The sequence below is a fragment of the Oryzias latipes genome, chromosome 14, assembly GCF_053564925.1.
Source record: "Oryzias latipes strain Hd-rR chromosome 14, Olatipes_Hd-rR_3.1".
In the NCBI taxonomy this organism is placed as follows: domain Eukaryota; kingdom Metazoa; phylum Chordata; class Actinopteri; order Beloniformes; family Adrianichthyidae; genus Oryzias; species Oryzias latipes.
This window is the reverse complement of record NC_136250.1, coordinates 26,248,525-26,369,239: the sequence shown is the minus strand read 5'-3', so window position 1 is coordinate 26,369,239 and position 120,715 is coordinate 26,248,525. Positions and strand designations below refer to the sequence as shown.

At 37.5% G+C, this 120,715-nt stretch overlaps 6 protein-coding genes across 7 annotated transcripts; 4 read left to right on the top strand and 2 right to left on the bottom strand.

The window, feature by feature from the left end:
- Window positions 1-8,093: 8,093 nt before the first annotated feature.
- LOC101170294 (uncharacterized protein C11orf87) lies at window positions 8,094-10,343 on the bottom strand. Its single transcript, XM_004076778.5, has 2 exons — window positions 9,900-10,343; window positions 8,094-9,543 (listed from the first exon to the last, which is right to left on the bottom strand). Exon 2 carries the CDS (start codon window positions 9,441-9,443, stop codon window positions 9,030-9,032), a length of 414 nt encoding a protein of 137 aa, XP_004076826.1. The 5' UTR covers window positions 9,444-9,543; window positions 9,900-10,343; the 3' UTR covers window positions 8,094-9,029.
- An 18,955-nt stretch (window positions 10,344-29,298) lies between these two features.
- On the top strand, window positions 29,299-43,863 carry psmg1 (proteasome (prosome, macropain) assembly chaperone 1). The gene is made up of 7 exons (XM_004076777.5): window positions 29,299-29,514; window positions 32,845-32,948; window positions 34,415-34,560; window positions 36,915-36,977; window positions 37,615-37,813; window positions 42,702-42,832; window positions 43,697-43,863. Exons 1-7 carry the CDS (start codon window positions 29,396-29,398, stop codon window positions 43,772-43,774), a joined length of 840 nt encoding a protein of 279 aa, XP_004076825.1. The 5' UTR covers window positions 29,299-29,395; the 3' UTR covers window positions 43,775-43,863.
- A 42-nt stretch (window positions 43,864-43,905) lies between these two features.
- ccdc15 (coiled-coil domain containing 15) lies at window positions 43,906-54,499 on the top strand. The gene is made up of 10 exons (XM_011483908.4): window positions 43,906-44,881; window positions 45,848-45,997; window positions 46,515-46,598; window positions 48,670-48,786; window positions 48,914-48,988; window positions 50,387-50,500; window positions 50,570-50,673; window positions 51,217-51,408; window positions 52,540-52,688; window positions 52,771-54,499. The coding sequence occupies exons 1-10, from the start codon at window positions 44,702-44,704 to the stop codon at window positions 52,818-52,820; spliced, it is 1,215 nt and encodes a 404-aa protein (XP_011482210.1). The 5' UTR covers window positions 43,906-44,701; the 3' UTR covers window positions 52,821-54,499.
- A 385-nt stretch (window positions 54,500-54,884) lies between these two features.
- Window positions 54,885-70,142, top strand: slc37a2 (solute carrier family 37 member 2). The gene is made up of 18 exons (XM_011483906.4): window positions 54,885-55,428; window positions 56,970-57,051; window positions 57,425-57,515; window positions 59,179-59,257; window positions 59,349-59,484; window positions 61,437-61,513; window positions 63,881-64,047; window positions 64,154-64,191; window positions 64,272-64,421; window positions 65,561-65,651; window positions 65,736-65,798; window positions 66,596-66,681; window positions 67,263-67,311; window positions 67,786-67,859; window positions 67,928-68,006; window positions 68,093-68,190; window positions 68,270-68,334; window positions 69,545-70,142. Exons 1-18 carry the CDS (start codon window positions 55,370-55,372, stop codon window positions 69,558-69,560), a joined length of 1,500 nt encoding a protein of 499 aa, XP_011482208.1. The 5' UTR covers window positions 54,885-55,369; the 3' UTR covers window positions 69,561-70,142.
- Window positions 70,143-71,185: 1,043 nt separating this feature from the next.
- Window positions 71,186-88,060, bottom strand: pou2f3 (POU class 2 homeobox 3). The gene is made up of 13 exons (XM_011483990.4): window positions 87,920-88,060; window positions 87,569-87,625; window positions 82,847-82,875; window positions 81,226-81,327; window positions 80,009-80,114; window positions 78,570-78,658; window positions 77,018-77,194; window positions 76,554-76,695; window positions 76,184-76,317; window positions 74,379-74,543; window positions 73,912-73,954; window positions 73,655-73,763; window positions 71,186-73,529 (listed from the first exon to the last, which is right to left on the bottom strand). The coding sequence occupies exons 2-13, from the start codon at window positions 87,615-87,617 to the stop codon at window positions 73,487-73,489; spliced, it is 1,188 nt and encodes a 395-aa protein (XP_011482292.2). The 5' UTR covers window positions 87,618-87,625; window positions 87,920-88,060; the 3' UTR covers window positions 71,186-73,486.
- Window positions 88,061-89,006: 946 nt separating this feature from the next.
- trim37 (tripartite motif containing 37) lies at window positions 89,007-117,322 on the top strand. Of its 2 annotated transcripts, XM_004076825.5 has the most exons (25): window positions 89,007-89,260; window positions 91,789-91,860; window positions 91,975-92,076; window positions 92,828-92,868; window positions 93,664-93,780; window positions 93,936-94,023; window positions 95,053-95,175; window positions 97,984-98,107; window positions 99,302-99,369; window positions 100,695-100,819; window positions 100,944-100,994; window positions 101,790-101,871; window positions 101,978-102,054; window positions 102,630-102,809; window positions 102,898-103,012; window positions 103,386-103,574; window positions 105,114-105,247; window positions 105,369-105,451; window positions 109,824-110,051; window positions 111,360-111,668; window positions 112,340-112,486; window positions 113,079-113,274; window positions 113,348-113,433; window positions 113,718-113,828; window positions 115,596-117,322. In XM_004076825.5, the coding sequence occupies exons 2-25, from the start codon at window positions 91,840-91,842 to the stop codon at window positions 115,640-115,642; spliced, it is 2,844 nt and encodes a 947-aa protein (XP_004076873.1). In that variant the 5' UTR covers window positions 89,007-89,260; window positions 91,789-91,839; the 3' UTR covers window positions 115,643-117,322. The 2 variants fall into 2 exon arrangements, with proteins under 2 accessions (XP_004076873.1, XP_078786937.1); XM_078930811.1 differs by lacking the exons at window positions 89,007-89,260; window positions 91,789-91,860; window positions 91,975-92,076; window positions 93,936-94,023.
- Window positions 117,323-120,715: the final 3,393 nt, after the last annotated feature.

The window sequence follows — 120,715 nt, the reverse complement described above, 5'->3', positions numbered from 1 at the left end:
TAGGTCGCAAAAATCTGAACGTTGTTTTATTTTTTTTGTCCAACTTGCAAATGACAAAGTGAAAGCAAAAGAAATTTTCCTAAACACTCACTCAGGTACAAAATATTTTTTTAACATGTTTTTATGGCATTTTTCTGAAAATATAGGACATAAAAACTGCATTTTTAAGTATTTCTTTATCCAAATCGTTGTGACTCAGGAGCAGATGAAAAACTCAGTTTGAAAAAGACCCACAAGTTCTCTGCTCCGCTCTATTATGATGCATCCACTTGCAGACAAATAGATCCATTTACGTCTTCGTTTCTAATGAATTGCTGCTGCTCTACAGAAACTATGGCCTAGAAAATGACACAATTTTGTTGATTTTTTGCTAAAAAAAAACAGTATAATCATAATTAAAAAACCAGTGGGAACACTTTGAAAATAAATCAAAAAAGGATTGGAGTGGGTCTTTAATAACAGAACTCAAACAACAATGGCAAAAAAGAATTTTAAAAATCTTTTTTTAACAAAGTAGTTTAGGCATTTGAAAAAGGAGTAGGCACAAAACCATCCATCCCCTATGCTTTTCATACACTTAAACTCTTCAAAAATATCACCACAACACACTCTCCATGAACAAAGGAACACTAAAATAACAGTTTTTTATGCTTATCCCCACTACTGTGTTCACATAATCACCATTCCCTAAACTCCTATGTACCAGCCAGACTCATCCATCCCCACTGTATAGTGACCAAACTGTTTTCTTTTTTAATATGGCAACGTTTGGACTGTCCTTGTGTTTGTTTCCAAGATCATTCCATATTTTCATCCCACACACAGACACACAAAAACCTTTCTACTCCACAAATGAGTTCAGTCATTGAAGGAGATTTAGGTGTTGGAACACAATCTGTCTGGAAAATGGCATGCATCCCAGTTGATTTGAACTTCTTTGTCTTTTCAAATATTCTATTTTATTATAAAAAAAAATTGTGAAATTAATTGTAAACGAATAAGCCTAAATATTTGCTCAAACCTCTGAAATAAAAAAAATCTTCCCAGCTTTAATTTGACATTAAATATTTTTTCAAAGTCAATATTTTTCAGGAAAAAAAATCATATTTCTTGTTGTTTTATCTAGTGAGAGCATTCCAGTGCATCCAAACCTGTTTGTCTTCTAATTAGTTACATTTCATATGACATCACTGACACACAAAAAAAAAAAGATTTTATTTAGCAAAATCCACAGCTGTGAAATCTAAAAAATCATCTTGCATGCTATAAATTCTGAGGAAAAAAACACTATCTTAGCTTACATTATCTTGTTGTGAAATGGAAGAAAATTGCAAATTTATGCAAAGTTATTCATCTAGACTGTAACCAGAACTTTTCACCTCTTTTTCTTCTTTCCTCTCGGGAGCACAAAAGCGATGCTGTGAACACAGCTATACGTTGACACAAAAAAAACAAATTAAGTAAGCGTTTGGCCATTTACACATGGCCCAGAGCAACACTGATGCTTATTTTAAAGGCGTTTACATTTAGAGATGTAGTTTTAGACCTATATTTACGTTTTTTAAACTATTTGGCTGGCAAATCCAGCTCTAAAACTAGTAGTTACGTTTTGCCAACAGTTCAGTTTGGTTCTAAAGTTAATTATAGAGGTTATTTGAAGCAGAACTAGCAACATTTTTAAAGAAAAATGATGGGTTAGCTTGTTTAAAACTAATTTTTAAGCAAAATACATTAACAAATTTGTACTGCAGAGCCAGAACTCCACACCTTAAGAAAGAGAAAGCTGTCCCCTAAAAAATATGAGCTTCCCTTTGTGTTAATTGATTTTTGTGAGGTATTTAAAATCCTGGCAGTGAACAACTGCTTTTAGATGCTTCATTTTATAGCTCATGAGGGAAGGAAGCCAATACAAAGCCTCTTCTTCTATCCTCAAGTTTGTTTGTTTGTATTGTGACTCCTTCCTGTTTCATTTTATTCATAGTTTACATAAAAATTGCATTTCTGTAAATTTTTTGTTTACTGCATGGCACAAATTTAGGACAGATTTGAATGCAAAATACTGAAAATAAAAATGTGAGACTCCTGAAACATGTTTATGCCTTTTTAAAGTGTGCACAGCAGAGCCAGGTTAAAAGGCCTGTCTGAGGAGGAACAGTGTGCACCTGCCATAAGTTCTGCATGCTGCACAATAAAATATGGCCTCTCGTCTTTGTCATCTAATTAGCAATAATTGCTCTAATTGCCGAACCTCCTAATCCTTAATCACAATTTCCTGTTTGCTTCAGATTACAAAGCAGATCTTAAATTGACTTTGAATAAAGTGAAATGTGCAATAGTATCATAAATGCGAAAGAAATTTTAAAAAATTCCTGAAATTATGTTGTATTTTTATGTTTTACAAACAATAATCTATGGGCTTCTTTAAATAAAATGGAAATCATTGGTCCAGAATGGAAAGTCACCTCTTTGTTCCACAAAGGCTTTTATTTTTATTAGAAATAATGTCACTGCTCTTTGCACGGGAGTGGAAGTTGCAAACCTTTGTGTCATAAACAAAGGTAAGCAATCGCACAGAACCTTAATTCCACTGTCAGAAAAATGATCCAGAGTCCCCTAAATGGATTACTGTACGGGACATGAAGCCTTGCAGCCATAAATCTACAGGAGTGTTAGCAGGCAGCCGCCCCATCCATCAGTGATCTCATCTTCAACTCCCTCTGAACCGCAGTAACTGTCAGTGGAGGGAATCGGCTCAAGTCTGACTATGTTGAATAAACCTTGTGTTTTGTTGTTTGTTTCCATAATCCCAGAGCTGTGTGTCTCAAGCTCTCAGGAGCTGAACTATACAGGAAAACCTCTGAATCAATCATGACTTTACCACATAGACAGAGGGACTGTGATTTGAGTTTTTCGGCCCATCTTGGGGGTGGGGGTTATTAAACCTTTGTTTATCTCCTGTCTCCAGCATTTGGCTTGACGGTAAAAGCGTTGAAAATAAATCACTGCTTCTTCAGCACCAGACAACACATCGCTTTACAAGAAAAGCAGTCAATTTATGACAAGACAGGAGAACAAATCTGGCCCAATAATTATGATGTCTCACCATTTTAAAAGAATTTATTTTGAAACCCACTCAGATGAAAATGGTGTTTTTAACATAACCTTGTGGTATTATTTCTGAGGACGGAGGTTATATAGTAGGAAAATGAAGCTTAAAATTGCATTTCGGCGTATTTCTTTATTTAAATTGTTGTGAATCAGGAGCAGATGAAAAAAATGCAGTTTGAAAAAGCTTGTGGCTGTGATATCGACAGGTCAAAGTCTCCCTGCTCTGCTCCATTCTGATCCATCCACTTGTAGACGACTAGATCCTGTACATCTTTGCTTTTTCTGCCATGGCTCAAACCTGTATGGCTGGATAGTTTCAACGCTGCTATGTGTAATGTTAGGTTGGGGTTGTGAGGGGCTGTAATCTAGCGGCTGAGCATGTAAACAGACAGCTCTCAACAACAGGGAGGGAAAACGGTGGCAAACTAGTGCCACTCTGCAGAAACTATGTCCTACAAAATCACACTGGTTCTTAGAGTTTGGCTAAAAATGGCATAATCGTATTTAAACTGGGAACACTTTGAAAATAGATCAAATAGATCGAAGTGGGTCTTTAAGTGAAGCTCTGGCGCATTCTGGACGGTTCTCCACCCGGAGCAATGCTTTGTAATGGTTTCCAATCACCGTCAGTGTCTACCAGTGGCGGCTACTGGTCTGTCAGAGAGGGGAAGCTCATGAATGAAAGAAGGAATGAATGAATGAACGATCTAAAAAAAAATAATTAAACTTTGTAAAACTGAAACAAGGAATGTGGTGTATAATTGTGTGAAATGTATGATGAAAATCAAGCAATTTACCCAAGCAAATGTCAAAAAAATAGGTTGCAGCAGTTTTTATTTCGACTGAACTTGAGAAATGCGCGATGGGACTGAGCGCGAATAGCTTCAGTGATTCCTTATAGTACAGAATTGCTGTCAGTCAAAAGGAGATGCAGTCTTTCGACAGACCCTCCAATCATCACACAGAAGCTCGAAGTCCGGGCCATCCCACTCCCCATTCACCCCCAGAGACGATGAGCGTCCGTGGGCGGGACATAATCGCATAATTTATCCAATGACATTCTAGTTTTGAAGCGCTGAAAAAAAAGGTTCAAAGCAGCCCCATTGAAGTCAATGGACGCTGGGCTTCAATAGGGAAATGCACTGTGACGCTGCGGGAATGTACGAGAAGGAAATCGAGTCAGCCGACCTGCTATATGTAACTGATTCTGAACGAACTCGTCTTTGAGATGAACGTTTTCTAACAAAATTTTAGTCAATAAAATGTTAATACAATAGTACATATTTTACCATTAATTTTGTGACATTATAAGGGAAGCCGAGCTTCCCTTGCAGTCTTAAAGAAATCGCCACTGGTGTCTAGTCTAAAGACAGTGCTCCAAGTTCATCCCAAGCACGTTCATTTGCATTTCTAATCTCTTTTCTGACTGTAGTACACTTGATTTTACTTTGACACTTTTTTACTGCTTCTATGTAAAACATTCCTTCTGTGCCTTTCCACCGGTGAAGTGAAAGAGTCACTTTCTAAACCAACTTTGATCTGAAAATGTTTTGGCTCAGACCTGACTGTTATCCGTGACCCTTGTGCTATCCTAGGCACTTTACCGTTGTGAGCTGGGTCATCTAGACCCACTAGGCAGTGCGCTGAATCTTTTTTCTTCAATTATTTGTGATTTTCACTGGTGTCCATGGATTACATGAAATCTTTTCACCTTTATCTACCTTTGTCATGGTAGGGAGAACATGTCAATGAAAGGGTGGGGTCATCTAAGATAGCACAAGGGTTAAAGCAACCCCCAAGCTTTGACACTTATTCGTTTTTCCTCCTTGGCCTCCATACTGGAGGTGGTTACGTCCTGAGTTATACTGTACCGTTTGCTTTTGCAGTGTGAACCTGCAGTAATGAAGCGTATGAAGTGACTCTCTTGGTGACAAATCCTTCTTCTTGAACCCCGACAGCAGGGGTGAGAATGGGAGCAGCCGTGTCCTTTCTTCCTGACAGTGAACTGACAGTATTCATTGCTTTGAGTCGAGATGCGGAGCGCAGAACCAATCAGCTAATGCAGCTCAGAGGAATAATCACTGCGAGCCGGGGGCCAAAGCCTTATCAATATGAAAAGATGCAATGAATGCTGGAATGATTCATGCCTTCACCTTGAGAAAGGTTTTTATCTTCCTGGACTCATACTGTCCTGCACATATGGGGAATTTTTCCAATCTCAGATGCGGTGAGGTGTTTATCATCACAGATTTTTTTCCCACTAGCTCCTGTTAATGTTTCCCCCTTGAGATTTGTATCCTCCTCAGCAAGCCGTTTGGTAAAAATTCCGGCAGAGTGTTAGCTTAATGATGAATGGAGATTAAACATCGCACTCTGTGGTTTACCCAGCAGGCCTTACAGGAGTTCAGTAGCAGCTTGCAGAAGACCCAAATCTGCATGCAGAACATGGTTTTCCTCTGTCAACCTAAGCTGATAAGATTCCATAATGGGAATAAGTTTATCTATTCACAATAGATCACTCTAATTACTATACAGGTGCAGAAAGCCGGCTTCATAAGGTTACTTTGCTTGTAGAACTGCTGTATAGGAAGTGAATATCATATTTGAGCAGGTTACACTATTTTGTGGTATCTTGATAAGATCAAAACTGCTGGCCTTCAAATGAAAAGGAATGGAATGAAAATAAGAGTGAAGATCAGTCTATCTCAGCCCCTTTGCTTGAGCATTTATATGTGGGAGTAGAAATGTCAAAGTTCTCTAATAACAAAGCTTTTCAAACAAAGAACTGTGACGGGAACCTGACGTAAGGGGATTTTTGGAGTCTTTTTTTTTTAAAACTCCCATTCAGATTTTTAAACCAGTTCGTATCCCTGGTCCGGTTCATTTTAAAAGTGCAAACACAGCTCTAAATGTAGACATGAAACCAAGTTAAATACAATATATTGAACTACTGTAAACAGCCACAGAGGTTAACCAGTGCCTGTGATGAAGCTCATATATCTGCAGTGCTCTTTAGCAGACCCCCAGGGCATTTACACCCTGCAAAACGGCCTCATTAATTCTAAACGAGGCTAAAGACAGTAACTAGGCTATTCCCAGAACATCCTCAGAAACTTCCTTTCTTCTTTGTGGCTTCTATTTCTGACCAACTACCCCTAACTTTACATCTTCCTAGTTCTAAAGTCAGGTCTTTTTTCACGTCTCTCCTAAATGGGGTTTTTATTTTGGCGTCCTTCTTTAACCACTAGTTTAGTTTCCAACCAACAACACCTGAACCTTGGCACATATAGCCACACCCCAAGTTCCTGTTTACTCTCAACTATTGATGCTGTTAATAACTAACCAATGAACTCCCTTCAACCTTAGAGTTTGGCCTCCATCTATTCTCAAACATTGACCTCTATCTATTGGTAGCCACTTACCTGTATTGACTTACAGCAACTGATTCATGACAACCGCAGATTCCTTGAAGCCGACCTTCATCCCTGCAGCCTCTAACGTTCATCTATTCCAAGCTACTGACATTTGACCCTCATCATTTTCTGCAAGCTGACGCTCAGCTGTTTCTAATCTCTCAACTATTTCTCTATTGGTTGATGGTGTGCCACATCTGTCCATCTCTGGCAACTGGGAGAAGCTGAACATCTGTTCTAGTCACTCACCTCTCAACCAGAGCTGTAAAATCCCCCTGCAGGTTCTTTCTTTGCCTCTCAGGGCTAATTGCTTTTCAATTTTTCATCAAATCTGCTGCAGAGAAACATGGTTTTCACCATAAAAAACCAGAAATGAAACAAAACCTACTGATCCTTGTGTGATTTACTGTGTAGAGGGCTTGATCTGAAATTACTTGAAGAATTTAATCACTCACGTTTCTTTGTTATGTATAATTTATTCGTTTCTTTTCCGTTGGACTAATCTTTAAACCACTTCGGAGGAAAATACGTTTAAATGTAGAATGTGTTAGTCATCTTTCATTGACTTTCCTCCAGTTTCCCTGCAAGGAAATATGGCTCCATTCTGTTGCACTTATGCCAACGAGATAAAATAGATGGGCAGCATGTCAGAGCTTCTTCCAGGGCTGGAGTTTCGCCAGCAATTGCTTCATATTCTCAGGCTTGTTTTCTTTCTTTCTCTTTTTTCAGCGCTGGGGACAATTAGGAACAAGGTGTTCTGGCACTCGTCCAATACCCTGACAGATGCAGAGTCGTTTCCTCTGACCCCTCAATGGGACACGACGTGGCTTCATTACAGCTGGATGTTGAATTTAGGAGTCTAACCTTCATGTCGGTGAATCATAAGAACCGGTGGGGCCTGCATGAGTGACTCTGCTCTTCATGCAGTGGGCAGGATTTTGTATTCCGAACACTTGGTCTTCAGCAAATGCATGATTCAAACATCCTTGTGCATAACTCCTACAAATATCCTTGGGAATGTATTTCTACTTGGAAATTATTCTGATCAAACCTTTAGCATCAGGAGTGCGATACATTTAAACAATGAAATGACTCAAAGTTGGTTTTAGTTGATTTTGACCTAAAATCAATCCAAGACATCTTTAGCGAAAGTTCACAACTTGCCTAAGACAGATTGATCTGGTTTGATCGTATATCGATTCAGTCACTCCGGCTTCCTCCCACTGTCCCAAAACTTGCTTCATAGGTTAATTGGTTACTCAAAATTGTCCGTAGGTGTGAATGTGCGTGTGCATGGGTGTGCTTGTGGCCCTGTGACAGACTGGTGACCTGTCCAGGGTGTCTCCCGCCTTCGCCCATGAGTGGCCGGGATAGGCTCCGGCAGCCCCGTGACCCAGAGAGGGGCAAAAATGGATTTAAAAGATGGATGGATGGATGGATGGACGATTAAGTTGATTAATCATTAAAACCCCTTTTTAAAAGGCATTGTCATCATACCCAACACCATTGCATAAATTCCAATCATTCACTTGAAATCTGCAAGCATACTGACACAAACAGTTACCAAACCAGTCAGTTACTATGCATTTATTTATAAACTTTCAATATCACATAGTTTTCCTTTGATAAGGCAGATTATATGAACTCCAGAAAGATGACGTTACTGCAAAACATTCCAGCTCGCATATTGGCATAAATTTACAATAAACTCATGTAATAAATGACACATTATGTCTATCAGGCTCACTGTACAATATGAAGGATCAAAACTGGCTTCAACCGAAAGCCTCTGGAAGAATTCTCAGTTTATTATATAGCAGAGAATACGATATAAATACTCCAAATGTAAATACTGTATAAGCACTAAAACTTACTCATCTGACACTTTAAGGAAAAAAGGTCTGTGTGCATATAACTACAGCAAAAGGTCTTGCATCCCATCTAGAGCTCTACCTACAGATGTCTGGCAGACATTGGAGGACAGTACTGTATGCAAAAATGCTAAGTCACTTATAATTGAAGAAAAAATACTATGCAAACAAAGAAGCCATTTCTATAGCATATGTGCAGTTTTGCACTGCCTAACAGCACCACAACACCCATTATAGTCTAACTATATACTGGTAGTGTGTCAGAAGACATGCCAAGGAAGATCAGAGAGCCATTTAGGTTGGAGTTGTGCCACCAGCTCTTAATAATTCAACGCAACTATGTGTCACATCCCAAGATGGGTTTAAAGTTTAAACATCTTTGAGGTTTAAAGAAGGAGAGGTCCAAAAGTCAAAGCAGGCAAATATTTTACACAATCCCATAAGGAATTACTGGCTAAATACTATAAGGAAGGTGTTTGTGTGACCACACCGTGTGCACTTCTAGTGTTTCATCTAGTCTGCGTCGTGTTCTGCGTTTTTTTCGTCTAATCTACAAGCAGGGGCAATGGGTGTGTGTGGGGGGGATCTTTGTGCCTTATTGCTTTTCCTGTTTATTCCACAGTCTCATTCCCTGAAGTTAACAGTCAAGAGGCGCCCGCCTGTCCTCAGCGTGGACGGCTGCGCTGTCTGCGCTCTCTGTGTTCTGGCACACGAGGAGCTTCTCCTCACGTCTCACCGGCCGGACGATGACGCACGGCCTGGCGGGCTCCCCTCTCGCCCCGACGCGCGTGGGGCTGCGACTGTCGCGCTCGTATTCCTCCTGCGCGCGCTGGATCTTCCTATTCTGAAGCTTCCTCTTGTGGAAGTGGAACGTTGCCAAGGAAACGAGGATGATCCCGACGAGCACGGCCACCAGCACAAGAAGCGCCAGCGTGGAGGAGAACGGCGGAAAAAGGCTGAGCTGCTCTGCGCAGGTGCCGTTACTGGCTTGGAACCCTCCGTGACAGCGGTGCACCGACATCCCCGAGGCCTCCACGGTTCTCGCCGTCATCCGGTCCGCCTTTTACCCGACCAGTCTTGTCTCTCTGAACCCGGTACCCTTCGCTGTCTGCGGGCTCAGCGCGGTGACACCGGCCCGCGCATGTGGTTACCTGCACCGAAGAGAAGACACATGAGACCCGCTCATTCAAAAAAAAAAGAAAAAGAAAAAAAACCCCACATAATTCACCACCTTGAATTAAACCAAGGGAAAGGGGTTTTACGCACAATTTCAGTCACAATAAAACCTGCAAAAGCCCAAACCCATTGATACGACGTTGAAAAAGACCAGACAAAAGTGAGAACAATACATCATCTTTTGTCATGAGTGGGCCTACAACAATCTGCCAACAAATCCTTCCCAGGGCATCGGCGTCTTTGGACAAGAAAGTCATCTTTACGCAGAGAAAACGTCTGCGCGCGTTGCACCTCAAGCAAGTCAGAAAACAGAAGATGATCTTCATCTTACCTGATGAAGCAATGTGCGAGGGGACCAGTCCGTGAATGGAGAGCTGATGTGTGTAAAGTGGATCGGGTTGACGCATTTCATACAATGAGCTGCTGCTGCTGCTGAGATCCGATCATTCGGGATGCACTGCTTGCCGCAATCCGCTCTCTCCGCACCCAAGACTTCCCTCCAAAATGAGATGGCAGGAAAATCCCCCACCGGGCATCAACGTTAGCTTGAAAAGAAATCGCTTTGGAAAAGGGCTGCGTCTGGAAAAAGTGTCCGTCCTCTGGTCATCTGCTCCTCCACTCAGCATCTGAATGAAGAGCTGCAGCTGCATTAAAAGTCCCTTCCACTCAGCTGGCAGGGGAGCTCCTGTCTTTTTTTTCTCTCTCTGTCCTGAGATTCAGTCAATGCAAATCCCACTGGACCACTTTGATAACACACTCTGCCTAAAGACAAATCAGTGCCAAATATGGCAAATTTAGCATTTAAGCACATATCTTTAAAATACTGATATTCATGAGGGTGTGGCCAGTCAAATACTAAGCCTTTAAAGATTTATTACCACTACTTTAGGCTTATAGTCAATAATTAGAAGCATGTATAATGGAAATTTGGAAAACTGTTAATTATTTAATTAGACAAGACCATCCCAATTGTCTCTAAACACTTAAGCCGTCATTATGTGTCTTAACGAATCCTTCTTCATTAAATAATGTCAACACTAATGATGTCAGACAAAAGTCACCACATGCTTATGGGGTTCCGTTTGACATGCGGTCCAGGGAGGCCAACCTCTGCACATTTGTGCTGAAATATTTTTGCCTTCAAGTCAAAAAGGCACACGTTAAAGATAGATTCAAGGGTAAATTTAAAGAAACAATAGTTTTCCTTGGTGTGACTGAGGATTGGGCTATTTTTTTTTGTGTGGGATGTTTTGAGTTGTCAGTGACTTCAGGTTCATGTTAATAATCAGACTGTTTAAATTGTCCTCAGACTAGTGTGGTTTCCAGGTTTTCATGTCATCCTTTTGTTTTTTCCATGGATTTGGTCACATTTAAGTTTATTTATTGAATGTTTAACTTATTGTCCCCATGCCTGGTCTCCTGCTTATCCTACACCTTCAGTCCCTGACCATGACATTTCCCACAACTACAAAAAGGTGCTGTTTGTAGGGAAATTGTGAACATATTTATGAACAAAATTGTCACTATTTTCTAAAACACACACAACTGTGAGGACTATGAACTCTAGTGTGGGGGCTCAGTGATGTTTTTGGTAAGGATTTGTTTTGAGTTGTCCCTGTCAATCACAGTAGGTTCATGATCGTGATCATCTCAGCTGTTTTCAGTTCCAATAATTACCCTTAGTGTATTTAAGTTTCTGGGTTTTCAGGGCTTCTGATTTGTCATCTTTTTGTTTCCCACAAGTTTTGTTATGTTTCACATTTTATTTACTAAATGTGCAAGTTTCTGCCACCAAGCCTGGTTATTCAGTACAAAAATATCAGTTCCACTATTTTTGTTTGACTTTTTTAATACACTGTAAATTATACATTTCAGTAGATAAACACTTTTTAATCACAGTGGCAGGAACAATTACTTCGGTAACAAAAAAAATGTCCTTAGTTTTCCTGCATCAGATTTATACCTGAGTAGATATTTGATGTAAAGAAATATGTGCTCTTGCTGCTTTTTTTGAACAAAAGTTTTAGTCTTTTCTGTCATATTTAACATTTGAACGTTTACACCAAACATCAGTAATGTCTTTGTTGTTGCCAAAAAGACAAGTAAATGTTTCTTTTTTTCAATTTATGTAAAGTTTGATCATATAAATGGTAGATTTTGCATCTATAATAAGCAATAACCATCTTCAATCATTTGAAATTAATTAAATGAAAGAAAGGGAAAGTAATTAAAAAAAGTTTCCGCTTGATTTGATTTTTTGTTAGATTTTTTAAAATAAAACTGAGTCGGCGATGGACCATAAATCAGAAGTATAGTTATTTTTCTCTTTTTGTAGAATTGCTTCCTAATAACTTATACTAGAGATAACTGGATGCCTACTTTTCATTTTTCTGTAAGAAATATCATTTTAGAAGTAATTGTGCTCTAGTTGAGTAAAACATTTGGACACTACTGTACCCACGTCTGCTCTGACAATGAGGAAATCCAAATTATGACATTTTTGTCATCATTCAACATGAGCTTAAATACATTTTTGGTTATAATGTTGCGGATTTTTCTAAACTAACACCACTTCCTAAAATGTCTTGATTCGTTTTTTTGAAGGTTATTAGAAAAAGTGACATTTCTGTTTGCAGTTTGTCCTTTTTATCATCCCGAGGGATCGTTTATAAATAGATTTTCTCCTCAGTGCTGTTCAGAGAGCTGATGTTAATCTAGGTGCTGCACTTAAAACTGGAGGAGTGATCCTTAATCTGTTAACCTTTCCCTGAAACTTGAAACCCCTACAAATGTTTCTGGGAAGGATAAAAATAGAGGTTAAGAAAAATGATTGGCAGAAAAAAAGAACTTTAAATTGCTGATTTTCTTGAAATGTACTTTTTTGATTTTCTTAAATTTGTTTTAAAGAAAAAAACTAAAACAGAAGAAAAAAAATCCTCCAAGATTATCTGCAGACAGATGTGTTCTCCCCTGATTGGAAGATTACAGCCTCAGTTTGACATGTATGCTAAAAATAGACACAAAGGTTAAGAAGAACGCAGTACTTTTTCTACAATGAGGCCACGTCTTAATCTGCTGCAGCTTTGAATCACTCCAAAGAAATGCTGCAAAACATGAACAGTTTTTAGTGCAAAAGGGTCTTTTTTATTTATTACTTTGAGTTTTGTGCATGATAAACTCTTGACAGTCTTTTATAAGTTTCTGTTATGATTTTTACATTTTTTAAATTTCAAATTATTTAGCTTTCTATCGTTTTTTTTATTTCAATTTCAATTTTATTTGTATAGCCCAAAATCACAACAACAGTCGTCTCGATGGGCTTCGAAGTAAAACATGAACTCAAAAGGATCACGAATACAAAGAGTTCAATAGGAAAATACTAAAATGAACTAACAAACTGACTAAGCTATACTGGCATCCCTGCCCTTAGACCCCCCTTCGCGGTAAGGAAAAACTCCCAAAAAAAACGGATTCCGGAAAAAACGAAGAAACCTCAGGGGTGCCCACATGAAGGAGGGATCCTCCCCCATATTCACCCTTGTGTCTAACTGAGATGCATAAGCTTGTCCTTGGTGGACCTTTAATTAACTTAAAACAGTACAGTTGCTCTTGTTGTTTATGTTTTGACCTTCATTTGCCAAAGATCTAATTCTTCTATAGATCTTTGCTTTTTACTCTGAAAATTAAAATCAGTTGATGCATCTGGTTCTGACACACAATTATTCAGCTGCTCTATTTTCCTAATGTTACTTTGTTTTTGTTTTTTGTTTTATTGAGTTTCTGTCAGAATTATGAACTTGACCTAAAATCATCTTTTACCTCTACAGATAATTCCCCTTAATTTAACCTAATGTGATTCTTAGTCTGCTGACTCTTTTTTTTTCAGAAAATGTACACATTGTCAACCATTTTTTTGAATCTACTCAACTTAGATTACTGACAAATTTCTAAGCTGCACCATTGAAGAAGAAAAGCCGAACTGCATGAAAGAATTGTAATGTTCTTAATTTCTTTTTAGCCATGATTATAGCAGTCTCACACATGACAATGAAGTGCAAACAATGAACCAAAGATAGCAGAGGACAAACTTTTAAGTGTCAGAAATTTAGGCTGCAGTTTTGCAGCAACAATGACCCAAAAAGCAACCCCAGAGGAACTAGTGCTGCTCCATAAAAGATGTCAGGTGCTTGCAAAGTGTAGACGGAAACCAAACAAGCAACACTTGATTAAAAATAAAAAGCCAAAATGGCACCAGAAGCCCCATTTGTGAAGCACATCCTCCAGCTCACACCATGTCAGTGCTCAGAGACACGTCCCAGAAAGGACCAGTGAAGGATTTGCAGCTCCTCAGAGTGCAATAAACCCGTGAAAAGATTAACAGACTCTAATAAACTGTGCAAACAAACAGCTTTTTATTTAGATTGTCAGCACAGTGCACCCCCCCTCCCCAAATGTTAATTTTCAAGCTGCTTGGTTATCCTCCTAGTCTCCTACTTTTCACTGATATGAGTTCTGCAGATGTGTTCCACAGACATCACAGATAGGGACTCAGAATTCAGTTGGACTCATGTCCCACGGTGAGGAACTTTTTTGACCTGCTATTTGACACGAAGGACTTGATTTTTGAGGGTGTGAACAATGTTTATTTGTTAAAGAACCACTCCAATCATCTTTTGATTTATTTTAAAAGCGAAAGCAAAGACAAACAAGTGGATGCATCAGAAGTGGACACAGGGAGCTTGTGGACGCGCAGTGTATTTTCAATGTGATAAATGCGCTCTCTTTCAAACATCATCTGTTTCTAATGCGTAAAATTTGAAGAAGAAAAAAACCCCTAGAAGTGCATTTTGAGGTAATTTTATCCTAATATATGTGATTTATCATAAAAATGTCACAAGAACACCTACAAAAACACCAAAAACACGATTTTCATTGGAGTGGGTCTTAAGTTAATCTTGCAGAGAACCAGGCTGCATCCAGGACAGGCCACAGAGGGCCACCAGACTAATGAGAAAAGCAACCATGCACACTTCACAGAAGACACACATTAGAGTCACAAATCAAGCTACCTTGCATGGATGTGGACTGTTGAAGGGACATGGGAAAAATCCACGCATTGAAGGAAATGCTCCACGAAGGCCAGAGTTAAAATTGGAACATGCAACCAGCATTAGGTGTAGAGCTGACCTGTTTTAAAGTGGCCATTTGTCAAGTTTAACTTCATACAAAGTTAAAAAAAGGAAAAAATGGACGCTCCACAAAACCACATTCTGTACAAAAATGTTCATTAGTTTCTGATTTTTGACTTATCCTTCCTTCTATAAAGGTGACCAGAAAAGAAGTAGTTTGCACTTAAGGTTTTAGCATCCCCTCTTATTCAGCAGAACTTTGTCCTCTGAGTTAATTTAATTTCGGAATCAATTTTCCCAGTCATCCATGCGGTTGTAGGGGAGTTCAGAGGTGTCTGTCTTCAAACGAAGCTCAGTTTGAGCGGCATATTCCTCCATGAAGCTTCCGTGGAAGAAATCGCAGACCTCCAACCTGCTGGACAGAAGCAGAAGCCTGTCTGATGTTGATTCTTGTGGGCGTCAGCTGCTCTCAGGCTGCAGCTGCAGCACTTCTCACCTTGAAACAATACAACAACCACACAATCAATGTGATCACCAGCACAGAGAACATTTCTGCCCAGACTGTGGTGTAAACAAATGTTAACATAGCCTGGAAATAAATGTAATTTTGGCAACAACAAAAAAATAATGATTCCTAGAATAAACCAGATGAACAAGAAAAAACACAGAAGAAAGCAGTCTTTTAACAAAATAAAAAATACATTGGAAATATTTTAATTAATTTAAGGCTTTTCCTTTGTCCTTTTCCTAAATGTTTCTGAAATATATTAAAAATTGTGTTAAAATTGTATATTCGTGCAAAGAAAGAAAGAATGAAAGCTCCACATTTTAATAAAACTTTCTGAATATCTCTATATTAATAAAAAAGGAACTAGAACACTTTTCTCTTTATTATTTAATTAAAGTATATTTTCTTTTTCTCCCAATTTGTCTGTTTTTCTATATTTTATTGCTCCATCTCAAGAAAAAACAGGGTTAAAAGTAGCTGTTGGTATTTTTCTACAGTGGACTTTTTATTTGTGGGCAAAACTTGAACTATGAGGTTTAAATTTTGATGGGGTTTGTATTGTTTCTTTTTTTGTTTTAGCTATTAGGTTTAGTTTTAGTCTTTTCTCTTCTGATTTCAGAAAAATGTTTTTCCAAGAGATAAAGATTAAATTCAACCATTTTCTTTTTCACGTTTTGTTTTTGGACATCAAATAAAATGATGAAGACTTTTTTAATTAAAGCTATTATGATTTTTAGATGTATTTGAACAAAACAAGTTTTTTAATCTATTGGTTGAATTAAAAAAAAACAAGCAGAAACTCCACTTCAAGGTTGAAACAAGTTTCCAGAAAAGCTAAACAAAACATGATAAAAATTACAGACCTATGAAGCAGTTTTTGTTATAAACAGAGAGAAACTTAACTAAATGTTTATGATTAATCATTATTGCAGTTTTTCATGATGATTGACACCTGTATTTATAGCTTCTAAGATTTGATGGCTTCATTTTATGTAATCTAATTACAATTGATTTGTATTAGAATAACTTTATTTTGTATTTTTGGAGCTGTTGGAAGTTTTGTTTTGGTCTGAACACTGACAAAGAGGCCTTGACCTCCAAATTTTAAAAATCCACAGTAAAATAAATTTAGATCAGCCCGTTCTTTCGCAGTTTGAGGCATGGCAACATTATGTTTCACTCTTGGTGGGCAGTAAAGGCAGATAAAAACCTCTGATTAGCTAAAGGTCTCTGTACTTTTAATATTCAAATCACAAAACTGCGAGACTCTTGGTAATTTCCTCATTCTACTTGTGGACATGCACCATCACCGGGGGAGGGGGCCCTATGAAAAATGAATGGCCGTAGAGTGAAGCCTCATGGAAGATGAATCTGCTGTAGATGAGTGCACACTGAATGATTTATGCAACTATTCATGCACAGTTTAAAGCATGGCATATGTTTGAAGACTGTTAAATACAGAGTGATTATGGCACTTATTCAAATATTTATAAAAGTCCAGTCATCTGTCTAAACCCAAATTTGAAAATAAAAGGAAACCAACAGAAAAAAGTGTAGAACAATACTGGCTCGCTAGCTGAGCACTTTTAAATAAATTAGGCTGCCCAATTACATCCAAAAATATTTTTAGCTGCTTTCTTGGAGTCGGTGCAAAACACTTGGCTCCTTCCTGAGTGCATCCCGCTCCCTCCTCTGTCTCTGCTGGAGACTTCAATCTTCTGTCCATCTTTGTTTTTCCTCAGTGAATCATGTGGTGATGAAAGAGTGCACATTTAAAAAAAAGTTTCTCTCTGAAGGTCTCATGGCTTTGCTTGCAAAAAAAGTAGGTTTCGGTGAATAAAAGTGGGGACAAGTTTAAACCCCTGTCCAATTTCACAGCTCTGCACTCCGTGGAACGTATTTGCTGCTCCAAACAGAGGCCGGTTTTTAAACAGCCTGCTGGGGCTGGGAATGGGGTGGAAGGGAGAGCGAACTACCGGAGTGAAGCTGCTCTTTGTTCCACCACAACAATGAGCCGAGCAATGTTGAGATGTTCTGACCCTCTGCTACACGGCTGGTAAGCAGCAAGTGTAAGTGGGTATCGACTACATTTCAGCACTTTCTTCTTAAACTTTTCCTTCTTTTGCTCCAGATATAAATGCCTCTGGAACATTGAATAGCATTTATTTAAATGAAATTCTTGTAAACGTAGCATTGCTTCGGGTCAAACATGGAAGAGAATTTAGACTGTCAGCTAGACATAACTTCCTCTTTAATAAGTAGATTTATGATGGTCAATGATCACAAACATGTAAATAAATTATTTTATTTTATTTTATTTTATTTTGGGGAAACAATACTTGTTGCTCACAATCACTTGAACGTTAAAAGACCCACTCTTAAGGAAATTGGGTTTTTAACATGTTGTTGTAGCATTTTATTAATGATGGGGGACATATATTAAGAAAATTAAGCTACAAATTGCATTTCCGTTTCCATTTCGTTATTCAAATTACTGTAAATAATGAAAATGTGCTGTTGGAAAAAGATTGTAATTGTGGCATAGAAAACATGCTGAGTGGGCCACAGGCTCCATGTTTCGCTCCATTAAGATGCATCCATTTGTAGACAACTGGACTCATGTACGTCTTTGTTTTCCTCGTCTGAATTGGCATCTGGATCAATACTGTACGGCTGGATAGCTAAATTTGTTGCACAGGAAATGTTAGGTCCGGGTTTGAAGGGGGGCGGGGTTGCCCCTCACAAATGGTCTCGCCCACTACTCAGAGGCCGATTTCTAATGAACTACTGCCACTCTTCAGAAACTATGTCCTAAAAAACGACAGTTTAAAAAAACAAAAACATTTATCTAAAAACGTCATAATCATAATTAAAAGACCTCGGGAATGATTTTAAAATGGATCTAAAGATGACTGGAGTGGGACTTTAAAATTAAAGGTAAAACACTTAATCCAGAAGTAAATGAAAAAAACTGTTTTTAGTTTTACATTTTTTTAAATCAGTTGTATAATGTAACATTGATGATTTCTGTTGAAAAGGAAAAAATCCTAAAATGTAATTTGGTCAAAGACAAAAAATAGTTGAGATCTGCGAGGCCTGTAAAGGATCTGAGGTGCTTGTTCAAAAGGCTGAAGTGGTTTATGGGAAATGGTGTTGTGTCAGGTTCTAGGGCACTTGTTGAACTTGCTTTGAAGCCGTTTTTATTCATTCTTGACATGAATCGCCGTGTGTTACCACATGGGTTTGACACCTTTTCAACAAAATATTTTTTCATAATCAACACTGTCTTAGAACCTGTTATATGTTTTTTTTTTTGTCTGAATAGTAAATATCAGGCATCCTCCTCCATGCTACCGTTGCGAGCGCGCAGATGACTATAAAAGCTGATGACAGCCACTTTGCAAAGGTTGGACATAGAACTCATCATCGGCACTGAAGCTGCACGATTCTAAAGGTTTAAATAGAAAGAAAAAAGGGGAAAACTGTAAAACACAAAAGCACATTTTTCAAATAATTTCTTTCAAACAAGCTTGAGTGAACACGTTGCCATGGTGACCGTGCCCTGCTTGAACTGCTGTGCTCTCTTTGCCGCTTTCCTTTTTTTCTGTGGTTTTATCATTGTAAGTAGTACATATTTTTTTATATTTAGGCCTAATGTTAAAAATGTATGGGGTATTTTTGAGACTTAATTTATCCATCCGGAAGAGAAGTGATGCTTTCATTTGGATAGCTTCCTCTGTTCACTCTTATGTTGCTTTTTCTTATTGCATATGTTCACCACATTTTCTGGGTTCACTATTGATAAAGTTTTCTCTTTTTACCCCCTATTTCTTTTTTTTTTTCAAATAAATGCCATCTGCTGTTGCTAAAAATAAATGCGGAGGAATCAAACTGAACATGAAAGCTGACAAAACAGATCATCTTCAAAGAATATCAGTCTTTAAACTGCAAATCTCTTTAGATTTTAACAAGGTTATAAAAAATAATTGGTTTTTTTGGTCAAATTGATTGTGAAAATGATGAATTTAACCCTTTGAGAAGAAAATGAAGTATTGTTTTGCACAAAAATATGTGTTTTAAAATAATGTAAATGTTTTTTTTGTTAACTTATATAGGCTATTATTATAATAAAGCTTTAACCTGGTAATGCCCACGACATCAAATAATTGACAGAAAATTCAATTTTTTGGTGGCACATCCACCCGTAATTAATATCTAACTCATTTCGAATTAATGCAGAACAATTTAAAAAACATTTGACCGTGTTTCATGTCACATAAAACACATGTCACACAATGAGTCAAGACAGGTGGATGTGGTGAACAGTTAGTTCGTTAGTGGAATGGCGATGAACTGCAGCACAGAAAACATGGACCAAGTTATATTCCAGCCAACAAGCCCAAGTGGGCCCCTTATGGAGTACGGAAACTGCGGACAAACTCATTCAGGGCCCACACTTTCCGTCCACTTTTAAACAAAATGGGTCCCACTTGTTGTTGTTACTGGCTGGGATACAATGGGTTTTTAAGGACAGTTATGAACATGCTAATAAGATAAAAGAATAAGAAATGTGTTTCTCAAATATGATACAAATGGTTAATATCCAAAATGTATTAATAGTTTAAGTATGCTGCACATCTGTTTTTAGTTTTAGTCTTTTTTTATTCTTTTCTTTATCTGATAGTTGTCTGCATTGTGAATCTAGCGTAAAATGTTTGAAAACTCTCACTTTTTTAAACCTTAATGATGCAGTACTCGGGTTTTACAGCCCAATGTTGAACCCTGCAACTCTGTCTGTGCAGCTTTTGTTAATCACCTCCACTAACTGTAATGAGAAAGGTTCGTGGGGGCTCAACTCTGAACTGATATTGCTGCACACACTGCTGTCCGGCCTGCCCTTGTGTGTGAGCGAGACTTTCCACATCTTTATGTGAATGAGCAGATATCTTTAAAGCTGCAGGCCATCTCTGAGCAGGAACAGTCTTTTTGATATTCCTTTCACGAGTCCATGACTGCTTTCCCTGGAAGTCTCTGTCAGCAGAATTTGTAATGAATTGCATGAAAGGCAGTTTGCCGTGCATTCACTCATGCATGCACACAAACAGACACAAACCAACTTTCATTCAGGGCACAACAGAAATAGCTTAGAGAAAGAATGTATGAGGCTTTCACAAATCCGGAGGAAATGTCTCCCACGAATTGATTTTTCTGCTTTCTTAATGATGAGGCTGTCACCAGATATTACTGTGTGACAAACCGCGTACATTTTATACACAAGGATTTTGAATATTTGCATTCTGCAGCACCACTTGCTTCAAGACTTCAAGTTCAGTTGCATTTATTTTGTGAGGACATTTTGCTTTTTGTTTAGAAGGCTGGATGGAGATGGACACGGTGTAAAAAACATGAAACATAAAGATCCATGACAAAAAGTGCCCTTTATGCTTGTTACCAAAGTTCATTCACCTAATGCCTCAGGTGGATATATGTGTACCTTTTGTGGTACCATTTCAAGTTTTTTGAAGCCTTATAACTTTTTAAGTTTCTCTGGCAATTTGGGGGTCACAGACTCATCAGGACACGTTTTTTGTTCTTTCCAATTCAAGCTCTGTATTTTTGAAGTTTCTGTTGTTTCTCCTAAGGATTCAAACATTACACACCTCTGTAATCTGCGAAGGTTTGATAGTGCTCAAGATTAGCCATCAGAAAATCCTTCGGGATCAACTCTGGTTCTAGACACTCCCCTCAAGCAGCAAGTAGGGCAAAATTTGATGCAAAACAAAGAGGGCATTAGTAGTGGAGTGGTACAAACCATGGGCTATTTAAGAGAACTGGACCAAGTGAGTGTGACACCAGCCATTCAAAATGACTTGCTTCTGGCTCCTACCAACTGAAGTCAATTAGGTCACCATTTTTTTGAGATTTGGATTCCGCCACGTTGGAGCCATTTGCTGTCAGTAAGCAGTAATTAGTCAGAGTCCGTCCAAGTCAGCATATCTATGGCAACCACTTTCACCAATCAGTGGTGAGCCTATTGGAAGTCCACACCCCTACCTCGGAAAAGCTGGCTGCACAAAATTTGTCAAACGCTTTGAACTTTGGATGTGAAACCAGTCTTTGTTTTTCAAATATTTATTTTTAGCACACACATGTACATCTATTTATTTAGTTTACTCATTTTGGTTTGTCTTTTATTAATGTCCCTTGTTTTTGAGTTGCCAGGTCTGAGGGTGCTACTGGTTGCTACGGGTGTGACTAAGGTTCTGCTCCTGGAGCTGTGCTGTGAGGCCCGGCCAAAAGAGGAAGTCAGCCTTTAAATGTTCCAGTCAGGTAATGGGCAGGCACCATCCACAGAAGCCTCCAAGGGGAGAAACGATGGACTTAATTAATGTTTCTTTGCTATGCTTCTGTTAGTTATTTTTTCTATTTTTGTCCCAATTTTGTGATTTTTTGTTTTATTACTTTATTTTCCACTAATACACCAAGTTTTGTGTTTAGTCTTGTCTGTGTTCATTGTTAAATGTTGTTAGTATTGCCCCATGTTTGTAATAAGGTCTGATCAGCCACTATATATGTTCTCCCTGTTGTGTCTTTGGGAGGTCAGTCACTTGTTCTGTTCAGTTGGCTGAGTTTATTCTGTTTCTGTTGACCTCTTTTAAAGGTCCAGTTTGTAAATTATCTACATGTTCTGAGAAAAATTGAACTTTTTGATTCATTTTCTGTTTTCCTCTATGGCTGCTCAATCCTTCACAGATCTCTTTTGCCATCTTAACAACATGCTGCATGTAGGATTTGTGACTCAATTTCACTGTGGCTTTTGAACAATTTCACTGAAGCAACGTAAAGAAGTTTTATTTTTATTTTTATATCGTATACAGAGATGATTAAAAATACTTGAAAAAACCTTTGGGAGCCTGAAAAATCCCATTTAATTTAAAGAAAAAGGACACAATATACTTTAACTTTGAATCTGGATTGAAACATTGATGAAGTTGGAGCATGGCAGCTTCACTCTGGTTCCAGCCTGAGACTCTTACCTGTTGATAGCTTGCTGCAGATCTCAGAACCCTGCCGGATTCGCACCACTAGAAGATCTGATATGTTTGTAGGCCCCACACAACCTAGTGATTAATTAGATAGTATCACTGTAGTTAAAATCAAATCTATAGAGGCCAATGGCAAGAATTAAAAACAGGAGTAAAGATGATCCGTTTTCTGGTTCTACTGCTTTTCCTTAGTCTTGCAGTAGACAGATGTTGGTCATGTCAGCCATGCTAGAGCTTAACTTTCCAAAATACCCTCTAATGGTCTGTTAAAATGTTATTCATTGGTTAAATGATGATTGATTATGCATTAATTAACGGTAATAAAGCTACACTTATTGCAAAATGTTACCATTGGTTTTCAAATGTTCAGATATCCACAGCTTTGCTCCATCTACTCCAGTCCCGAAGGTGTGGTTTGAGCTTTCATAAAGTCAGAAAAAAAGTGCCGTGTGCTTTTACTTTGGAAAAAATAAACTTAAAAGTTGCAAAGTAAAATTAAAAGATTCAAAGACAGTCTGTTTCTTCTATGTTTTTCCATTGGCGGTGTACTGTTTTTTTCGTTCTTGGCAGAAAATCCTAATAATAGGTTTCTTCTTTTGTTCATGCCAGCCTTTTCCTCCCACTTTAAAACAACTTCTTTCATTGCATAATACAAAAGCAGCATGTTGAAAGTCCCTCAGTCAAGTTTTTTTCCCAACAAGATAATAAGTTTGACTCAAAGTGGTTATTTTCTTGTTATAAATTGAACCTTCTATCAATGGCTTCATTTAAATGTTGGGTTCAGCTCAGCTGGTGGATGGTACATCATCAGAAGTTCACCTTCTCCACCCACCCGCAGGCACTGCGAGCATTACCAGAGCCTGGTTACATATGCGTTCATATAAAAAAATCCACACCTTGCTCCGACGTGATCACACCCACAGCTGATGAACAATTCAGTTTCTAAGCAACTGTTCCTACTTGTGTGGGGTTTGCATGTTCTCTGCGTGTCTGCGTGGGATTTCTCCAGGCACTTTCCTCCTACAATCCTCAGACATACAGCTTAGGCGGAGCGAAACATTGAAATTCTTCCTTCGAATAAATGGGTGTTTGGAGGTGGTCTGATGAAAGGGCAGTTTGAGGTTTTCCTGCGTGGGTATGAATGCATAGAAAAGCCTCCAGACCATTTGTGCAACAGATACAGAACTATCGTTGCTTTGTTAAAACGAAACCTCCAGCTTTCATCGCCTTTGTCTCTGTATTTTCACACTCAACATTTTTAAAGCCCAGCTTGGTTCTGGAGACTGCCGTCATCAGAGCATTTCAGAATCGTGGTGACAAACGCTGACTTAAGCTAAAAAAAAAAAAAACAGAGAGGGAAACATTAAACAATCTCTTTAATTGACTAATTAACCTATTTTTATCCTTTTAGTTGAGTGTGGTGAAAATGCTCTTTGAACACATGTGCCGCCATCCAATTAAGTATAAGATTAGTCAAGATTTCTGTGTCTCATTAGTGAACATATCAGAATGTGACTACACCGAGTAAAATAATTAAAAAGAATCACAAAAAAACAAAAGATTTTCAAAGAATAAAAACACAATAAAATCCTTTTTTGTTTATATAAACTAATTTAAAAAGTGTATTTCTAATTTAGGCTTCTATGTTTTTGATACTGTAAACAAATACAATTTTAAAATATAAGAACTTTGTTTTTTTTATGGAATGACCCTTAGAATACCTCTTGTCATGCAAAAATATTTGATGAAAACATTGGGATTAAATCCGAATTTTGTTAGAATAACAAATGAAGACTTAACTCCAAAGCTAAGAACACACCGGGCATTTTACACCCTTTTAAGACTGCAGGTTCTTGAATGAGCATTTGACCCATGGTGTTCACAATGGACAAACAGGAAGGGGCTTCTTCTTTTGCTTTTGTTTACTAGCGCATGTCCTCCATCCACAGTTCGAAGAGGCTTGGTGCGAAGTGTCACAGCTTCACAGCTATATTCTGATTTATGAAAGACTGTGTCGTTGTTATGGTTTGCCTCTTGTGTTTTGGTTTCTGTTATTTTCATTTGCGTCCTTCTGTCTTTTCCCTGTAGCTTCAAAGGGTCCCTTACCCGTGGGTTCATTCTGATTGCAGCATTTTAGAGTTGTCTTGTTTGTTTCCATTATTTAAGGAGTTGATGTCCTTTAGTGTTCAGTGTCTGGACATCCTTTGTGTCTTGTTCTAACTTTTCATCTAACTCTTGATTCCTTAAATGTTTTGGAAACGCTTTTGGCCAATGTTTTTTGTGTCTTTCCTACATCTGGGTTTCAACCTGTTTTACCCAACTGTAACAGTCATATAATTCTGGCCGGGCACAAACTGCAATCATTAATTTCTCCTCAATGATCAATTTTCAAATCGTTGGCATCCAATCTATACATCACTAAAAAAATCCAAGTCCCTGATTGGTCAAAGATGAACCTGGTTTAACTTGCAACACGCTTTCAACACGTAGAGCCTGAAAATGGTCGTAGAAACGCACGTAGCTATGTGTATGTGAGAGTTTTGAAGCCCAAAATGCATGTTCATATAGATCTTTCACTGGAGTTGCTAAAGATGGTGTGAACATAGCTACACATGAAGGTTCTTCCACCTTCACTGGCCTTCATCTGCTCATCAATATATAATTTAAAATCCTGTATGGATTTATGATTCATCATATTGACTGTAATTAGTTAACTTTATCTTCAAATTGGTTCCAAGGTCTTCTTGTGTCCTGGTGGGTTCCCAGACTCTCTTGACAAGTATTGACTGCTCTCTGTCCTTTCAGTCATTTGTCTTAAAGAGTGACAGCTAATTAAAGGGGAGCATTTCCAAGATTTAAGTTCATGCAGCCACGTGTGTGGGACCTTAAGGCTGGTTTTGTGGAACCACTGACGGTTCTTTATTAAATTTAGAAACTTTAAAATGACCCCATCTCCCACACACACAACAAACAAAGAAAACATCATTTTGACAAAAAAAAGTCTTTGACAGAAACAAACGTGGCTCCAGGTCTGTCAGGAAGACAGCTCATGCCGTGCATCCCTGCAGGAGTTTACTTGTAGAATCTGCGACTGGGTTAAAGCGGATTGTGTTTTTCGTGGGTGGTGACAATTTTCCACAAGGTGTCTTGTGCTTCATCTCTAAACCCTGCAGCCATTTAACCTTCTGAACTACACAATTTAAAGTAGCAGAAAGATTTTCTTGTGGCAAAAAAAAGATGTGTTAATCATCTCTGTTGCCATAGAGCTTGGTTTGTGTTACAAAGGAGAACATGGGAATATTACACCTTTCTCTTTATTCTGCTTCTGTGTGAAAAAAAGACACTTAAAAAAAACTCTTGTACTTTTTATTGTTGTAGATATATTTTCAAAAGTTAACAATTATTTGTAGAATTGGTGACCTTAAAACAATGGAAGACCATTAAAGAAAATACAGACAGAAGCAGAATATTTTTGAAGGTAGATTGAAAAAGTTTCAAAAGTCTAAGGATCTTAAAGCAAAGTTAATATTCAGGTCTAACTTACATAAAGCATTTTTTTGAAGTAAGTGTGTTTTTCATGGTTTGTTTATCATAAAAAGGAAGCTTTTTGGATGATTGTTGAAAGGATTTTCCAATATTTTAAGTCTGTAGCCGCAGATGAACTGAGAAATAATCTTTGCCGGTCATCAATGCATCAAATACCACAGTAAATAATGATATAAACTCATTCATGGATACTAAAATTGAAGTAAAAATGTATTTTACACTGTCATTGAGTGTTTGGTGAAACACATTACGAAACTACTCAATTTCATTTTACTTTAAATATATACTTTAGGGTATTTCGAGTACATTTTGAATAATATTTCTATTGTTTTAAATTTAGTAGCTTGTCTATTACAACAGACTAACTGCCTATCAGTGGCTCCATGAGACTTTAACAAAATACAAATAACAACCCCCAAAACAATCTTTCTATAGATTTTGTAAGATTATTGTCATGTGTATTATCAACCAATTATACAAAGCAGATGCTAATGATCGTCAGTGTCACATGAAGGTGCTTTTACTGCATCAGCAAGGTACCAACCAGACAAAAAGACAAAGCAGTCTTGAGTTTCAAGATGCTCAAGCTCATTTGAGTAACAACAAAAAAATGCAAGCAACTTTAGAATTGTATACATGGCGGTCTCCCAAGGAAACTTAATGCACCATACAAAAGAAAGATCAGGCTTTTTATTCTTCAAAATCGGATTTTTCTAGGTGTCCCATCAGCTCAGAACTGGCCCACTCTGATCATTTTTCTATTGTAAAACCGTTTCCAACGGTCTTTTAATTATAATTACACAGTTTTTAGCCAAAAATAATAATAATAAAAATCTGTTGTTTTTTAACACATAGTTTGTACAGAGTGGCAGTATTCAGTATAAATTTTCCTCTGAGTTGTGGGCAGGACCGTTGGCGTGGAGCAAACCCCCCCCCATCTCCCAAAACTGTAAGCTCTCTGTTTACGCCTGCTCCCGCTATCTCACAGCCCCTCACACCCCTAACCTGACATCCAGTGCAACAAAAATGGCGAGCAATATTTGCGTTATCCAGCTGTACGGTTTGCAGTCAGATGCCAGCTTAGATGAGGAAAATTAAGACGTACAAGGATTTAGTCGTCTACAAGTGAATGCATCAGAATGAGGAGGAACAGGGAGTTTGTGGCCCACCCGGCCAATTTTCTGTGTCACAGATTATCTGATTTTCAAACTGCGTTTTTTTTTTAATTTGTTCCTGATTCACAATGATTTAAACAAAGAAATACTCAGATGAGCGTTTTCTCAATAAATATCCTCCATTGTCAGAAAAATGCCACAAAACATTTGAAAAACACAATTTTCCTCTGAGTGGGTCTTCAAAAATAAAGGAGGAGGTACAAATCTAGAGATCAAAATGAAAAAAATAACACAACTCTTAAAAAAATGACACTGGGACATGATGACGTTCACTATAGGTATTTGGGCCTTTAGTCAGAAGAATGAATTCTGTACTCCTGACCTGAGTGCAGGCTAAATAAACTAATGGAATGAGGGACCATTAGCTTCCCTGTCCTCATTGGTGCTGGGACACAGAGAAGACAGACAGTCATTGTGGATGCTGTTGTGCACCGACTGTCTCTCCAGACTCCCCGTTTTAATGGGCAGTAAAGCAGTGACATCCCTGTTTGTCCTATTTTGACATTCCTCTCTTGCTGATTTGAGCCTGGGAGGCTTTAGTGTTTGTTAAGCTGCACAGCATCCCTTCCACTCTTCCTCTTTGCTATCAATTATATTAACAGCAGCCTGAAGTTTCCCCAGAGCATGTTGCTCCATTTTGTGATAGGAAACATTTCTGCTGTTACTTTATGGCCTCCTGATACATTATTGCACCACAGTAGAAACAGATCCCGGTTTATTATAATCCAAGCTTTGGCTTGCAATGCAGTTTGTCCCCTTAGCACAAGGAACTTTCAGGTGACAATGACGTGTTTTTTATCGCCATGATGACATCATTATAATTCTGTTTTCTCTTCAGAGCAAAGCTCACAAGAATATAAGTTATACCATGCAGTGGAAAGGATGGCTTTATTAATTTGAGCCAAAATGCACAAGTGTGACTTGGGTTATGTCTTTGGTTGGTCATGCAGAAGTTGATCCAGCATTTCTGTCTCTTTCCACTTCTTTTAATTATACATCACTGGCAAAAAGCTGGAAGAGTCATGTGGCATGTCAAGTTTACATACAGTTTGCACATGGGCTAAATATAGCACAGAAGTGTTGCTCTCAAAGCCAGGAAATGATGTGCAATCACAAAGATGTGAATTCCCTGGAAAGACATAAATGATCCTGTGTTATAGGTTATTGCCTCAGGTATAAACCTGATGGATTTTCATACAGTGCCTGTACATATTACCAGAACTGATGGCGGTGCACTGCTCACAGGGGAGGGCTTTCATGCAACTTTGAGTCAGTAAAACGAGGTTAGACAGCTATTCACATATTTCAAGTCAATCCTGAAGCAATAGTCACAAATCTAGATAAGTACTAAAATCAGTACTGATTGCTATAACAATTTATCTTGCTATAAAATGATTGCATGTTGATGATATGTCACTGGAAGTGATAAAATAAGTTTAGTGCTTTTTTTGGTGTGTGCCATAATTTGATTTTTTTAACAAATAAAAAGGGTCTGTTATCTACAGAAAAGGATTTGGGCCATTGAGAAAAAAACAAAGGGCCAAAAGGAATTGGGACTTTGATGTAAAAATTCTAACATTTTTTCCTCGGACTACTGATTTTAATCTCAGAATTTTAACTTTAATTGCAGAGTTTTGACCCTTTTCCCTCAGAATTCTGACCAATCTGACAAATTTTAAAATTAATCTAAGAATTTTTATTTTAATTTCAGAAATCTGACTTTTTTCTTATAATTTTACCTTTAATCTCAGAATTTCAACTTTAATCTCAGAATTCTGACTTTAATTTCAGAATTCTTAATTTAATCTTAGAATTTTTACTTTAATCTCAGAATTCTAATTTTAATCTCAGATTTTTTACTTTTCTTCTCTGAATGCTCACATGAATCTCAGAATTCTGATTTTAAAAAAAAAGTCAGATTTTTTTTTTCTGGCCTTTTATTATCATTTTTTATCCATGGCCCAAATCCTATTTTGTTATCTTGGTAAAATCTGATGGAAGTCTCTATAAAAATTTCTTCCTGAATGACTTATCTAAAATGCATTTTAGAGATAGACAGAAACACTGGAAGCGAATCACAGAAAAATGCACAATATACACAATATAAGAGAATTAAACACTCCTGGTTAAGTCACAACATTTATACATTACAGTACATAATATTCGCAACAATTTCAAGAAAAAAACAGTCTTTTTGGGTTTATTATTTTTATTTTATTATTCTTATTTATTTATTTTTTTGTCTGCAAATAAATAGGACTTTGATTTCAACTGTTTTGTTTAAGAAGGAATATAGAATAAATCAAAGGGACTTTATTTTGAAAACATTTCCGGTGCCGGAGGAAGTTGTAGACTGACGTCACAGCGCCTGGTGGGAAAAATCAGTTGCTAAACTTTCAGTTTCTTTCGCAAATCTTGCCGTTATGGCGACATTTTTCGGTGAAGTTTTATCTGTGTGTTCACGGGCCGTGGAAGAAGAGGACGAGGACTTTGTAGAAAACGAAGAAGATGAAGAAATCCGCAGAGAACTAGAGAAAAAGAGGTAAATCCTGTTAGTCATGTAGCACGTTTGGAAATCTTTAAATGTAGTTTGTTCACGACTTAAATAAGCAGGAAATGTGTGGAAAATGTGTAGATGGACCTCATGTACACACACACACACACACACACATACATATATATTTTCATTTGTTTATTGTTTAATATAAACATTCTGGTGCTGGTTTGTGAGGAAGCAACTGCTAGCAAAGCTAACATGACACATGTGTTTTTAGCAACAACTTTAATGAAACGCCCCCCACTCACATTAAAAATACATTTCTGAGCATGTTCTAAAACGTTGGGCAAAAAAACAACAAGAAGAGAGAGCTTGATACGTACAACTTCTGTTAGCTGATGCTTTGACCCAAATGCCCCTGTGCTGTTTAAAATATTTATTTAAAAAAATAACCAATATAGGACTTAATCTGAATTTAACAAATAATAAATGCATTTAGGATGGTAGTGTTTTGTGTGCAGTGGAACAAATGGAATCTGGAACGAATTTTCAGTCTGATTACACCAAACCGGATTCTGGTCCAGGATCAGTAACTGTTCTCTGAGACATCTTTGGAGGTGGTCTTGGTTCGTTTCCAATCGGACTGAGCTCCGGTTAACTCTGGGTTTTCTTCGGCAGAGCAACTTGACCAAAACATCCACCGTTGCCGGGCATTACAGGATGAAAACACAAATGCGGAGCAACGATGAGACACAGCAACTCATTGACATTTGGTTGGATAAATGCAGGCTCATTGAAACTACTTTTAACGAGATGGACATTGCTTCCCACACGGTTTACAATTGTAATATGTCATAAACACTTATCAGCGTTACTTCTCTCCTCAATAACCATCTTTCAGCATGCCCCCGCCGTACCAAAGTAGCAAAATAAAAAAATTGTTGTACCTAACGTTGATGCAGAGGATTAAAATTGGTCCGTGAAATATAAAGTTTCAATAAGTGAACTATTCTGACAAGAATTGCAAGAGCAAGACAATTTCTGCCTCTCATTGCTTTGCTCCACCCTTGTTTTTCCTGACCAATGAATTAAGAGATCTTTAGTCATGTGGTTTTCTTTACAAGCGTTAGTCTGGAACAGGACATAAGACATAGTTTCTGCAGAGCAGCAGTAGTTCGTCAGAATTTCACCTCTGAGTCTTGGGCGGGACTGTTGGCGCAGAGCAACCCGCCCCCTTCTTTCACCTGAGTAGGGTCGCTAATAAGTGTTTATGACAGATTTTTATGAGAAGCAATGTGTATCACGCTAAAAGTTGTTTTGATTAGCCTAAATTCACTCGATCACATTTCAATAAGTTGCCGTGTCTCATTGTTGGGGTGTTATGGCATTATTTTAAGATAATTCTGTTAGGAACTACAAGGTAGCTTTTAGGGTGACGTCACAGCAGCCCTGATGCGTGTACAGAAAAGAGTGTTTCCCCTGTGTTAAACTAAGGTCTAACAAATAAACAGTTGGACCCTTTTTTTCCTGTTTGATAACACGGCAATTGTTGCTTTAGATTTGTCCGCGGCTCATTTGTTTACATCATTCCTACTCTGTCTTTTTCGTCCGCTACTGTTTTGGTCCAGTTGTTCCTCTCCGGGAACGGACTGTATTCTGACCGAGGAATCTCAGAGTGAATCGAAGCTCAGCCTGATTGGAAACGAACCAAGACCACCTCGAAAGATGGGTCAGAGAGTGTTTCCTTCCTGGTCTCGGATCAGGGTCCACTCGGGTGTATTTAGACTGAAAATTTGTTCTGGATCATCGGGGGAAACAAACTCTGGTTGATTTCAAGTGAACCAAATGTGTCCAGTCTGAATAAGGTAGAGTCCAAACAGGGAAAAAGGGTCCAACTGTTTATTTATTAAAACATATATTTTAACACCGTTAAAAGAAGCTTCTTACGTGCTTTTCTGCGTCTCGCTACGCGGCGATAGGCAGTGCTGTTACATTGTCCTTAAAGCTTCCTTGTAGTTTATCAACAGAATTCTCTTAAAACATGCCATAACACCACAACGATGAGACACAGCAACACACTGAACTGTGGTGAATTAGGAACAACTTAAAACAGCTTTTAACGTGATCCACTTTGCTTCTCACACTGTTTTCCTGACAATCTATATCTGTCATAAACACTTATTAGTGTACCTTCTTGGCTATTTTCTAGGCAATAACCGCCCTGCAGCACGCCTCCACTGGCAAGTAAAAAGTGCTGAGCCTGACTATGATTCAGGCGTTCAAAATTTGTGATTGAAATATAAAGTTTGAATCTATCCCGACACAAACTTGCACACAAACTTGAAGTCCTACACACAACGTGCAGGACTTCCAAAACTTCTGCCTCTTGTGGCTTTTCCCCGCCCTCGTAATTCCTGGCCAATGACTGAAGAGATATTTTGTCATGTGGTTTTGTTTACTAGCTTTGGAACAGAACAGGAAAGTTCGTTAGACGACAGTCCGGTCTGAACCGAATGAAGTGGCTCGTTCAGCTTTTCCTGCAAAGACAAAAAGAAGTTACGCTGTTGGCTGAAATTTTATTTGTTTTTCTTTCATTCATGTATTTTAGAAGATCAGTTAAGTTTTTAGGTGTTAAAGCTTCAGTGGTAAATGCTGAAAACTTCCAAACCAAATAACAATGGTAATATTTTTGTATTTTGAAGGGTCATGTTTAGGTCTTCTGCCTTTTAATTTTCTGATGGGCCAAAGTTTACCTGACAACTCAAGATGTTGTGAAAATAGGAGGTGTAAATGTAAATCTACTAGATACAAAGCAAGAATTACCACACTGCGGCAGGCAGTATCTGTAAACAATTATCTCTGCTGCACCGACATACTGTCAGGTGTCTGTCTACGGCGTGAAGGTGGCTAAAACCAAACGCATTACTGCAACAGCTGACGATGAATCTTCACTTACATTTTCGTTTGAACGGCTTTTAGAGAGATGTTGCTTCTCCCGTCCCGCGTGCACATTACGCCGTTGCCTTGTCTCCAATGACTGATGGGTTTGCTTTGTTTTCCCATTTATCTCTTGAGAGTGGGCCGAACCCAAACACTTCAGTTTAAAAGCCGGCCATGCTGCAGCACAGAGTGCTTAGGAGAGCTTTCATAAAATCTGACTAATAGGTACGCCGTGTTTCAGTGGCTGTTCCTGAAATTTAAATGTAATTAGAAGCAAACAAACAAAAACAAAAAAATGTTGACCATGGCGTAAAAAACGGAAAAGTTCAAAAGCATCTTGCTTGTAAATGATAATGGAATAAAAGCTGCCCTTTTCTTTAATGATCACCAGAACATTATAAATAATTGTTTCTAAACTTCATCTCCATTCTTCAGGGAGGTAAACCTGCTCTGGAATCCCGAAACTTCGCAGTCGCTGGCGTCTGGAAACAAACTCCAGTGTTCAGATTTCTTCCTTGCTGTGGGACACAATGCTGCCAGTAAGTATTGGGGGCAAAAACGTGCGCCTCCCATTTATTTTCCTGCGCCTTTAACATTAGCAGAGGTCCTTCATAGCTGCTGGCTGGGCGTCAAACAATTTGCCAGAAAGCGAACATTTAGGTTTTTACTACAAAAGAGCAAATAGTTGACAAAAACAAGCTGCTGCCGGATTGGAGTTATGCCAAGAGTCCAACTCTTCTCTGCGTTTTATTAGATCTCCTGGGCATCATTTTTAGTTCTAAAATATTTTAAAATTTAAAGACACCACAGAGAAAGGGGAAGTTGAAGACCTTACACTTTAACAGATCATCTTTTCTCCTGAAATTGATTCGCATCCTGACAAGGATCCCCTCCCACAACTCAGCGGTAAATTTCTAATGGACTCCTGCCACTCTGCAGAAACTAGGTCTTAGAAAAAACAACACAGGTTTGTATTTATTTATGGCTAAAACGGAACTATTATGTTTAAAAGACCACTGTGAACACTTTGAAAATAGATCAAGGAAATTGATTGGAGTGGGACTTAACTGCTGCAACCAGGAAAGTTTAAGGATCTGTTTAAGATTTTCTGCTACAGTTTTGCACAAATACAGATCTTGTCATTTTAAATGGTTACTATTAAAAGCTGAATTGTCTTTTTTTCTTTTCTGAAGCACAAATAAGACAAAATATATAAATCATTATAAAAAATCATTAAAACTGATTCAACCCAGAAGGCTTCGTTTTTTATCACTCATTTGAAGAACAGTCTCTGCTTTAAAATGCTCTTTTATTCACATTTTCTAACCTAATCATATGGACACATGCATACTTATCCATTCAGACCAACGCATGTGAATCATTTCATTCAGTCACGCAACCTATTTGTTAAAAGGTGAGACACCTGAGCTCGAGTGAGTGTTTACGTTCTTCCATGGTGGATGATAAAATGTAAAAGGAAAAAGGGAGAGTGCCCCGGTCATCCCCACACCAGGACCCCCACCAAAGCAGCGGTGGTAGCCAGGACCCCCCGCCCTAGATAGAGATAACTGCCCGCCGGGCAATCACATCTGCCACCCAGGTCAGCAGGACCGCCACGGGGGCCCAATGCCAGACAGCAGGAAGGCATAGGGGGACAGAAAGTGCAAGAAAATTTCACGCACAACTTTTCTCACTTTTTTTCCCTATATATATTCACATGACAAATTTTCATCCATGCAATAGCCACAAAATGTCTGTAGTGGCTGTAGGACACGACCCTTACATGATGTTAAATTGCGGAAACGTGCAGGCCTGAAATGAATGTGTAAATTATTAACAAACCCCAAATATTAACAGATCATGAAGACAGTCATTTTCTTAAAATATATATATTTGTTTTCAGATTTGAGATGTCAAAGCAGAGCTTGTCAAAGATGGCATGAGCTGCAGCGTGAATAAAACAGTTTTCCTGTGAGCTGAATACTGAGCGGATGTGTCTTCACAGGCTTCCTGTCAGCGTACGTTCTCAGCTCGTCAAACTGGGACGCAGTTGGACGTGCGTCGGTGTGGAACGAGAGAAGCCGGGCTGTGGCTGGGCAAAGCAGCGAGGAGTCGGCATGTGTTTTCTACAGACATAAGGACATCCCATCAGTGAGTGACGCGCAGAGAAAAAAAAAAGAAGAGCATATGCTTTCTTTTGCCTAACTACCAGTAGACAGAAACGCCTCACTGTTGAACTCTTCAAAATTCTGTGTTCAGAAGTTTTTAAGTGAACACGTTATCACCAAATCAACACAAGATGGCTTGGAATCATTATTCTAACAAAGGATAGTTATGCCGTTGTTAAAATAAAGAATATTTCTGTTTTTGAAAATGGTCAGGGGTTATTTCACACCCAAAGATGAACCTGGAAATCTAGTTTCCGTTAAATAAGCTGTCAGAACACAGACTTCCAGTGGACCGCAGTGTGCGCGGAGGCGTGCGGTTACTTTCTATTTGCCTGCTGTCGGTGGCTCATGATTTAATTGGGATAAACGCAGCAAATGACCACGTTTGAAGCACAGAGCTGCTGTGGAGGCTACAGATTTATCACCTCTTCAGATTCCTGCAGGGATTTAATGTACTGAAGGACAGCAGAAGCAGCTGTGGGCAAAGAATACTGCCACAGTCTGCCATAAATTACACCGCTGCGGGAAATACAGTTACCACCAGGGCTGACTTCAACTTCAAATGACTTCCGTCTTTTACAATATTTTATATAATAATTACATTTTAATAATTATAGTTGATCCTCTTTTTATGCTTTTGTGGATTTTGAGGATATTCGTCCAGTTTAGTTTCAAAATTAAGTCTTTGAAATTTTAAATGGATATAAAGGTGGCCAGTTCCTTGGATGTTGAACAGTCGCACTTTAAACAGTGATAATCAGATGGAAATTGGGGGAGAGACTATGACTCACCTCTGTCACAAGTGCTTGAGGCAAGGCAATTTGTTTCTACATCACTTTAAAGTGCCCAGAGATGATTGCTGTAAAGTGACGAAAATTACAAAAAAAAAAGTCTATTAATTCTGTGGTGCTTTCATGAAAGCTTGATGGAATATTTTACGACTATGCAAAAGATTACAGACAGTTTGAATAATCAAAATCCTGATATTAGTGTTTCCAGTTTGATATGCAGATTGAAATGTGTATAAAGTTTAGATTGGCCAATTTTGTTATTTAATAGGAAGAAAATATTAATACTTTTTAAACTTGTTTCATTGAAGCTACATACATACATACATACATACATACATACATACATACATACATACATACATACATACATACATACATACATACCGGTACATACATACATACATACATACCGGTACATACATACATACATACATACCGGTACATACATACATACATACATACATACCGGTACATACATACATACATACATACATACATACATACATACATACATACATACATACATACATACATACATACATACATACATACATTGCATGCATGCATGCATGCGTGCGTACGTACGTACGTACGTACGTACGTACGTACGTACGTACATACATACATACATACATACATACTGTACATACATACACACTGTACGTACATACATACCGTACATACATATGTACATACATATGCCTTAATCACAACCGCCTGCATGGGCAAATACCAGCTCTTTCTAAAAGAAAAGCTCTCTTGATTGATGAGAGCGGTTGCCATAGAAATGTTGACCAAGACCAACTTGGACCAATCAATGCTTACTGACTTCATGTGGCTCAAACGTGGCGCAGTCCATGTTGCAAAAAAAATGGCGACTTAATTGACTTCGCTGGTTTAAAACTAAGGACTCACTCAGTCCAGTTCTTATATATTGTCAATAAATGCAACACCTCTCCAAACCTTGTTTCATTTGTGTGTATTGGACAGTTTTTGTATATGTTTGTAACTGTTGCCACATTAAGTGATACTTGTATTGTTTCTTACTGTCATTTGCCAGTTTTTAGAGTCTCACTCTGATCATCTTTTGATCTATTTCAAAGCGTTCCCAGTGATCTCTTAATTATGATTACGTGTTTCACTTTTAGCCTAAATCAAAAAGCCTGTGACGTTTTTAGGACATAGTTTTATGCAGAGCGGCAGTAGTTGATAAGAAATTTGCTTCTTAATTGTGGGCAGGACCGCTCCCGGTTGCTGAGAGCTCAAAAGAGGAAGCTTCTGACCCGTCCAGCATATTTTCAACGTCACAAATAAACCCCTTTTTTCGTATGCTCTTGATTCACACAATTTACCGGTAAATAAAGAAAAACTCAGAAATGTCATTTTGAGCTTACGTTTCTTATATAAATGCTCATCATCAGAAAAAGCCCAGAGAACATGTTTAAAGCACCAAAAACACATTTTTTTGTCTGAGTGGGTCTTTAAGTACTGTCTGTTTTCCTGCTGAGTTGTTTTTTTAAATATGTCCGCACGTTTGTCTTTGCAGGTGCTGATCTGCAGAGTGACCTGCTACATTGCAGAAGACCAGCTTTTTCAGTGGACGGAGAAGGTCGGTGATGTTTATTGCAGATGTTTCGGGCAGCAGCTGCTTCTCCTCAGCTTGTAAAAGCGTTTCAAATTTACAGCTGGCCCACCTTTTTTTTTTTTTTTAACTCTCACTCAAGATGCGGCGCAGCGTGGCAGCAGGAGGACATAATTAGCATCTGTTAATTTGCTGCGGTGTTAAAAGAGCGTGAGACGTGATTGTATTGATGGTAAACATAACAAGACATAAATATGTAAATACGGCCTGCTGTACACATTCAGACAGGATCAGGTTTCTAATGCGTTTCACACAAGGAGAACAATTATGATGGTGGACTGATAATTGAGGCAATCTTGAGAATCAGATGCTACTTTAAGCCTACAGTTTGGAAGAATTTGTTGTGCATCAGAGAGCCAAACCCAGATTTCACACTTTGGGCTTTGTTTTTTCAAAGCTCGTAAAGGAAAGATTGGAGAAATTATCGCGTTCTCGTCTGCTGCAGCACAAGTTTAACCAATAAATCCTATTTTCTACTAAAGATTTTTTGTTTGTTGTGCTTCTGGAATATTCTCGTGGCGTTTAATGAATAATTTCTGTTGGAAATGTGTGCCTTAATAGGCACTGAAGAAGGTGGTCATATTGTGACACTGTCGCTTTGCAGGTGTTCGACTGTGTGCAGCACAGGGGGCTGAACGTGACTGTGCTGTCAGACAGCTCTGTGGCTGATTACAAGACAGAAAATTATCTGTCCAGCAGCTCTGCTCCCTTCCTGCGCTCTCTCCACACCGCTGCTTTCAGTGATCAGCCTGTCTGCCAGTCACTGGAGCAGCCCAACATAGTCACAGGGCTTCCAGCAGCAGGTACGCTCCCAGCTTCTCTTACCTCAAGGGTGACATATCCTCTGCTTGTGCTTTGTCTCACATACAGTGGGGCAAAAAAAGTACTTTTTCAGCCACCAATTGTGCAAGTTCTCCCTCTTAAAATAATGAGAGATGCCTAGAATTTCCATCAAAGGTTAATCTCAACTATGAGAGATAAAAGAAGAAAAAGAAATGCAGAAAATCACACTGTCTGATTTTTAAAGAATTTATTTGTAAATTTTGGTGGAAAAATAAGTACCGGTATTTGGTCACCTACTAAGAAGCAAGATTTCTGGATCTCACAGACGTGTAACTTCTTCTGTAAGAGGGTTCTCTGTCCTCCACTCTTTACCGTCTAGTAACGGCACCAGTTTGAACTTGTTTTATATATAAAAGACACCTGTCCACAACCTCAAACAGTCGCACTCCAAACTCCACTATGGCCAAGAATAAAGAGCTGTCTAAGGACACTAGAAACCAAATTATGAACTTGCAAAAGGCTGGGAAGAAAGATTTAGGGGATCTGTACAGATCTCAAACGTGAGGTTAAAATGATCTCAAGAACAGTGAGCAAAAATCCCAGAACCACACGGGGGGACCTAGTGAATGACCTGCAGAGAGCTGGGACCAAAGTGACAAAGGCTACCATCAGTAACACACTACACCACCAGGGACTCAAATCCTGCAGTGCCAAACGTGTCCCCCTGCTAAAGCCAGTACAGAGCATTTGGATGATCCAGAAGAGGATTGGGAGAATGTCCTGTGGTCAGATGAAACCAAAATAGAACTTTTTGGTATGAACTGATAGAATGCCGACTTGCACCCAAAGATAACCATACATACTGTAAAGCATGGGGGTGGAAACATCATGCTTTGAGGCTGTTTTTCAGCAAAGGGACCACGTCGACTGATCCGTGTAGTGAAAGAGTGAATGGGGCCATGAATCGACAGATTTTGAGTAAAAACCTCTTTCCATCAGCAAGAGCATTGAAGATGAAACATGGCTGGGTCTTTTAGCATGAAACAATCCCAAACACGTGTTGCCCGGGTAGCTAAGGAGCAACTTTGTAAGAAGCATTTCAAGTGTCTGGAGAGGCCTAGCTAGTCTCCAGATCTCAACCCCATAGAAAATCTTTGGAGGGAGTTGAAAGTCTGTGTTGCTCAGCAACAGCTAAAGAACATCTCTACTCTAGGGGAGATCTGCATGGAGGAATGGGCCAAAATAAGAGCAGCAGGTTGTGAAAACCTTGTGAAAACGTTTGACTGCTGTCATTGCCAACAAAGGGTATATAACAAAGTATTGAGTTGAGCTTTTGTTATTGACCAAATACTTATTTTCCACATAATGTACAAATAAATTCTTTAAAAATTAGACAATGTGATTTTTTTTTTTTCTCTCATTTTGTCTCTCATAGTAGTGGGTTTAGGGGCTGTCATCTGGACTTGGTTTTAAAAGTTAGAAGACGTTTCACCTCTTATCCAAGAGGCTTTGTCAATTCTGAAATGGCTGGTCGAGGAGCTGGTATATATGCGCTCATGGGGGAGGAGTCAGACCTGAAACTGGATGGTATTGTCAACTTAGCCTACATGGTTTCGGGTCGTTAAGAGTGTAGGCTAAGTTGACAATACCATCCAGTTTCAGGTCTGACTCCTCCCCCATATATACCAGCTCCTCGACCAGCTATTTCAGAATTGACAAAGCCTCTTGGATAAGAGGTGAAACGTCTTCTAACTTTAAAAACCAAGTCCAGATGACATCCCTTAAACCTACTACAATGGAACCAATCTGGATGAATGAGAGTCTTCATAGACATCTTTGTATCTCATAATTGAGGTATACCTATGATGAAAATTACAGGCCCCTCACCTTTTTTAGTGGAAGAACTTGCACAATTGGTGGCTGACTAAATACTTTTTGCACCACTGTATGCAATAAATTCAGTGCCAAACATGCAGTTTCTATCTCCAATACTGCAGAAAATGTTTGTTTTTTTTAACACAGAAAAAGCTGTTTTCATAAATATTATTTTCTAAACCCATGTTTCTAATCCTCACATGAATCATGGATTTGAAAACACGATGATTACTTTGGCATAGTTAGGATTTGTACAATAATTACTCATCAAATTTGTTTTCTAATCCCATCCAAACAACAGTGTTTGACAAGCTGCTGTTGTCCTGCTGTTTATTAAAACCGTCAGCTATCAAACACCAAGTTGGAACAAAATCAAATGTACATTAAAGGGACATGTTACTGTAGAAATGATTACCTTACAAATGGAGGGAATGACCTTTTTGACCCATAAACCAATGATCAGGGCTGTGGATTGTTACACAAATGGCGGTTAGATTTGTGAATCAAGATCAACGATTCACAGATCAAACCACAATTCTTCCTAGAGATGTCCTGAATCAATTACGTGATCTGAAATGGAGCCACGTAGTCTAAGATTCCCTCTGAATTGGATGTTGTATCCCAATCAGGGTCCAGATATTTATTTTATCCTTATTTTTTTGATCAGTTTGTTATTTATTTAAAATAAATCCCCTAGTAGGATTCCATATGTCATGAACGGATCATTTTATTACCATGAAGTGCAGCAAAGGTATCGGGATGTGTTTTCATTTCGATCCAGTTTTGTACATTTGTTTAGGCAACTTGTTTAATTATAAATATTTTAATTCGTTTTTTTAGTTTTTTTTATCTTGTTTCAAGTCATTGCATCCTTGTTTCCTGGACCACCTTTACGTTCCCCATTTCCTGTTCTTTTGTTTTACCGTCTGCTTTTCAATGCAACAGCTTTTATTTACGTTCAAAGTTGCAGCAACTTGTTATGATGATGGGAAAGTTGGACTGCTGTTTAAAGTTCTCGACATCACATCCCACAGACTCTCAACGGAGCACAGTCTGGACTCTGTGGTGGAAAATCCATTTGTGAAAATGGTGGTTCATGGTCCCTGAAGCACTCTGCCTTAATTTGACCTTAATGGATCCTGGCTTTGTCATCTTAAAATACATTAATGCCGCCAAGGAGGAAAAATATCTATTGATAAAAGTACATAGTCATTTAGTACTTCCTGGCTGTCTGCTGACATCTTTTTAGGAAGAGGAGACGCATCAAGTCGCTGAACTTGAGGCTGACTGGCTAATAGGAGCCCAGATCATAACACTTCCCCCTTAGGACGCACTGCCGGCATTAAGCAAGATCGATTTAACCATTTAACTCCTTTCTGTTATTACTGTAAAGCTTCCGCCTCTCAAACACCAAATAAACGTCTTTCTAGAAGATGGTATTCATCAAAAACCTTTCAGGTTTTGATGTTGTGCTAAAAAGCTTCCATTTTAATATTTCCTACAATGTATTCAGCTTTTTATTAACAAGTGGGTTCACTGATAATAAAACGTTGCATGTGGCCGCAGACTTTGCCTTATAGCATTGTTTTTATAAGGAACTAGTTATTCACGACAACAGTTTTTAAATTAAAATAACTATTTTTGTGTTTAGAAATCTGGAATAAAAGGTCAAAAGAGAGAAAAGTAAGGATAGTAAACACAATTCCTATCACACATTTAGTTAGTTTTAGAATAAATTAAGTGAAAATTTTCTTTAGTTGTTTTATAGCTGGGTTTTTTTCAACTTTTTTTGTGGCAAAGTGCACTTAATCCTTTAATTATCACAATCTACACCACCAACTGAAAATATAACAACTTCTATCAAAGTGTCTTAAATAAAAATAAAAACAAAACAAAAACAAAACCTTCTTTTATGCTCTTTTTGTGTGAATCCTTTGCCTTTTTAGACGAACAGAGTTAACGTCCTGGCAATAAGACCAATTAGGTGAAATTGTATAATTTCCAACGGCACACCTTACAACACACTGGTAGAAAAACACTGTTTTAGAATTTTGTTTAAATTCGCGAGCTTGATTTATAACTTTGAAAAAAAAAAACAACATTGTAAAATATTTTGGGTGTAGTTAGCAAAAAACAAACAAAAAAAACCTCAGTTGTCAAGGAAGTCCAAAGGTTTTCTTTTGCAGATTCTTCAAAAAAATTACATAGACCTGTTCGTCACCCTCAGGTGACAAAGATATAAAATGGTTGCTATGGAGATAAAACCATTCTTTTTCTTATGAATTTATCATACGCAGCTCTGACCAGGGGGGCAGGGGCAGAGGGGGAGTGTGAGGGAGACATGAGGGTAGCAGCTACAGACTATACCACGTCGCTTTCAGCTTTCATTTTTTTTTTTAACTTTATTTAACAAACCAAAACATGTAACAGGAGAGACGTACTAAAAGCATGGCTATAGTTTCACCAATTACAAAATAATGAACCTGCCTTGTTATGGCATTATTTAAAAAGCACATTTCCTTTGTCGTTGGCTGTAACTTAAATACACTAAACTCACAGAAGCGTTATAATAGCAAACAGGAAATGCTGGATATCCATCCCGAATGTATCATTGGGCAGATTTGCTTTCTAACGTGTCCCTTTGAGGTGTCCTTGTGGGGAAAAACATGAACTTCCCATTGATCCTGATGTGTGTAAGTGGAGAAAACAGTTACTCAGGACTAATGCGCCTGCCAACTGAATAAAATGTGGAGCCATTATGCTCCACTGCTCTCAGGGAGCCCACATAGTCCTGCATCCTGATTAGGTTATTTTAGTGTGTTCACTTACAGACACTCAATCCAAGCAAACAGATGTGTCACCTGGATAAAGAGTTGGAGTCTTCATCACAGATGCGTTACCCACCTGCAGTCAGACATGTTCATTTGTCATCAATTGTTCCATTGTGTGGTGCTTAGATAATCTTGCATTGTTCTCTTTTGTATGTCGCTTTAAATAGATGACTAAAATGTCATTGTTTTTGTTTTTAACCAGTGCTGAACCACTGCCAGGTCCACTGCATTGCTGCTGTTGTTTATCAGTGTTACAGTGATGTCATTGGCCCCGACTCTGTCACCATGGAGACCTATATGCCTGTGTTAACCAAACTTGGCAAAGTGATGCAGGTGAGCCTCCCGTTGTCTATATGCAAATGCCTTTTGAATAAAAGTCACAAATGTCCAGCATCATCGGATTCTGGCCAGAACCCAGCCTGTGATTAAAGTGCAGGTTCTGACCGCTGATGGAGTTGAATTTTATAGTTGAATCTATTGGTGCCAAAAAAGTTTTTTTTTTTTGTTGTTGTTGCCATTTGAGTCAGTCAAGTTTCCACAACTCCAACTTTATGCGCAAATTTGCTATTTTATTTTATGTCCGTTGAGGGTTGTCCAACAGGTTTTCATGGTTTCATTTTTACAGCTCTGATGAGCTTTAACAGCTTTACTTGTGGAGAGGAGGCCAAATCTGAGCACTTCATTTTCATGAGAAAAACTGCTGCCAATTTAATAAATAATACAGAATTTATGATGGAGATGGCTGTACAGTAGACTCGCCTTTCAGGCATCTTGAATTCCACCTGACCAATTGTAAGAAGTGTCAAAGTTAACATTCAGGTTACTTTTTTCTGTGATTAAAAACTTCTTAAAGAACTTTTAGTACTTTGCGCTAGCTTCCCGTAGTCAAATGGAAATGTAATTCTTCAGCTGATTTTCTCCACATGGTGATAATGTAGAGTTATTACCGGTAATTAATAAATGATGGAGGTGTTCATCTGGATTTTTCAGAAATAACATGAAAATTAAACGTTTTAAAACATTTTGTGAAAGCATTGTATAAAAATATACGCAACCCAGAGAGAATACTTTAAGTATTTCTTGTATTTCTCAAAAGTTCTCACTTTTTGGCTAATTCTTTTCAATTTACCGGTATTGGTATGAATTTTTATTCAATTTTTTTCTTTTTATTAACATTGTCTGTTCCTTTCTCCTCAGCTGGACCAGCCTCCAACCACAGATGTCTTTCGCAAGTTTGTCAGAACCACAGATATTCAGAGTAACCTTTATATTTGAGTGCCCATGTTGAACACTCAGTAAATTCTTTTTCACTGTAAGGTGGTCTTATGGTTTTTTTTTTAATAAATACATTGAAAAGATGAAAACTTCTGAAAATGTCCTAGTCGCAGTTATTTCTTGGAATAAAAAACACGTCAAAATTCCTGTTTCTGTGATAAACGGTGTAAAAGTAAAAATAAATGTAGACAAAAAAAATATTCATAAAAAGCAATTAAAAGCTTTGTGGATGTCCTAGAATGCTGTGGAATAATCTACATGCAGAATGAAAATATTTTTTTCTATATTTTGCAATATATTATGTCTGCATTAAAATTCAAAGTGGGCATTGTGGAAGATTAGGCTTAGCATCTCCAAACTTTTTATGTTGCTCCACCTGCTGGTTTTGAGCTGTACTTTAAAACCCCATTTTTCTGCAACTATGACAGCTGGGTTTATCTTACTTTACTAGTTTATTTTTATTTACTAAATGGGCTTGCTAGATAATGTTTTGTGTGTTTTAATATTATTGTCTATAAGGCACCGTATTTTTTAAAAATCTATTAGTAGTTTGCATTTATGTATTTCATATATATTAAAAAAAAACTTAACACTTGTTTAGATGTTTAAACAATTTTAACGTAAAATTTTCTCGTAAATTTATTTTCTTTAATTTGTTCGTTGCTGTATTTTTTCCTGTTCTGTTGTGCAGTGGGTCCTCCTCGCCACAGGGGGCAGTCATGAGCTGGACCTCCTCTGGTCTCAAAGAAAATGAGCGAAACTCAAACAACTTGGTAGTTCTCGGTTGCACCTCCGTCCATCGGGTTCTAACCATTACATTTGCTCGGGCGAGACTCAATTACTTCAATCCCTTTATTTATATTTTAAAAGGTGAAAAGGCTCCACGGTAATTTCTGTAAGTGCCTGTTCAAAGCAACTAAGTTACTAATGAGTGCTAAACGGGTGAGAGGTCCAGCAGCAAACCGACGCAGCAGCAGAGCTCCGGTCAGGAAGAACGCGGTAAACCGAGTCCCCGCATCCAGCAGGGTTTTGGCCGAGAGGAACCCCGCAGTGGTAGCTGTAGGAGCCTGGGTCGAAGAGGGACAGGATTTCCCGGAACACCCGTCGGTGAGTTTTATGCTAACACACCAAGCTAGCTTTTGTTTGTGTGTTTCTAGCAATGGTTTCTAGGTTGTAGGACAGATGGGAGGGGACAAATGCACGTCACGGTGTAAGCAATACACTGTCGTTGTAAGGTTAGTTTTTTTTAAGAAGAAAACATATATATTTTTAAAGTTGGCAGATGAATTGATTTGATCTTTAAGCAGTTTATTTTTGTCATGGTCAGACAAGAAAAAGATTAAAATAATGGGAGCTCCACTGTTTTTTTCAGTTCATATCACTTATTTAATTTAATGGGAAAAAAACAAATTGGTTTTAGGATAGAATAATATTTTCTTTACAATAGTATTAATTGAAAAGCATCAAATTAAATCATGAACTGAGTTTTGATTTAAAAAAAAAACAAAACTATTATTTTTATACAGTAATTATATATTTTTAAAATCATATATACTTTGACAACATCCATATTTTAAGTTTGCCCTATTTATAGTATGTGTAGTAACACTAAAAATGTGCTGTGACGTGTACCATTGTCAAAAAGCTGGTTATTTCACTAGGTGAAAATAGTTAACCAGCTCATTATTTATTATCCCCAAGTTTGACGTATTATTCATCTAGTTATTACGTTGTTTTTTTAGATTTCAATTTTTTTTCAAAATAAATAAACATTGTAGTTTTTTGAAAATTTAAGGATTTGATTTATCAATGTACATTTCCTAAGTAAAGTTCAGTTTAATATTGATTTATTTACAAAAAAAAAACTTAAACTATATCAAGTATTTCATTATAGATAAACTTAGACATGTAAATTAAAACTCGCTTCATAATAACTCAGTTATTGAACTCTACATTTGACCACAATATCCAGGGGTTTAAAATACATTTTTCTTGTTTTATTTTAATAAATAATCTTGTTGCAGTTCTTAAAACAAGGCCCTGTTGAAACTGGTCTCTCTTTGTCTGTTGGAGGCTCTTGCTTTGCTGACTGAGGAGCTGCAGGCAGAGAAGAAAAGAATAAATGAAGAAAGCCTTAGACGATTTCAAGACGAAGTGCGCCGCCGTCTGGCAAAACGAGCACAAGTCTGCGAGAAGGGACAACAACTTCATCCAAATGCCGGGGTAAAGTCTTCTACTTTTGAAGCACCATTGATGCAGTTGATTTGCAAGTCGAGATTATGAAATGTTTTCGTGTGCAGATGTTTTAAATCAGCACAGTTATACTGCAAATGGCAGAAAAAAAATCTAAATCTTTGTAGAACCACAAAGACATAAGAAAACCAGCATATTTTTAAAATAAATATTTATATGAAAGCACACAAACCCAGTGTTATTCAAGATAATTACTTAGCATTCACATTTTTCCTTTACATTAGGCCCATTTATTAGTGAGCAGAAGTTTGGGCAGCACTTCTGGAGTGGTTTGAGATTTAACCTCCCAGTTGAACCCTTTACGGAGGATTTCTGAGCGCTTTTGGTTTGACCCGACTGTGGGTTCGAGTCCCCAGTCTTGCATAAATGGTAAAAAAAAACAACATTTACAATTCACCAAACAGAAGGTGAGTCTGGTGAAACTTCTCCTGCTCTTTCTCGTTACGGTCCAGTTGTGCTGATTGCTTAACTGTTCTGTATTTTCCAGGTAAACCCTGAACGATCAATTCAGTATTATCAGATACGGCCTTGGCGTTTGTCTGCCAGTGAGAAACAGAGGATCTCTGAAGGGGTAAGGCTGTAAGGTGATTTTAAAAAACACAGAAAAAGAAAACCTCCTGTTAATGAATGTGCTTCTAGCTTTAAATTAAATGTGTGGATATTTTACTTCCAAGAGTATAAATCTGACCTTATAGATTATTTTCTACACTTTTCATTTCTGAATTGTGAGACTTTTCAGAAAAATGCTTTTGTGCCGTTTACTGGCGTTATCAAAGTTATTCAGCAAAGTATGTTTTTCTTGACACAAAAGCAGAGTTTGAGAAATATGAAGATCAGGAGTCAGTCAACTGAGATTTTTATATAGATATGTTGGGGAAAAAACAATTAAAGTTAAGGTGGAAGACATTTCCATCTTTCTAGTGAACTGTTCAGGCAACAAAGAGAAATGTCAGTTTGTTCAGATCTTTTGTTCCAGCATTTAATTTCTCAAACAAAACTTTTTCACATTTATTCATGGGCCCATTGGCATGCAATTTTAGTCAGTGATCACCCCCTTCAAAATGTCTTCATTCTAATAAAAGCTTAAGGTCAACCTCAGATGCTGCAGATAGTGCTGCTGTCTACATGTTTGTGATCAGTCTTAACAGTATATTTTCTGAAGAAGACGTTATCGGTTTCCTTTAGAACAGCTTTTCCAAGAAAAGACGTCTCCTCATTTTTCATTGAAAGGTGCAGTAATCTGGTTTGAAACAATAAATCCAGGTTTTACTTAAGTTTCCACTAAAATCAAATAGTACCCCTTAAGTGTCTCAAGATTTTACAAAAAAGCTTTATTTTAAAAGGCTATAATTTCGTTTTATATTTTCATAGTTTTTTTTTCTGACTGTTCTGCTTTCTCCAGTACAATTTTACCTACATTTTTTTAAATTTAATGTGCAAAAGCTCCTCTTTTGTCACAATTGAAACACATCTTATGTTTGTTTACAAAGCAATTGAGATTTCTAAATGAGGAGTAAAAGTGTTATCTTGCACTCAGACAAAGCTGTGAATGAAAACAAAACCCAAAACATAACTTTAAACTTTAACTTTTAAAAAGCCAACATTCTTCTTCTGTTGTTTAACAGAATAATATTTCAAAGAACCTTTTTATCTTTAATAACCACTAAAATGATCTTTTTTTATTTATATTCAAATCATTCCCAGTGGTCTTTTAATTAGGATTATACTGTTTTTAGCATAAATAAAAAACCTGTCGTTTTCTAGGACCTAGTTTCTGCAGAGTAGCAGTAACTCATTAGAAATTTGCCCCTGGGTTATGGGCGGGACTCTTGCCGAGGAGTAAGCCTGTCCGCACTTCTCATCATCCACCTTTTTGCATGCTCCCCCAGCTAATTTACAGCCACTCCCACCCCCAAGCTAACATTTCTGGTGCAACAAAAATGCCGTGCAATATTGGAGCTGTACAGTTTTGAGCCAAATGCCAGCAAATAAAACAGATGTAGTTGTCTACAAGCGGATGCTTCAGATTAAAACGGAGCAGGGAGCTTGTGGCTTGCCGTAGTAACTTGTATGTCTCTCTTACCAGCTTGTTCCAATAGTCCGCTCCTAATCTTAAATAAAGAAATACTCATAAATGCTCATGATTTCCTTTATTTATGTTCTCCAACATCAGAAAATTCCACAAGAACATGTTAAAAACACAGGAAAAAAATTGAATTTTCATCAGGTCTTTAAGAGTTCCCAGCTATTTTGTCTTTGTGTTTGAAACGCTTAAAATGTTACTCGACAGTTTAAAATCATAGTGTACGGTAATAGTTAATCCACCAGAGGGCACTGACTAGTTTTTCTACACTAAAAACACAAAAAGTTTTTAATATTTTAAGAGCTGGAATTTTTTTTTTTTAGGCATTATTGTCGCTAAGCAGCACTTGCCATTAAATTACAACAAGATGTTCTGCTAAAATCCTGTTTTGTGCTTCAATCATGACAAAGTGTCTGTCTGTTACAACTGTTATTTTTATTCTCGTCGGAAAATCCAGTTTCATTCAGAATGATTGTGCCATTTCCTCATATGACTTATATTCATGCTTCAGTTACTAACGTGGAAGTATATTTATTTATTTTCCCCTTCTTTTTTCCAGCCGGATGAAGGCACGAGCAAGGTCAGACTTAGACTTGCTGCCTGTCGACTCACCCAGGAGGGGGAAACGGCATCAGAGCTTCCCGGAGACAGATGGAAGATCTCTCCGACCAGACATGTGAGTGTTTGTGTCGAGCGCTTGGTTCCTCTTTCACATCCACTTCCCATTATTTATTTTTTTCTGAGTGAGCGTCTGCATACGTGTTCAGTTTATAATGAAGAAAAACTGTTGCTTCCCCCAACAGGAAGTTGAATCTCCTATGAGGAGAACAGAGGAGGAGGTTCTCGGTCAACATGAATGTCCTCTTGTTCAACAGAAGGTGATCAATATTTGTGGTTTTTTAAAATACATACTATAGTCAATTATTTTGAAGGATCTAGTACACGTAGTTTGGAGTAAAATAACGTTTATTATTGCAACCAAATCAGTTTTTTATTCAAATAGTATTTGAAGGTACAGATTCATCATATAAGGTTTTGCTAAATGTTCACATTTTCAAAGTAAACCATCAGCACCAGCCGATTTAAAAACAAAAAAAAACGTTTTCTCAATTAAGGTCCATAAAACTGTAAGAAATGAAAAAAAAAGGAGCAGAGAAATCGACTTCACCATGAAAGTCACAATTTTGAAACAGTGATGCATAAAAAAATAAAGATTTAAACTATAATTTGGTTAAAAGCTTCAACGAATCAATAATATGGATCATATGCTGGGTCTTACACGCTCCGCTCACGTTGAGGCTATGATATTTTTCTCTCCTCTTTCTTGGCTTGTAATTCAGACTGTGAGAAGATCATAGAAGATCTTTGTGGTATGGTCTTGATAATAATTACTTTACTTGTATAACCGGTAAAATGTTTTATGTCTTACAGTTGCTAACAGGAACGGCTAAACCGGATAGCGGTGGGCTTCAGGCCAGTTTACTTTCTCGATTTTTTTTTTTGATCAAATCACCACCTGCAGGTTTAACTTTAAATGTAATGTTTACATACGGGAAACCCAGGAACAACATTTAAAGACACAAATTTTATGGCTCAATTAGTACAGGTTTGCTGTAAATGGTATTTGTCCAGGTTACAAGAAATGGTGCATGTGATCTTTTATAGTCCTTTAACTGCATCTGAGTCATGTGGATGAGAGATGTTTGTTTCAGCAAGTCCTCCATAGGCCAAAAACAGTTCACAATGTCTGCAGTCATCACACCCAAAGGACTTTGCTTTCTCTGAAGATCTATGAAATATACAATGTTCATAATGCCTCTAAAAGCTTACCTTAAGAATTGCAGTGTTTTAAGCTAGAAAGACAACAAAAAAGATGTTTTTTTCTTCAAGATTTGAATTCTTGTGGTTTTCTGAATGGGATCCATTCAAGAAAGACAACACAAACTCTATTCATGTAAAACACATCAAAGGATGTGTCTGCTGTTTCAGTGATACTAATACTTTTAGTAGGTTTTATGTTCAAATAGCCTCTTAAGTGTCAATGTTCATCTTTATTGAGCTCTATATGTGCAGAAAACATTCCTTTAATTCCAATTTGTCAGCTTTAAAACTAGACCAAAAATATTTTTCTAATTATTAAAGATGATTGGGTTTTGTTATTAAACTATAAATGATAACATTCTGCTGTTGGTATTTAAAAAAAAATCTCTTTTAAGCATTGTTTATAGATCGGTGCTCAATTTTAGAAATACTGATAAAGATCTTTTGTTTTTCAGATGAGTGGACATGGCCATTCAGATCAGGCTAAATCAAATCCTGATCCAGGTTTTAAGCCCACAACCCCTCTGGTTTCCTGGCCTCTAACTGAGCAACAGGAATTAAAAAAACAGGTAGGCAGCAGGTTTTGAATGCTAACTTGCGTCCTGTCTGACGATAATCCCAAATGTCTGTTTCTGCAGCGACAGTTTCAGTTCCTGATGCACCGACGTCTGGCCATGAGCACCGAACGAGAACAAGTGAAGGAAAACAGACAGCACAGGAAACACCTGCAGAGGTCGGCCAGGTGAGGACGCCTCCGTTGGAGTCCGGGACTTTTTATGTCAGCGAGGCTTGGGTGATGAACCTAGCTAATAGCTTTAGCATACATTTTATTTATAATGAAGCTAAAGTACACTCATGTAAATGTTACTGGTGCATTTAAGGATATTTTTCCCCCAAAAAATTTACACTGCAAGGTTTTTTTCTTCTTAGTTTTTTAGGTAAGAAATTATTTTAGTAATCATTGTTTTTCAGTTTGATCAGTTATGTGAAATTTACTATAAAACGTTGTTTTAAAAAAAAGAAAAATGTAAAATTTAATTCAATCCCATTAAATTAAAGATCAAATTGGGAACTTTTCGTTTGTGAAATGAATCAATTCAGTAGCTTGGTGATAAAACTCTGTCCTAAACCAACAGCAGAAAATATTCTGATGATCAAACGTTTGACTTTTCAAGATGGGAGCTTCTAAATGACGCCTCCCCTAAGCGTTCGGGTTTGCAGGGTCTTGGGTCCAAAACTGGCAGCAAAGGAGTTCATTTTGCCTTGTTTCCTGATCTCACTGAAGGATCAAAGCAGAGAAAGAACAGATTCGTCTGGAGGAAGAGAAAAGATTGGAGGAAGCCCAGCAGCTGGCAGAAGCCAGACACAATCTGGAGGAGCGAGAGCTTCTGATTCTAGAGCGACTGCAGCTGGAGGAAGAGGAGAGAGCCGCCCTTCTGCAGAGCAGAAAACAAGAAGAAAGGAAGAGAGGTGGAAGGTACTCCCAGTGCACCTGCAAGAACACTATTGCAGTTTAGTGAAGCACATTTGAGCTCTGGGATGTTTCACAAACATAAAAAAAAGGATATTTATAGATTTTCCTGAGACTACGCAGAAACATAAAAATATGATGGACGGAATTAGGAAAATTAGGCCTGATCAAGTCGTTACTGACTCGAACGAAACCGGATGTTGTCTCCAGATCAGAATCATATATTTATTTTTATTATTTTGATCAGTACTTATTTCAAATAAATGTCTTAGTAGAAGTAGTAGAAGTCTGCCTATCATAAACGGATCACTGCATTTTACTGCCGTAAAGTGCAGCAGTTTGAGCAGGAGGCGAACAAAAACATCTCGGGAAAGTTAGCAAGATATTCACGGACTCTGACCTCGGGGCTCCATAACGCTTTGAAAAACGTTTAAAACAGACACCAAGTGTCTCTTGCTTTTTGTCTCGACACAAATGACCTACAAAGACAATTTAACAGAAAAAAGATCGGGTTTGTGTTTCTTCCGACAGAGAGACGCAGTGAGACGGCTGCAAAGCAGGCAAAAAGGTGATTTAAAAAAAATAAAACTAAATAAATCAACAATCTCTCATAAATTGTTACATTTATATGAGCTGGTCATGAAAACTCATCATCACATTCATGCCCCAACAACGATTTTGGAAGAAAGTCGATGCTTTTTTAATTTTAATGGAAATATGAATCACATCTGATGAAAAATGTTCTGAACATACTAAGGCTTACAGTCACTGTAGTGTCTCAAATGACTACGTATCACCTTATTGTCCTGCTGCTACAAAGATTTATCTATCTTTTTGAGTATTTTTTATGTAAACAGGAATCATAATTAACCAAAATCAAATGACTGAATCGGATCTGGGACAGAAATATCTAATAGGGCATCCCTAGATGGAACAAATTAAAAAAGTAAAACCATTGTATTTGTACTTCCTGCCTTATGATATTTTAAAAAGAAGTAAGACATTTAAAGTTGAGCAGATGATTTATAGCAGTTTTTGTACTAGCAGAGCTGAAAGTTTAAACACAGTGGGTCCTGGAGTCACGCTTGTTCTATAAGCAACTTGTGCGATTGTGTTGCTGAGGCTGTAACTCTGCAGGTTTGTCGATGCTCTGAGGGCTCAGATGAAGGAGCGTCTGTCTCAGTTGAAGTTGGAGCCCCCCCCTCTGTGCTGCTGTGCATCCTCTTTCTGGGACTCCCACCCTGACACTTGCGCCAACAACTGTGTCTTCCACAATAACCCCAGAGGTAGGGACTGCACCCCGCCCCATCTGCATTTCCCCATCGTATCCTTCCACCCAGCTTCATGCAGGTTTCATGTCTTCCACAGCGTATGCCCGGGCTCTACATTCAACAATGCTGAGTGTAGATCTACAGTGAAGGGACCTGAAAGCTGCATACTGTCTAAGACCAGAACAACTAGTTATTCTAGTTGTGCTGCTGCTCAGTACGTGTCATGGGGCAGTCAGGGCCATGAATTGCATAAAAAAATGCTTTATTCCTTTTACATATTGTCTCTTTATTTCTGAAAACATTTTTCTCATATTGTGACATTTTAAAAATACTGATTATTAGCTTTTTCCTTAAGAGTTATTTCAGTTTTACGGAGGTAGTAATACTTTTATGAGTGAGAATGCCCTTATCCGTGTGAATTTTCTGATATCTGGAAGAAACTTGTAGATGTAGGGTTGTTGTTTTTTTGCCAGCCTTAGTCAAACTCGATGCATTTGTGCTGATAAGCAAAACTAAATTTACAACATCAGCTCTCTGACCTGCTGATATAAGCTCTAATGATACCCAAGCAGCCTCAGAAACAAAACAAGACATGACAGCTTGACCTTTTTCTTTTATTTTGAAATATTTCACCATGGTTTGGGCTGTAATTACAGTTATCTTTTGTATTTGACACTGGGCTCACGCAGCACATTTAGAGTTTGCTGTTTGCTTTAGTGATTTTTAAGAAGCTATTCTCAGGTAGACCTGCTTTAGTTTTTTGGTCTTTTACACTGTTTTTTTTATTGTAAATCCTATTGATCAAAGGAAATATTTATTTACCTTTTAGAAATATTTTATTTATTTTTATTTAACCTTTATTTTGCCAGGAGGATGGGTTGAGAACAAATTCCCATTTACAATGAAAACCTGGTAAATCAAATGCTGCATGTCGCACAAACTTTCTCCAAATGGCAATTGTGATTCTCAGAGTAAAAAGTTGCTTAATCTCTTGCTGCATTGATATAAATTTGTGTAATTTTATCAAGTTTAAAAAACGACTTTACACCATTATCTGTAACTTTCTAGTCATAAGCATGGTGTTAGAGTTACGTAATTATCATTTGCTTAAATGCTATTCTCACCATAATGTGATTGTCTCAGTTCCATCTTTCAGTAAGAAAACTAAGACGTGAGAAGTGCTGACTATATAAGATATGATGTTCCTGTACTGTCTAATTGAATGGCCCACTTTTATGTTCTCAACCCTGGCCACCAATAAAACCAGACTGGATACACTGGGAAGGCAGAACTCCTCTGACAGACGGGCTTTCCCTTCTGCAGAAGTCTAGCAAAAACTCTCATCTCCTGTGTGGTTCTTCTCTTTATTAAGGAAAAAGTCAGAACCCTGACACAAGTCACAGGGTTTCTATCCCTATCTTCTATTAAAAAATGTATATCTAGTGCTTGATTTTTGTTTGACCTACAACTCAGACAGGTTGGACATTTTCTTGTGTTTAGTGTCTAGTTTAGCGTCTCTGTGTCTAGTTTGGGTCTTTAATCCATTTTCACTGTTGCAGTGTTTCTACTGAGTGCAACTGATAAAACTTCTGAAGACAATTCCCATTGTGCCTTATTTCAGCACAATATGTTGCACTATTATTACGTTGAATTGTGGACTTACTGTAGCAAATGTGCCATTGGTTTCCCTTAGTCACTCCACAATAGCATTAACAAATGAATATCTTAAAGACGCAATCCGATGAAAGTTTTCTCTTTGATGTTTTTAACATGTTCTAGTGACACTTTCTGATGATGGAGGACATGTATAAAATTTAGGCTAAAAATGGGATTTTTGAGTCTTTTCTTTTTCAGATCGTGAATCAAGAGTAGACAAAGATGTAGTTTGAAAAAAATTGTATTTGTTATGTATAAAAGTACACTGGGTGGGTGACAAATTCCCTGCTCTGCTCCATTCTGATGTATCCACAGTAAAGGGGACGGGGGGGGGGGGGGGGTGCTCTTCTCCAACGGTCCCGTCCACAACTAATGAACTACTGCCTCTCTACAATCAAAATTCAAGTTTCTATTTTGGCTAAAAACGACAATCATTTTTTAATTAATAAGTTAAATTTGTTTTAAGTAAAAACATGACGAGTCCAAGTTACTTAAATCCTTCATTTAGGGTTTTTTCCACAATGATAAAAAAAAGAACACGTAATGCACCCCTGCTCACATATTTTAGTTGCTCCCAGCTTACGTAATGACGTCACACGTCTGGAGCGACCCCGGATCCTCCGCCTGGAAAATTAGTAGATTCAGGAATAGTTACAGTCATTCCGTTCAGCTATTAACTGACATCGTTTTCTGTTGCTTTTTATAAAACTGCGTCGTTTTTGTAGGCTGGCGTTTTTCCCACCGTCTGTCTCTCTATATATAAACATACATAACTGCTGAATATGGAGTTCAGCTCGACGCTCGGTTTCCCCGACCAAAACATCGGACTGCAACCGTTCCTTTCGTCCAGCAGCTAGCGTCTACTTTGAACCTCCGGCTTCCTTTCACCGAGCTTTACGTTTCTAACTGGCTATAGCTAGCTCTCTTTCGCGGTTCATTTTGCACGCGCATCTGTAGTTAGGCATTTACATACATTTACAAACATGTCCCACGTCAAGCGTTGAGTGTTTTCATTGTTGTTGGCTGGATATCCTATCAAAATGAGGTCTCCCCTGGCTCCCGGTATACGCCTCATCACGTCCTTTTCCCGGGATAGCTGGTAAGTCCGGTTTATCTCATTCGTTCCAGAACTGCAGCTGTCTGTCAGTGTGTTCCCCACTGATCAACAATGATTAACTCAATCACATTGACTTATATGCTTTCTGTGAATTTACATTGAAGTTATTCAGTGCAAATAATAATCAAATAACTAAATAACTAAATACTTTTACTCCCAATGAATCAATACTGTAAATTTAGGAATTTGCCAATTGAAGGATTTCTGTTGGTTTGACAGGAAATCCTTAGGAAATTTACTATGAATTCAATTAGCAAAATTCACCTGATAATAGTATGTACTATATAACAGGATGTAGTGCTTCTTTATTGTTATTTATAGAAGAAAATTTTAAAATGAGAATATAACAATTACTATTTTGTAATTTCAGATTAGTCATTTGGTTTGTGTTGCTTCAGCTGAAAACATTTGGGTTTGTAGTTTCTCTTGGTTTGTTAAGTCGACACCAAACTAAGCTTTAAAAAAGGGGAACAAACATTAAACACAGACCTGACTGCAGTTATCCTCATTAACTGCCATGTTATGATCAAAATAGTGTCAACAAAATAGTCCTGCATGTATTTATTTTTATTTATCCATGTTTGCCAACAGGCCAAAACCTTTTTAATAGGCAAAATTACAGTATTTCATATAAAATATACAAAACAAATATAATAAAACACTAAATATAATAAAATAAAGAGACATAGTTTGTGTGATTGCTTAAAATAATCCAGTTCTAATTTAGTGAGATAAAAAAGAGACATGTTTTCTTTATTCCATAGGACAGCAACTCTGATTGCTTTGCATGAAATATTATTACATTAACTATTACATTAATTATTAAACTTAATATTTGAATTAGTTGAACCTAATTGCTGTGGGAATTGCTCTTGATGACAAATGTCATTATTTAATAATTATATGGTAGTAAATGGCCTCAACTATCACTGAATATATGAGGACTATTTTTCTTTCATCAATTTAATTTTTTTTTTACACTGGCACCTTTTGAAACTTGCACAAATCAAAAAAGTTGTGAGAAGACATATTTTTTTTTTAAAAGTACTTTATTTTGAGTGTTTAGCTAAAAGGCTTGGTTATGTTGTCATTCAATAGCAGTTAAATGTGAACTGATGCTTCTGCCATCTTTGTGTTAAAAAAAAATCTCCTAAATGTTCGCTCAATCTATAGGTTTTAGTGTAAATGCTGAAAACTGACATTTTCATTCTGCAAATATTAGATGCTTAGTTCACTCTTCCCAGTTTCTCAGTGTTCAAGGCCCTAAACTGGATTTATCACATAATCAGCTGCTTCATGCCAAGTGGGTTTATGTTATTGGATAATAATGTCATTTGTGTTTTCAAAACAAATTTTTATCATCGGCGGAAAGAAGAAAATAATCTTTTTTTTATTTTGTGTTTCAAAAATTCTTGTCGTCATTTAACGAGAAGCTTTTATTTTGTTTTCCGTCCTTACTACCGGTAATGTTCTTGTTCGTATTGTAAACAAATGCATTTAATTTCTTATCCGGGTCTCTGCAGGTATCGTGGCTTCATTCTTCTCCTCACTTTCCTCTTCTACACGGCTTACCATCTCTCCCGGAAACCTATCAGCATTGTAAAGGTGACAGAAGACATGACTTTACATATAAAATTAAAACACTTTTAGGAGTAGCTGCATCTATTTTCTTGCTGTAGGATAAAAAGCAAAATGTAAACCAGTTTCTCTTTGTGTTTTCATGTATTAAAACAATATAGTTATTTTGTAAATGTATCTAAAGTCACCATGTACTTTATTACTATAACTTTTTTCTTTAAAAAGTCTTCGGTTTCTGGTGTAACATTTGAATAAATGGCATCAAAACATTTGTTAGATGCAACAAAAGTCATCCTAATGAAAGGAGTCACAGCAAAATGTATTTGTGGAAACGAGACGTTCTCATCCGTTTGTAAAGACACCTGTTCTGTTTTTGTGTGGGTGCTGTGGTGGTCTTCAGAGCGAGCTCCACAGAAACTGCTCTACAGTCATCAGACCTCCAGGCATCAACATCACTGACAATGAGACCTGGTGTGACTGGTCGCCCTTCGGTAAGTAAAAACACGCCAACGCTTGGCAGGTGATTCAAAATCTATTATATTTGAAGGGTCTTGCTTGTCACTTAAAGACTCTGTACATAGCAATAAAAAGGAATACATTAACATAAAAGCAGAGCACAATAAAATAAAATCAATCAACCAAAGAGTAGACGAAAAAAGCGAGAAAGCTGATTTAAGCAGGTGACTTTTGAGTCTGGATTTAAACAGTAGATTTGGAGGTAAGCCTGGAGGGCTTTAAATGTCAGCATGACTTTGAATTGAATTGGGAATCAGAGCAACTGCTGGAGGACGGGGTGATGTGACCACAGATTAGAGTTCTGGAGATTATGCAGGCAGCTGAATTCTGGACCTGTTGTAGACAGTGAGAAAAGGGCGGAGACGGTTAATTTTGAAGATGAAAGTAGGCAGATCGAGTAATGTTATTAATGTGAGAATGAAAAGACAGTGAACCGTCTAGGATGAAACCCAGACTCTTTACCTGAGGGGAGGAGGAGACAGCAGCTGAATCTACAGAGAGTGTGATACTTGACATTTTAGAAAAGATTGAATGGATTTGTAGACTACAAGAAGTACTTCGGTTTTGTCACTGTTGAGTTTAAGAAAGTTTAAGTGAACTGGGGACGGGAATAGAAGAGAGGAAACAGGTTTACTGGACAATTCAGATTTGCTTATTTAGGATTTTTAAGAGATTTTTCCTTCTAATTTCTCAATGTTCACTGTGTCAGTCTATCAATTTTATTGTCAGGTCTCACCTAAGGATGATTGATTCTGCATTAGTTATTGTCATAAACAATTAGAGTAATTTACTCTATCCTGTAGTTTTTATTGAACTACATTTGATTGTGTATCCTGAAGTACAGCAGTAAGGTCATCAGTTTACAGGGAGTAAAGAAAAGGTTGTTTATTGATCAGCCTGAAGTTGTTCAGATACGGTTCTCGCAAAGGTTACATTTTCCAGCTGCTTCAACTGTCATCTTGTGACTCATCGTCAGAATGAAGCTGTTGGATTCCCTATTCAGATTTCTAGATGAGCAATAATAACATAAACTGCTGGGTTTTTAAAGTCTTCATTCACTGAGTCAAATGTATACTTAATAATAATAGATTAAATTTATCTGTGCTTTTTCTTGGTGCTCAAAGTGCTTAGATGTGTCCATTATTCATTCATACTTGGTGATGGTAACTACTAATTTAGCCTCAGCTGCCCTGGGGCAGACTGACAGAGGCGTGGCGCCAGCTTACAGTCACCGGGACATACATGCACATTCACACAGCGCACTGAAGGCAGGGAGGGTGAGGTGTCTTGCCCATGGACACGACGACAATGGGGGGGCTGACCCTTTGGTCATCGGAGAACCTTCCCTACCACCTGAGCCATGTGAAATATCGATGGTTTTTTTTTTTTTTAAAAGAAACCTGCATTTCTCTTGGTCATATAATTTATGAGATAGGGGCTGTTTCAGTATCCATTCATCCATTTTCTAAACCCATTTAATCCCTTTTGGGGTCACTGTTGGGTTGGGTAGTTCTCCACTTCATGGTATTATTTAAGATTTTTCTTCATTACTTCAGGTTTAAGAAAAGTGAGATTCCTTTATCTATCATTTTGAATTATTGTCATTGCGGTTACATTTGTATCCTTTTTTTTTCCCAGACCAGGACAATTATCAGACTCTGTTTGGGGTCTTGGATAACTCCTTCCTGGTTGCTTACGCCATCGGCATGTTTATCAGGTTGGTGTCATCTGATGTCACATCCCCAGCTCATGTTTTCATCTTTACCTGCTTGCTTCATACTGAACCAGATGAATTCTTGTGTTTTCAGTGGTATTTTCGGAGAGCGGCTGCCTCTGCGGTACTACCTGAGCTTTGGGATGGTGACGAGCGGATTCTTTACATGTCTGTTTGGACTTGGTTTTTACTGGAACATCCATTCATTGGGGTACTATGCCTTTGTCCAGGTACAAGCCTGTCTAGTTTGGTCAATATAATGTTCTGGCTTTAAGAAAGCATTTTATTTTAAAGACCCACTCTGATCATCTTTTGATCTCCTTTAAAAGCGTTCCCAGTGGTCGTTCAATGATGATTACGCTTTTTTTTTTTTTGCTCAAACAAAAAATCTCAGGTGTTTTCTAGGACATAATTTCTGCAAAGCGGCAGTTCATAAGAAATGTTCCTCTGAGTTGCGGGGCGGGTCTGTTGGCACGGACCAACGCCATCCCCCCTTCAGCCGTACAGTTTTGATCCAGATTCCGGCTTGGATGAGGAAAACAAAAACTCACATGGATCTATTTGTCTAAAGTGGATTCATCAGAATGGAGCGGAGCAGGAAGCTTGTGGCCTGTCCAGCATATTTTCTATGTAACAAATATGCTCTATTTCAAATTACTCTGTTGATTCACAATGATTTGAGTAAAGAAATACTCAGAAATGCCTTTTTAATTTTGTTAATCATCTAAGGAAGAAGAAAAAGAAGAAGAAGAAAATGTTACAAACACCCAAAACACAATTTTCATCAGAGTGGGTCTTTACTGAGGATTAGCAGATCTGATTTATTAGACATTTAAATACAAAATATTTTAATGCTTCCCTGATGTGAAAATGGGTTTATAATAAATATTCATGCTGTCAGGAAATACATTTGTGAGAATGAATCCTCAAAAATGGAAGAAAGTCTGACTTGGCTAAATGTTCTTTGCACAGATGAATGCTTGTCTAATGAAAGAGTGTCTCTAATATGAGCTCCATACCGTACTTAGTTCTTGTTCGATAGTTAAAAAATCGAAATGGCGCTTGTTATTTTTGCGTAAAATGAGGAAACTTTGAACATCAACTTGTCTTTTTCAACCACAAAAGCAATGGATTTGACTAAAACATCTGAGCAGAAAAGGGAAAAAAGGAAGTAAATGGATCAGTTAAGCTCTTTGTTGCTGATCCAGTGAAAAGTACTGCAGGCTTTTAGGTTTCATTTGCAGCCGCGTTCCGGCTTATGACTACATCGGCATAATGCTTTTGTTTCACTTTTTGCCTCCTAATGGTTTTTTTTTCTTATCTACTCTAACCCCACCCACTTAAATGTCAGAAAAGCAGATGATCGCTAGAAGGGAAAGGAGCAGTTTCTGGAAAAATGTGTTTCTCCTCCAAACACCTAAAAAGTGTAACGGATGTTTTTTTTATCAACAAAAATCCAAAAATAGTTAATTACAATAACATAAATGTTTAAAACGCCGCATCTCTGTGCTCTACTGAAGTTGTTGAAATTTAAAAGTCCCAAAAAAAATTAGCATTTTTTATGCTCCACATCGTTCATTTCTTTGTGTTCTGCTTTATTCCTTTTTGATTTCATTGTGTTTTACAAAAAACACTGCAGGTTTGACTCTGGAAGTCCCACTTCGACCATCTATTGATCTATTTTAATCGCATTCCCCGGGGTCTTTTAATTATTGTTATGCCATTTTAAGCCAAAATCCCAAAACCCGTGTTGTTTTTCTAGGACATAGTTTCTGCAGTCCGACAGTACTTCATTAGAAGTTAGGCTCTAAGTTGTGGGTGGGACCATTGGCGTGGAGCAAGAGAAAGCACATTTTTATGAGCCATAATGTAAAAGAGAGTTCTAAGCAGTTCTTAAAGAATCACAATAGAATAAAAGTAAAGTGTTCCTTTGCCTTTTTCCACTTGTGACCCTTTGTAAACTCAGATACTTCCATCCTTTGAAAAATGTAGAGATCTCGTGCTTCCCTCTTCATCACATGACTGAGTTGCATCATGTGACTGCACTGGAGCGTGATGGGTTTGAAGTGGGAATGTTAGGAATCAATGGTCACTGTTCATGTCCCTTTTTTCCCCCAGCCAGGAGTGTTGTTCCAGCATTGTGATGTTGGTAGACATTTTCTCCCTCTGCTCCCTCCTGCAGGTCATGAACGGACTCGTGCAGACCACCGGTTGGCCCTCTGTCGTGGCCTGTGTGGGAAACTGGTTTGGAAAGGGGAAGTGAGTACCGTACACAGCCTGCTGAGCTTGCAGCGTTGGATGCTTGTTTTTCCAACTTGCTGAATCATACAGACACACTGGCCACCTTTCAAGAGCACAGTCGAGCTCTTCCCTGTGGAACATTAATCTGAACCTGTGTTTCTATTGAGCCACAGCACATTTTAATACATCCACAAACTCTAGGGCAGAGGTGTCAAACTCATTTTCATTTTCACATCAGCAGAGCAGCTGTCCTCAAAGGGTCAGATTTAACTTATACATGTAACTAAATACAATAAAAAATAAATGTAACTACTCATTAATGCTAAATAACTCATTATTTATTCACTATAAATTTTTAAAGTGACAATTACAGTTCATAGAAAACATATATTTGCTTGTTACTCTAGCATAAACCCTTTTAAATTTGATTCTGACATGTTAGGTTATATGGATAGTGTTTAAGTTCTGATCTATAGTTTCCCAATTCGATATTTCAATTCTGATTTCCCCTAGATATGAATAAATACACATCAATTTTTATTATAAAAAATTAAAAACTTTGATGCTCTTGCGGGCCACATAAAATGACACGGCGGGCCACATTTGGCCCCCGGGCCTTGAGTTTGACACATGTGCTCTAGGAGCAAAGATAAACAACACTCTGTAGCTTAACCCAGTGAAAAGAATAGAATAGAGTAGGTCATATGTTTTCTAGACTCGTGTATAATAACTTAGGGGTAAATCAGGGTTTAGCTGCTCTGTCTTTCTGGTTTTAGTTTTTATTGGAGTCAATATGTCATGAAACATTTAAAGTAAAATCAAAAAAGCTGTACTCGCCAAAATAGAGAAGTCCTTCACAGCAGTCAACCGAAACTTCCCAAAGCTTCATACCACGATGTTGGTTTAGTTCAGACAGCTCCTCTTTCTCCTGTAAAGTTGTATCCTTATGCCGTGTAGGTCCCTAACCCAGTCAAAGCTCAATGTAAAGACCAGTGTGAGCTTTGCACGGTGCAGCAGTGCAGACATACTGTTTCTCAGCAGGTGGATACATCTCAAGGTTACCTCTGTTTGCTAGAGCTGCCCCTTTAAATGGAATCCATTAATTGTATCAGTGCTTGAAAGCAGGATTTTTTTGTATTTTGGCCTTGAATTTATCGTAAGCGATGTTCAGGAAGAGGCCAGCTGACACTGGAAAAAAAAGAAAGTTCTTGAGAGAGGAGCCGGTGTGAGGCAAGGCCTCGATCCCTGCAGCCGGCAGGTGTTCTGAGTCTGGGATACGTTTTCTATTTTGTTCCCAGTTTTATTCACAGATAACTAATTTTCAGTTTTCTAAAGGCTAATGAATTGAACAGGATGTGTTCTCCCCAGTACACCTGATGACCTCTGGTCTACCGCAGACACTGGTTAAAATCCCTGATCTATATGACTGAATGTTTCTTTCTTAAAGTTTCATGTTTACAGCTATGGATTGTGTTTCATGTTTACATGCACAGAAAAAACTTTTCTGTGAATCTTATTGGAAAGTAAATCACGACAGGTTCACATGCACAGGAGCTGATAGAAGACATTTTCAGACATGCACAGATACTGGAACAAAGACAAAGCTGGAATAGCAGATTGCATGTACCTTAAAAGTAAACCTTTTCCCCATTTATTTGATTAATTCCTTATAATTAATAAGGAAAAAAACATGAAAACCCCAAAAATCCCAATTAAACTTTGAAGGGTCAAATGTTTGATTTTAGTTTTTGGGTTCTTAATCTGGGGTTTGTTGGCATTTGATTGCACAAACAATAATTTCAAATAATAAAATCAGAATTTCTTTTTGTTGTTTTGAAACAAAAAGTACTTCAGATGGCTGATATGTGTTAAATGGTCCAAACTGTAGATGCATGATTAAGTCATAGAATTGATTCATTTGGTTCTAACCAAAGGTCATCACGATGTCCACCAGCACCTTTAATGATTTTTTTAACTACAGAAATTTGTATTCTTTCTGTTCCTAAACTGGAGTTTTGTGGAATTAATTTGTCCTATTTTTTAAATGAAATGACAAGGAAACAGCGAACAAATACACAAAGTTTTTGTTTGTTCTGTGGCATCAGGTGTACATTAAAGGGCGTTTTATTTTAATTTTTGACCTGATGGAGAGAGCTTCATCTCTACTCCCTGATGCTCACCTGAAGCCTCCAATCCTCCAAATCTTTTATTTTTATTTTTATTTTTTTAGGTTAGCTTCTCGTGAAATGCCAAAAAAGGCTTCCAGGGGGGGTTTGAACAAAAACTGTTAATAAGTAGAAAACCAGGAGCTCTTAATGAAACTTGGTGGATTACTAAAGGCTTCACAGAAGCTGCACTGTGCTTATATGTGGTTTTTGCTGTCAGGCGGGGATTCATCATGGGCGTGTGGAACTCGCACACCTCCGTGGGAAACATCTTGGGGTCTCTCATCGCAGGAGCCTTTGTCTCCTCCGCGTGGGGGATGTCCTTCATTGTCCCTGGACTCATCATCACTTCCACTGGGATCCTGTGCTTCTTCTTCCTTGTTGAAAGTCAGTTTTCATCCAACAGACAAACAGATAGATGGAAATCACTCTGTCACATTCTCATGTTGTGTTTTTACCTCAAATGCTGCATGTTGTGCCGTCTCCTGTCCAGAACCTGAGGATGTGAACTGCAGTCCTCCTCAGCATCATGTGAGCTTTAACTGAGCACCATTGATTTGAATTGACTCATAACGGCATTGCTCAAGAACATATTGGTCTTTGTGTGTCAGAGTGAGAAAGAGAACGAAGAGACGGAGCCTCTGCTGCAGAACTTACCCAACGGCAACCAAACCATCAACGGCGGCGTCTCCGCCGAGTCTCCGGTGACTGTGCACGATCACACAAAGGCAATAAGTTTCACTGGGGCGCTCTGCATACCTGTGAGTGGAAATAACTGCTTTTTAAACTGCTGCAGTGTCAATAACAAATCAAATGTAATGCACTGACCACCATCTGCATCAATGAAATGTTGATTTAAAAGCCAAAGAAGAAACAAAGTAAAAAAAAAAGGACGTCTTTGGCTCCCTCTAGTGGTTACACGAAGAATGACGGAAATTTGTTCAGAAAAAAACTCAGATTTGTTATTGTGAAAAGTGTATATTTGGGATTAAACTTCTATTCACTTAAGATCACTATTAATTATATATTTCTTTACCATCAGATGTTATTAGCTTCTGTATGTCCATAATCTAATCAGTCAAAAAAACACCTGTTTGTGGCAATCACAGCAATAGTGAAATACATGTATTTGTCAATAAGTATAGTTACAATTTAAAGTAATAACATTACCATGGTCTCCCTTTTATATTTTGGAAGTAATGTTCCAAAAAATAACTTGTTATAGGTGAAATCCACAAAGCGAAGTAGTCATCTTTATTTACTACAGTAATTAGATAATTTAAGGCTGTAAACCCCTCACTACACAATTCATATAGACTTTTCTCAGACATTTTCACATTTCTCTCTCTTGTTTAAACTCTTGAAGTTCAGATCTTCATAGAAACATAAGTCCAGTATCATGAAATGAAAACAAAGATCTACTTCCGATCAAAGATTTGTGTAACTTTGATAAACTGAATGCAAAAAAAAAAAGAAAAGCATGCACAAGTGAACGAAAAATAAATTTGTGAACCCGCATGAACCGCAATAGAGCGAGTGACCGCTGTAAATGGGCTTTTTTGTTTTCCCTATTTTGCACCGAGTTTGTACATATTTGTGTGGTGGAAGAAAATCCAGTGGAAGTCTGTTTTTCCCAAAGAGTGCTGTGTCGCCACCAAAACAAAAACATAACTTATCGCAACTACACAAAACGCGCAGTACTTTGCACTGCAATGATGCAGAGCTGGTTCCTCATGACATTTTAACGAGAAAGGACGAATAAAAGATGACTTAACAGCCTTTTTAAGTTTAGAATTAGAAAAGTTGCAGCATCTGCAGAGACATACAACTTTCAAATGCTACTTTTTGTTTCTGTTGTTGTCCAGCCCCTAACGGTGGCTTGTGTTTTGTTTTAACACAGGGAGTGGTGGAGTTCTCACTCTGTCTGCTGTTTGCTAAGCTGGTCAGCTACACGTTTCTTTACTGGCTTCCTCTCTACATCTCCAATGTTGGTAAGTAACTTTCACACTAATGCCTTTTAGTTTGATAGTAAAATAGCTAAACAAATTAAAACGATGTTTCCTTTTCTTCCTCAGCACATTTTGACGCCAAACAAGCTGGAGATATGTCGACATTATTCGACGTGGGAGGGATTGTGGGTAGGCTTTTTGTCCGTCTGAGTCAAATCCTTGAATCTGTTTTTAAAGTGACTGTTTGAGGGACAAGTTTCAAATATGCTGTTGAAAGTTTATCTTTATAATCAGCCGAAGTAAACAAGAGGACACACATTTTTAGAATCATCAGAAACTTTTCTTTTTGACATTTAAAAATCAGGCAAAACCAAAACTTAAATGTTTGAAATGTTTCTCTTGTGGTTGATTGATTTCAATTTATTTCAGCCATAAAACCTAGGAAAAAGACAATAAAAATTATAAATACATACAATTCATCAAATCTATTTAAGGAAATAATTCATAAATTGATTGGAAAAAATAAAACATGTTAAATTCTTGGCATATCATTGCTTTTAATCATAAATCGCCATATTGGTACCTTCCAATAAACACATATGGCACATTTAATCCATTGGTGGTTTTTTAAACTGGTAGGAAATATATGAATTTTTCTGAGGTTTGTGAAGAATTGATTTATATTATTTTATCATTTTTCTATCATAATTCTAAAAAATCCTCCAATAAACGTTTTTTTCCATTAATCATGAGTTTGGAAGCTAAAATTATTCTGTATTCTCAAAATTCAAAAGTTTTTTGTTACTATTCGATTCATAGTTATTCCTCCAATGATTTTTCTTTTCTTTTAGGATACTCCCATAGTTCACAGCAGTCCCAAACAGCTATAAACAGCATGTCTATTTCACGACGAGAGAAAAATAAATAGATCTACTCTACTTCAGATCTCTCTTTAACTGGTCTTTTGTACGTCTTCTGCTCAACAGGAGGAATCTTTGCCGGCCTGGTGTCAGACTACACCGGTGGAAGAGCGTCCACCTGTTGTGTCATGCTCATTGCTGCTGCCCCCATGGTGAGCATTCACTTGTTAGATTAGAAACGTCCAGATTAAGCAGTAGACGGATTGCCCCACAACTCTGGAACTCCCTCCCTTCTGATCTACAAAATATGGACTCACTTACTCAGTTTTCCAAACACCTCAAAACTCACCTTTTCCGTCATGCTTTTAGCTCATAATATTTAAATTGCTGTTTTTAACTGTTAACTTATTTTGTGTTCTGGAATTTTACTGTTGTATGTTTATGTTTTTACATACTTTGTTCTGTGAGGCGACCTTGAGTGCCCAGAAAGGCGCCATATAAATAAAATGTATTATTATTATTATTATTAAATTAGCTGGAAATGATCTCTTTGGCTTAATTTTTAAATGTCGGTGTTGGGCCTACTTTTAACAGCTTTACACTTTTTCTTGTTTGATTAAAAAAACAAAACACAAGAGAACAACGATCATTTTCTGTGAAAGGAAAACATAAATTCTTCTTTTTCTAAACCGGCTTAATTAGCACACAAGAGTGAATGTAGTATGTAGCTGTTAGATGTTTGTTTTTATCTCCATTTGACGCATATTGATCTTTTGTTTTGTTCTTGTTCCAGCTTTTCCTGTACAATTCCATTGGTCAAAGAAATCTCGGAACAACAATAGGTATAAACTTTATTTTTAATCTTTTTTTAGATGTTAGAAATTATTATTCAAGTTGCTATTGACAGATTACCGGTAAAATCTTTGATTTCAAAACAAAAATCCATAAATTGATATAAAAAGGAAAAAAAAGTGCAGTTTTTAAATTAGGGTTTAATTTAAAACAATCAGAAACCAAAAGCGAAACGTTTGGTTTTATGAACTTCAGCCAAAGAAAAAGAAAAAGCAGAGAAACTTTTGCCTGCAAAACACAGCTCTGATAAAAGTGTGTGACTTAGATATTTTCAAATTGACCGTGAGATAAGGTGGTTGTTCAGCAGATGACCTATCGACCGCTTGATCACACGTTTGCTTCATGGTCCCAAAGAAGACGACATGCTCAGACAGACGGTGGCTGTTGGAACCAGTTTGAACTGAAGAGGAACTCAGACGTTCAGCATCTCAGTGGTTTGAGAGTGACGTGTTTCGTCTCTGCAGGGATGCTGTTGTTGTGTGGAGGCCTGGTGAATGGACCGTACGCTCTCATAACCACGGCTGTGTCCGCAGATCTGGTCAGATTTTGTCGTTTGTGCTGCTTTAACCCGCCGCAGCTCCGTCCTGACGTGTCTTTGTGTCGCAGGGAACACACGAGAGTCTGAGAGGGAACTCCAGGGCGCTGTCAACCGTGACCGCCATCATCGATGGGACCGGATCAATAGGTACACGGAGCGGGTTTGAATCTGAGGGATGGATTTCATTTGAGTGCGTTAGAGTGACCGGTCTGCTTTCGTGGTGACCTCTGCAGGCGCTGCGTTAGGTCCTCTGCTCGCCGGTGTGATCTCTCCCACTGGCTGGAAAAACGTCTTCTACATGCTCATCACTGCCGACGTCCTGGCCTGTCTGGTCAGTGTCCTCCTCATTAGTGATCAAACATCTCTGCCGCCACACGAGCTTGACTTGATTAAAAATATTGTTTTTACAGTTCTTGACCCGACTCGTCTACAAAGAGGTCCGGGGCTGGTGTGGACGCAGCTCCAGAGCCAGAGGGTGAGTGTTACCATGGCAACGTTGGCTTCAAGGAGGAGGGCATCATTTTTTATTGTTTATTTTAGGTTACATGTGTAAGAAATCAGAGCAGTCAGTCAGGATCAGTGTGAAGAGCCACTGCGATCAAAATAGTGTTTTTGGTGTTTTAACTCGTTCTTGAGATGATGCAGGACACATACAGACAAAATTTATCTTAAAATTAAATCTCTGGGAATGTCTTCACTCAAAAATGTTGTGAATCAAAAAATTGAAGGTTGAAAAAGATCGTATTTGTTAGAAAATACAGTGGGCGGGACACAAGCTCCCTGCTCCGCTCCATTCTGATGCAGAGATAGATCCATGAACGTCTTTGTTTTCCTTGTCTGAGCTGGAATCTGGATCTAAATTGTACGGCTGGATAGCTCCAAAATGGCTCGCCATTTTTGTTGCCTGGTAATGTTGGGGTGGGGGCGTGAGGGGCTGTAAGCTAGCGGGAGAGCATGATCACAAAGAGCTCTCAGCAACAGGGAAGGGTTGCTTGCACCATCAGTCCCGCCCACAACTCAGAGGGGAATTTCGAATGAACTTATGCCGCTCTGCAGAAACTATGTCCTAGAAAACGACATAGATTTTAAAAAAAAAGATGATCGGTCGTCAATTGGATTGAAGCCCCGCCCCCACATTTATTTAGGATCACTGCCAAAAATAAAAATTCTGAATTGAAAGTGTAAATTGTAAAGGGATTGAACGTTAAGAGAAATGAAAAGAACAAAACGAAAAAAAATTCAAATAAACATTATCTTTAATTTGGTAACATTTTTTAATAGTTTTCATTTAAATTTTCAGTATTTCTTCCAATTTTAAATACTTTTTTTATAATTTACTTTTTTTTCTTACATTTTTAATATTACTTTTAAGTTTACAATTGTTTTCAAAATTTAATTTTTTATTTTTAAATTTACAAACTGGTTTTTATTCACTTCCAGCTTATCCTGATTTGACCCTATAAATCAAAGCTCAATAGAAGCCGATGAATAATCTCTTCTGCCATGTTATGCAATTAGATTCACATTTTTCAAGTCATATTTATTATCATAACTTCAAAATTTAACAAGAATGTTATTTATTTTTTTGAGAAAGCTTAAAATAATGAATCTTTTAGACAAAAAATTCTGTAGCAACTGCATGAAAACTTAAGTTTAAAACTGTTTTTTGTGACTGTTTACTGCAGGATCAAAGACATTTGAAACCAAGCAGAGAAAAGCAGCAACACAATGGATCTCTTCTCTTCAAGGCACTAAGCTGTCAACTGAAGCCTTCTCACTGTAAAACAGAACCGTGTCTTTTTTAAAGACTAAAATCCTTTTTCTACTGCTTTCCTACTCATTTAAATGTTTTATTTTATCAATAACGTGTAAATATTTTAATTGGTTTTATTTTTTTCTGTTGTTTTATGTTGTAAGTAGTGTAGAAAAAAACAGAAAAAAAGCTTTTTTCTTTTTTTTTTCAAGACAAAAAAAGCTTTTTACTGACTTCTTTTTTCTGCAGGATGTCAAAAGTCCACCTGAAGAAAGTTGCTGCGACTGCTTTAACCTTTCTATGAAAGTCGAAATCTTCTATTTTCAGACAGTTTTTGTTGAGGTTTGGAAATCAGATCAATGATGGGAAAGATGATCTAATCTTCAATCCTTTCTGAGAAGCGGAAGGTTTTCCTTGTAAACCGACAAATAAGTTGATCATAAAATGTGTTGTAGCAGCTCACTGTTCAGCCATCCACGAATCACTTTTTGACTAAAGGAACGCAAATGAAATAAAACTATTCAACCTCCTATGAGTCTTTTATTGCCTTCTTAATTTATGTAATGAACCCTTGTGCTATCCTAGGCACTTTAACATTGGGAGTGGGTCATCTAGACCCACTAGACAGTGCTCTGAACCTTTTATCTTCAATGATTTGTGATCTTCACTGGTGTCCATGGATTACATGAAATCTTTCCACCTTTATCCACCTTTTTCATAGTAGGGAGAAAACGTCAATGGAAGGGTGGGGTCATCTAAGATAGCACAAGAGTTAAACAAACACAGTTTATCAAATGGTTCCAGACAACAGAAATGCTCCTTGACAACCAAAATTACTGCATAATTAATGTTAGGTTTAAATATATATATTTATGCTTTATTTTGATTTTTCAACAGAACACAAAATGTGGTACAAGATTCATATGATTCATATGCTCAAACAACATTTTAGTGAACATCAACAATAGGCATAAAAAGAAAGAAAAAAAAAACATGGAAATGGGGATCATATATACATTAAGGTTTCATTTATCTTATAAAAAATGTTTAAATGGTTGCCAAATTTCCTCAAGAGTGCTCTATTATTTTTTCTTATCTGCTCTATTTCAGGCACAAGCAGCATTTCATTCAACCATGTTTTAAAAGATGGAGCAGAAGGAGACGTCCACTGTAAAAAAATTAGGGTTTTTTTTGCAGCCAGGGTACCCTAATGTGAATAGATGTTTCTGGGGAGAGGAAGAAGATTTTGCAGACGCAGCTAATCCATGTGTGCTAAATGTAAACATATATTTTTAACAATCCTTTACAGGGTTCAGAAAAAAAAGTTATGAATTCACAAACCGAATCATCGGTTTTGTCGCATGTATTCAAGTTTTGGCCCTGAAATAAAATGCAGAACTACGTTAAGAAAATAACCAAGACATCACAATCAATTAAAATAACTAAAATGGAAATAAAATTGTAAAATAATAACATTCTAATTACAAACTTGTCTTGTATCATCTGTCCTAATGATTGAAAGGACGGTAATAACCAGCATGAAAATAATGTTTCCACAGACATAAGGAATTCATTGTGTTTGATTTCTTTTTATTAGTTATTTAATCAAAAAACTCCTTCTGTACCAGAAAATGCCAACATTTTGCATTTAAAGTCACTGTTTTTATTCAACAGATCTTTACATTTAAGCACAACATTTGATCAAATATACAATAAGCACTCAAAAATGGGTTAAACAAAGGGCCACAAAACAGTCAACTGATAAGATACCTGAAACTTGACAAAGAATTGTAAATATGAAGTAAATGAAATGGCTTGATAGAGAAAATCAAAAACTCTGACATTTATTTTAAGTTAAAAGTTTGGTTTTGTGTTTTCTTGCTCTTTTTGGGCCTAATTTTTATGACTAACTTGCACCTGTATTGTGAAAAAAGTCCTAATAAAAATAGTTTTGGTAAAGTTTGCTCCTTATTTCTGCAAAACTGTTTCTCCATTCAGAGATATTCCATTCGTTAATTACCTGTATTCAAGAAAATGTTGAGCATTTAATTTGAGAAAAAAAAGCAGAGATTGTGTGTCTTTTTTTTAAAACCAGTTAAAGTTGTAACCATTACAGTAATGTTTTACACAGATGGAGGGAATTTTCTTTTAAAAACTCATAGTGGAGCTGTAGGAAACTGACCATGTATGGAAATCTTTATCCAAAGATTATAACCCGTTCGTGAAAAAGGCCGAACATTTTAAACACTCATCCCTGACTGAGCCCATTAAGATGAACAGAGGCAACCCCTTACCGAAAAACAAATTCCAAACTTTGTGTCAATTTTTTAGAGTTTGCAGATCATCTGCAAACTCAAACAAGTGGTTATATTCCGTTTAATCAAGTTAATTATTTTAAATTTTAGACCAACATCATGTAAGGATGTTTGTAATTGAATTTAACAGTAATCACTTTGAAAATGCTGTTTTAGTTTCAACATGGTCTGTTCATGCTTGTCTCGAATTCATTACAGTTTAGGTCTTTTATTTTGCCCTGCATTGAAGATTTTAGGTTGAAATTGTAGCATAAATACAGTATCTGAGAGGTAGTCAGCAAATTTTAGACTGTCAGGACTCCAAATTTCTGAAATAAAATAATAAGTACACACTGCCTAATTCCCAACAGCACTTAAGGAAGATTGAATTAATCTTGTTTGATGCAGTAAATTTCATTTTAACCGTTAAATGCATCATTTGAGTTGAAACCACTCCAGCTCAAATTACAATATTTACAAAATAAAAAGCAAATCAACATGTTTTCATTTTTAAAAGGTGAGGCTTTTTTTTCCTGAAGGGGGATTAAAACTGGCAACCAGCAGGTATCAAGGTGGACCAGGATGAGCACAAATTTCATTACATAATGTGACATAGAGCAATAGAACATGAGCACAAACATCCTCCATATTACCTATAAAAATTAGGTTACTGACGCCCAGAGAACAGAAAGATATACACTTTTAGTAAAGTTGTAGTTAAAAGTAGGAAAAACGAATCCAAACCTCCCTTATTTTTGTGCTTTTACTTCTCAAAGGTTCAGACATTTTCAAAACCACACAGTGTCAGAAACGTTTAAATGAGGTAAACAAATGGCAGATGAACGATAGAACAAATATTTGTACATTTATGTATTTGACAAAAACTAGACTAGAAAAGCAGAATCATTGAATAAAGAATAATAATTGACAAATATTTTAGAATTGGACCACTAACAGATTTTTTTCGTCTTTTTACTTCTCCTTTGCAGTCTACCGACAGCATCTCAGTCAGATTAGTGTCATAACATCAAATGTTAAATGACCAACCTCACATTTATCACAAAAAGAAGTAGGAGTGCAGAGTTTCAATGAATTTAAGCTACCCATCTCTGGGCTACAAAATTGATTCTTCTCCTGAAAGTTTATTCTTTCTCTTGAAATGATATAGTTTGTTCAGCCGGAAAATAAGTTTGCATAATTTAGATTGTCCTTTTTTTCTCTTTAATCTCCAAAGACTATTTTCTTAAATCCTAAAGTATAAAGACTTGTAACAACAAAGGCATGAATGTAACTTCACAAAATGTGGTCCCTGTTTATATAGGATAAACAAGGAAACGACTGCCTTTAAATGTCTTTTCAAAATAAGAGCGACCACAGATTGATGAATGGAGCAGCTGGAGGCTGCAGGTGATGGCATGAATGAAGGCTGATGAAGTGTGGTCATCAGTGATGCTCTGCCCTACGGAGCGTCTCCCTCTCAGCTTTATCATGGTAAACTGGTTCAAAACAGGGGAAATCTTCTAAAACTCTTCATCCCCGCCGAACTCCTCTTCAAAAAGCCGAACATGATGCAGTTTATCTCAGTGATGATATGCAGTGGAATTCCATGTGCGGTACCAGGGTCTAAAAAGGGCACAAAACAGTTTAATCAAGCAAAAATGATGATTGTACAGCAAAAATACACAAAAAGGAGGATATTGTTTTTTCTTAAAGTGCAAAATTTAGCAGTTAATTGTGATTATGTTTACCCTGGTGAGCTGTAGGAAGCTGGGTTGATCTGAGAAGTGATAGAAGCCGTGGAAAGACCGTTAGGAGAAGGTTCACGGCTTCCACTGTTCGGAGAGGAATTCGACGATACTGAAGGATGGAAGTAAAAATGTCAGCTTTAAAACAATAAAACAAAACAGAAAACATGTTTTTAAGTAAAAAATATCTGTTAAAGTAGAAAAATACTAGACTTTAGGGGACAGGTTGGAATCACAGTTATCAGCTGGAAAGCATTTACCTCCTCCTGAGGCCAGAGGACTGAAGGAGCGGGATGTTGCAGCCTGAGATAGAGTCAATATTTTAGAACAGAACAGTAGAATTTTTAATACCTTTAATACCTCCATGCCTACATTTATTTTCCATTTATATAAAAAAATATTCTTCAGTGTTTTTTTTTCTTTCAAAGTGATGCTAACTGAGTGGAGTCCTGGATTAAAGAAACATTGTAAATCAGCATCATACAATGTGAAGGAGTTAATGGATTTCAGTCTATAGTATAACTATATTTCTGTACTTTCATGAACATAAAAAGGTCATTAGCATTTACATTTACTTCTGTTGATGCAAAACAAATGGGATTGTTGAATAATTGAATAAACAGTTTTGCGAAGGTTCTGTCTTTGAGAACAACCTTCAAAGACTAAATGTGTCTTGGTCATGTGACCCTCTATGACTTGGAAATGTTTTGCTGACATCCTCACTCACCATCCTGGAGTTGTAGCTGTGAGACTTGACGGGGATGGTCGCCACAGGACAGTAGATCCTCTTCTCCTTTTGACGACGGTTACAGAACCAAACCCGAACCACCTCCTTCTCCATGGACAGCTGCTCGGAAATCAGGCTTATCTCTTCTGAGTTGGGTTTGGGGTTCTAAACCGCAAAAGATTGAACAAGATTTCAACTCTAGTTTACAATTTTAATGGTTGACATTTTCATATTTTCTTTGGACAGCACTCCTACATTTTTGTTAGATGAAATACCAAATTAATGTTTCTCATTAGGTAATCAGATACTTTGTTCTAATTGCCTAAAAGTGAGACCTGGCAAATGTTACCAAACAAAAAAAACTTTGGAAATAGTCTTATTGTTATGTGGAGGTTCTATTTTTTTTCTGTATATAATAAATTGATATTTTTCTTGATTATAACTTTTCTGGGGTTTTATCTAGTTTATATTTGTTTTAAAATGGTAAAAACAAACAAAAAAGGTAAGTTTTTGTGTGGAAGAATGTCCTGACAAAACATTTTGGTCATCTATGTTACTCACTATATATGACACTATTTGTTATATGTGTTTAGACATTGCACAATCCCCACAAAAATTGCCAATTGATGGACAAAAAATTTGCGAATTTTTAGATTCTGAGTTTTACTCTAAAGGGTAAGAAAGAGGTTAACCCCACATTTTAAGTGAAGCTTCACTTAAAGAGAATCCTGCCCTTTTTCATGACATAAAGGTCACAAAACCTATCAGCATTGAATATTGAACATTTTTTTCTCATTGTTTCAGATAGGGGGTCTTGGATTTTGATGTTAAAATTGCAAATATGCATGGCATTTTACCATCAAATGCAAAAAAACCTACACAGGTAGGTACTTTGAAATATATATGTATTAAAATCCAGGATTTGTCACCGATAAGTAAATAGTATGACCGTCATGCTGTGGAGGAGTTAAGCAGATATTTATTTAACCTAATTGGAGAATACTTAATTGATCCATAAAGGAAAAATAAAAAATGTCAAATGATTTGCTGTGGCAACCCCTGATTTGCCGAACGAAAGGTCAACTACAATGTTGGTTTTGTGGGAAGGTTCTCTTGCAGAGGTCAGTGTTGCAGAGGATTTGAAGAAGCCTCTCCCTGAAGACACTGGCTTATAAGAAATATTATACATTTTCATCTACATTAAATCTAATATTTAGTTTTAACCACTTTTTTGGTCACCCGTTTTTAATTTTTAGAGCCTTGCATGGACAAACTCCTGCACGTTTTGCTGACCTTTTAACCCCGGACTCTTTGGCCCAGTCCCTGAAAGCTTAAAACCAAAAACTCTTACAAATTCCAAAAACCTGCTATAAACCGGAGGAGACGTTGCCTTTCAAGCGGTCGCTCCTCGTCATGACAATACATTATCGACACGTTGAGAGTTTTCAAAGTCAGGTCAAGGCGTTTTTATTCAGAAGAGCTTTCAGCTCATCCAATTTTGTGTTTTTGATGTCTTTTACTTTGTTTGTCTGTGATGTGTCTATGATGACTGGTTGTAATTTTTTTTTTATTTTTTACTATTGTGAAGCACTTTTCATCTGAGAAAGGTGCAATAAAATAACATTTACTGAGCTTAACAGGAGCGTAATTTCTGTTTTTGTAAATAAAATAACTGAAATAAAACAGTTTGTTGTTTTAAAGCTTTCAGGTTCAGATCCAGTTTTGTTTGGAAAACCAAGTGTTTGTACAATTGTGAGCAACTGACTCCTCCATATGCTGTAGAATGGGGATCATTTGAACCTTACATCATGGAAACGTTTCTCCAGAGTCATCTTTATGTTCGTTTCAATGCTTGTCCTCTTTTTTCTTTTGCGTCCGTAGCCTTCCATCAGGGGCGGCAGGGAGCTTGAACTTGTCATGGAGTCAGACGGGGAGTTCTCTGAGTCAAAGGTCAAAGCAACATGAGTGCAAACTCTTGACATGTCCCAAAATTCACCGGCTAAGTGGCAAAATGCAGTGTGCAGCATGGTCTCAGAATTAAATCATAACATGATCAGATTCTCAAAAATTTGATTAGTTGTTACGAATCAATGCTTAATCAAAATTGTGTGTTTGTGATCCTTCTTCCTTCTCAAAATAGTAATGTATAATCACTGTTTTGTTGTTGTTGTCTACCTGCATCGCTCAGCCACTTTTCCAGCAGAGGTTTGAGCTTGCACATGTTTTTGAAGCTGAGATTGAGAGCTTCAAATCGAGAGATTGTCGTCTGGCTGAAGTCATTCCCGTACAGTTTCCCCATGGCGAGGCCGACGTCTCCCTATGGACGAAAACAAACTTATGCAGTCTGTGCCGGAGGTCTATCCACAGTCAAAATAAATTAAATTTACAAATAAAAGTCTATGAAAACTCTCATTCATCCAGGTTGATTCCATCATAGTAGTAGGTTTAGGGGATGTCATCGGGACTTAGTTTTTAAAGTTAGAAGACGTTTCACCTCTTATCCAAAAGGCTTTAACTTTGATTTACAAATAAATGTTTTAAGATCAGTGTAGTTTTACCACTAATAAATGTAAAGTTTGCAGGATTTAAAGAAAAAAAGACAAAATGTTCTTGTGTTCCTTGTTACTTTTTTTTTTTACCTGAGTGAATCCTAGCTTGATGCGTCTTTGTTTGAAAGCTTTGGCAAACTGCTCCAGTTCCTCCAGATCACTGGGTTCATCCTGTGTCTGTACTGACAGGTGTTTGGGTATCTGCAGGTGAGCCATGTCCATGTGGTTCTCCATGGAAGACCCGCCGAGACCAGAACGGCTCATAGCCTGGACCAGAAGAGACATCAGGTGATGCAGAACAACAACGGGAAACTGAATTTTTTTATGTGAAACAAAATGTATCTAGACCTAGATGGTAATTGACGACAGTTAAGAAAAATCTGCAAAGTCAAAAAAGCTCTGCCTAACCTGTAAAAGCTTATTTGCAGCAAACATGTTCAGAAAAAAGTTACTTAAAAACCCCAAACACACCAATCACAAATGTAAAGTGATTTAAAAAAGAAAATTGAAACCCTTTAGAATAGTAGTTTGAATTGCCAGGAATCTTTTAGTATGCCTCTAAAAGGATTTAAAATGTTTCTAAAATATATTTTGAACCTCTTATCATCTAATTGTTTTCTTTTTGAGAAAAAGAATCCTTTTAAACTGAGAAAACGGGCCACCTAGAAATAATTCAATTAAATTTTATCAGCCCAATATTACAACACAGTTATCTCAGAACATAATATCAGTTATAAAATACAAGAGCTGATTGCTAAAGTAAACTAAACAAAGTTAGCTAAACTGGTCATCCCTGCCCTTAAACCCTGCTTCTCGGTAAATAAGACAACAATACTTAGAATTTGAAAACAATAAGAAAAAAAAGAAGAATGATTCTAGTCTGTAAGAAATGTTTTCTTAAACTAAGATGATTTATTTTGCTTTTGGAAAACTTAAGATTGTTTTTCTTGCAAGACAGAAAATACGATAATTTTGCTTCAAACAAGTTTTTTTTTTTTTACTTACTTAAGATTCTGTTTCGGCATTAGCTCAAAATAGTGTTTACAAAGTCGTAAAAAGTAAAAAAAAATTCAAGTTCTGCTTGACTTTAGTTAATGTGTCTTTTTTTTGTAAATTTTTCTGTTTTTTAATCTATGCATTTTATCATTTCTGTAATGAGTTTGTTAAATCTGTGTAAATTCTTTATTGCTTTGACTACAATGCTTGAAATAAATTAACAAATCAAATCAAGTTTGTTAGAGATACTGAATGTGAGGCCTTTGTAAATTAAACAGGTAAATACAATTTTAAAAATATCTAAAAAACACCTTTGTTCTAAATGTCTGAGCCAGAAAATATCTGCTTGTGGCCATTCATATAAATATAAATCAAATTTGTTCATGTTTGGTGAAAATGACTTTTTGAAAGCAGTTGACTCTGAGCTCTTATTGTGGTAAAGGCTACGGGAAACATCTGGGAGTCTGAATTCACCAGCAGGTTCCTGCATTTGTCTGCTGACCAGACTCAGCAAATCAATAAACAGTGTGGGTCCCATCACCATCTGACGGTGCCACACCGTCACAGTCACTGTGTGCAACAACAGTCAGATTTTTGCGTGATGAACCAATGACTGCATCTTTCAGAATTGAAATATTGTCTGTACCTGTGGAGTCAGAGCCAGGCCAGACTGATGCTGAAGAAGAGCGCTCTGACTCGGGCTTGGAAGAGAGAGCAGGTTCTGCTGCAGGAGAGCTGCAGGACAAAAGAGCAGGATCTTCAGAAAAATGGTGGACGCAACCAGAAGACAGGATTCATGGATCAACTGGGAGATTTTGTGGACATGTCACTTTGGGCCCATTCTTGATACTAAGCCACGCTAGTCAATAATCTTCCTGCTAGCTTGGATAAAAAATGTTTTGACTCAGGAGCTCCAAATAAAAAAAAAAGAGCTTGGAAGTAAGTAAAGTTAATTTATATATCACTTTTTACCAAAAAGAACTGCCAAGTACTAAACACGATGGGTAAAAAGTACATAAAAACTGGATTAAGAAAGGGAAAAAAAACGTAAGGATAAACTAAATGTTAAATTATAATATCTCGCAAAACTAAAAGCCCCATTTTTAGCTTAATAAAAAGTTCTTCAGGTGTTCTGTAACCCATGTGCTATCCTAGGCACTTTAATGTTGGGAGTTGGGTCATCTGGACCCACTAGACACCTGAACCTATTTTCTTCAATGATTTGTGATCTTCACTGGTGTCCATAGATTACATGAAATCTTTCCACCTTTATCCACCTTTGTCATGGTAGGGAGAACACGTCAATGTAAGGGTGGGGTCATCTAAGATAGCACAAGGGTTAAACGACTCTGTTGAGTCATAGAAGTAGAGTTGAATGTCATCTCTTGGAACGTTCAACTCCTCTAGTTTTATTATATAGAGAGACAACCAATAAAACCTGAGCAGAGAAATTAAGAAAACACCAGAAGGTTTGTGGGTTCTGAAGACCTTAGAGACATAATGACCATGTGGAACTCAAAAAGGGAGAATTGACATTTTTTAAATGGATTCTAAAATGTGCTGGGAGTCAGTGGGGGTTTTTAAAACTGCAGTGATGTGTGCTCTTTTGCCTGTGTGGGTTAAAAGACAAGTTCTGAACAGCCTGGAGGCAGTGAAGCTCCTTTTGCCTTAAACAAGTAAAACACAATCCATTCTTGAATGTTCATTCCAACTTCCATCCTGGAGACCAGAGACCTCAAATTGGAGATGCTACTCAGATGGACTGGTCTGGACGAACGGGCCAAAAGAGAACCATTATGACGTCTGATCGATGGATCTTTTCCTCAGGAGCAGTGATTCAAGTTTTATCTGGTTTAACTGGAGGAAATTGGCACTTAGACACTGAATGATTCAGCTCAAACAGAAAAGAATAATCAAAAATGAGCAATGCCAGGGTATGTTTTCACAGCAAAACCAATTGTTTTCCTTAGCTCTCCTCAGATTCTTAGCAACAGGAGCTTTTTACCCTGCAAAGCTGCAGTCCATTCAGCGTCAGTACATCAGCTTAAATGACTCCTTGGTGGAGTTTTCTGGTTGATGTTCTACCTTGATGGCTGGTGGGACTCTGGGAAAGCAGGAAGGGTGAGGGCGATGACAGGTGAGTGGGCGGCATCAGGACCAGCTGCTGCATGGGATGCAAGGATGTGAGCTCCTGATGCAATACAAAAACACACAAACATTAAACCGAGCACAGAACCTGGTGTGCACACACCTCATGTAATGTCTTTGTTTGTGCTCAATAAATGAGCTAATCTTACAATGAAAAAATTCACTTTTAAAAGACATTTTCTTTTATGTAGTTCATATCTTAAACTCTTTATATAAAATATTGGAACGTCTGCACTAAATATCTAAAAAACTGTTTATTTATAGACAACGATTAACAGTGGTCACATTTAAAACTCAACAAAGGTGACATAAAAAAATTGTAAATCAAAAATTGTAACATTTTAAAATCAAATTTAACACCACACGTTTACAATGCTAAGGTAACTGTGCATGAAGAGGCAGAAATTGCACATTTTGAAATTATTTGGCACTTCTCAGCATAAAAAGATTATCAACTCAAAATAATACACTATAGAACACTGTCATTTTATTTTTTTTAAATAATAGGTTGAGTTATTCAAAACACTTCATAAGTTAAAAACTACTACTTGAAGAATAATACTTCTAGTTAAATTCCTGTTTAAATGAGGTTTGGTTCCCACATGTTGTATATACATGTTACTTGCAAATCACCTGTAACTTGCATGTTACACATGTTACTTGCAAATCTGAAAAAAAATCAATCCGAATTTTCATCTTCCAAAATATTCCGAATTTTGTGACGTTGTAATATACTTTTAAATTTTGAACATAGAGACTTTATTCTGAATTTCCTTTCTGTACTTACATGTTATTGACTCTGTGCACATAAATTCACATAAAAGGGGTTGGCAGGATGACTTTTACACACAATTTTCAGTGCACTCAAACGATGGGTCTTTCATTCATCAGTGTTGAACATAGTTTCTGTTTTGTTGAAAACTGAACAGATCTAAGACCTAGGGTGTGCAGAAACAACTAACAGTGTTGATAATGTGACAAATAATTGTCACATCTGAGGATGTTAGTTTGACATTTCAGTTGTTAGGTGGCAATATGATGTGGACACTCGTTTAGACATACATTTAGAATTGTGGTCTAGTATTTTGTCTTCTTTGTCTTTCTTCCTTTTTTTCGTTTATTTTTAATTCTCAGGAGTTTTGATAGTGTCTTACCCCACTCATCTGACCTCCATGGACCGGAGAGGTCTGTGACAGACATGCCGTCTTCAGCGAAGAGGCTGAATGAGGTGAATCATTGAGTTCCTCTGTTTTTATCTGAGAAATGTAGCATAAACTATATTCATTATATATATAATCATATATTTATATATTATATATATATCAAAATATTGTCTCATATCAACAAAAATATATAAGTTCATGGTCCTGCAGGGGACGTCAAACAGTTTTTAAAGATGTCATGCCTCGTGCGACTGGCTGTACAGAGGTGAAACTTTCTCATGGTCCAGTTTGCCACTAAACATAACACAAAGAGTGATAGACACTCTTCCTCCCTTAGAGCAAACTGGTATGCAAATATCTTCCCCCCTCGCTATCCCAGCAGCTAACCCCTGCAGCCATGGCACTTCCTGAAAGCACAAAGAAACGTTGACCTGAACTAAAACTAATAAACAGAAAAAATAAAAATAAAATCCAAAGAAATGCAAAAAATAGTTCTATTTAGTTTAGCGTAAAATTTTATGAATTATCCATGTTATGAAAAATATTGCCCATAAACTGACTTTAAAGCTGGCAAAAAACAAAAGATTTACCTGGAAGTGAAAAATAATACACATTATAAACAAAATAACCCAGTTTAGACTTTTCATAAAGAGTGAATTTTAATAAAATCAGTGGACCTCTGTCTTCACACATTACTGTTTATCTCTCACTAATATCAAGTAAAAATCAATTAACTATTTCTTTGATGAATAAGGGGACTTTCAAGACAAAAAAATAGTAAAGGAAATGACAAAATACATTCAAAACATATCGCATTATATAATGTGAAGTTTGTTCAAAACATATGTCAGATGACAGATGATTATTTTGCATATCATCAATCATTACTATTTTCAAAGCATAGATTTTCTTTTAGAGTAAAAAAAAGATCAAAATACTTATTTTTATATCCCAATTCCGACAAAAACACATTTTTTTCCTTCAGAAACCATGGATGTCTGGGGACGTGTTTGTTTCGACCTCAACTATGAGTTCTACTTAATATAACAGAATAAGAGTTTATATTTGCTCATAATAAAAAATATGTATATAAAAAGTCTAAAGCTCCAAGTTAGTAAAATGTATTTGTGCATTTTGCATGAGTAAGTCACACGTCCATAGAGTGTTTGAAGCAGAAAAGAGTGAATGAAATATGCCTTAAGTTGCTGATTTAACAGCAGCTTGGATGCTTTCAGAATTTAGTTTGTGCCAAACAGATGAAAAATGGAAAGCCTCACAATCAAATGAACAGCGCAACCAGTGGAGGGACTGGCCAGCTGTTTCATCTTTCTGTGGAACCTGAATTCACAGTAGTGCATTGTTTACTGGTTTCCTGTCATCTCCACACTCGACCCAATAACCTAATGCAGGTGTTTGATCTTGAAAGTTCAGAGGAATCCAATCCAGCTACATGAGAATTTGTTTCACGAGGACATAAAAAAGAAGGCGCACGCAAGCGAGCAGGAAAAAGCTGAACAAAGCAGTTCAAGTCAACCCGATGAAAACAGAGCCCTCATTCATGCAGTCCTCATTCATGCGAATTTGAGCGCAGGAAGTGAAACTCAGCACTTACTTGAAGATTGAAGTCTATCCCATTTCGTTCTGAAAGTTAAAAAAAGAGAGAGAAAAAACAGGTGTTGAAATAGAAAACGACTTCAGCATTCAGAAAATTCAGAAATAATACTCAAATTACTTCTGAATAATTTAATTGTTTAATGTTACAGATTAGTGTGAAAATAGTTCTGCTCATTTATTGAGGTCTTTTCTAATTCAGCAATATGAATTTAAACAAATGCAGTAGGGTGGCATAATTATTTTAAATCATAATCAAAACAAAAATCTTTTAAAGTCATTTTGGATTATAATATGTTTAATTCACAGGACAGTGCGTGTGACTTTGCAGCAGTTCTCATGCAGAAAAGGGAATTTATTACTGACATCAGATCTGGTCTTACTGACATGTTTGGTGCTGTTGTGCTGTTTTTATATGCCGAAATAAGGTAAAATCCTGTTAACCAGGGAGGAGTTTTTCCTTCAATGCTTCATTTGTGGCAAAATCATTCAGATAATGATAACATGTAATGTTTTAAATTCGATTTTTGCAGATACAGTTGATGAACAGCTGCGTTCAGCTGCTGGCTGCTTTCTTTTGTGTGATTCTGTAAATCCTATTTGGACATAAGGTTCAGTATTTTATTGCAGTGAAGAAAAGAGGATTTAGCTGTGTGTAAGTGCTGAAAGTCAGGTCTGAGTCTGTTGTGACACCAAATTAAGTTTTAGGTTTATTTTCACAAAGTTCAGCTGCTCCAATGGACTCTATAGGATCATGGTGGTTTAGTGACAGGGTTACGTAAAATTGTGTGTCACGTCACACAACTAAGGGAGAATGCAGGGATTAAACAGCAGAGGGGCAAGTACGGCGTTCTGAGCTACTCCATATGTCATTGGTGATACGATCATATTTCTGATTTATAACCCTGGTTTCAACCAACTGTAGAATGTACCTGTTAATTCCACCCTGTAAAGAAGGATTTTTTGATCCACGGTAAAGGTTGAAATCAAATCAAGCAGCAATAAAACCGATGTTTTTCATTTGTCTGTGACATGACTGCTGTTTAGCACTTCAAGAAGTGTTGTCTCTTTAGTGCTGTGAGATTTCATAAACCCTGACTAAAACTTGTATGAATTTCTGTTCAAAAGATTAATCCGATTTTTTATAAAATAATGTTTACAACCAAAGGAAGATTAGAAACTGACCTGCAATAATTACTTGTGGCGCATTCAATAAGAACTGAACCCAAGAGCGTCTAAAGATTATTTAATGACCAGTGTTGGGAGTAACTCATTAAAAATGTAACATATTACACATTACTTTTGTTATCAAAAGGCCCAAAGGCTTAAGTTGGAGTAAGAAGCTTTGTGAAATGTCTTATCCTATATTATTATTTTTTGTGGTCTAACTTGACTAAAATTGAATTTTGCTCCTTCAAGTGGTTAACCTGTTCTTTCGCTGTGTTTTTTACTTTGTGCTTTTTATTTTAGTTTTAACTTCGACACCAGACCCTGACATGGAATGAAGCTTGTTGTCCAGAGGGTACCGTGCTTTTCCCCTGCAGTAGCTGGGATTGTATCCAACAGCCACAATAAGTGAGAACAGAGGATAAATGCATCCACCTTATAGCCCCTCATCCAAACGTGAAATCATTTCCAGTCAAGTCAGATTGCTATGTTTTATTTTTGGAGGTAACATAGTAGCTTAAAAGTCTCGCAGGTGAGGCATTACCGTTGAATGAGGAGTAACCTGTTATGCACCACAGTCCACACGTGTTATTATTTAAGTTTAATGTAAAAATTCTTAGAAAAAGACCAGTTAATGCAATTAAAATGTTCTTGTCTGTGTTTTCAGTGATTAAAATTCTGAATCTGATTATTTTTCTGTTATATAAAAAGCTAAAAAAAAACAACTCTATGGATTGACAAACAATGCTACAACTTGATCCCTTTATGTTTTTGCATATATTTAATAGCTGTGATAACTGTTGACTGAATAAAAGATTAAATGATTGTGGGAAATGTAAACTTATAACTATTTTTTGTGGGGGGTAAAAAACATGTTTATTTAAAATGTTTACATTGCACTGTAGGATCTGCATATTGCAGCCCTGCAAGCTGCACCAAAATAGACTGATCTTTTCAAGAAGCCTCAGCTGAGCGCGTGTGAAGGGGCGGATTACAATGCAGGACGGCTCAAAGGTTTTCTGGATAAGTCACCATCATTTGAATGTCAAATTGGGCCTTTTGGGATGTGTGTGAGTGAGAGTGCGGGAGGCAGTTTAGTTGCTGGAGACACATAATGCAAATATACCTGTGCCCCCCCTTCCCCCCCTCCAGTGCACCAACTCCTCTACATGTCGCTTCTCCACCTCCACCCTTCCCTCCCTCCGACAGCACATCCAACCTTACAGTCAAGGTTCCAGTATGTAAATGACAAAACATGCAAATCAGGCCTGAATGCAGGAAGCTTGTGTCTACACTCACATGAAGACACACACGAGAGCTAAAAACATAAGTTGCACCTTGTTACTGAATCCCCAAAAGTCTGTTGCAGGACTGCTGTTTTTATTTGTATCTTATAGATTCTTTTTTTTGTTTTGTTTTGTTTAAATTCGTTCGGGAGTCCTAAATGGGTGCAGTTGCGCCTTCTATGTAGTTACAGTTAACAGTTGAACCGTCAAAAAAGCACCGGGAGTGACTGGAACGATATTATCTGTTTCCCACCCCCACACAGAAACCCTGAATGAAGAGCTTCACTGTTGTGACAGTTTTGTTGTATATAAAAAAAAAGGGGAAAGCACAAGTTCACAGTTTGGGTCACAGCCAACAAAACTCCATGAAAAACCAGTTAGTCCTCAAAATTTTGTGACATGTGGGGAAAACAAATTCCGCTCTTTTTATTTCCATTTCATTTCTTTTTATCAGATGTTACTAATATAAGGATATTTTTGAGAATATTCTATAAAAACCATTAATTTGTATCCTTTCCAGTCCTTCCCTACACACATTCAAAAACCTGCTTGCACAGTATTTGAAACAGTATCTGCTATTATTGGCACCATTTGTTTGAAATTTGACTTTATTTGATCTCTTATAACCTGTTACACTGATTTTCTTTGTCTAAGTTTATCAACAAGCATGACTCCGGCCTATAAAGGAAATCATTTAGAGTCAATTAAGCCCTTGACTGGCTTGAACTGTGCAGTCCACTAAAAAAATAAGCTGATTACTTCATTTGTTATTAATTGGAACTTCATGACAGAGGGGAGGATTTTATTAGCTAATAGCTTTTCTTCTATTAGTTGCTCCAGGTGTGAAAATATAACAAAGTATTAGAGAGAACTGTTGTGTGTAGCACAAAGCATGGTGATCAAACTTTGGTGAAACAGTTTTTCTCTCTTCTGAAGCCGAACTTGACTTTCAGTCACTTTCCTCTTTTTTTTTTTTACAGCAAAATAATCAAACAAAAGCATCATTTCTGCACGTCAAGCAGCAGCTTCTGACTTTTAACAAGCAGGTGACATCTGTTCTTATCTGCCACAATCATGCTTTTAGACTTTTTTTTGCCTATTTACGGAACACTTTTAAATTTCTATTGTTTTGTTCACTTCATATTTCAGTGTTTAGACAAAAGAAGTGTAAAAGCTCAGCACCACAGTTGAGCTATGAGAGCAAGTGTCCCAACTCCATGTTTTCCTCCGAATATATTTCAAGACCTTGTTGCCTTAAGCATTTCAGCCTGCGTGGTGTTTTCCTCCCACTTCACATGACATAAGTAGAACTTATTACTTACAAATGAATTATGAAGGAAGGGGAAAAATGATTAGTAATACTACAATATCGCCCTTTTTGTTAGTCTCCAACATTTAGGGACAATTCTGAGAATAACAGGGCTTTGCTGCTTTCTAGGGTCTTTTTGTACAGAAGGATTTAGGACTTAGAACACATGACGACAGGTTTTAAAAAGAAAGACTTAAAACATGAAGATGTTCAGTCCGTCCTCTGGGGAAACACAGTTGAACCCCAGGCACGTCTGATCATTGGTTAACCTAAAATGTTAAGTTTGGATGTTCTGGAGAAAATCAAAAAATTTCGACACAAAAAGGTTTCATCGTCACAGAAATTGATTGTTTTTCCTTCCTTTTCTGTGTTTTTGTTAAGACTCCACTAGTTACAGTAAATACCAACAAAAACACATACATTTAACACTTCCATGCAGCAGAGCCATCCACTTCCCTCATGCAACCATTGTCTCAATAAAAGTTCCACATTTTTCTACTGCAGGTTCCTGGTTTTTGTTTTTGCAGCGGCATCTGCAGCTTCTGAAAAGTCTGTTTCTCTGGTAAATTAGCTCTCATGTGCATTCCTGTACAAAGACCTACTTCTCTAACTTCTCATAAAATTCAAATAGTTTTAAGGTGCATCTATATACAACTACAGTGGTGAGAAACAGTCCCCTCATATTTTTTAACTTTTTCTCCATCAAGCCAATATGGCGATAACTAGAAATTAAACCAGATGAAATGATCAAAAAGCGCACGCATCCTCTCTGATTACCAAGATAAATAGGCATGTAAAAAAACATAAAGATACACTTCATTTACAAAAACTTGACTGAACTCTCTTACAGTACTCTCTTTAAATACCCAAGTGAGAAATCATATAAAGAAACAGCTTGAAAACAACCTTTTTGTTCACAGGTTGTTTCAATTCAAATGTAATTTTGTTTAAACGTCCTTACCTGTCTGTTTAGCTGGAGCCTCCGACTGCTCCACAGTGTCTGCGCTCATCTTAATATCTGTAATGATAAATATAGCTGATTTTCCTACAGGATTTGAACTTTTCCAGGACAATGAAGCACTCAGGCCACCCAGGAAAATGATCTTGAGAGTATTCTAATCCGCCCTCCCCTCCACAACCAACTCTGCTTTGGTAGTACCTACTTATAATTCTCATAATTAATACAATTAGTAAGCACAAAAAATCCTACATTGATATTTATGCATGTAGAATGAAATGGATAGCAATTTGTTTAAAAATAAAATCTTTGAAAGTACTGCAGAGATTATATGATGCTGCTAGAGTGACTCACCTCAACCAGAGAGTTTGTGCCGCTCTAATTCCTCTGTTTGCGATAGACTTTCTAAAAGATAGGAAGTTTTGGTACAAAAAGTTTTGGAAATTCGCAGCTGCTCATCAGCATTTTCCTAAGTGAAGAAGCGTTCACTTCTGCAGTACACCCTGCACCGCTCATTTGAATATGTCTCTGTGTGTCCTATCCAACTTCAGACTCTTTGCATAAAACAACAATGGAGCTATGCTGCAAATTCACAGCACTGGTGTGTGCACGTGTGTGTGAATATGTGTGTGTCATTGTGTAAGTTTTTTGGAAATAAAAAGGCTGAGTGGAGCCATCCTGAGGGTGCTTTGGATAAGAAGATGACACAGATGTTTTTACTGTGTTTCTCCCCACAGATCAATGATTTTATGTAATAAAAAAATCCAAATAAGCATTTTTTAACTGCTAATCATATTTACCTTCCCCGCATAATGATGAGAAGCAAATAAAATTCTAAACAAAAGCAAAAAACTACCAATTCAATTGTTTTTTTAACGTTTCATTAGATGTTGCATGTTTTGTTAGGAATAACAGGGTAAAAAAAGACTCCTCTACAGCATAATAAACTGTTTCAATGTGGCATGTTTAATTGTTTTTACCACCTGACACTGTTCTATTTTTTTTATTTAAGTGTAAAGAAATATACTTTTTGTTTCCAAAATACTGATTCTTTTATTATAATTTTGTCCTGTTTTGTTCACAACAATAAAAAATTTGGGGTTAAGAAAATGTAACATTTTTCTATTGTAGACTAACAAATTTTGTTACTTTATAAGTTTGTTTCACGGTTTTCCACACATTTTACATTTAGTTCCTGAGAATACTAACATAGTTTATATTTAAAGGCATAAACGTGTATTTTAATTGGTTTATTTTATTTTAAATGTTTTAAACATATTTAATGGCCTTTTAAATTAGCATAACATGAATTAATTTTAATTTGAATATATATATATATTTTTAATTTTGTCAGTATGACTGATGAAGGCTTAGTTTCTGGTAGTAGTCCAGAAATTCCAGTAGTTGGCGCTAGGGGTTAGTTTCAAACAGCAAAAAATAGATCGGCGAAGAAGACAAACGGCGCCATCTGATTGGTTATTGCTAGGGGACAGACTGCCTTGGATGCTCCGCTGCGGTATCATCTTCAGTTTGGGGCAAAAAGCAGTTTCTTTAGATCACAAACGAATGTAAATCCGTTGACGCGTGTGAATGTTTGCTAATTTTGTTCGTATGTGGAGAAACCTGTAGAGACAACGTAAAATGACTCAGCTGTTTCAAACGCCTGGCTTTTAGGTGTGACAGCTCCCCAGAGAGGTAAGAGTCCCTCTGTGAGAAAAAGCTAGCCTCTCTCTGCTGTGTGTTTGCGCGTGCGCCTCACGTCGTGTATTTTGTTTTTAATCCTGGGCTTCTCTGGAATCGATTGTGTTCACGTCACTTTTGCTGCAAGTCTTTTTATCCTGCTTCCAGCGGATTATTGATCCGTGGGTTTGCTAATTCTGCCTCTCACACAGTTTTTGATTCTGTCGGTGATATTTTCTCAGCAGAAATATCACGTGGCAGAGGAAAACAAGATGTTTTTTATAGTTTATTAGCATAAACTCTGCACTTATGGTAGCGAAATTGTTTAACAACATGTTCACATTGCTGTATTTTTTCCCTAGTATCTTTACAGTCTAATAAAGGGATATATTAATTATTAAAAATATAATTTAATAAATATGAGGTCATGTGAGGTGTTGCACTCCTCCAAATAACTTATATTTTTGTATATCTAATAGCTCTAATAGCTCTCTTTTCATAGCTTTAACTCAATCGGTTGTTCCCATTAGAAGTGTTTGATTTTACCAGATTTTTAAGAAAGAAAGAAAAAATCCTTTCTAAACTATACTAATCAAATATGTAAGTAAATTCCTGGTCAGTTCTTATTAGATTTTCTACATTTTAATTTTATATGCTTTAATTTAAGTTCCAGACTTGTCCATAGTTATAGTGACATGAATAGAAGTCATCCAAACTGTTCGTGAGGAAATGAGACTTTTTTGCACAAGGGAATATTTCAAAATCATCAAATACAAACGAAACTAAGTGCTTCACGTTTTTTTTTCTTAAGCCATTATCCTTGTTGCATTTTTTTCTATATTTGATCATTTTGCTGCCAACTCTTTACAGTTTTTGTGTAGTTAAATGTTTTTCCTACTTAAACATAACCATGGTTTCCCAGTAAACCAACAAAGCTGTGGGTCAGGTGGTATTTGAACTCTATAACTCTGCATTAAATAAGCTGAGTCGGTTTGAACCCTGTGCTTGTAGTTGTTCATATCTCCAGTCTGCTTTTCTCACTATTACCTGTGAACAGGTTTGTCTAGGTTTAAACCTCTCTCAGGCTTTGTTCAATTCAATTCAATCCAATTTTATTCATATAGCCCAGCATTTCAACAAAACTCGTATAATAAATAGGAAATAATAAAAAAACATGAAATCGTAGAATTCAATAGGCAATCGCTAAACTAAACAGACTAAACTAAACTGGGCATCCTTGCCTTAGACCCTCCTTCTCGGAAAGAAAAATTTCCAGAAAAAAAACCGAAGAAACCTCAGGGGTGTCCACATTAAGGAGCGATCCTCCCCCAGGACGGACAGGCGATGTACCAGAACTCTTAGAGAAGAATTGCCTAATCTAACTCTATAACTACATGTTTAAATAGTGCAGCAGATGAGCTTCATCCAGATGGACTTCAGGCCTCATTTGAAAGCTATGAGAGCGATTAAAAAAAAAACAAAAAAAATACCCAACAACCTCAGAACTTGATTTTGGAATAGAAAGTAGAAAAAAAACATCAAATTTAAACAAATCTAACGAGATTGTGAAACAAGATTGAGACAGATAAAAGAATGTCATACATAAAAGAAAACTAAAAAGTAAATGTGAAATGTTTCAAACTTTAGTTATTTCATTTAACCAGCTTTGCCTTATTATTTTTCTAATATCTTTCAAACATAAACTGAAGATGTCTGTAAGTAAAGATGTTAAATGTTTTTTTTTAATGTCTTTTTATGGTGAAGTGTATTTCCAATAACCTGTTGCGTTGTTTTTCTACGGCCCCCACACTTTGACTACACTTTATGATGGTTATAGAATTTTGACCCGATTCTAGTTGACGAGTGATTGATTCACACAAGGATTCTTACCTGCTTTATGGTGGCGTTTTTGTTTGCATTCATAAAATAATTGACATTACAGCTTATTTTTTTCATATTACAAGAAAATAACTGGCTTTATGTCTTCACAACTTCTTTTTTCATTCATCAGTAAAACGGCAAATTGTGTATACTTGTATTTGATTCATAATTCTACACATGCAAACATTTAATCTCCCATTCATTTAGTCTAAGACTGATTAATTTAAAGGGATTACGAAAACTGTATTGATATACTTAAACCGAACACAAGTGGAATTTTTGGAACCAAAAAGCAGGATTATTTCAATAAAAACTAACATTAAAATGTATTATTTTTCAAGAAATGATCAAGCAATTGATTTAAACAAAAAAATGGTTCCATAAATTTGATGAATCAATATTGTTTAATTAGCACCATTCTCTATTAAACAGAGCCCTCATCATGTTAAAGAATTATTATTTCAATGTTGACTAAAATAATCCCGATTAAGATTTAAAAGCGTCAAATGGGTCAAAAAGTTTTGTTCTTTACGTGCAAATTAGACGGCATTGAAGCATACATTCTGTTGTTTTTGCCTTAAAGCTTTAGTTTGGGGATATGTCGGTTTTTAACTGTCTTAAAGATATTTTAAGTGTACCTCCATGTGTGTTTTTCTCTCCAGGCTTTTTTTTTTTCTAGCTTTTGCTTAAAGAAAATCCTAAAACTGGATGAAATGGATGAACAAAGTGTTGAGGTAAGTAAACAGTGTTATTTTTTTTGTTTTAACTCGTTTCCGTCCCTCTCACACGCAGTCCGTGTGTTTTTGCCGCTGTGGTTTGGGTGGTAAATGTGCGTGTCTTTCCCACAGAGCATTGCAGAGGTGTTCCGCTGCTTCATCTGCATGGAGAAGCTCCGGGATGCTCGCCTCTGTCCACACTGCTCCAAACTCTGCTGCTTCAGCTGCATCCGAGTGAGTGTTTTCCATCCAACACAAACCTGGCTGTGCTGGACACTCGTCACTGGAACATTTTATATTACTCAATTAATGTGTTAGAATTTAAAGGGTCTGAAGAAACAAAAAGTGTGAAAGCTGCTAAACTTGAATAGCTTGAAACTAGGCCTTTACAATAGATTGCAAATTTATCGTTATCCCGATATCAAGTTGTGCAAAACGCATATCACAACTTCAATACTTGGAGATTTTGTCTTTGGTGGAGGAATAAAGGATTGAAGTGGACGGTGGACGGCTGCAGGGACACTGATGACTTCACAATCGGATTGCAGAGATCCTGCAAGCCACCCAACAAGAAATAAAACATGAATAAATCGCTAATCAAACAAAGGAGCTTCCAGACATTTGTAACACTAACAATAAACATTCAGCTCACCTGTTCAACTATGTTTAGTTGGTCTGCTCTGCTGCTGCGTGGCGTTCACTTGCTGCACTGTTTGCTTACTTCGCATTTTCTTCTCTCGTAAATTTACGACTAAATTTCGTAATTTGACTTTTTGTTTTTTTGGTGGCCATAAAACGCTGTTGTAGCGCCAGAACAGTCTTCTACTGCAATTAAATGTATTTGCTCTTCTGTTAATTGGGGAGATGGGAAAAGGTTTGGAAAATCAAAGAACATTTTTAGCTAAACTCGTAAGGTCTTAGAAGGATTTTTTTGTCCCAAAACGTGAAGATTACCGGTATGTTTAAGCTGAAATGTGTTTTACAGAGATGGCTGACAGAGCAGAGAGCGCAGTGTCCTCACTGTCGGTAAGATTCATATTCCATCACTTAAAAGTTAAAGCCCCTTTCTAGTGAAAATTGTGTTTTTGATGTTTTTAACATTTTTCTCATGATGGCGGACATGTATAAAGAAAATTTGGATTAAAACTACGTTTCTAAGTATTTCTTTATTCAAATTGTAGTGAATGAGTGGCAGATGAAAAAACGCAGTTGGAAAAAAAGCTTGTAGTTGGTAAATACAAACTACACTTGGCAAGCCACAAGCTCCCTGCTCCGCTCCATTCTGATGCATCCATTTGTGGACAAATAGATTCATGTACGTCTTTGTTTTCCTCTCATGGACAGCCTCTCTATTATTCGCCATTTTTGTTGCATCGCTGATGCTAGCTTGTGGTTGTGAGGGCTTTAAGCTAGCGAGAGAGCGTGTAAAATGAATGATCATGTAAAATAAGCGCAGGCTAACTATGTCCTAGAAAACGACAGATTTTTTATGATTTTTGCCTAAAAACGGCATAATCATAATTAAAAGACCACTAAAAAGGCTTCTACAATAGATCAAAAGATGATCGGAGTGGGACTTTAAAGAAATAAATATTATTGTAGGGACTAACTAAATATTTTTTAGTGAAATTTGAATCATATTTATTTTTCTTGTATTTGAAAGACTTTGAGTATTTATTGTAGTTACTATTTTGTTTAAATCCTCAGTTCATGAACTCCTCTAAAGTTCATCCTTTTTTTAAAAAGTTTAGACAAATTCAACTGATGCATGCTGTAGATCAGTCATTGGGGTTTGTAATGCAATGATTTTGGTGCATTTAGAGCTCCGCTGCAGCTGAGGGAGCTGGTGAACTGTCGCTGGGCAGAAGAAGTCACCCAGCAGCTGGACACCCTGCAGCTCTGCAGCCTCACCAAGCATGAGGACAATGACAAAGACAAGTAAGCAGCTCAGAAGTCCTCAAAGGTTTTGGTCTCGGTTCCACCTTAATGCTCACAACACATTGTGATTAGACACCCTCATAGGGGTTTATTGTTTTTATATTATCCACAAAACTGTAGACTATCTGATTGTAATAGTTTGTTTGTCTGTGCAGATGTGAGAACCACCACGAGAAGCTGAGTGTGTTTTGTTGGACTTGTAAGAAATGCATCTGTCATCAATGTGCTCTTTGGGGAGGCATGGTAAAGTCTTTGCAGAACAATCTGTGATTTCTGTGTTTGAAGTTCATTTGGTTCTTAAAACAACACATTTGTACTAAATTTTTTACACCAAGTCTTTTCATTGGTATTTCACATTTAAAGAGAGGGTACTAAGATACAAGTTTGACAAAGTGTACAAACATCCTCCCGTCCCTCCCATTACTGTACCAATCTCTTTCAAACTGCAAATATTTTGTAAAATATACATTTTCAAAAGAAAATAAACCTCTCGCCTGCAAATTACCGTCAGTTGTTAAATATTTGAATGGCAGGAACAACTAAATTCTTCATATAACTTAAGAAGGGATTCCAAGTGGTATAAAAGTCTTGTGTGTAACCTCTTGCAAAAAAAAGGAATTTTCTCCAAAACCAAAAACATGTAAGAGATCATTTATCTTAAAAGTTGGAGAAAATTGATCTTTCCATTTAAGAAGAAAAAGTCTTCTAGCAATCAAGGTCCCAAAGATAATTATATTTTCTGCTTTGTGGTTGAGATTAAGATCTCTTGGGACTACACCAAATATTGTTGAAATTACAGATTTTATAGGCCTTTGTACATTTTTACTAAATACAATATTCAACCTGGACCATAAAGGACTGGGCTGAAGCATTGCACTTATTGAAACCCATAAAATAAGAAAACCCACGGATACAATTCACACAGAAATGTTTATATGCCATGAACGGAAAATCAAAATACTTCACAAAATACATATTCATGTGTGCACATACATGTATAAAAATGGACATTCACAAATACATGTTTACTAAAACATAATTAAAATTTCACTAGCATTGACCAATCATTGTACATTTTACAGTATTGACTAATGTACAATCTTTATCTAAGCAATTTCAAAGTTTTGTTTCAAATAAATAAGCAATATCCAGGTTTTTATTGTGGTTTTACCTTTTAAAATGATATAAACCAGAAGAAAATGTAACTGCCTCTTTATGCAGACATGTCAAAGTAATAAGAAGAGGATCAACCAATACTACTTTTGTTTACAGCATGGTGGCCACACCTTCAAGCCTCTGGTGGAGATCTACGACCAACATGTGCTGAAGGTGAAAGAGGAGGTGGCCAAGCTGCGCCGTCGCCTGATGGAGCTCATCAGCCTTGTGCAGGAAGTTGTAAGAACTTATTTTGCCTAAAAAAAAATCAAATGAATTAAAAACCTTGACATTCAGTGCACATGTTAACTCTAACAGATAGTAGTTACGATAGTAAACAAACAAACAAATAAAAAAAAAAAAACAGATTCAATTTTTTTTTGGGCATAAATCAAAATACAAAATGATAGATTCTGAATTTTACTTTGAACTGAAAGATACAAACTCACCCTTTAAATGATTATTCCAGCTATTTTTTTCCTTTAAAGATGACAATCATTACATCCCATCATATTAGTCTTGTCAGAAGTCACTGGTTTGGTTGCGGGCGCCTTTTGACAGATTGCGTCATTTTCTGTCCTTGTTGGTCAAAATCTTCTCTTTTTTTTTAAGGAAAAATGGTAGACAGAGCCACTGATCACTTCCATTTATTTTAAACAAAGTATTTGTTTTGCTTAAAGAATCATCTTTTCCTCTAACTGATAAATAAAATAATCAAAATGATGAGTGGAAAATCATACAACACACAAAATAAAGGAAACCGATGTGATGTACTTAGGATATGTTTAGAAGCTCATATAATAAATGTACATCCTTTTCTCTGGTATATAGGGGTGTGTATTGGCAAGAGTCTGGGGAAATGATGAGTATCACGACGATATGCATCTCACGATACGATATGTATCGCCATACATCTAGAGCAGTGTTTTTCAACCTTCTTTTAGCCACGGCACACTTTAACCTTGACAAAAAATCCTGCGGCACACCAGCATCCCAAAAAAAAAAAAATGGAGAAACTCTTTAGTCTGTATTGATCTACAGTCCCTCTGCAATCTCACATGCATTTTTGTGATAATTGTGGCAGAAAAAGCTGGAAGCTGCAGCTGTTTTTTCTAAAAGATGTAATAAAAGTTAAGTTAGAAGATTTAAAAACTGTTTGATGTGTGTTTGTTGTGGTTTCAAGACGTTTAACAAGGAAGACGCATTGTGCGCTGAGACGCTGTCACTTTAACCCAATGCATCATGGGAGATGTAGTGCAAACAGCTGCCAAACGCAGACTGACTCGCGTCTCTGAGCTTCATTGTTTTGTTCACATTTTCCACGGTCTGACACCAGATTCTGGGGAAAGCTACACCGCTAAAGATGAGCTTTAGCTGTTATTTTTGTTGGAACTTTATGAGCAGAATCAGAACAAGGGAGTGAAGACTTTAGCCACTTCTGATTGGTCAGACTGATGACGTGTGATTAAGCATCCAAGAATGATTGGCGGAGACAGTTAAAGGGGCGGGTTTTTTCCGAAAACGTCTGAAGCTACAGCTAAATCGCGGTACCGTCATTCTTATCAAAATGTCTTTAATAGAATCAAATAAACACAAAGAAAAAAGTATTTTACGATCTTTCATATTCCTAACTACTCAGTGTTTTATCAGGGCCTTTTTGGATGAACAAAGACCTGATATCCTGGAGTTGGTAAAGTTCTTTAGATCAGTTGATGAGGGCAATTTCCCACGGCACACTGGTTGAAAAACACTGATCTAGAGTATCACTTGTCCTCATCGGAAACCCACTTAAAACCCACACAATCCACGTTTTATGTGGTACTGGCAGCAACGTGGCACAGACTTTCAGTTCGGTATCCATCCCAAGCAAAATCTAAGTTGGACATGTCTCACAACATTAAAAACTGCAGAGGCTGACTGGACATTTAGTGTTTAACACGAACTGATCTCGTGAGATCTTCTTCTTTTATGCGGTGCAGAGCTGCTCAGAAAGGCTCGGTGTGCTGTGCTGCCAACTAGCGGTCTGGGGTTTAAGTGGAAAACAAGAGTGAGACGCTGAAGGACTCTCATAAATAAAGAAATATCGTTCTGACAGCATTTTCAATCCATGCAAGTATCGCCAAATGAAATATCGTGATATATCGCCAAAACGATTTTCCTCTACACTCCTAATATTGACTAACATAATTTTTCAAAATGTTTACCAGCTTTTACAGGTGCAGGAATGACAGGTTTAACAGAAACAACTAAACATGAATATTTCTTTCAGTAATTGTGACATTTATTCTGTTTATTCGGTCGGTCAGAAATATTTTTGCAAGTAAAAATACTGAGAATGTGGCACAGCACCATGCTAAACGGATTAAAAAAAAGAACTTGTTTGCCCCATAGAGACAGAAACGTCGCAAATGATCCAAATCTGAAATCAGCATGTCTTTGAATAAACCATGAGACAGTTAATGAGGCACTTGTAGACAAAAACACGGATCAGATGAGCAAAGAAATAACAATTACAAAGAGATTAAAAGTACATTTCTATATGTTAGCAGTTGAAAATGTTTTTGTGAAGTAAGAAAAACTATAAAATAACAAAATTGATAAGATATGGCATATTTTAAATACTCTCAGCTCAAACTGAAAGCGAAAACAGATGAATGTTGTTTGCAGCACAAGCTTTTCCTCGCAGCACTCAGATGACGGAGGAGACTGTATTTAAACTGACAGCCACATCTTTATTATCCTCCCATCTGTGCTCCATTTCTTTTAGGCTTCCTCTTCATTCTACACTTAGGCAGTTTGCAAACCCAAACCTTTCAGAATACAGCAGTACATAAAAGAACTAAAACAGGGGAAACTCTGGCAATAGTTTTTAAAGCTTTTACGAGGGTGCGGTTCTTGGGGTTCGGTTCCAATTAATGAAAATGACTGAAACCATTTATTTATGTCAGCTGCTTTAAAAAAAAACAGGTAAAGGCAGTTGTGATAGTGAGACTGTTTTTATATCCATCTCCTCTAGATGGCTCTGATGCGTTTGTGTTTGCTCCTAAGGAGAGGAACGTTGAGGCCGTCAGAGGAGCGAAGGACGAGAGAGTCCGAGAGATCCGAAACGCCGTAGAAATGATGATCGCTCGTCTGGACAACCACCTGAAAAACAAACTCATCACTCTCATGGGTATGTGCTCAGCTCGCATCACTGCTGCCGGTTCTTATGTTCTTAAATTAAGATTAAGTTCATCTGAATAAAAAATAAAAATCTCTTTTGATGCTTTTGTAGCTTTTTTTATATTGATAAGAAATTTAGATCAAATGTTTTTACATTTTTGAAATGACTTGGGTCACGTTAATGTGAAAATCATCAAAATAACTCGTCAGAATAACAGAGGCTCATTTCAGAGAAGTACATAAAAACATGTTTTTTTCAAGCAATAAAACCAAAGAATAAAAGACAAATCATTAAAATGTATCGATATATCAAACCTATTGAAGATAATAATTCATAAAAATATTTACAAAATATAGAAAATAACAGAAGATGGTGTCATCTCCTTGACATTATCATCAAAAGACATTTGCATGTATTATACAGAATCCTAATGCCTATATTGTCACCATCCACATGGAAATCTGTCACCACATCATTGCAAAAAAAATAAACATATAGTATGTGCACCCAGAAACCAAGTAATGGGTAGGTAGCTTTTTTAATATTTTTACCTATTTAAGTAAGTAAAAATGTGCAGTATATTGCAGATAAAAACAAATAAATAAAAGAATAAAAGTCATTGTTGTAAATAAAAAAAGCTATTGAAGTTAAATAAATAAATACATTGATAAGCAAATATACATTTACATTTTTATGTAAAATATTGACAAATAGTTATGTTTTACTATTTTTTTTAAATAGTTACCATAATCTGGTTCTTAACATTTATTTTAAGGTATTTATACTTGATCAGTCCAAGTCCTTATTGATTATCATCAGAAATTGAAGAGAAGCTAACATTTGTGTGTGTAAGCAATAATGTTTAAAAAATAGCAGATCACAGACATTCAATATCAATAAAGTTTATAATTATTGGTGTAAAAACAATTTTTGCAAGAAACTCCACCTGCAGTTAAAATTTCTCTTGAGTTTTAAAACTTTTCTCTTCCAAAAATACTGACGCTCCAGCCTAAAACACTGAGAGCGACCATTCATAGACACCAGCTATGTGCTTATGAAATATGCATCCTGAGTGAGTGTATGGCCTCACTCAGCACCCACAAACGCAGCCCTCGCACCCTTCCACCCACTCTCGCCAGCTTCCATCAGGGCCCACAATGTGCACGAGTGCTCTTAAAATAGAAACGCGTTTCTCCTCACCAGGCCAGAAGACGTCCTTGACCCAGGAGACGGAGCTGCTGGAGTCTCTGCTGCAGGAGGTGGAGCATCAGGTTGGTGCTTCGCAGCAGATCAAAGCCTTCTTTCACACGGTTTCCACCTCATGCTGCTCTGAGTTATGGGATAAAGATGTGGCAGCAACATTAGCTCAGCAGCAGCTCCACTCAGTGGTGCACATGCTGTCTCAGACTGCTACAAAACATTCTTACTGACAGCATTTAAGAAGAACAAGCTGCAAAAACTCATGACTTTATTGCAATATATGTAAGATCTGTTCTTACAGTTTTCTTTGAATTACATTGGTATAAACACAAAATAGCAGCTCAGCATTTACCAAAGCAGTTCAGGAGAGTGCACAGCTTTGTATCTGCAGCCAAAGAAATCAGATGGAGACCTGAAATTCTTCTAACACCCATTTAATTGTTAACTTAATGGGTTTTGTGTGTTGTTTTATTAATTGTTTAATAATAAGTTTGCATTTTTACCTTAAAGGAAACATTTTAAGTCCTGTAGCAAAAGTTTTGCAAAAAATGCAGCCTAAAAACCATGCAGGAATTCATTTTTAACTAGAAATCGGACAGTAAGATATCAAAATCTGGAAAAAAAGGGGTTCCACACAAACATTCAAAAAGGAAGAATAAGCTTAAAAAATCAGTTAGAATCACTTCAAATTAAATGTTATTCAGCTCTAAAGGTATTCTTTGCTAGTTCAAAGCTAATGGTTTGTATTTTTTTGTTTTTTTCTATATACCCCATTGTAGTTTATTTAAGTGACAAAAAACTAGTGTAATAATTGGAAACGACTCATTTTAGAACAAGATGTGAATTAAATGAGAATGCGGTCTTTGTTGGCCTGTCTTAATAAATCCTCACAGAGTGTAAAGCTTATTCTTAGAACATATAAATCTAAATTTTTGTTTTCATAATAATGATAAGAAATGCCGGTTTAACTGGTCAACATTTATCGAACTTTAAAATCGCATCCTTAAAACTGAACCTAACATTTCAGTACAAGCAAAGCTGGAGAGGACACAGCTTTGCATCTCAGATATAGACCTGACAGAAATTCCACTTTCATGTTTTTTGTGGTTTTTTTTTTAATGTTTTTTTTTTTTAATAACATTTATGGATTTTTATTTATCATTACCTTTAAAGTAAACATCTTAAGTCTCCTGCTCTGAAGAACTCCAGTTTGACAGCATGATCATGTAAATCTAGATTTCAGGTTATTACTGCTGCTGTTTGTGGCTCTATCAGTCACATATTACTTCAATGCATTTCACAACAGAGGTTGATGAATTTATACAGATCAAACCTTACAGTGACATAAGGTGAAAGCAGTAAACTCGCGTACATGTTTTTTTTTTTTTTTTTACAGCTCCACTCTTGCAGTAAAAGTGAACTCATCTCCAAGAGCCCAGAGATCCTGCTCATGTTCCAGCAGGTCCACCGGAAACCTATGCAGTCCTTCGTCACCACGCCGGTCCCCCCAGACTTTACCAGGTTGTCTGCTTTATACAGACAAATGTGCCTTTGACAGCACATGTCGTTTTTTGGAATTTTCCACCATTGATTAATTGACTCTTAAAAAAAAGTTTAATTACTGTTTTTTGTTGTTGTCTTAAAGTGAGCTGGTTCCAGCCTACGACTCCAGCACTTTTGTTCTGGTTAACTTCAGGTAAATCCTCTCTTAACTGAAGAGTAGTGTGCGGTCCTGCCAGCCCTGGTCTGGGGGTCTGGCTGGATCGCCCGGCAGGCAGATTCAGACGATTGATGATTATCTGGATTTTTTTCTTTTTCACTTTGTCTCTCATAGTTAAGGTCTACCTATGATGAAAATTACAGGCTTCTCTCATCTTCTTAAGGAGAACTTGCACAATTGGTGGCTTCTCAATGTACATGCTGTAAAACAGAGAATAATATGACCCACATTCCTGACGGACACACAACTAATTTTGCATCTCTAAATGAAAATAAACAAAAAAAAAAGAAAGGGATTATGGTGTCCTAATGCCATACGTGTTTTTATTGCAGTTAAATATATAATGTTTTAAGGAAAGAGCTTTTCTTTGTCTCGTCAACATGCACTGCAAAAATTTGATCATTGGAAAGTAAAAAGACCCTTCCTCTGAGAAAAATTGTCTTATATTCTGTCTTAGAAGAAAAATAATCTTGTCCATAAAATCTTTCAAAAACAAAATAATCGTAGAAAATATATCGTCTCATCAAGTCCATTTATTAACCAGATTTTTCTTGTTTATTTAAAGAGAAATTCAATTATTTTTAACTTGTTTCTAGAATGGTTATTTTTGTAGTGCACATTTTTTATAGTTTTTATGAAATATCAATTTATTCTAAACTGCCAAATATCTTTTTTAATGGACAACTAAAATGAGGATCTTTTAAAATGATTTCAACAAAATTAGATCTAGTTGTTACATCAGGTCTTTCCTTGACATGTATGTGTTTGCAGTACTCTGAGGCAGCGGGCTGACCCAGTCTACAGCCCCCCACTGCAGATCTCCGGCCTTTGCTGGAGACTCAAAGTCTATCCAGTAAGTTTTCAAACAATTGTATGATTTTTCATCTTTAAAAAATGTCATTTAGCCATAAACGTGGGATTTTTACCAAACCAGCAACTCTGCTAATGTGTCTCTTCAGGATGGGAATGGTGTCGTCCGTGGAAATTATCTGTCTGTGTTCCTTGAACTGTCTGCTGGACTTCCTGAAACATCAAAGTACAAAACATTTCCTTAAAAAATCCCTTCCTTCTGTGATGTCCACATGTATTCTCCTAAATTTTCCAGTAGAATGAATCAAAACATTATTGCGTTTTTGTTAGGCTTCTATCTTCCCTCAAAAAGTGTTTTTTAACATGTTCTTATGACATTTTTCCTCATGATGGAGGATATATATCACGAAAATTAAGCTTAGAGTTGCATTTCTGAGTAAATCTTTAAGCAAATTTCTAATGTACTACTGGCACTCTGCAGAAGTGATGTCCTGGAAACTTACAGATGTTTTGATTTTGGGCTGAAAATTTCATAATCATAGTGGAAAGACAACTGGGAACACTTTTGAAATGATACTTGGAATGGGGCTTTGACATTGTCATAAGTAGAGACTCATATCTGTGTTTTGAAACCACTGCTTTTAACGTTTACATGAAAACATTATTTTCGGCTACTACACAAATTGGAGTTGGATCAGCCTCTGTCTTTCAGTCCAAATCTGAAACTTATTTGTGCTTCATGTCACTTTTTACATTTCAGAAATGTATATAAACATATATGTATAAAATGGATTTTTGCAGATATGAGTACCGTGTTGAAATGGTTCATCAGGCTTCCAGCGACCCGACCAAGAACATCATTCGGGAGTTTGCCTCCGACTTTGAGGTCGGTGAATGCTGGGGCTACAACCGCTTTTTCCGGTTGGACCTCCTCGCCAGCGAGGGTTACCTGAACATGCAGACTGACACGCTGGTTCTCCGGTGGGTCCAGACTCGCCTTATCCCACAGCAAAGGCTCACACATACTCTTTTCAGGCAGTAACTTTGTTGTCTTGATTGTTCTGCACAGCTACCAGGTACGCTCACCGACATTCTTCCAGAAGTGCAGGGATCAGTACTGGTACATCAGCCAGCTGGAGTCGGCCCAGAGCGGCTACGTCCAGCAGATCAACAACCTGAAAGAGGCATGTTGTGTGAAAGATGGAAACGTGCTGAATAACTTTTTTTGAGATTTCTTTGAATATTGTATTCTCATAAACATAGGTCAGTGTGTTGAAGGCTTTTGTAAGCATGTTGTTTGGTTCGACCCAATGTGTCATCAATTTAGTTATTTTAAGAACTTTGTGGGAAATATAAAAACAGATGTAAACCATAAAAAAGGAGAAAAATGCGTGCAATGACGCAAGATTACAGAAACTTGTGAAGTAAGTGAGATGTCGTGTTGTGAATTGTCTACAAATGGACAATTAAGAGACAACAGACGTGTGCCGGCTTTGCCTTTGACGGCCTAAAAACGGTCTTTTAGCTGCTTTGAGTGATGAACGTATTTGATTCCAGAGGCTGGCCATCGAGTTGTTTCGCCGTCAGACATCACGCAGTTCCTCGCCCCCTGACCTGAGGCCTGCTGCAGGCACCACAGCATCTGAAAGAGACCCGCGGTCAGTGAAGAGCGACGGCGACATCCAGAATACTCTGAGCAACAATAAGAAGGAAGAAGAAGAAAGGACACAGCACGATGACTCGAATGTAAGAGTTGCATCAAACTGAACTAAGAAATTTCCAATAATCGTTTTAACTATGTTCAAAGCATTCCCAGTGGTCATTTATTTATGATTATGTAGTTTTTAGCCAAGTTCAAACAACCTGTGTCATTAACTATCATTGTGTTTCTGCAGAGCGACAGGAATTAGTAAGAAATGTACCTCTGAGTTATGGGTGGGACCGTTGGCATGAAGCAAACCCCGTCCCCTCTTCCCATTGCTGAGACCTCTCTGTTTAAGAGAGGTTTAGGCTGTTTAAGCAGAACAGGGAGCTTGTGGCCCACCCAGCGTCACAAATACCGTATTTTCACGGCTATGAGGCGCACTTAAAGTCTTAAATTTTCTATAAAGTGTAGGGGGCGCCCTATGATGCGGTGCGCATAATGTGTAGATGTGGGGCGTAGAAGGAATCGGCGTGAGAAAGGGGGAGAGAAGTATGGGCCCGCTGGAGCATCACTCTCAGTGCTGCCAATTTTTACAAATTCAGTAAGGGAGTGGTAAGCAGGGAAGTAGTTTGCCCACCCTCGTTTGCGGCATTGCAACCCATTTACTTTAATCACAGACAAACATTGTAACAACATGATAGTGACTTCTCTTCACAGCTCCCTAACTCATGGTGTGGGATATCAACACCTCGCATGAGTCTTAGTGGCCATGGGCGGGGCTAAGCCCCGGGTCCCCGCAACATTGTTTACAAAATAGCTGAAGCCTTATTTAAACTGCAGGCTATCAGCTACTTGGATTGATGGATTTTCAGATGCTGTTTTATGACTGAAAAAGTAAATGAAAAGTAACTCCTGCTGCATTTTTTAAACACACACCAAGTGTTTGTGTGTGTGCTTTAGCTGTCGGTGTCTTCACTAGCGCATATTCAGGAAGGAGGAAAGCAGAGATCCGGCGTCCCGTGCTCCCGCGTGAAGAACAAGTAGGGGGGGCCAGGTGCTGAGCGCAAGTGAGTCTGTGAGCGCGCATTCAGTTTGTGTTACTCAATTAAGGGGAACTGTAAAAAAAAGAACAGAGACTGGTACTTTTATTAACCCGCTCTGGAGGCTCTGAGGGTCTGAACGGGGCGTTAACGTGCCCGTGCCTTAACACCCGGTGCCCTTTTTGTATGTGTCAAAGACTTAAAAATCCCTCGTAACTGAGACCGTGCCCTATAACCCGGTGCGTCCTATGGTCGTGAAAATACGATAAGCTCTTTTTCAAATTGCATTTTTTTTTTTTTGTCAACTCTAAAATCACAACAATTTGAAAAAGGAAATACCCAGAAATGCAATTTTATTTTTTAATTTTGTTGATATGTCCTCTGTTATCAGAAAAATACCACAAGAACATGTTAAAAACACTAAAATCTCACTGGAGACTTACTCGTAAGTTGGTTATCTTTTACATCAAGTGTTATGGGAAATTTAAACCAGAAACTAGACTATAATACTTGATGAGATTTAGTGTTTTTGCAGCGAGTGGCACAAACTGTCACCAAAGATGGGAGATTTTACTTCATTGATCATTGTTTGGGGTTCAGGATCTTTCGGACGGAGACCTGGAGGTGGATTGTCTGACGGAGGAGGAGGTGAACCCACTGGATGGGAGCAGCACGTCTGGGAGCTCCACAGCCACCAGCAACACAGAGGAGAATGACATAGACGAGGAGACCATGTCAGTATAAAATCCCACGTTCTATTAGGACTCAAATGATTGTTTTACATCAAATAAGCTTTTAAAGATCACCCTGGATTTCAAAATAAAATGATAGTCTCTTTTTTTCAACTCTGCACAGGTCAGGAGAGAATGACGTCGATTTTATCGGGAATCTGGAAACTGAAGAAGGCGAGCTCCCTGACGACATGGTTGGAGCCACAGGTACGACTCAATCACAAGCATCAGCCATCTTTTCTCGTCATTTTTCTTTCTTTCTTTGCAACTCCTGGAGTTTAAACACTGCTGTGGGAATGCAGCTTTCAGAAAGATAAAGTTGCAGCTGCTGAGGCATTGCTGCCTGGATGTTTTCTGTTTGAGGGTCAGTGTCGTCTCATAAAACACACGCAGGCAGCTCAGAATTTATGACTGTGCTGCTACTGCTCACCTTTGCATTTGCAGGCAACCGCTGCATTATAAATGACTCTCTGTGCATCTCTGTTTTAGAGCATATTTTGTGATGAACGACAACTTTTTTTTAGAGTGGTCATTTATAACAAGAGCTTCACATTTTGCTTCATAAATCTTTAAAAATGACGCATGAAAGTGGTATTGTTTTGTGACTTCCCTTTTTGCTTTTTGGTCATAGTTTCACATTCAGTGCTCTAAATTTTCCTTTTTAATCCTTTTTTACCTTAACAACTTTATTTTAATTATTCTTTAAGTTTGTTTATATTATAATAAATAGCAAAAAATTGTCCTTTGTATGATTTCTTATGTCTCTTCTGTTTAACTTAATATAAAAATACAGAAAAGGTGAGCTTTTGTTATAGTCTACATATTTAAAGGTAGAATTTGAAAATTTTGAAGTCTAAAGTCAGTTGCCAAGTCAGAGAAACGTAAACAATTACTAAAGTAACTAAAATGCAAATTGGATTATTGATTGATTATCTTGAATTAATACATTTAAGGCGTTTTTCCACTATAAAACCTAAAGAGGTGGCTTGTTTTTGTTTTTTGGTCACTTTAAACATCTGGTGTGGTTTTAACAGAGACCTGTACAGAGAGCTCCATTATCTGTCGCTTTGATGAGATGAAATCTGTGTCACGCCTAAATTGGCTTCATATAATGTTGCTACAAACCGCAACAAAAACAACACCAGACACTTTTATTTTTCCCAGTAAAAAGATCACATCCTGGCACCATAATCCTGTAAAAGCTCCTCTTTCCATTTACAACCAAATTATAAACTAACCAATAAAAAAAATCCACCCGGGCTCCCACTGTGCTGATGTGAGTAGCATCTGTCATCAGGTGTTTACCAGGAGTCGAGAGGCAAAAATTGAGCAGGAACAACATGCAGAGTCTAACACTCCCCAATAATGTATTGTCAGAAGTGCTAGTAGTGATCAGTTCTAAGTCAACCTGGATCAATCAATCATGCATAAGCAATCACCTGTCAGCAGGAGTACTCTTTGGTACTGATCTACCTATGAAAAAGGTTTGTTTAAACGGGGCACTTAGGACCGCTTCCTGGTGTTTCTCCTTAACCGACTTGCAGTGATGCTTCACCAAAACCCAGATGAGAATCACTCGTCTGTTTGACTCATAAATAGATTACAGTGAACTAAAGAGACAAAATGTAGTGAGAGCACCAGGGCAGACAGACCCTAGCTTCATTTTACTCTAAAGAAAATCATGTTTTTGGTGTTTTGGACATGTTGCTGTGGCATTTTTTTGAAGACTGAAGGCGTATATGAAGAAAATTGAGCTTAAACTTGCATTTTGAGTTACTTTTGTTAAAATTGTTGTGAATCAGGAGGAGACCGAAAAAGGCTATTTGTGACTTGAGGGGAAGAAGGAAGCAGGGTTGCTCCACACCAACGGTCCCGCCCACAACTCGGAGGTGAATTCCTAATGAACTACTGCTGCTCTGCAGGAATTATGTCCTAGAAAACAGTTTAAAAAAATTTGTGGCTAAAAAACAGCATAATCATAATATAAAAACCACTGGGAATGCTGTTAAAATAGATCAAAAGATGATAAGTGTGGATCTTTTTAAAAGAAATTCCAAAAGAGTTGGAAAAAAATGTGGTGGCGAAACAAGAAGCACTGTGGAAACCTGAGCTCCCCTTCATATACGGGTAGTTTGAGGAATAAACATGAGCATTTAGCTCTACCAAGACTTTCTTAGTCCTGATGCTTTTCTCTGTCTTCTTTGTCATTGCTTGATTTTTAGAACACCATCTCCAAATGTTGGGGCGGTTGTCGCTGTTTGATGTTGTCTTAGGGGTTTGAATGAATCCTTTAAACAAATAAACAAAACTAAACTTTTTCTCAACTTATTTTTACCAGTCAATCAGTTTAGGTCTGAATGTGAGCTACATCAGCCTTGAAGAACCCAAAATGACTTGAAGAAATAAAGTGATGCAACAGTCTTTGGAGTTTTCACACATCGACTGGGGCAGCCTCTAAAACTGGAGCAAAACCGGAGAAATTTAGACCGTCTTCTTTAACATTGCTGAGGCTAAAACCATCAAAAGTTAATGTTTTCTTATCCCCCGAAGGCTCGGTTTTCTCTACGGCTGAGCCACACCAAATCACGATCTCCTTCGCGGGGTTTTAAACCTTCCATTTGTGTTGTCTGACATCAGTATGGGACTAACAAAGTGATGGGATGGCAGGCCTCCCTCAGTGGCTGTGTTGGTGTTGAATGTATTAAGAGATGAGTCATTGCTGGTGCCCTGTGCTCCTTGCTGCATGCTAATATTGGAACACTTGCAGTTTGTACTGTATGTTTGGAGGGGAGGGGGTCTTTTTACTACAGTCTATCAACACACACTTTATTTTCAGCGGTCAAAGCTACACTGCTAACATTATTTTCTCAATTTTACACTTGTGTGAACAGGTTTTTTGTGCAAAACATTGACTGAGAATAAAATACCCCAGGAGCTGGAACTGGGCCAGTTTGGTGTGGAGTGCAGAGATAATGACTCAGAGCCTCTTGAAGCCGAATCACAATTTCTGTTCTCCAAGTTAAAAAGGAGTTACACAACAGCTTTGAAAAAAAAAATAAGAATTGGCTATGCGGCATTCAAGATATTAGTTTTGTCTGTTTGAGTGCTTGCATCAGCATCGCATTTTAATGCAAAAAAATGCAGCAAATGTGTCGGATCAGGAAATGTTTAGGGTTGGTGGTAACTCTGCTCAAAGGGTGGATGGAGTCACATTGATGCAGAGACAGAAATGTGACTGTTTCCTTTAGAAAGATTACAAAAATATACAGGAATCTACCAAAAAATGTTAGTACCCACCCCAAGGTAATTACAATCATTGTATTGATTAATAAATATAATGAATGCTGATAATATACAGACTTTCTGGGTTCATAATATGCACCTTGGTTTTGGCACAAAGGGAAAAAGCAAATCATGTTACGTTTTTTCAGCCGAATTTGAAGCATTCACTAAATCAGACAGGTTCCTTAGCTGAAGGGGTTTTTCTGTTTTATTAAATTAACTTATAAAAGTAAACGGAATCAGTGAATGCCTTAGGGATTTTTGATTATAGGAGTTGCAGCATAAACGTTAATGCAAACGCAGAAAACATATATTTATTATGGTAGAGTGAAGCAAAAAAGTCACATACTCTGCAAGTTGTCTCATTTAAAAGACAGAAGTTTGTCATCTTCATCATGGATGCACTTTGAAAAGGAGATTCCATCTCAAGAGACTTACTATTAAAATGAAGTTTAAATGAAAAGAAAAATAAATAAACTTCAGCTGTAAGAGACAGAACATTAAAAAATCCATGATATTGTATGGTTTTAAAATAATTTATTTGTATAATTCTGCAGAAAGTGTGTATTTAATTTCAACAAACATGCCAGAAAGATGTCTCTGGCAGACCTGTTACTTCTTCTGTAAATACATATACCCTACATTTAACTTTCAGAAATCCCGGCGTGGTTAAGTATTGATGGGAAAAAAAGAACATATTTCTCCTGATTTGAAGAGTTGGAACACAACCAAAAATGTGGATCAGTTTTTACCTCATTGATGATGTTTGTCCTTTGTCTTCCCACCACCACTTGTTAAAAGCTTGGTAAAAGTTAACGCGAGGCTTCCTTTTGTGGCTTTTTCTCTATTTGTTGCATGTTGGTGATGTTTTCTACCGTTTTAAAATCCAACATACTCTCCAGTTCTCATCTGAGCTCAGCCTCCTAGGATTTATATTTTCATCATTCATGTTTTTTTGCCCCCCTTTTTATGGTTTTTTTTTTCAGATTATTTCCAACTATTTTTTTCTTATTTTTTGCACATTAGTACCATGATGTTTTGATTTTATTACTAATACAATTTTCTGAACTAATATCATTGAACATTTATTTTAATAGAAGAAAATATTATAAAAACGGCTATCCAGATTAAAGTTTTTAAGAGATGAAACTTCTTCAACAGATGATTCTATAGAATCATCCTGAATGAATGGAAGTCTTCACGGACAAATTTAAATGAATGTTTTTAAGAGAGTTATTTACATTTTGGTCTTTATTTTCTGTCTAATAGTTCAAATAAATCTGTTTCTGATCTGCAGGTGGTGCCAGCTCCGGCCTGCGCTCAGCTCACCGCAGCGCCCCTACTGGCCGCAGTACAAACGGCAGTGCAGCTGGTGGCGGTGCCGTCGGGCCAGGCAGCAGCAGCAGCCTCCTGGAGATCGACCCAGTCATCCTGATCCAGCTGCTGGATCTGAAGGAGAGAAGCAGCGTGGAGTCTCTGTGGGGGCTTCAGCCTCGGCCCCCGGTTTCTCTGCTCCACAGCCAAGGTGTGCAAACACGTTCAACTCGTGTGTCAACAAAACACTCCAGCTAAACCGACAGTCGATACCTGAACCCACAAGCAGAGCTCCTCAAATAAAAAAATCAATTTACACCATTATGTTCGGCAGAGGCTTTAAATGTGACATTGATCCTTCGTTTTCACATCGCAACTTTGGAGGCAGAAAGAATCTGTTTTTTTCCTCGCAGAGACTGAAACCAAATGACATAATTAGTTCCTGCTATAGTATTTTGCACACACATTTCTTTCAATTTACAAATACATTTTTCAGTAGTTATTTAAGAAGTTTATTTTATTTGTATTACGCTTCCTCCGGCAACAAATGTTATTTACAGGAATGTGAAGGAAGCAACAGGGTCTTTTTTGTTTTAGATTAGAAACGAGGTCTGTGTGTTTAGACTTTCCCTCCATATAATCCAGCGGAATATATGTGAAAAGTGGGTAAAATGCCATTTAAATAATTTTATTAGCGATTCTGATCTATAAGTATTTACGTATATTTGACTCCAATCTTAGAAATGAAACCTTTTCACTAAAAACTTCGACCCTGGAAAGAAAACTTAATGGACTTTGGTGTTTAATTTCCATCCAAAATGCTGTGTTCACACAGAACGCGATTAACGCGTCAAATTTACATCCCTGCCTCTTTTGACTCGTGTCAATGTCACTGCTAGACGCTTGTCCAAAAGTATGTTGGTAAACCTGACAGTCCCTCAATTGGTGGGAGGAGCTACTGTAGAATTGCCATTGAGAGATAAAGTTTATTTATTTTGAAGAGTCCTACAAAAACAGAGGTAATCCCTATCGGTGTTCATGAGATCCCTCAGAGACGGTACTTCTGTCTCTCTGTGACCCAGTTTGATGATTTGCTGTCCCACATTAGTCCAGGAGGGGAGGGGGGAGCAACGAGAGGAACTTTTTATTATTGTCTCGATACAAATAAGTCAAATATCACAAAGTTCAGGAGGAGAACAATTAGATTCTTCCCCCTGTTTTGCTTTATTTAGTCGCTATATAATGCTGTCGTCGCTGATTGCGTCATCAAGTCACAGGCCAAAGCTGAGTTTCTGATTGGTTCAGGAGACACAAATTCTTTGCCAGATATTTCAACTCCAAAAACGTGGGGCTACAACACCTGAAATACACCGCCGCTACAACATGATTGTTCATTCACCTTCTTACATCCTGTCAAATGTGTCTACAAATGTCGGAGAGCGTTAGTTTAACAAGACAAAGCAGCAAACAGAGTTTACACTTCATAAGCCTTGTTTCCTCTGTGTTGACTCACCTCCAGCCCATGTTCACTCGAGAAAAGAACGAGAGCGGCGGCCTCAGGCGGTGCGGCGATCGGCTCCAGACTCCAGCGTCTTGATCCGCCTCAAAGCTCAAATGGCCGAAGTCCGCAGCAAGATGTCGGATGTCAAGAGTCAAATGCTGGAGACCCGGGTGTCTGCGGAGGCCCGGCCCGGCCCATCTGGTGCTTTCTGCGCGGAGGAGGTCTTGTCTCACCATGGCGATGCGGAGATGACAGCCTGCCGTAAGCCTGGTGAGCTGGAGCTGGGGACAAGATCAGCGGCAGCTCGGCCCAGGCCCTGCCACTCTGGTAAAGACCCTTATAGGATGTGTACAGTAACTCAAATCATTTAAATGAAGTGTCAAAGAGTTCATTCTGTCTGAAGACCACAGACTCCTCTCTGCTGGCGTTTGCAGATCCAGAGAAACTTGAGGATTTCATTGACTCACAAATCACAGTTTTTGACTTTTACGTCTTAATATTCTGCTTGAATTAACAAAATAATGTATCTTTCAAAAAAAATTACCTTCAGCGTTTGGCAGAAATCTAAGGACAGGTATTAAATAGTAATGTGCCCCAAAAGATTTATTCATGACTTTATACATTTCTGTAAAATGTAAGTGTAGAATGTAAACCCTCGAACTGACTAAAAAAGGATTTTGGCTGTGATTTTTTTGTCTTGCATGAAATCCTTGAAATTTTCATTTGGATGTCAGGATGAAGAGTTTTTTTTTAGAGGTTTGCCTCCAACAAAATCACTAAAAAAGCTAGAAGATATTATCAGGACTTTGTAAAAATATTACATATGCACAGATTAAAACTTAAGAAAGCTTATTTAAGAATAAAGTTTAGCAAATATTGTTCGAGCAGATGGACTTCTTTTCAGGTGATAAAAAAAATAGAACTTACAAAGACAAAGTCTTTACAGCATTATATAACTTCCGATAGAAGAATAGATGTTGCTTTTTTCCTGTATGCAGCCAGGAAGTCGCTGTCCCCCGTGCTGGACAGCAGCTCTGTGGTTGTGAAGAGGAGGAGTCCAGAGGAGATGGACACAGAGCTGAGAGCTGCAGAACCTGCTGCAGAGCTCACCCTGCATCCTGCAGATGTCATGTCCACTGCAGATGGTCAGCCATCCTCCTTTTTTTCTCCTCATAACCACACCTTTTACCTTTAGTGGGCCTTACGGGAAATGATAAGTTGTAAATACGGTGTTCTCCTGCTATATCGCCATTCACTTTTCACTGTCTCACTTTTTCGCAAATTTATTTTGTTCTGCGTCCTGATTGGCTGTTGTCGAAAATGGATTGTTTGAAAACCTCTCCGTTGGTTCTTTGTTGTTTTCTCTGAAAATGTTCTGTGAGTTTGGCAGTGTTCGCTCTTTCTTCCTGCTTCCTTTCGTAGCACATTGTGTTACCATTTCACAGCTCTCTTTACACATTTGTCACATTTGATTAAAAATAAAAATATGTATTTTTTTGTTCTCTAGAACAAACACTTACTTTACACAATGTTGACTTTGTTGAACTTTAGATTGAAACTTCACACTTCCCTTCGAATACCTTTTACTCTCGAGGTTGATAAGGACGTTAAAGGACTTCTGTTGAACTTGTTCATCTTAATTAGGGACAACAAATAAACTTCATTCAGTCATGTCTTTAATGGATCACTGAGTTCTACTGCTGCATGTGACATTTATTTTGGTTGTCTCTGTTCCAGGAGCGGTGAAGGCTGACGTTCTTACAGGGACCCTGGTGTCCCTCGGCAGCTCCACATCAGAGCAGATTTCCTCCTCCAAGCAGCAGTATTGTGTGGAGCAGCAGCTGTACGGGGCCTCAGGATCCAGAGACGATATCTTCACCCTTGGGGGGCCAGGCTACCTAACCACCAGCAAGAGCTGCAGCGGCAAAACCGGGTGCGGCTGAGGTCCGTGGTGTATCTGTCTTCCGTGGGCTTTTCTTACCGCTCTGCATGTCTTCTTCCTGCAGAGCTGCTATGTTGGACTGTGAGGCTGGAGGCTCAGGAAACTCCCATCAGTCCTTGCTGGAGGGAACCAATGCACCGCCTAGTGAAGGTTGATGTCTTCTTGTAAATCCGGGCCCCAGCTTTATTCTCAGCATCTCTACTATAAAGTTTTTCTGACATAAAAATGTCTGAACTCTGAGCCTTGAAAAGCATTAAAAAACTAATTTGAGATATGAATTCTTCAAAGTTTTTCTTGCAGCATGACAGAAGTTTCCTAAAGTCTGCTTCATTTTCATGTGCAAGATGCTCAGAAATTTTACTGCCGGGTGAACAAAGAAGTGAAATATTAGATCTAATTGTAATGTTTTTGTCTTTTTCTCCCCATAACTAAAGATCAGTCATCGTCCATCCTGGTGGCGGCAACCAGCAGTGACAGTGACTCTGAGGATGAAGCTCTGCAGAGCTGCACCTCTCGCTATGACAACCACACTCCTCCCTGCACAGGTACATACACTGCCCCAGGTTTCAGTTATTTATTTATTAGAGACGAGCCACACAAACCATAAAAATCGATACATTTTTAAAAGTAGTTGATCAGCCTCGTAGGCCTCTTAGTTACCAATCAGTGATAGAATTGGTTTTGATCACTGCGCTAGCTTCTTTAAAAAACAAAATTTTGCTTTAAAAACAAGCGGTAAGAGGTGAACTTTCTCTCTGAACCGATGCTTTATGTATGACCAGCATATACCGGTATATCACCTTTCTTTGCCGCTGCAGCCGAGATTGGAGGTCGGTGCGGCTTGTTGTCACTGTAGCGTGACAATGCGCCGCACCAGATAACAAATAGTCTACTTTGTGTGAAAAAAGCGATCCAAACCAAAAAATACCAAGAAGAAAGTACTGAAAACTGATTGAATATTTATTTCTTTTGTAAGTGACCATGGTATAAGTGGGTAATGGTCTTCGAAGTTTGCATTATCAGACATTAATCCACTTTGTGCGTTAATTTCTGATAATGCACACTTTGTCGGCCATTAACCTTTAATTAATAGGATGAATAATAACTATGGGTGTGTATCTTTCCCTCTAACGAGATTCAATATGCATCTCCATACATGGCCCACAAATCGAAACATGGAAGGTGATAGATACAGTCTTTTATATTAAGTTTTTTTACTGGCACTTAAAATATGTTTCACAAAATCGCTTCAAACATAAAAAAATCTGTCATTTTGGGTCTTTTAGACTGTTTTGTTCTTCGTGGTTCGGTAAAAGTGTGTCACTTGTATTGTTTGAAGTGAAAAAAGGGTTATAGTATGTTTAGTGCACACAGCACACATCCCTCATTGTAGTTTACCTTCAGTCAATAGTATTTGACTCGCCATGGCAGAAGCTAGCTTCTTCTTGTTTGCCTCACATGTACATAAAAGGCAGCGACAGTAGAAACACAACCAGAAGAGAAACTGACAAAGTTTACCAGAAATTGATCATTTACTTCCTGATTGGTTTTTATATTAATTTTTTCCAACATTCGTATTTGTGGTTTTAAGCTGATACTGCTGTTGCTTCCATAGCTAGATTAATTTTTTGACATGTATCTATTCTCTTTACATTTTTATTATTTCTATATCATCTCTATTATGCCAGAAGGAGAAAAACTCATTGAGATTAAAAAATATATATTTTTCAAGTGAGGTCTGGGCAATAATGCAGCAGAATAGGAACAAAATACAACCACAAAACTAAAATAAACTCCATGAAGTACATCTAAAGAATTGAAATGAATTTCAAAAACAAGAGCATCCTTAAATGGATGTTTGAAGTGGAAAAATGTTTCCATGATTTGCTGTTTCTATTGTCTTCACACATTTAGCTTCTACTTTGGGGATATCACATGTATTAAAGTAAAAATAATACTTTGTTTAGCTAGAACTTAGTAGGAAGCTGGTTCTGATGAACCCCAGCGTGGAATGATCTACTGAATCTGAGTACTAGATAAGACATTTTATAATTCAACACTTGTAAAAATGCTTATTATTTCCCAGAATTCCATGAGAAGCAAAAATGGCTTCTGCAATACAATCCAACCTTTAGTAAGGCTGAGTTTCTTCATATGCAGCATCGAATCCTTCTTTTTTATTCATCTTAGTGACATAAAATGACCCAAAATGTCAAGAGTTGACCGAAAACTGTGTCAAGCAGTAGAAGCGTTTGCATTTCTGTCCTTGTGGATAAAAAAGGCGCGCATCGTCTGTTTCTGCTCTGATCCAGGAGAACAGCTTCTGTCCGAAGACACGAGTCTGCCCGGCGACAGGTGATTCCCTCCCACCGCTGCTTTATCCTGCGAGGACAAGCGGCAGCGCGACGCCACGACGGCCGGAAACAGCCACACGCGTGCGATTCCCACAGACCTGTAGAGTAGAAACTGCCTGCTGTGCATGAGTTCACTAAGAAGACGATTCAGGAAACTGGATCTCCTGCTGCCTTCAGTCAGTATAGGACCAAGCTTTCACCGACCACGTGGACCGGTCTTCACTATTCCAGACGATTGCATGCTTTCGTCTTACTCACTCTGGTCTGGTTTGTCTTGTGATTTAAAAGTTGGTCGTCATGTTGTGTAGGGGGGTGCACATACTTGGGGGTCATTTTAATGTTACATCTCAGACCACAGTGTTCCACCGTGACTGAAGCGCACGCCATCATCGGCGTTTTCTACCGTGCTCATTGTTTTTGTGCTTTCGGCTCTTCTCCTCAATTTCCCATTTATTTTTAAAAAACCTCTGCAACCTGTCAGCTACTGAACAGCATTGTGCGTTCTTTCCGGAGGTGAACTCTTTCTGATCATTTATGTAAATGCCTTCACCGTGAATGGCAGCCGCGGCTTCGTGCCCGTTCTGAAGGCGCATCAAGGACTGAACCGCATGGAACGTGAATCCCAGGCTGCTCCCAGAGCTTCAGGCTAAAAGCTCCGCAGGACGCCGCTGACTCCAGATGGATGGCAGAGCAGGTGTTGGTTTCTTTCCCCTGACACGGGAAGGCGTGTGCAACACCCCTGCGTGCACGTGCAGCTTCTACACTTCCAGATTTTGTCCAATTAACTTTAACACGCAGCTTTTGCTCAATCCGAGGCTCTTTTTCCACATTACAAGCTATTATCTGAATTATCAGGTTATTTGGATTTTTGGTGCATTTTTTTAAAGGGGCCAGTTCACTCTATTCACAGAAAAATGTCCTCAAGTCTTAAATTGCAGTTAGAGACACGTTAAGAGCAGCTTCTTTCTCATTTTTTGATTAATTATACCCTTTGTAGTTCATAAATTACTTGTACATTTACCCAGACAACTGGATTTTCATTTCTCCTCTTGTCTTGTAGATGTCCTGTCAGACAAATGATCAACAAACGTGGAAAATATCAACATTGTTTTTGTAAATATGAATGAATAAAGATGAATGTCAGCAGTCCTGTGGTACTAAACTTAAAATATTGAAAACTGACAACAAGCAACAAAAACTCATTAATTTTGTGTGAAGTGAAGCTCTGCGTCGTGCTGTCGGAACAGTTCTCAGAGGAAGCCGACATCCACACCCAATAGAAGTTGATTATATAACAGATTTTCTGCTGCACTCTTGGCTTTTCTTGATGGATTTGTCATTTCACACCTCAGTGATCAAACAAACAGAGCAGACACAACGTAAAGGTTGCAGCAGATTTTTGCACAGCACCAGGGGAACAGGCAGTTTTTAGGGCCTTTCTGCACCTTATCTTTAAATGTGAAGTGGAGCCAGACTTTTTTTTAGCATTTGAAAACATACTTCTAACCTTCAAGAGTCATTCTTTTCGTGTTGATAGAAAGTCTTGAACGGCTTTATTAGGCGTTTCCCCTTTAAATGCTTCTTTTTTGTGTCATCTACTGAATGTTCTCACAATGCAGCCTGCATTATTCTGTGTATATTCTTCCTTTTTGGTGTTAATAAATAGTTTTATGAAGTTGCACTAATTTCTGTTGGATTCTCTTATTTTTCAGATTGGAAAATAACATTTACTCAGGAATATATTATGAAATACCGTACTTTTTATTTCTAATTAAGGAAGGGCGACTTTAGGAAGAACCAATTTGTCACAAAAAAGACAGACACATTTTTATTTGTTTTGTTGTATTTTCACTGAAGATTTAGCTGGTTTTTTTTAGCAGGTACTACCTTACCCCTATTGGATGAATGGCTGCCCTTCACCCATACATGAAATCATGCATTGCTTATTTTGCTCAACATTAAAACAGAATTTTGGATCCCGAAGATCATAAATTATTCAAAAATAGTAAAAAAGTAAACATCAATGGCGTGCAAAAATTGGCCCAGGGTTTATTATATGTGTTCAGACAGAACAGAAGACTTGGCTGTCTGTTTTCTTAACTTCACAGTCCTGCCCTACTGAAAGTCCAAACTGGTGTGATGGAGAATCAAAGGCAGATTAGAAGTGAGGTGAAGTGAGGAGTCTTTTTATAGACGGAATGAGGAGGACCGACCGACCGCTCATTTCTGCAAAGCTGTTTATGTAACGTCAGACAACACTGCTCCAGGAGAGCCCTATTACAGCATCACATCTATTCAAGTTGCGACTTCCAGCATCTCAATCTGTATACCTGAAGAGAAACGATTGAGCTTCTCTTCCAGGTAAATAAAATAAAAAGAACTTTTCAGCATGTTAGCACAAGCTGCAGAGGAAGCAAAAAAAAATAATTGGGTAATCAACTTTGGAAATGATATTAACCCTTGTGCTATCCCAGGCACTTTAACATTGGAAGTGGGGTCATCTAGACCCACTAGACAGTGCGCGGAACCTTTTTTCTTCAATGATTTGTGATCTTCACTGGTGTCCATGGATTACAGGAAATCTTTCCACCTTTATCCCCCTTTGTCATGGTAGTCATCAGTGGTCACTGCTGTTTTGATTTCTGAACCTCCAGGTGTTAAAACTTGAGACTGCAAAGAGACTGTAAAGTGGGACCTTCGTTGGTCAGATTTGTTTCTCAATCCCGAGTTTAAATTCCAAACATCTTGCAACCTTTTTTTCTTTCTTTAACACTCCCTGAGTGAGATCCAAAGCTGCAATAAGGAAGCAGTAGGTGGCAACTTCCAGCTGAAATCCCAGATGTTTTTTGCTGAAATGTTTAGCAGAATGTTTCAAAAATTAAATCTACTGCATAGAAGTTTGGGTTTGATTTTACAGTCTAAAACATCAAAATCAACTCAGCCCAGAAAAATACAATATTTAACTCTTCAGAAAAGGAAAAAGCATCAGCCAGAAACTTGGTCTAATCTTTATATATACATTATTAGTCACCAGTTACAGTACACATTTATATACTACAGGAACACCGACAATACAGGTACTCAGTGTTTTTTTTTCTTTTTTTCCCTTATCTAATCTGCATGTTGAAGAACAACCAATCATGGGGTTTGCCTTCAATCCTTGGGGTAGGGGGCAAGAACGGGAGTCTGCCCCATCATAAGACACCATCCACTGGTCTACATTTGAACAGTCCAACAAGGCCTCTCGCTTTTCTGCTGAGGAATGCCAATTCAACGGAAATGTCCTGCCTCCTTTATCTCAGCTCCTCTGAAGGAAGAAAGCTTCACATTCACAATTTCATCCACATAAAGATCCTCTAAATTTAAAATGAGAAATTATAATCTTGGATTCCTTATGTATTCTTTTCTTAAAAAAGATTGAGGAGTGAATGGGAAACTGACTTCGTAAACCCTGCAGTCATGCTCGTTCAGGTATGGCTAACAGAACAACATTTTGTTTCATCCTTCAGCAGAAGACAAACCCACAGAGCCTTTTATTTTTTAATGCAATGTTATTATTGCTTACAGAGAAAAAGAAAAGCTTCTCGTGTACACAGACACAGTGCAAATAGATTGATGGAGGTCCCTATAGTTAGATAATGGGAGCGTAGAGCTGAACGTCTTGTTTTGCCACCGTCGTGAGAGGAGGAACATTTTTATGCAAGGATGAGCAAAGTATGGGGGTGACACGAGCGAAGCCGGGGGGGGGGGGGGGGGGGGGTCACCACGATTGTTAATTCTTTTATTGCTTGTGATCATCTCAGGGTTTGATTAAAAACAGCAGAATTAGGACAGGGTAAGTGCAGGTAAGCGGAATGGTGTTGCATTGTTTTTGAGGACCTCCTGTGATCCTTAAAATAAACGTACAAGAGGCTATGGAAAGGTACAATTGCACTTCACAGCTGCTGAGTGGCCACGAGTACATCATGCTTAAGTGTTTTTAATCTGCACAGATGATAAAACAGGGCTACAGTCCACTTCCTAAAAAAAACACCTTGTTAGTCTTGAACCATTTTGTTATGATAGGGAATAATTTATTTTACCAACGCAATTGTCAGGACGGTCACAATTGTAACCCCACTGTGAAAAAATTGGGTTTTTGGTGTTTATAACATACTCGTGACATTTTTTGATGACGGAGAAAAATGAAGCTAAAAAAATTTACATTTTAGTAGTTTTTTTTTAATGAAGTCATTGTGAATCAGGAGCAGATGAAAAAATGCAGTTCGGAAGAAAATACACTGGGCTCTCTTAGCAACAGGAAGGGAAAGGGGGGCAGGGTTGCTCAACTCAGGTGAATTTCTAATGAACCACTGCCACTCTGTAGAAACTATGTGCTAGAAAAAGACAGTTTTTTTTTTTTGGCTTATTAAAATCCTAATTTAAAAACCACTGAAAACAATTTAAAGATGTTTAAAAGATAATCAGAGTGGCTCTTTAAGATTTCCACTAAACAAAGCATTTCGTCTTGTTTATCAAGCCTTATGTCATGAGGCAAAGTCATCCGTAACCCTTGTGCTATCCTAGGCACTTTAACGCTGGGAGTTGGGTCATCTAGACCCCACTAGACAGTGCGCTGAACCTTTTTTCTTCAATTATTTCTGAACCTCACTGGTGTCCATGGATTACATGTAATCTTTCCACCTTTATCCACCTTTGTCATGGTAGGGAGAACACGTCAATGTAAGGGTGGGGTCTTCTAAGATAGCACAAGATACATTATCAACTGTTGATGGCAGCTCTGACTTTTCAGTTTGCAGCCGCATTGATATTAAATATGAAAAGATCGAATCCATCCGCTAAAACAGTTGCAGCACAGTGGCCAGTTGTTTAAAGCGCTCCATCACCTGCAACTCATATTGTTGAAGTGAAATCCTGATTCAGTTCACTGATTTCTGCCTTAAAAAAAAGAAAGGATGAATGAATGAATTGTCTCGTTTAGAAAGTCGTTTTATGGATCTTTTCCAGGGTGGCAAAGCAGCAAAGTCGTTGCAGAACAACCCAGTGAAAACCAGAATGACTCAACACCTTTACACTTC

Bases quoted from the DNA above. Each gene is read 5' to 3' on its own strand.
- LOC101170294 (XM_004076778.5), bottom strand. From the start codon at position 9,443: ATGACGGCGAGAACCGTGGAGGCCTCGGGGATGTCGGTGCACCGCTGT.
- pou2f3 (XM_011483990.4), bottom strand. From the start codon at position 87,617: ATGAGCGCAGACACTGTGGAGCAGTCGGAGGCTCCAGCTAAACAGACA. The intron at 76,318-76,553 runs GTAGACAACAAC...CCTTTGACTCAG, and splicing joins AAAGTGGCTGAGCGATGCAG to AGAACTCCCCGTCTGACTCC. The intron at 73,530-73,654 runs GTAAACATAATC...TGCCCTTTTTAG, and splicing joins GCTTCCTACAGCTCACCAGG to ACCCTGGTACCGCACATGGA.
- slc37a2 (XM_011483906.4), top strand. From the start codon at position 55,370: ATGAGGTCTCCCCTGGCTCCCGGTATACGCCTCATCACGTCCTTTTCC. The intron at 64,048-64,153 runs GTCAGTTTTCAT...TCTCCTGTCCAG, and splicing joins CTTCTTCTTCCTTGTTGAAA to AACCTGAGGATGTGAACTGC. The intron at 65,799-66,595 runs GTAGGCTTTTTG...TCTGCTCAACAG, and splicing joins CGACGTGGGAGGGATTGTGG to GAGGAATCTTTGCCGGCCTG.
- trim37 (XM_004076825.5), top strand. From the start codon at position 91,840: ATGGATGAACAAAGTGTTGAG. The intron at 100,820-100,943 runs GTTGTCTGCTTT...GTTGTCTTAAAG, and splicing joins GTCCCCCCAGACTTTACCAG to TGAGCTGGTTCCAGCCTACG. The intron at 105,248-105,368 runs GTCAGTATAAAA...AACTCTGCACAG, and splicing joins GACATAGACGAGGAGACCAT to GTCAGGAGAGAATGACGTCG.
- ccdc15 (XM_011483908.4), top strand. From the start codon at position 44,702: ATGAGTGCTAAACGGGTGAGAGGTCCAGCAGCAAACCGACGCAGCAGC. The intron at 48,787-48,913 runs GTGAGTGTTTGT...TTCCCCCAACAG, and splicing joins AGATCTCTCCGACCAGACAT to GAAGTTGAATCTCCTATGAG. The intron at 50,674-51,216 runs GTGAGGACGCCT...ATCTCACTGAAG, and splicing joins CACCTGCAGAGGTCGGCCAG to GATCAAAGCAGAGAAAGAAC.
- psmg1 (XM_004076777.5), top strand. From the start codon at position 29,396: ATGGCGACATTTTTCGGTGAAGTTTTATCTGTGTGTTCACGGGCCGTG. The intron at 32,949-34,414 runs GTAAGTATTGGG...GTGTCTTCACAG, and splicing joins TGTGGGACACAATGCTGCCA to GCTTCCTGTCAGCGTACGTT. The intron at 34,561-36,914 runs GTGAGTGACGCG...TTGTCTTTGCAG, and splicing joins GACATAAGGACATCCCATCA to GTGCTGATCTGCAGAGTGAC.